The sequence below is a fragment of the Erythrolamprus reginae genome, chromosome 2 (genome assembly GCF_031021105.1).
Source record: "Erythrolamprus reginae isolate rEryReg1 chromosome 2, rEryReg1.hap1, whole genome shotgun sequence".
Taxonomy (NCBI): domain Eukaryota; kingdom Metazoa; phylum Chordata; class Lepidosauria; order Squamata; family Dipsadidae; genus Erythrolamprus; species Erythrolamprus reginae.
In genome coordinates this window covers 23668787-23772720 of record NC_091951.1, presented here as the reverse complement: position 1 = coordinate 23772720, position 103934 = coordinate 23668787, and the positions used below count along the sequence as shown (strand labels likewise).

The window sequence follows — 103934 nt, the reverse complement described above, 5'->3', positions numbered from 1 at the left end:
CACCATCCTTGTAGCCCCTCTTTGGACCCGTTCAATTTTGTCAATATCTTTTTGTAGGTGAGGTCTCCAGAACTGAACACAGTATTTTTCCAGTGCCATTTCTCTCATCCAAGGTTTGATTTATTAGTGAGTTACAGTGTAGCCCTCCTGATACTAACTTCCTTCCAATACCCCGCCCAGGTTAAGGTTCATCCCTCATCCCCACACCCACAAGTTCATTATGTGGACCAGTCCAGTTGCGTGAATTCCACCCACCTCCTTCATACATCCGCTGGTGTAGAATAATCTTGGACTCTAAGAAAGTAATTTGTTGTAGCTAGTAACCTTCCCTCTCATGCAACCCGAGTCCATGAAGAGGGCTGGCATACAAATCCAATAAACAAACAAACAAACCACCTCTCCATGATACTATTCTACTATGGCAGGCCAAAGTCTCTAACTCCAAATCATTATTATTATTATTTATTGGATTTGTATGCCGCCCCTCTCCGGAGACTCGGGGTGGCTAACAGCAATAATAAGACAGTGTACAGTAATAATCAAATACTAAAAATGATAAAAACCCATTAATATAAAAAACCAAACATACATACAGACATACCATGGGGGAAAGAGCATCTCAATTCCCCCATGCCTGGAGGTGGGTTTTAAGTAGCTTACGAAAGGCAAGGAAGGTGGGGGCAATTCTAATCTCTGGGGGGAGTTGGTTCCAGAGGTCAGGGGCCCCCCTAAAGAAGGCTCTTCCCCTGGGTCCTGCCAAGCGGCATTATTTAGTTGACGGGACCCGGAGAAGACCCACTCTGTGGGACCTAACTGGTCGCTGGGATTCGTGCAGCAGAAGGCGGTCCCTGAGATAATCTGGTCCGGTGCCATGAAGGGCTTTATAGGTCATAACCAACACTTTGAATTGTGACCGGAAACTGATCGGCAACCAATGCAGACTGCGGAGTGTTGGTGTAACATGGGCATATTTGGGAAAGCCCATGACTGCTCTCGCAGCTGCATTCTGCACGATCTGAAGTTTCCGAACATTTTTCAAAGGTAGCCCCAATGCTGGCTTTGGTCTGATAGATGGCTGCCTCCAAGAGGTCTCCAAAAGGCAAATGTTTGATGGATGAAGGGTGTGTAGGGAATAGGCCCTAGGCCCAATGAAAAAAAGGAATGTAAAATTTCAGATGAAAAGGCTATTTTGCCTTGCAGATCAACTTGATGGAGAAGAGATGTAGAAATATTGAGTTGAGGAGAAAGGGGAAAATGGCTTTGATGACAGGATCTAAAATTATATTAGCAACTCTTGCTGTGAACTTGTTTACTTGGAGGTGCCTGCTTGTTTCCCGGAGAGGGGCGTCATACAAATCTAATAAATTAATTAATTAATTAATAAATTAATGTCTGCTGGGTGATACTGTGTTTCCCCGAAAGTAAGACAGTGTCTTAGATTAATTTTTGCTTCCAAATATGTGCTACGTCTTATTTTCGGGGGATGTCTTATTTTTTTTCAATGAATTGTATCCTGTTGCAGCAAAAGCGCATCCAACACACAACCACATGTTGGATGCGTGTTGGATGTGTTTTAAATCTGATTGATGCAGCATTTTGGGATGCAAATTATGAACAGCAGTGTTATATATGTTCTGTTTGGGAATGCTGTGAAACGAAACATCTCCTATGTCTTACTTTCGGGGGATGCCTTATATTAGGCAATTCTACGAAATCTTTCATGTCTTACTTTTGGGGGCGTCTTATTTTCGGGGAAACGGTAGCAACATTCTGAGATATCTGTTGTATCCTCTTGGTGGTGGTGATGTGAGAATAAAATTGGTGGGAAATCTTTCATTTTTAATAATGCAGTGTGTAATATAAGAACTGTCAGTAGCTTTTTGCTATGAATCTTAGGGTAAGGGAAGGCATCCAGACTGCCAGATGTGCAGTGAATAAGTTTAATAATAAACTTAATAAAATTGTAACGCAAAGTCCTTTTCTCAATTCTTCTTCAGTGGTGATGTCTCTACACATACAGTAGATTTCTAACACAATACAATTGTTAATTTTTCTGTAATCTGTTTTTTTTTTAGCAAGCATTTTTTTATTTTCTCTACCATTCCATTTATATGAGGTCGCCCAGAAAAGTAATGCACCACATTTTTTTTCTTCAACTATTATTGAACACAATGAAACTGACACACAAGAAAGAATGATTTTTCTTCTACACTCCCTGTTGGTATGTCTCGGGATAGCTAGGCTATGAGATCTTCGACATACACCGAGCAGAGAATTTTAACAGAGCGTGGGGGTGTGATAAAGCCAAAGAAACAAAGACACAGACTTAGTTATGCTTAATAAATACTATTTACATATAGACAAAAAATAGAAACATCAAAAGCTTCCTCTCTTGCTCCAAATCCCCCCAAAAATAGCCTTTCCAAAAGCTTCCTATCTTGCTCCAAAGTAAGATGATTCTCTGCTGGGTGAGCAGGGTGTGGGAGTCCAGTGGGCCAAAGTCCTGGCCCCCCCAAGAACCGTCCTGCTCACATGACAGGCACCACTTCGCCCACGCCCTACCTGTGTACCAGAGGCCACAAACACTGCTGTATATGTAGTGTGAGAGAGACAAGGGAGGGAGCATAGATCTCCAGTCCCAGCCCTGCCCAAAGAGGTACAACCAGCAGGCAAAAGCAGGAGGGGGCAGGGGGGAGACCGGGCTGCCCAGGTCAAGCTTTCCATGGGCTGGAGTCAGAATGCTGCAAGGAAAGTTTTGTGGTGGAGTGGCTCTCCTCAGGGTGTTCTGCCGGCGTGTTTCAACCGCCCGTAATTATTAGTCCAGGAAGACACACACCACACAATAAAAGGGAAAACCCAAAAGTTTTTATAATTATACAAATCCAATAAATAAATAAATAAAACAGAAACAGCTCCCTTTTTAAATGTCAAAGGGATTTTCTGGTACACACAAGGCACAGGTTAAATGCAGTCCAATTGCTCACCCAATAACTGGGAAATTGAGGAGTCCAATTCTAAAGTCCAGAGAGTCCACACACAGCCTTGAACAGCACAAAAACCACGATCTTGACGAAACAACGAATCAGATAAACTGCCATGAGGCTAAAACACCAGGTTGCACTTTTATCTGTAGCACTAATTACAGCAGCCCCACCCAACCACAGGTGGCCTTGTTTTCTCTTGTAATAATCCTTCAGCTGTTGTCTCCTATGCATCACTCTATGCATGTGTGGATGTGTCATTAATTCTTGTTCAGAATCCAAGCATGATAAGGATGATTGATCTCCTCCTGGGCTGTCTGCCAAGCTCCCCTCTTCCCTGTCACTCACACTTCCTTGGTCAGAGGAGACTTCGTTGGCAGATTCCATTGGGAGCAAAACAGGCCTGCGGCATGTGGATGTTTCCCCCACATCCACCTCCACATTCCTTGGGGCAGGACCTGGGCCAGAGCTAACCTCAATACAGGACAGCAACAGGACTTCAGCCCACTCCTCCACCTTCATTCCCATGCCTGCTCTTGACTCCGAATGTCATTGGTGCATGAAAATTGGAATTAGTAAAAAAAAACAATCCAGCAGAAGTGTTGTGTGCTTCTGGATACATTTTTTTTCTTAGCTGCTTGCATTTTTTTCAACCACACTCTTCCCCCTCTTTAATACAGTGCTGATGAGGACAAGAAGCAGAGACGCTTAGCACCCTCAAAAATGTCCAGAGATACTTCACCAGAAGAGCCCTGTATTCCTCCTCCCGTAACAGAATACTGTATGAAACTAGACTTACAATCCCGGGCCTAGAAAGCTTAGAACTAAGACGCCTTAAACATGATCACGTATTGCTTCAATGTCCTGCCTGTCAATGACTACTTCAGCTTCAACCACAACAACACAAGAGCACATAACAGATTCAAGCTCAATATTAACCGCTCCAAACTTGAGTGTAAAAAATACGACTTTAGTAATAGAGTTGTTGAAGCATGGAACTCATTACCGGACTCCATAGTATCATCCCCTAACCCCCAACATTTTACCCTTAGACTGTCCACGGTTGACCGCTCCAGATTCCTAAGAGGTCAGTAAAGGGCGTGCATAAGTACACTAGAGTGCCTTCCGACCCCTGTCCTATTGCCTCTCCTATATCCCATATATCTTCTCTTCTATTCCTATATCTTTCTTCTATTCTCTCATTGATTATTTTATCCTATACTCTCTCTTCTATTCTTTCTCTAATTCTATTTCCTCGAAGGTGTCCTCTATTACCTCCATTGTGTATTATTGTGTATTGGACTAAATAAATAAAATAAATAAATAAAGAATCCCCAGATGCAGGGAGAGAAGATTCCTTGGGATGGGGAAAAATATGGCTTTTCCCCAGCTACCCCCATCTCCAAGTCCTTTTATTTGCAAGGTTTTCTGCTCTGCGGAAGCTGCTTGCTTTCTATAGCCGTGTAATTTGGAGAAAAAAAGGAAAATAAAGCAGAATATTTGTAGCTCATGTTCGAAATGAGGGGTCCTTGGTGCTCACTGACCTTGCTGGTTTTCTTGCAGATGTTTCATTGCTCAAACTGGGTAATGTCAACAGTGCTAGTGAAAATTGCAAATGGGGGGATGTAATGTAATAACTAGAGCGGTGATGGCGAACCTTGTCCCCCTTGGTTGCTGAAAGAGTGCGGGCACATGCTATGGCGCATGTACAAGTGCCCACACCTGTTCAGCCGGCGTGTTTCAACAGCCCGTAATTACAGGGTAATTAATCCAGGAAGACACACACCACACGATAAAAGGAAAACCCAAAAGTTTTTATAAACAGAAAAAGCTCCCTTTTTAAATGTCAAAGGGATTTTCTGGTACACACAAGGCACAGGTTAAATGCAATCCAATTGCTCACCCAATAACTGGGAAATTGAGTCCAATTCTAAAGTCCAGAGAGTCCACACACAATCTTGAACAGCACAAAAACTACAATCTTGATGAAACAATGAATCAGATAAACTGCCATGAGGCTAAAACACAAGGCTGCGCTTTTATCTGTAGCATTAATTACAGCAGCCCCACCCAACCAGAGGTGGCCTTATTTTCTCATGTAATAATCCTTCAGTTGTTGTCTCCTATGCATCACTCTACGCATGCGTGGATGTGTCATTAATTCTTGTTCAGAATCCAGGGATGATACATATGATTGATCTCCTCCTGGGCTGTCTGCCAAATTCCCCTCCCTGTCACTCACACCTCCTTGGTCAGAGAAGACTTCGTCGGCATTCCACTGGGAGCAAAACAGGCCGGAGGTATGTGGATGTCTCCCTTACATCCACCTCCACATTCCTTGGGGCAGGATCTGGGCCAAAGCTAACCACAACACTCACAATTAATGCCTGGGGAGAGTGAAAACAGCTCCCCCCTGCCAGAGGTCCTCTGGAGGCTGGAAACAACCTGTTTCCCAACTTCTGGTGGGCCCAGTAGGCTCATGTTTCACCCTCCCCAGGCTCCAAAGGCACCCATGGAGCGGGGGGAGGGTAAAAATGCCCTCTCTGTCCGCCTGGAGGCTCTCTGGAAGCCAAAAACACCATCCCAGAGCCTCTGTGCGAGCCAAAAATCAGCTGGCCAGCACACACATGCATGTTGGCGCTGAGCTAGGGCCACAGCTCGTGTGCCAGCAGATATGTCCCTGCGTGCCACCTGTGGCAACCGTGCCATAGATTCACCATCACTGAACTAGAGGAACTAGAGGCAAATTCTTCTGCTGTATGAATCCCAGCGACTGGCTAGGTCCCACAGAGTTGGCCTTCTCCAGGTCCCGTCAACAAGACAATGTCGCTTCGCAGGGCCAAAAGGAAGGGCCTTCTCTGTGTAGGCCCTGGCCTTCTGGAATCAGCTCCCCCCAGAGATTCACACTGCCCCTTCCCTCCTCGCCTTTTACAAGAGTTTTAAGACTCACTTATGTCGCCAGGCTTGGGGCAATAAGTTCTTGGCCCCTGTGATGTATGGTTGAGATCTGAATTTGTATCATTGATTTTTAATATATTGGGATTTTAGGTTATGTAGTTTTAATTAATTAGATTTGCCTTTGTATTTATTGTTTTGTATTATATGCTGTAAGCCGCCCCGAGTCTTGGGAGAGGGGCGGCATACAAATCAAATCAAATGAACAAACAAAGAAACAAGCAAAAAACAAATAGAACTGGCTCGATAGAATGTAAACACCGGCATTTTATTCCAACAATTCAAGTCTTTCTGGAGTTAACTGCCTCTTATGCACAACAATCTTCCTTCCCCAAAATGTTCTGCAGACAATTATTGGTGCTCCCAGGCCTGTCCTTTGACCTCTTTGCAACCCATCTGGTGACATGATTCTGTAAAAGGAAATATCCAGTAACCTCTGCAGGTACAAACAGGTATCTAGCCTTTATCAAAATAAGATTTTCCATTTTTCCCCCGACCCAACTGTTGTGGTTAGCTCTGGCCCAGCTCCTGCCCCAAGGACTGTGGAGGGGGATGTGGGGGAAACATCCAAATGTCACAGGCCTGTTTTGCTGCCGACAGAGTCGGCCAGTGAATTATCCTCTGAAGAAGGAAGTGTCCGTGAGATGGATGAGGGGGGATTGGCTGACAGCCCAGGAAGAAGCCAATCCTCATTATCTTCATTAGATTCTGATGAGGAAACAATGATAGACCCACGCATGCGTAGAGCTATGCATAGGAGAGAACAGTTTCAAAAGTATTACAGGCATTAAGAGGGTCCACCTGTGGTTGGGTGGGGTTCAAGTAATTAGGGCTGCTGTTAAATGGGCAGCGTGCAGGTCTCGCAGTGTGGAAGATTATCTGATCGTACTTGTTGGACCTTGACGTTGCTGTTTCAGGATTTATTCTCAGGACTCTGGATTTCAGGACTTTATTTATTTATTGGATTTGTATGCCGCCTCTCTCCGCAGACTCGTGGCGGCTAACAACAATGATAAAAACAACATGTAGAAATCCAATTAATAAAACAACTAAAAACCCTTATAATAAAACCAAACATACACACAAATATACCATGCATAACTTGTAATGGCCTATGGGGAAAGAATATCTTAACTCCCCCATGCCTGGCAGCATAAATGAGTCTTGAGTAGTTTACGAAAGACAGGAAGGGTGGGAGCAATTCTGATCTCCAGGGGGAGTTGGTTCCAGAGGGCCGGGGCTGTCACAGAGAAGGCTCTTCCCATGGGGCCCGCCAAATGACATTGTTTCATTGACGGGACCCGGAGAAGGCCAACTCTGTGGGACCTTATCGGTCGCTGGGATTCGTGCGGTAGCAGGCAATTCCGGAGGTAATCTGGTCCCATGCCATGTAGGGCTTTAAAGGTCATGACCAACACTTTGAATTGTGACCGGAAACTGATCGGCAGCCAATGCAAGCCACGGAGTGTTGAAGAAACGTGGGCGAATCTTGGAAGCCCCACGATGGCTCTCGCAGCTGCTTTCTGCACGATCTGAAGTTTCCGAACATTTTTCAAAGGTAGCCCCATGTAGAGAGCGTTGCAGTAATCGAACCTCGAGGTGATGAGGGCATGAGCGACTGTGAGCAATGACTCCCTGTCCAAATAGGGCTGCAAGTGGTGCACCAGGCGAACCTGGGCAAACGCCCTTCTCGCCACAGCCGAAAGATGATGTTCTAATGTCAGCTGTGGATCGAGGAGGACGCCCAAGTTGCGAACCCTCTCTGAGAGGGTCAGTAGTTCCCCGCTCAGGGTAATGGACGGATAGATGGAATTGTCCTTGGGAGGCAGAACCCACAGCCACTCCGTCTTGTCTGGATTGAGTTTGAGTTTGTTGACACCCATCCAGGCCCCAACTTTGGCCATAAATCATTGTGAGTTTTACAATGACTGAAGAATTGTGGCTGTGATGAATTTCACAGTTACCGTTTAATTGACTGGCGTTTTCTTGTCATTGTTATCTTGCTGCATTTAAGTGAGCTTTGTGTTTATAAGAAATCCCTTTGAATTTAAAAAGGGAGTTTTGCTTCTATTTTGTTTTGGATAAAGAAACTATTATTGCATTTTCCCGTGTGTCTGCTAAGGCTATTTTTACCTTTAACTGAAGGATTCTGTCTTAAGACGGCTGAACACCACCTAAAATTATAATCCTGATATATGTTGACTAACACGAATCAAACCACAATTCAAATTGTCTATTTATCACTTTATTTATTTATTTATTAGATTTGTATGCCGCCCCTCTCTGAAGACTCTTACAGTTCCAATGAGAAAACAGAAATGAAATTCAAACTTTCTTTAAACCTGACAGAGTTTGCCTCATATGTGTTACTTTGTGTGCAATAAAGGATGATTTTCGTTTAAAGTACCGTCCACAGACTGGACATCTGAAAGGTTTTTCCCCTGTGTGTAAAACTACATGACTGATGAGACTAGACCTACTACTGAAATCTTTCCCACACTCCGGACATTCGTACGGTTTCTCTCCTGTGTGAGTCCTTAGGTGTATCACTAGGCTGGAATTCTGACTGAAATGTTTCCCACAATCAGGACATTCAAAGGGCTTCTCTCCTGTGTGAGTCCTTTGGTGTGTCACCAGGTTGGAATTCTGACTGAAATGTTTCCCACAATCAGGACATTCAAAGGGTTTCTGTCCTGTGTGAGTCCTCTGGTGTGTCGCCAGGTTGGAATTCTGACTGAAACTTCGGCCACAATCGAGACATTCAAATGGTTTCTCTCCTGTGTGAATCCTCTGATGGTTTACCAGGTCAGAATTCTGACTGAAACTTTTCCCACAGTCAGGACATTCAAAGGGTTTCTCTCCTGTGTGAGTCCTCTGGTGTTTAACCAAATTGGAATTCCAGCTGAAACGTTTGCCACAATCGGGACATTCAAAGGGTTTCTCTCCTGTGTGAGTTCTCTGATGAATCGCCAGGCTTGAATTCTGACTGAAACCATTCCCACAAACTGCACATTCAAAGGGTTTCTCTCCTGTGTGAGTTCTCTGATGTATAACTAGGTGGGAATTTGCAATGAAACCTTTCCCACAATCAGGACAGTTGTGTGATTTCTTTCCTGTGTGCATCCTCTACTGTACCACCAGTTGGAATTCTGAGTGAAAGTTTTCCCACAACCAGCTGTTTTCCCCTCGTGTGAGTCCTCTAATGCTTGCAAAAGTATTTATTGCACTGGGAGCACTTACAGGACTTCTCTCCTGCGTGAGCTCTTTCATGAACCACAAGGGAATTGGTCTAAATAAATCATTTCCCACATTCAGATAATTTGTATGGCTTTCCTCCAGCGTGGGTTATGTTAAGCTTAATTTGTGATTTGCTATGTGTTCTTTTCCCAAAATAGGCACATCTATGGAGCTTTCCACCAATAATATTCTTGAAGAGGTCAAAAAAATGTGTGATCTTCGCTGCATGGAGCTTTGATTCAAACTACTGTTGTTTTCCTCATGGGGCAAGGCCTGCATTACTGTTTACAGACCTCCATTAGTGTCTATTTTTTGTGGCCACTCAATTGTCTTTTTCCTACCCACTCACTTCTAGATATTTCTCTATTTTTCTGCATGGAAAAAATAATCTCCTTTGATCTTTTCATATAATCTGTTGTTGAGTTCTGCACACTCTACTGTTTCCAATTTGAAACCTCTTCTTGATTTTCTCCCCTTTGTCTCTCAACAGCTGGGGAAAGAGAAGAATTGTGAGCTTTTCTGAAGGCTCAGTTTGCTTTCATTTTCAAAGCTGGTGGTTATTCTCAGTTGTCCCGAGTGCTCTTACTGGCATTCTCTTCATCTGTAAGATTAAAATAAAAATGGAAGTTTAAAATTGTTTCTTTATAAAATGGTTGCAGAAGATGTGAAAAAAAATGTACATCACAAGTAAAAATCAAACATGCCATAATGCTGAAAAAGCTTCTAATGTTAATTATGATTCATTTGATGAATTAAAGATTACGAGATCCATGTTCAAATATACATTCAATCATAAAATACATTGTTGATTTGGGTCAATCACAAATTCTTCATATTGCAATTATTGGGTAGAATCTCCTGCATTCAATAGCACAACAAGCCTTGCAACGTCCTGCTTCAAGAAGCTGCAGCAGCGCGATGAGCCTCACAAACACTCATTTCCGGCGGCGTTTGCGGGGAGAGAAAGAAAGATTTCTGCTGCTTTCCTTGCATAACAGCCAAAAGCAGAAGCCGCAGAAGCGGGGGGCAGGAAGCCCTGCCATGCCTGGCAAGGGGGGAGAAGAGACAATAAGAAGAGCCCTGTGTCACTCCATTTGCCCCAGTTAAAGGCAGCCTGGTTGCCCCCCTTCCCCACCCTCTCTGGCGCTGGAAGCCAATTGACAGGTACACACTCAGTCGCTCTTTCATCCCTCTCTGTCTCCCCACCAGCACCCGGAGAATAACATGGAGAATAACATGAGAAATGGACTCTCCCGGGTGGCAGCACTGCATCCGTCTCACCAAATCTGGCCTGCTGATCTTGGCTGGCAGCAGCTCTGACACGATTCTGGCCGGCAATGCTGCAGACATAGCCCCAGCGCCGGTCCCCGTCCCCTCAGTTGCAGGTTGACAGGGTTAGGGCTGGCAAGAGTGTGCCAGAAACACCTCCAGGCATTGGAGAGACAGTCTCCTGCCGCTCCAAAAAATTAAGACCTCCCAAAAAGAAAATAAAAATCCATCTTATTTTTGGGGAAACGTGGTACGTATGTAGAAAATCCATGTGTTTTCAGCCTAAACCCAAAATGCTAACAATCAAACTATCTTTGCTGGCTTTAAAGATATGAGGGGGTTTAATTGATAAAATGATGCCTTAAGACTCTGCAAGATTTGAAGCACCAGTTTTGCCATGGAAACGCTCAGAAGGGCAGAAAATACCTCCCACAACCACTCTGGTGGCATTCCTATCAAAGCAGTCCTCACTTAGTGACTGCACTTGGGACTGGCATCTGAGTCACTCAGCAGCCTGATCAGGAAGCATGATATCACATGACAGGTATCAATTTACATCTGCTCCTCTGCAGTTTTTAAGCAAATCTCTGGGGTTTTTTAAAGGCAATTTGACCTGACTGTGGCTTGCAACTCATTTTGCTTGGCAAGAATCTAGCTGGGAAGGTCACAAATGTGGGATGCTGAAACCACCATAAATGTGCACCAGTTGGCAGAACCCAAATTTGATGCAACTCCTTTTCTTGCACCTTCATAGGAACTATTGATTTGTTCAGGTCACTGGACGAGTGCTACAATGACCACTAATTTGTAGACCAAATGTAATTTTTTAATGGTTTCTGGGGTTTCTTTTAGATTTTTAATTAGTTAATTGGATTAAGATATTGTGTATATATTGGATTATATGTTGTGAGCGCCTCCCCCCCCCCCCCCGGGTCCTCAGAGAGGGGCGGCATAGAAATCAATCAAATGAATGAATGAATGAATGAATAAAACAAACAAACAAACAAACAAACAAACAAACAAACAAACAAACAAACAAACAAACATCTGCCATTGTAACTGTGAAGGCTCAGGGAACAAATGGTAAGGGAAGACTACCTGTACATCTTTCTTTCTTTCTTTCTTTCTTTCTTTCTTTCTTTCTTTCTTTCTTTCTTAATTAGATTTGTATGCCGCCCCTCTCCGAAGACTTGGGGTGGCTAACAACAATGAAAAGACAATGTAAACAAATCTAATATTAAAAATACTGTAATCTAAAAAAACCCAATTTAAAACTGAACATCCCAAAGAGTCTTAGCTATTTTTAAAAAAGTGCTGCCTGAAACACACGTTTAATCTGATTTATACATAGATGGGGCACCAATAGGAAACACATGCTAGTGGCCAGACATGGAAACAAAAAAGTAAAAATTTCCAATATTATTGCCAAATAACCAAGCAGGTTCATAACAGAAGAACAGAGGTCGAAAGAACCTTGGAGATCTTCTACATCTAGACAATCTCCTGCTCAGTCAGGATACCATCTTGATAAATGGCTGACAACTCTGTAGTACAAAAGACAGAGGAGATAATTAGAAGGTCAGCTATTCTGGACTTAATACTTTTGAACAGGAGGTTTCGTTTGAAGAGAAGAAATGAAAGAACAACAGACATGACTGGGGGCTTGAGGCAGAAACACATGCAGAAGTGCTAATACCACCATATAATGCCCTAGTCAGACCACACCTGGAGTACTGCCTGCAATTCTGGTCACCTCACTACAAAAAGGACATAGAAACTCTAGGAAGGGTACAGAAGAGAGCAACCAACATGACAAAGGGACTAGAAACCAAGACATGTGAAGAAAGGTTGCTGGAACTGGGCATGGATAGTCTAGCAAAAAGGAGGACTGGAGGGGACATGACAGCAACACACAGGTACTTGGGGGGTTGCGACAGAGAGAAGGGATCCACACTATTCTCCAGGGCACCAGGGGGCAGGAACAAAGGATGGAAACAGTTGTAGGAACTGGAATGAAAGAAATCAAAGAGCAACAAACATGACTGGGGGATTGGAGAACAGTTGTAGGAATTGGGTAGATCTAGTCTGGTGAAAAGAAGGAGCAGAAGTGACATGCTGCAACAAAGAAGAGAAGATTAACCTATTCTGCAAAAGACCAGAAAGCAAGACAAGAGGTAATGGATGGAAACTAATGAAGGAGAGAAGCATCCTAGAAACAAGAAGAAATTTCCTGACCAGAGGAAGGGCTTGACTTCCCAAGATGAGGGTGCTCCTCACTGGAGGCTTTGAAGAAGATACTCAGCCATTTGTCTGAGATGGTGTATGGTCTCCTGACTGAGCAGGGGGTAGGACTAGATGACCCACAAGGTCCCTTCCAGCTCTGCTATTCTGTTGATGTCGTTATGGAAATGGTCTTAGTTCTCATGCTCGAGGAGGCCGTTGGACCACAGGACCGCCAATATACTTTTTTATATTCTAATTGTTTCTCTGCTTCCTCGCTGCGGAGGAAACCAAGCCGCCTTTCTTGCTCCCAGCTTCTCCTCCGACCCGTCCTCAACTCACCCACCAGCTGTTGCTGGGACTCTCGGAAGAGCCCAGAAGATACTCGGCGGACCACCTTCCTCCCGTGGGCGACCCGCTAGAATGATCCGGCCTTTCTCTCCCCTCCTTTCTAGGAATGCAGCACTTGATGGTTTTAACCCTTTAAAGTTCAGCCCCAGAGACTTCTACTTATGGTAGGGATGGCTTTCTAGTCACCGATATTGCCTGTCTGACCGCCATCTCCCGATAGGAGTGGGGTAAAACAGGTTCATCCCGTTTCTCCCTGTTAAGGCGTTTGCAAGACGTTTTCCCGGATTTGCGACTCCTAGTAACCCACCTTTGTAACCGATGCAGGTGCAATGTGACACTATTTAACTTAGAAACATAGAAGATGTATCAGGAAAGACTTCATTAACTCAATCTGTATAGTCTGGAGGACAGAAGGGAAAGGGGGGGGACATGATCAAAACATTTAAATATGTTAAAGGGTTAAATAAGGTTCAGGAGGGGTGTTTTTAATAGGAAAGTGAACACAAGAACAAGGGGTCACAATCTGAAGTTAGTTGGGGGAAAGATCAAAAGCAACATGAGAAAATATTATTTTACTGAAAGAGTAGTAGATGCTTGGAACAAACTTCCAGCAGACGTGGTTGGTAAATCCACAGTAACTGAATTTAATCGTGCCTGGGATAAACATATATCCATCCTAAGATATATGGAAGAGCCCTAAGAATGAAGGCCAGTTGCTGTTGTATGTCCTTTTTCAGAAAAAACAGGTGCAAAATAAGTGTTCAGAAGTTCAGCTTTCTCAGTATTGTTTTTGATCAACTCACCATTTTCCCTCTGTAGAACTCCTATAGCATCTTCAGCTTTTTTTCTTTTGACGTACCCCCAAAACCCTTTTGTTGCTTTTTACATTCCTTGCAAGACTCCGTTCATATTTAGCTTTAGCTTTTCTGACACTTGACCTACAGTTGCTGCAGACTGCCTTATATTCTTCCTTAGAAATGTCCCCCTTTCATAAACAATTCCCCCCCCCTTTTTAGTAAGATATTAAGATTTGGGTTCAACCACAGTGACCTCTTTAGATGCTTCCTGTTTTTCCTTTTTTGGGGAATTGTTGAAGACTGTGCTTCTAGAATCTAATTTTGCAAGATTTCTCATCCTTCTTGGACAGATGGACAGAAAAAGAAAGGGAGGAAAAGGGACCCACTGTAATTTTATGATTTTCAAAAGCGACAAACCCACTGACACAACCAATGGCTGCTAAAGGGGTTGTAAAATTACAAGGGAAACCGTACCTCAGTTGTCCATCTTGAAATGTCCTAAGAGTCAGGTTACAAGCGGTGTGGCACAAGGGTCTGTTCTGGGTCCTATTCTTTTTAATATGTTTGTGAGTGACATAGGGGAAGGTTTGGTAGGGAAAGTTTGCCTATTTGCCGATGACTCTAAAGTGTGCAATAGGGTTGATATTCCTGGAGGGGTCTGTAATATGGTAAATGATTTAGCTTTACTAGATAAATGGTCAAAGCAATGGAAACTGCAGTTTAATGTTTCCAAATGTAAAATAATGCACTTGGGGAAAAGGAATCCTCAATCTGAGTATTGTATTGACAGTTCTGTGTTAGCAAATACAGTACTTCAAAAGAAAAGGATTTAGGGGTAATGATTTCTGACAGTCTCAAAATGGGTGAAAAGTGCAGTCAGGCGGTAGGGAAAGCAAGTAGGATGCTTGGCTGCATAGCTAGAGGTATAACAAGCAGGAAGAGGGAGATTATGATCCCGCTATATAGAATGCTGGTGAGACCACATTTGGAATACTGTGTTCAGTTCTGGAGACCTCACCTACAAAAAGATATTGACAAAATTGAACGGGTCCAAAGACGGGCTACAAGAATGGTGGAAGGTCTTAAGCATAAAACGTATCAGGAAAGACTTAATGAACTCAATCTGTATAGTCTGGAGGACAGAAGGAAAAGGGGGGACATGATCGAAACATTTAAATATATTAAAGGGTTAAATAAGGTTCAGGAGGGAAGTGTTTTTAATAGGAAAGTGAACACAAGAACAAGGGGACACAATCTGAAGTTAGTTGGGGGAAAGATCAAAAGCAACATGAGAAAATATTATTTTACTGAAAGAGTAGTAGATCCTTGGAACAAACTTCCAGCAGACGTGGTAGATAAATCCACAGTAACTGAATTTAAACATGCCTGGGATAAACATATATCCATCCTAAGTTAAAATACAGAAAATAGTATAAGGGCAGACTAGATGGACCATGAGGTCTTTTTCTGCCGTCAGACTTCTATGTTTCTATGTAATGCTGGAGAAGACCATCTCTGAATCTGAGAAGAATGCCAATTAAAACCAATCCAGTTTAGCCATTCTAATTTTTTATCTCTGTATAAAATGATGTCACAATTTCATAGAATTTAGGACCGAGGTGAATAGCAATGTGAAAAATTAAGAGGCCGAGGCCTAATTGCAGCTCACATTATCAGAGGCCCAGAGTGGCTAGATTGAGGTGCTATTGAAACTGAAAATTTAAATTTAATAACAAGGAAAGAAATGAAGCTGGAGAGGTTGGATATAGAAGTGCAGAATGTGGAAATATTTATGAAACCAGAATTGTTTTTACTTGGAATATTTAGACAAAGTTTTTCCAAGAATGATAGACATGTAATACTACATACAACTACAGCGGCAAGAATTACATATGCTCAATGCTGGAAAGAGGAACTCACCCCAACGATATATAATGTGATAGCTAAAATTTAGGAGGTAGTGGAAATGACCAAATTAACATACGAACTACAGGACAAGGACATGGAGGACTTTCACAAAAGTTGGGACAGATGGTATATCTGGATTGCAAAAAACAAATTAAAATGAAAGGAAATTAGGAACCCTAAACCCAAATTTAGAGACAAAAAACTTAATTAATATCAACAAATATTAACAAATCATAGCACTATTATACCATTGAAAAAATGATACATGATTGATATAACAAGAAGAAAATTATAAGGTTGTATTTATGTATTAAATATGTAACAATTATTAAAAGGAAGATTTTCCTTTGCATATTAGACGTAAGCTGCATGCCAATTACACTACCCTTTAGGTAGTGCAAATCTTAAATGATACCAAATAGGCTATGTATAAAGCAGGATGCTTTATTCCTTCTTCCCTTTTCTTTTCCCTCCCCCCCCCTCTTTCTTATGTGTATATATTGTCACCATGTCGTTTTTAGTTGTATGTTTTTAATGTATATATTTAATAAAACCTTTTTCAAAAAAAAAATGTGAAAGAGACACATTAAAGGTAGATTAACAATTGTAGCGTGCTAGAAATCCACTGTATGTGTGGAGACCTCACCAGTGAAGAAGAATTGAGAAAAGGACTTTGTGTTACAATTTTATTAATTTTATTATTAAACTTATTCACTGCACATCTGGCAGTTTGAGGCCATTCTGGGTGCCTTCCCTTGCCCTAACGTTCATACCCACACTGACGTTTTTCCTGGCCAAAAGCTATTGATAATTCTTACATTACACAATGCATTATTAAAAATGAAAGATTTTCACCGTTCAATTTAATTCTCACATCGCCACCACCAAGAGGATACAATAGATATGTCAGAGTGCTTCTATCACCCATCAGACATTGAAGGGAAACAAGCAGGCACCTCCAAGAAAACAAGATTGCAGCAGGAGTTGCTAATAAACTCTTAGATCATGTCATCAAAGCCATGTTCCCCTTTCTCTTCAACTCAATATTCCTAGACCTCATCTCTATCAGGTTCACCTGCAAGACAGAATAGCCTTTTCATTTGAAATTTTAATTTGCTTTTTTCATTGGGACTTGGTCCTATTCCCTACACACCCATCATTTTCGGTGCACTCATAATCCCTTAATGCAGGTGGCACAGGGGGAAGGTAGCATAACAGAGCAGTTTCTCCCTCTCCCATGGGACAATGACTCAAAAACAGCCGCCATTTTGGCCTTGAGGCAGGTGTCACAAAATGCAGCTGCACCCACAAGTCCATCACATGGCCAAGGGTGGAATCCAGGCAAATTGAAAGTAACGGCTGTTTCCAGAATATAGTCCTGTGGCCTGGAACATGTGGGATGCATGTTCTGGCCTTCTTCACCAACTTCAGTTCAGAGATTTTCAAAGAGTGTGGAGGAAGAGGCTGTGAGGCCTGGTTGGGTGTTAGTCAGGCCGAAGGATGGCAGGAAGGCAGCGAGACAGGGAAAAAGCCTTTTGTGACCCTGACGGTGGGGAAAAGGCTTGTGATGATCTTGTGGGGAAAGAAAAGGACGTGGGGACCCTGGGGAGCAGTTAAATGCCTATGGGGACCCTATGGGAAATGACAATGCTTGAAGGGATCCTGAGGAAAGTCTTGATAACATCCCCACCACACAGAAAAACAGACAGTATACCTTTATCAAATTAATATTTTCAGGTTTTTTCTCTCCAATCATAGCTCCACTTCTGAGATATCTTTCAGTAGAATGAATCAGGCTGGAAGTTAAATAATCAAGTTCTCACCTATACTTCCAATGACTGATCAATTTATACCTTTTCTAAAATCATCAATGTTTGCCTAATGTGGATTTCTTTGACTTTCTTTCCTGTAAACCTACATTACTTATAAGTCATTTGTATAGTTATCCTCCTTTATATATCCTCTGGTGTCACACCAGGTTAAAAAGGTGACTGAAATGTTTTCCTCAGTTTGGACATTAAAAGGATTTCTCTCCTGTGTGAGTCCTCTGGTGTGTCACCAGGTTAGATTTCTGACTGAAACGTTTCCCACAATCAGAACATTCAAAGGGTTTCTCTCCTGTGTGAGTCTTCTGATGGTAAACCAAACTATTGTTCCAACTGAAACGTTTTCCACAATCAGAACATTCAAAGGGTTTCTCTCTTGTGTGTTTCCTCTGGTGTGCCACGAGGTTGGAATTCCGACTGAAACTTTTCCCACAAACTGGACATTCAAAAGGTTTCTCTCCTGTGTGAATTCTCTGGTGTGCCACCAGGTCACAATTCTGAGTGAAACATTTCCCACAATCAGGACATTCAAATGGTTTCTCTCCTGTGTGAGTTCTCTGGTGTATCACCAGGTGGGAATTCTGACTGAAATCTTTCCCACAATCAGGACATTCAAATGGTTTATCTCCTGTATGAGTCCTCTGGTGTTTTACCAGGTCAGAATTCTGACTGAATGATTTCCCACAATCATTACATTCAAATGGTTTCTCTCCTGTGTGAGTTCTCTGGTGTATCACCAGGTTGCAACTCTGACTGAATTTTTTCCCACAATCAGGACATTCAAAAGGTTTCTCTCCTGTGTGAGTCCTCTGGTGTATCACCAGGTCACAATTCTGACTGAAACATTTCCCACAATCAGGACATTCAAAAGGTTTCTCTCCTGTGTGAGTTCTCTGGTGTATCACCAGGTGGGAATTGTGACTGAAACCTTTCCCACAATCAGGACATTCAAAGGGTTTCTCTCCTGTGTGACTCCTCTGGTGTATCACCAGGTGGGAATTTGCAATGAAACTTTTCCCACAATCAGGACAGTTATATGATTTCTTTCCTGTGTGCATCTTCTACTGTACCACCAGTTGGAATTCTGAGTCAAAGTTTTCCCACAAAGCTGTTTGCCCCTCACGTGAGTCTTCTGATGCTTATAAAAGCATTTATTGCAGTAGGACTTCTCTCCTGTGTGGGCCTTTTCATGAACCAAAAGGGAACTAGTCTAAATAAATAATTTCCCACATTCGGATAATCTGTATGGCTTTCCTCCAGAGTGGGTCATGTTATGCTTAATATGTGATTTGCTATGTGTTCTTTTCCCATAATAGACACATCTATGGAGCTTTTCCACCAATGATGTTCCTGAAGAAGTCAAAAATACGTGTGATCTTTTGTTGCATGGAGCTTTGATTCAAACTACTGTTTTCTTCCTCACAGGGAAAGACCTGCATTACTGTTTACAGATCTCCATTAGTGTCTATCTTTTGTGGCCATTCAATTGTCTTTTTCCTACCCACTCACTTCTAGATATTTCTCTTTTTTTCTGAATGGAAAAAATAATCTCCTTTGAGCTTTTCATGTAATCTATTGTTGAGTTCTACACACTCTACTTTTCCCCATTTGAAATCTCTTCTTGCTTTTCTCCCCTTTGTCTCTCACCAGCTGGAAGAATTGTGAGCTTTTCTGAAGGCTCAATTTGCTTTCATTTTCAAAGTTGCTGGTTATTCTCAGTTGTCCTGAGTGCTCTTATTGGTATTCTCTTCATCTGTAAGATTGAAATAAAAATGGAAGTTTAAAATTGTTTCTTTATAAAATGGTTGCTGAAGTTGTGAGAAAAGTGTATAATCACAAGTAAAAAGCAAATATGGCACAATGCTGAAATAGCTTCTAATGTTAATTTTGATTCATTTGATATATTAAATATTATTAGATCCAAATTCATGAAAACATTGAAGATTGACAGCAGAAAAAGACCTCATGGTCCATCTAGTCTGACCTTACACTATTTCCTGTATTTTATCTTAGGATTTACAGTGTTCCCTCGATTTTCGCGGGTTCAAACTTCGCGGAAAGTCTATTCCATGGTTTTTCAAAAATATTAATTAAAAAATACTTTGCGGGTTTTTTCCATATACCACGGTTTTTCCCATCCGATGACATCATATGTCATCGCCAAACCTTCGTCTGCCTTTAATAAATATTTTTTTAATAAACTTTAATAAATAAACATGGTGAGTAATACAGTAATCTGAATGGTGGCTAAGGGAATGGAAAATTGCAATTTAGGGGTTTAAAGTGTTAAGGGAAGGCTTGTGATACTGTTCATAGCCAAAAATAGTGTACTTACTTCCGCATCTCTACTTCGCGGAAATTCAACTTTCGCGGGCAGTCTCAGAACACATCCCCCGTGAAAAGCGAGGGAACACTGTATATATGTTTATCTGAGGCATTTTTAAATTCAGTTACTGTGGATTTACCAATGAGAAGAATGCCAGTTCAAACAGATCCAGTTTAGCCATTCTAATTTTTTATATCTGTATAAAGAAATGTCACTATTTCATAGAATTTGGGACTGAGGTAAATAACAATGCGAAAAATTAAGAGGCAGAGGCCTAATTGCAGCTCACATCATCAGAGGCCCAGAGTGGGTAGATTGAGGTATTATTGAAACTGAAATTTAAAATTTATAATGAGGAAAGAAATGAAGCTGAAGAAGAGAGGTTGGGTACAGAAGTGCAGAATGCGAAAGAGACAGATTATAGGTAGATTAACAATTGTAGCATGTTAGAAATCAACAGTATGTGTGGAAACTTCACCACTGAAGAATTAAGAAAATTCACCTCTTCCCTGCGACAATGACTCAAAGAGCCACCATTTTGGCCCTGAGGCAGGTGTGAAAAAATGCAGCTGCATTCACAAGTCCATCACATGGCCAATGGTGGAATCTGGGCACACTGAAAATAACGGCTGTTTCCAGAACACAGCCATGTGGCTCTGGGATGTGTATCCTGGCCTTTTTCACCAGCTTAGGTTCAGAGATCTTCAAAGAATGTGGAGGAGGAGGCCTGTGAGGCCTGGCGAGGTAGGAGTCAGGCCTAAGGACTGCGGGAAGGCAGCAGGAGAGGGGGGGGAAACCATTTGGGACGCTGTCAGGGGGAAAAGGCTTGTAGAGATCCTGTGGGGAAGGGAGTTAATAATAATAATAATAATTATTATTATTATTATTATAATTATTATTATTATAATTATTATAATTATAATTATTATAATAATTATTATTATTATTATCATCATTTATTAGATTTGTATGCCGCCCCTCTCCGAAGACTCAGGGCGGCTCACAACAATAATAAAAACAATATTATAGTAGAACAAATCTAATATTAAAAAACATATAAAATCCTATCATTATTTAAAAACCAAACAACACATTCATACCAAACATAAAACAAAGTATAAAAGAGCCTGAGGGAAAGGTGTCCCAACTCCCCCATGCCTGGCGGTATAAGTGAGTCTTGAGTAGTTTATGAAAGACAGGGAGGGTGGGGGCAAGTCTAATCTCCGGGCGGAGTAAATTCCAGAGGGCCGGGGCCTATAGGGACCCTGTGGAAGATGGCAAAGCTTGACAGGATCTTGTGTAGAGGAAAGACTTGATAATAACAACTCACCCCCATAAAAACAGACAGTATACCTTTATCAAATTAATATTTTCAATTTATCTCTCCAATCATAGGTGTACTTCTGAGATATCTTTCAGTAAAATTAATCAGGCTGGAATAAATAATCAATTTCTCACCTACACTTCCAATGACATCAGTTTATGCGTTCTCTAAATTAATCAACTTTTGCCAAATGTGGATATCTTTGACTTTTTCTCATGTGTGTAAGCCTACATTACTTACAAGTCTTTTGTACGGTTATCTTCCTCTATATATCTTCTGGTGTCTCATCAGGTTAAAAAGGTGACTGAAATGTTTTCCTCAATCTGGACATTCAAAGGGTTTCTCTCCTGTGTAAGTCCTCTGGTGTTTCACCAGGTCACAATTCTGAGTGAAACATTTCCCACAATCAGGACTTTCAAAGGGTTTATCCCCCTTGTGAGTCTTCTGATGGTAAACCAAACTGTTATTCCAACTGAAACATTTCCCACAATCAGAACATTCAAAGGGTTTCTCTCCCGTGTGAGTCCTCTGGTGTTCTATGAGGTTGAAACTCTTACTGAAGCCTTTCCCACAAACTGGACATTCAAAGGGTTTCTCCCCTGTGTGAGTCCTGTGGTGTATCACGAGATCACAATTCTGACTGAAACGTTTCCCACAATCAGGACATTGAAAGGGTTTCTCTCCTGTGTGAGTCCTCTGGTGTGTCACCAGGCTGGAATTCTTACTGAAACCTTTCCCACAATCAGTACATTCAAACGGCTTCACCCCTACGTGGGTACTCCGGTGTTTCACCAGGTTAGATTTCTGACTGAAATATTTACCACAAACTGGACACTGAAAGGGTTTCTCTCCTGTGTGAGTCCTCTGGTGCACCACAAGATTGCAACTCTGACTGAAACCTTTCCCACAAACTGGACATTCAAAAGTTTTCACCGCTATGTGAGTCCTCCGGTGTTTCACCAGGTTAGATTTCTGACTGAAACCTTTCCCACAAACTGGACATTCAAAGTGTTTCTCTCTTGTGTGAGTCGTGTGGTGTATCACCAGGTCACAATTCTGACTGAAACTTTTCCAACAATCAGGACATTGAAATGGTTTCTCTCCTGTGTGAGTCCTCTGGTGTTTAATCAAATTGGAATTCCGAAAGAAATGTTTCCCACAAACTGGACATTCAAAGGATTTCTCTCTTGTGTGAGTCCTCTGGTGTGTTACCAGGCTGGAATTCGTACTAAAATGTTTCCCACAATCAAGACATTCAAAGGGTTTTACCCCTATGTGGGTCCTTTGGTGTTTCACCAGGTTATATTTCTGACTGAACTGTTTCCCACAAACTGGACATTCAAAGGGTTTTTCTCCTGTGTGAGTCCTGTGGTGAATCACCAGGTGGGAATTCTGACTGAAACATTTCCCACAATCAGGACATTCAAATGGTTTCTCTCCTGTGTGAGTCCTCTGGTGCTCCACGAGGCTGCAACTGTGACTGAAACCTTTCCCACAAATTGGACATTCAAAGGGTTTCACCCCTACGTGGGTCCTCCGGTGTTTCAACAGGTTAGATTTCTGACTGAAACCTTTCCCACAAACTGGACATTCAAAGGGTTTCTCTCCCGTGTGAGTCCTCCGGTGTGTCACTAGGTCACAATTCTGACTGAAACATTTCCCACAATCAGGACATGGAAAGGGTTTCTCTCCTGTGTGAGTCCTCTGGTGTTTAACCAAATTAGAATTCCGACTGAAATGTTTCCCACAAACTGAACATTCAAACGGCTTCTCTCTTGTGTGAGTCCTCTGGTGAATCACCATGCGGGAATTCTTACTGAAACATTTCCCACAATCAGAACATTCAAAGGGTTTCACCCCAATATGGGTCTTCTGGTGTTTCAACAGGTTAGATTTCTGACTAAAACCTTTCCTACAATCAGGGCATTCAAAGGGTTTCTCTCCTGTGTGAGTCCTCTGGTGTATCACCAGGTGGGAATTTGCAATGAAGCGTTTCCCACAATCAGAACATTCAAAGGGTTTGACCCCTATATGGGTCTTCTGGTGTTTCAACAGGTTAGATTTCTGACTGAAACCTTTCCCACAATCAGGGCATTCAAAGGGTTTCTCTCCTGTGTGAGTCCTCTGGTGAATCACCAGGTGGGAATTTGCAATGAAGCGTTTCCCACAATCAGGACAGTTATATGATTTCTTTCCTGTGTGCATCTTCTACTGTACCACCAGTTGGAATTCTGAGAGAAAGTTTTCCCACAATCAGCTGTTTGCCCCTCGTGTGAGTCCTCTGATGCTTGCAAAAGTATTTATTGCAATGGAAGCACTTATAGGATTTCTCTCCTGTGTGAGCTCTTTCATAAACCACAAGGGAACTGGTCTAAATAAATAAACTAGTCTAAACATTCAGATAATTTGTATAGTTTTCCTCCAGTGTGGGTCATGTTATGTTTAATCTGTGATTTGCTATGTGTTCTTTTCCCAAAATAGACACATCTATGGAGCTTTTCCACCAATGATGTTCTTGAATAGGTCAAAAATACATGTGATCTTTTGTTGCATGGAGCTTTGATTCAAACTACTGTTTTCTTCCTTACAGGGCAAGGCCTGTATTACTGTTTACAGACCTGCATTAGAGTCTACCTTTTGTCACCATTCAATTGTCTTTTTCCTACCCACTCACTTCTAGATATTTCTCTCTCTTTCTGAATGGAAAAATTAATTTCCTTTGACCTTTTCTTGTAATCTATTTGTTGAGTTCTGCACACTCTACTTTTTCCCATTTAAAATCTCTTCTTGATTTTCTCCCCTTTGTCTCTCAACAGTTGGGGAAAGAGAAGAATTGTGTGCTTTTCTGAAGGCTCAATTTGTTTTCATTTTCAAAGTTGCAGGTTATTCTCAGTTGTCTTGAGTGATCTTATTGGTATTCTCTTCATCTGTAAGATTTGAAATAAAAATGGAAGTTTAAAGTTGTTTCTTTATAAAATGGTTGCAGAAGATGTGAAAAGGTGTACATCGCAAGTAAAAATCAAATATGCCACAATGCTAAAAAAGCTTCTAATGTTAATTCTGATTCATTTGATACAGTAAAGATTACTGAGATCCAATTTCAAAGATACATTCAATCATGAAATATTGTTGACTTGAACCAATCACAAATTCTTCATACTGCAATTATTGGGTAGAACCGCTGGAATTCAGATAAACGTTTTACCAAGCAGGCTATTTCCCCCCATAATTTAAATGTTATAACTAAAACTAAATTCAAACTATGGCAAATGGACATCTCTAAGTTTATATGGCATGCGGGGAAAAAACAAAAATTAAACATAAATTATTGCAAGGTGCTAAGGAAAGAGGTATGAGTTGATCAGATTTGAAACTGTATTTTGATGCTTGTTGTTCTCTGGCAAAAAGAGTGGGTGACTCTCCAAAATAAGAGGTTCTTTAAGATTGACAGGCATGAATAAAGTTTTTGATGGCACAGCTCTTTATGGAATGATAAAGTTAAAGGAAATGTTGATTTTAATCATCAGTTTGTTAGACATTCCTTCCTCTTTGTGTGTCTCCCTAGGAAAGCTTTTTAGAAAAGAAATGGTGGGGAGGCCAGACTGGTGGACTTATAATCAAATAATATAGTTTAATTTTTATGACCCTATTCTCAAATCTAACGAGGAGTTGGAATCAGAAGGGTGTTTGCCATTGATTTATATATGTACAATTGACTATTTTATGTTGTTACTGTTTTTTAAAAATCTTTTAACCTCTGCTTCATATTTGCTTACATTACTGTTGTGTTGTACAATGTCTTAAGTCAGACAAATGAATTATACAAACTAGTAGAAAGAAAAAGAATAGATAGAAATAGAATTTAAAAAAAGAAACATATAACCCTCCCCCTTGCTGTCTACCTAGACAGCTCTTTCTCTTATATTATTCTATGACATTTGTTACCAACCGTTATGTTTCACCTTTATATAGAACCTTTTGAGTTGTAATATGATTTCTTACATCAAGTTTCAACAGAAGTTTATATTATATTTTTCTATTTATTTATACAGCTTTATTCCTGCTTCCTCTTTTTCACCCATTTGTAAAATTATTTCCAAATCTCATAGTATTTTGTTTCATCATTGTCTTTTGTTAGTTCATCTTATTCCGCGCAGTCAGATATTTTTTTTATCATGATTCTTTCTGTTGCCGTTTCCTCTTTTTTCCAGTTCTGGGCTATGCAAATCCTAATCGCTGTGATAATATGTTGAATGAAGTACTAGAATTCTTTTTTCATATTTTGATCTATTATGCCTAACAGGAAGACCTCAGGCTTTAAATTAAGATTTTGCTTAGCAATTTCAAAAATCCATGTATTAATTTTGTTCCAGGTTTTCTTTACTTGGGGACATGTCCACCACATGTGGAAGAAAGTTCCACTTTCATTTCCACATCTCCAGCAATTTGTCTTTAGATTAGGGTATATTTTCGCAAATCTGGCTGGTGCTAGGTGCCACCCGTGAAACATTTTATGAATATTTTCTTTATATGCAATTGATTTAGTCATTTTGTAGTTTCTAATCCAAATAGTTTCAGTCCCAGATGCCAGTCCTCACTTACTGACAGCATTTGGGACTGGCATCTGAGTCACTAAGCAGCTTGATCTGGAAGCATAATATCACTGAACAAGTGCTATCATGACCACTGATTTGTGGAGCAGATGTATATCTGCCATTGTAACTGTGAAGGCTCAGGGAACAAATGGTAAGGGAGACAACTAGACAACTGAACATCCCAAAGGTTCTTAGGTATATATTTTAAAAATTACTCGCTTAAACATAATTGAACCTGATTAATGCATGGATGGGATACCAATAGGAAATACCATGCTTTTTGGCAGTCATGGAAACAAAGAAGCAAAAATCCCAGAAGAGATTTCTGGAGATGTCCAATCTTATTTCCAAAAAACCCAAACAGGTTTATAACAGAAGAACAGAGGTGGAAACAATCTTGGAGATCTTCTACATCTAGAAAATAATAATAACAATTAATAATAATTTATTAGATTTGTATGCCGCCCCTCTCTGCAGACTCCGGCCGGAGTCAGGATACCATCTGGATAAATGGCTCTCCAGACAGAGGAGATAATTAGAGGGTCAGCTATACTGGACTTAATACCAACAGGAAGGTTGGTTTGAGGAGAAGAAATGAAAGAGCAACAGACATGACTGGGGGATTGAGTCTAAAACACCTAAAGAACAGTTGTAGGAATTGGGTAGGTCTAGTCTGGTGAAAAGAAGGAGCAGAAGTGACATGCTGCAAGAAAGAAGAGAAGATTAACTTATCCTCCAAAGCACCAGAAAGCAAGACAAGAGGTAATGGATGGAAACTAATGAAGGAGGGAAGCATCCTAGAAACAAGAAGAAATTTCCTGACAGCGACCAGAGGAAGGGCTTACCTTCCCAAGCTGTGGATGCTCCTCCCTGGCTGCTTTGAAGAAGATACTCAGCCATTTGTCTGAGATGGTGTATGGTCTCCTGACTGAGCAGGGGGGTTGGACTAGATGACCCACAAAGTCCCTTCCGGCTCGGTTATTCTGTTGTTGTCGTGATTATTATTATTATTGAAACGCTCTTAGTTCTTAGGAGGCGGTTGGAATACAGGACCGCCAAGCTCACATCCAACTGTGTTTTTCTGTATTCCGGTTGCTTCTCTGCTTCCTCGCTGCGGAGGAAACCAAGCCGCCTTTCTTGCTCCCAGCCTCTCCTCCCACCCGCCCTCAGCTCACCCACCAACTGCTGCTGCGACTCTTGGAAGAGCCCAAAAGATACTCGACGCACCACCTTCCTCCCCTTCTCTTCCCTCCTTTCTAGCAATGCAGTACTTGATGGCTTTAACCCCTTAGTGCTCAGTCCCAGAGGCCTGTGCTTACGGTAGCGAGGGCTTTCTAGGCGCTCGTGTTGCCCGTCTGACCGCCATCTCTCGGTAGGAGAGGGTAAAACAGGCTCATCCCGTCTCTCCCTGTTAAGGCGTTTGCAAGTCGTTTTCACGGATTACGTGCCATCAAGTCATTTGCGACTCCGAGTCCTAGCAACCCACCTTTGCAACCGATGCAGGTGAAATAGTGAAACGTGACGCTATTTAGCTTCTGAAGATTAGGTACACGCTGAGCCCTAAACGTACATGAAGTTCTTATAGGATTACATAATAAGAGTTTCTTTGTCTGTCAATCAAGCATCGGATAGTTTATATTTATTTATTTTTATTTATTTATTTATTTATTTTGTCCAATACACAATGAGGGTTTTAGTGTGTGTGTGTGTGTGTGTGTGTGTATATATATATATATATATATATATATATATATATATATATATTTGTTTTCGTAAATTTATATATATATATATATATATATATATATATATATATATATGTCACATGTTTAAGCTGAATTTGAAAATTAAGGGAGACTAGGATAGATCTATTTCGGCCTTATTTTGGCCTCATCAGCTAGCCATACCCACTGGGACTTGAACCTGCAACCTTTGCCTTGTAAGGCAGAGAATTATCCTCTAGGCTACAGTATCCAATCCCTTCAGCTCTGTACCAGGGAAGGGTTACATTTTGTGTCGAATCACCCTGGTATATTGAAGGAACATCACAGCTCCTTTTTTGCCTTTTTGTATATACACACACACACACACACACACACACACACAGTAAAATACATGAAGAAGGTTATAGAGGAGATACTCATAGTAAAATATATCTAAGAAAGAATAGAAAAGAAGATATAGGAATAGAACATTTCAATGAAAGAATAGAAGAAGAGATATAGGAATAGAAGAAAGGTATAGGAGATACAGGAGAGCAATAGGACAGGGGACGGAAGGCACTCTAGTGCACTTGTACTCGCCCCTTACTGACCTCTTAGGAATCTGGATAGGTCAACCGCAGATAATCTAAGGGTGAAGTGTTGGGGGTTTGGGGATGACACTACGGAGTCTGGTAATGAGTTCCACGCTTCGACAACTCGGTTACTGAAGTCATATTTTTTACAGTCAAGTTTGGAGCGGTTAAGCCAAGCACTGGCCAAGCCCACACACTCCCATGAAAGAAAGACGTTAGGAAGGAAAAAAGGAAAGGAAAAAAAGAAAGAAAGATGATAGGATGGAAGGAAGACAGAAAGAAAGAAAAAGATGGAAGGAAAGAAGGCAGAAAGAAAATGAGTTTCACCACATTTTGCAAGTTGGCCACACCCACCCTGTCACCTGATCATCAAGCCACACCCACCTGAGGGGGGTGGCGGTAAGCATGAGTTTGTAGCACCAAAGAGGGTGTGGAGTGAAAATGTTTGGGAACCACTGATCTATTGGCTCATTTTCCATCCACGAGGATCTCAACTTTCCATTGGATCCGGTTCAGAACTGGGAGAATCATCAGGGAAATCAGACAGACCTTCTGTAATTTTATGATTTTCAAAAGATACAAACCCACTAGCACAACCAATGGCTGCTTTAGGGGACGCAAAGTTCCAAGGGAAACCGCACCTTTGTTGTCCATTTTGTCCCAATTTTGATCTCTGACTGGTAATGCTGGAGAAGACCATCCCTGAATCTGAGAACAATGTCAATTAAAACAGATCCAGTTTATGCATTCTCATTTTTTATCTCTATATAAAGAAATGTCACCCTTTCATAGAATTTAGGACTGAGGTAAATAGCAATGCAACAAATTTAACAGGCAGAGGCCTAATTGCAGCTCACATCATCAGAGGCCCAGTGTGGCTAGATTGAGGTACTATTGAAACTGAAAAATTAAATTTATAATAATAATAATTATTATTATTTATTAGATTTGTATGCCGCCCCTGTCCGCAGATTCGCGGCGCCTCACAACAATGATAAAAGATTAGATTAGATTAGATTAGATTAGATTTATTGGATTTATATGCCGCCCCTCTCCGCAAACTCGGGGCGGCTCACAACAATAATAAAAACAGTACACAGTAACAAATCCAATGCCCACCAATCTAATTACAATATATAATGACAAATCTAATAAATAGAATCTAAAATAACAATGGTACATTTAAAAAATCTAAAAAGCAAGGAACCCCAATATAAAAAAACATACATATAGTCACATCATGCACAAAAAACTACATTGGCAGGGGGAGATGTCTCAGTTCCCCCACGCTTGACGACAGAGGTGGGTTTTAAGGAGTTTACGAAAGGCAAGGAGGTTAGGGGTAGTTCTAATCTCTGGAGGGAGCTGATTCCAGAGGGTCAGAGCCGCCACAGAGAAGGCTCTTCCCCTGGGTCCCGCCATAATGAGGAGGGAAATGAAGCTGAAGAGAGATTGGATATTTTTATTTTATTTTATTTATTTTGTCCAATACACAATACATATTGAAGAGAATAGACATGTGGTAATATATATAAAGAAAAGGATAGAAAGATATAAAAATAGAGAAGATAGAAGAAGGAAGAAAAGATATATGGGATAAAGGAGAGACAATTGGACAGGGGACATAGGCCACGCTAGTATGTACGCCCCTTACTGACCTCTTAGGAACCTGGAGAGGTCAATCGTAGATAGTCTAACGGGAAAATGTTGGGGGTTAGGGGTTGACACTACTGAGTTCGGTAATGAGTTCCACGCTTTGACAACTCGATTGCTAAAGCCACATTTTTTACAGTCTAATTTGGAGCGGTTAATATTAAGTTTGTATCTGCTGTGTGCTCTTGTGTTGTTGTGGTTGAAGATGAAGTAGTCATTGATAGGCAGAACGTTGCAGCATATGATCTTGTGGGCAATACTTAGATGGTGTTTTAGGATTCGTAGTTCTAAGCTTTCTAGACCCAGGATTGTTAGTCTACTTTCGTAGGGTATTCTGTTTCGAGTGGAGGAGAGAAGGGCTCTTCTGGTGAAGTATCTTTGGATATTTTCAAGGGTGTTGATGTCCGAGGTGTGGTATGGGTTCCAGACAGATGAGCTGTATTCAAGGATGGGTCTGGCAAAAGTTTTGTAGGCTCTGGTGAGTAGTGTGAGATTGCTGGAGCAGAAGCTACGTAGCTTTACCGATCTGGAAAGATTACTATAATGCTGCATCTTTAGCATGGATACAGGAATGGATACTCCTGACCAATACTAGACTGCTAAACTTAGAAGGACACGACCTTCACTTAGGTTGGCACTTTTACTTATGGGAAAATAGATTAAAAACTCACAAATATTTTACCAATCATCTTATTAGGAGACTTCTTTTAAACACCTGGCTTAAAATTAGGAAACAATTTTACAAAGGGATTCCAACATGGTATATACCTCTAGAAGTCTATGTACATCCTAATTTGCATAAAGGGAATACTATAATAAGATATAAGGATATAATAAAAACTAATGGAGAAATTAAATCTTCGGGACCACCTCCTGCCGCACGAATCCCAGCGACCGGTTAGGTCCCACAGAGTTGGCCTTCTCCGGGTCCCGTCGACTAAACAATGTCATCTGGCGGGACCCAGGGGAAGAGCCTTCTCTGTGGGGGCCCCGACCCTCTGGAACCAGCTCCCCCGAGATTAGGATTGCCCCCACCCTCCCTGCCTTTCGTAAACTCCTTAAGACCCACCTTTGCCGTCAGGCATGGGGGAACTAAAACACCTCCCCCTTGCCCATGTTGTTTTGTTGATTGATTGACTGTGTGCCTGTTTTTTATATATACTGTTTTTATGAGATTATTAATTTAAATTGTAACTAGATGGGTGGGCATTGGATTTGGTATTATGTACTGTACTGTTTTTTATTATTGTTGTGAGCCGCCCCGAGTTTGCGGAGAGGGGCGGCATATAAATCCAATAAACCTAACCTAACCTAACCTTAAAACAAGAACAGAATTGGAAATTACAGGCCAAAAGACAGAATGGTGGGAATACTTACAGATATTAGTATTCCAAGGTCTTTTACTGAGTGGGGGTTGGCTGTGAGATTTTGTTTATTCAGTTTATATATGAGGTTCGGATTCTTTTTGCCGATGTGGAGGGTAGAGCATTTGTTGATTGATATTTGAAGTTGCCAGGTGTTAGACCAATCTGAGACAAAGTCAATGTCTTTTTGGAGAGTAGATGTATTGTCCGTGGTGTTGAAGAGTTTTACATCATCAGGAAAAAGAACATAGTTGCTTGTGATATGATCGCAGAGGTCATTGATGTAGAGAATGAAAAGAGTAGGTCCTAGTATGCTGCCTTGGGGAATGCCACTTTTAACAGGGACGGGGATGGAAATGGCGCTTCCAATTTTGACAATTTATGTATGTATGTATGTATGTATGTATGTATGTATGTATGTATGTATGTATTTATTTATTTATTTATTGGATTTGTATGCCGCCCCTCTCCGTAGACTCGTTGCCTGTTTGACAGGAATGCAGTAATCCAGCTTTGGAGGAATCCTGAGATGCCATAGGATTTGAATTTTAGGACTAGTTTGTTGTGGACCACTGAGTCGAAGGCTTTGCAAAAGTCAATATAAATTGCATCAATGGATTTTCCTTGATCTAGGTGGGTAGTCCATATGTTTTTGTAGTGAAGTAGTTGTAGGTTGCAGGATAATTTCTTTCTGAATTCAAATTGTTTGTTAGAGAGTAGGTTATTAGATTCTAAGTAAAGGGTGAAAGATTGATTTATAATTGATTCCATGATTTTTACATGAGACGCAGCATAGTGATATTGGTCTGTAGTTGTCAACGAGAGAAGGCTCTCCTTTTTTGAAGATGGGGATGACTACCGCTTTTGACCATAGCTTGGGGAGTGTGCTGATCCTGAAGGATTTTTGGAAGATAATGCTTAGAGGTTCAGCCATAGCAGAAGAAAGCTTTTTTAGCAAATATGCACAGAGACCGTCTGGTCCGACTGATAGGGAAGTTTTGAGGTCACGGATTGCTTTTTCAACGCGGTCTACGGTGAAGTCGATTTGGGTTAGATTGTTGAGAGAGTTTGAGGTGCGATTTGCAAAGATGGGGGATGAGCCATTACTGTTAACAAAGGTAGAGCCACAGAAAGAGTTGAAGAGGTTAGTTCTGGATGGATCATCATGGTATTCTTTGTTGTTGGGTCCTACGAGAGGTGGAATAGGTCTAGAGTCATTGAGTTTGTTGTTGACGAAGTTGTAGAAGGCTCGGTTAGATTTGAAGCGGAGGAGGTTTTCCTCTTGTCTGCTGTGATAGTTGAGACATTCTGCTTTTATTTGCTGGCATATGCCTTTGTAGTGGCTTTTGAAGTTGGTTACTTGGCCTTTTTTGCTTTTATGCCAGAGAGATCTTTTTTTGGTTTGTAGTTTCTTTATCAAGACAGGTAAGTTATTTTTTTCTTTTACCTCTGGATGAAGTGAGTGGTATATGTAGTCCGATAAGTCTTTTAATTTGGAGTAAGAATTTGTTGTAGAGATTATCAATGGTGTTGCAGTTAGAGAATAAAGATTGCCAGTTAAGAATTGAGATTGGCATCTATGAGTTCATAGTTGGCTTTCCTAAAATTGTATTTAGGTGTCACGTTATTCAGGTGAGAGTCAGGATGGTGTAGATTGAGGTTGAAGTTAATCATACTATGATTACTGTTGGAGAAGGGTTCTTTTATGTGCAATCCATAGATAGCGCTTTTGCTATTACAGAATATGAGGTCAAGACAGCTGTTGAGTCTAGCATTGTTTGATATTAATTGGTCAAGTCCCAAGCAGGTGACAGCGTTGTAAAGGGCAGTATGTATTGGTTCTGTGGAGCATTTGTTTAGGGTCCAGTTGATATGTGGTAGGTTGAGGTCGCCAAGGAAGATAATGGGGTAGGGGCAGGAGGTTGCCCACCTTCATAGGGAGGTTAATTTTGTTGCATGAATAATGTTGTAGTCTGGAGCTCTGGAGCAAAGTAGGAAGCGGAGTGTGGTATTGAGGGAAAGATCACATATAATGGTTTCAGTAAGGATAAGATCATGTGCAACTTGGATGTTTTTTACCTTGAGTAGAAGTGCAGATTGCAAAAGAGACAGATTAAAGGTAGATTAACAATTGTAGCGTGTCAGGAGATCTAACCATTGAAGAAGAATTGAGAAAAGGACAATTTTATTAATTTTATTAATTTTACAATGTTACAATTTTATTAATTTTATTAATTTTACAATGTTACAATTTTATTAATTTTATTATTAAACTTATTCACTGCACAGCTGGCAGTTTGAGGCCATTCTGGGTGCCTTCCCTTGCCCTAACATTGGGAGCGGTGCGAATCTCAGAGGGGAGCTGATTCCAGAGGACCAGGTTGCAGAAGAATACCATAGTCGATGGTATTGATGGTATTGAGAGGTCGAGAAGCACCAGGATAGAGGATAAACCCCTATCCTGGTCTCGCCAGAGATCATCCATCAGTGCAACCAAAGCAGTTTCCATGCTGTAGCTGGGTCTGAATCCTGACAGTTGAGGGCCCATGTAATTGGCTTCATCCAAGGACCACTGGAGCTGGAGCAACACCACCTTCTCAACAGCCTTCCCTGTTGCAGTATAGCATAATGTTAGAATAGGATTATATCATAATTATATATATCTGGACCTCTAGCATAAAAATGCTCTGCTTCTATTATAAGCCAGGATAGGATGGCACTACTTTACCTAGTCTGTATTCCTGGTAATTACTACAGGGAAACAAAAGGGCTCAATAAACATCTCACTGAGAAACAAAGTTTACATCACTCTGGACAGGACGTTATACGATCAAAGGGGGAGATTTACATTGCCTGAAGCATACACAGGACGAGAGGGTGATTAAGGAAGATTAGTTGTGATAAGGCAGAAGGCTTCAGAGAAATTAGGTGTGAGAAACATTTGCTCTGAGGAAGAGTTTCTAGGAAATTGGTTTGTGATATCTGTGGGGAAAGGAAGAACTCAAAGACATGTTTGAAGTTATGTTATTGGATGTTTGTGTATCACTTGACATATACGTGTAATTATCCCCGTTTGTTCCTGCTCCCAAATAAAAAGAAGTACAGTGATACCTTGTCTTATGAACTTAATTGGTTCTGGGACAAGGTTCTTAAGGTGAAAAGTTTGTAAGACGAAACAATGTTTCCCATAGGAATCAATGGAAAAACGATTAATGCGTGCAAGCCCAAAACTCACCCCTTTTGCCAGCCAAAGTGCCTGTTTTTACGCTGCTGGGATTCCCCTGAGGTTCCCCTCCATAGGAAACTCCACCTCCAGACTTCTGTGTTTTTGTGATGCTGCAGGGGAATCCCAGCAGGGGGATCCCAGCATCGCAAAAACAAGCGCTTCGCTGGCAATGGAAGTCCGGAGGTGGGGTTTCCCATGGAGGGGAGCCTCAGGGAAATCCCAGCAGCACAAAAACGGGTGCTTCGCTGGCAACGGAAGTCCGGAGGTGGGACATCCCAGCGGCGGCGGTGGGTTTTAAGGTGAAAATAGTTTGTAAGAAGAGGCAAAAAAATCTTAAACCCCGGGTTTGTATCTCGAAAAGTTTGTATGATGAGGCATTTGTAAGATGAGGTATTACTGTACATGGCTCCATACTGTGTCACTTCACCCAGAGAGAGAATATGTGTCCAAGTCTTCTTTCTAGGATTCGCGTTCGTGAGTGATCCCACATGGCTGGGTTGCACTTATCCCCTTTGAAGACATTGTCTTCATCAGGGATTTTGACAGCATCCACACTTCCCTATAAAGATGGTTATTGAATACAGCTGGATCCAGGGAAAGTAATGCAGGTTGCACAGTGTGAAGGTAGCATAACAGAGGAGTTTCTCCCTCTCCCCTGCGATAATGATTCAGAAACAGCCGCCATTTTGGCCCTGAGGCAGGTGTGGAAAATTGCAGCTGCATCCAGAAGTCCATCACGTGGCCAAGGGTGGAATCTGGGCACACTGAAAATGACGGCTGTTTCCAGAACATAGCCATGTGGCCCTGGGATGTGTATCCTGGCCTTTTTCACCGGCTTAGGTTCAGAGATTTTGAAAGAGTGTGGACCCGGAGGCTTGTGAGGTCTGGGAGGGTGGGAATCAGGCATAAGGTCTTCGGAGAGGGGCGGCATACAGATCTAATAAATTACAGTAGTACCTCTAGATACGAGTTTAATTCCTTCCAGAACGGAGCTCGTATGTCGAACAACTCGTATCTGGAACAAATGGCTTTAGACTTTGTTTTTCCCCTCCGAGATAACCAGAAGCAAGGATTCTTGCGCCACCTAGTGGAAGCTCGGCTCGTATCCCGAATTTGAGCTCCAGTGTCGAAAAGGAATTTCGCTCCCATCGTGGCTCGTAACTTGGAATACTCGCATGTGGAGCAGCTCGTATCTAGAGGTACTACTGTATTATTATTATTATTATTATTATTATTATTATTATTATTATTATTATTATTATTATTATGACTGCAGGAAGGCAGCAGGAAAGGGGGAAAGCCTTTCAGAACTCTTTCATTGGGAAAACGCTTCTGGAGATAGTGTGTGGAAGGGAAAGGACTGTGAGGACCCTAGGGAGCAGTTAAATGCCTGTAGGGACCCTTCGTGAGATGGCAAAATTTGACAGGACCCTGTGGAAAGGCTTGATAATAATAACCCCCACAAAAAAAAAGCAGTATACCTTTACCAAATTAATATTTTCACTATTTCTCTCCAATCATAGCTCTACTTCTGAGATATCTTTCAGTAAAATGAATCATGCTGGAAGTTAAAAATCAATTTCTCACCTACACTTCCAATGACAGTTCAATTTATGCCTTCTCTAAACTCATCAACTTTTAACTAGTGTGGATTTCTTTGACTTTTTTTTCCTGTGTGTAACATACATTACGTATAAGTCATTTATATGGTCATCCTCCTCTATATATCCTCTGGTGACTGAAATGTTTCCTTCAATCTGGACATTCAAAAGGTTTTACACCATGTGGGTCCTCTGGTGTTTCCCCAGGTTAGATTTCTGATTGAAAAGTTTCCCACAAACTGGACATTCAAAGGGTTTCTCTCCTGTGTGAGTCCTTTGGTGTATCACCAGGTGGGAATTTGCAATGAAACATTTCCCACAAACAGGACATTCCAAGGGTTTCTCTCCCGTGTGAGTCTTCTGATGGTAAACCAAGCTGGTATTCCAACTAAAACGTTTCCCGCAATCAGGACATTCAAAGGGTTTCTCTCCCATGTGAGTCCTCTGGTGTTCTACGAGGTTGGAACTTTTACTGAAGCGTTTCCCACAAACAGGACATTCAAAGGGTTTCTCTTCTGTGTGAGTCCTGTGCTGTGTCACCAGGTCACAATTGTAATTGAAACATTTCCCAGAATCAAAACATTGAAAGGGTTTTTCTCCCGTGTGAGTCTTCTGATGTGTCGCCAGGCTGGAATTCTTACTGAAACATTTCCCACATTCAAGACATTGGAAGGGTTTCTCTCCCGTGTGAGTCTTCTGATGGTAAACCAAGCTGCTATTCCAACTGAAACGTTTCCCACAATCAGGACATTCAAAGGGTTTCTCTCCCGTGTGAGTCCTCTGGTGTTCTACAAGGTTGAAACTTTTACTGAAGCCTTTCCCACAAACTGGACACTCAAAGGGTTTCTCTCCTGTGTGAGTCCTCTGGTGGGTCACCAAGTCACAATTCTGAATGAAACTTTTCCCACAATCGGAACATTGAAAGGGTTTCTTTCCTTTGTGAGTCCTCTGGTGTGCCACCAGGCTGGAATTCTTACTGAAACCTTTCCCACAATCAGGACATTCAAAGGGTTTCTCTCCTGTGTGAGTCCTCTGGTGCTCCATGAGGTTGCAACTCCGATTAAAGCCTTTCCCACAAACTGGACATTCAAAGGGTTTCTTCCCTGTGTGAGTCCTCTGGTGTATCACCAGGTGGGAATTTGCAATGAAACGTTTCCCACAATCAGGACAGTTATATGATTTCTTTCCTGTGTGTATCCTGTACTGTACCACAACTTTGGAATTCTGAGTGAAAATTTTCCCACAATCAGCTGTTTTCCCCTCCTGTGATTCCTCTGATTCTTACAAAAGCATTTATTGCACTGGGAGCACTTATAGGACTTCCCTCCTGTGTGGACCCTTTCATCAAGCACAAGGGAACTGGTTTAAATAAATCATTTCCCACATTCGTATAATTTGTATGGCTTTCCTCCAGTGTGGGTCATGTTATGCTTAATCTGTGATTCTTTTCCCCCAATAGACACATCTATGGAGCTTTTCCACCAATGATGTTCTTGAAGAGGTCAAAAATACGTGTGATCATTTGTTGCATGGAGCTTTGATTCAAACTACTGTTTTCTTCCTCACTGGGCAAAACCTGCATTACTGTTTACTGACCCGTATTAGAGTCTACCTATTGTGGCCATTCAATTGTCTTTTTCCTACCCACTCACTTCTAGATATTTCTCTCTTTTTCTGAATGGGAAAAATAATCTCCTTTGACCTTTTCATGTAAACTATAGTTGACTTTTCCCCATTTGAAATCTCTTCTTGCTTTTCTCCCCTTTGTCTCTCAACAGTTGGGGAAAGAGAAGAATTGTGGGCTTTTCTGAAGGCTCAGTTTGCTTTCATTTTCAAAGTTGCTGGTTATTCTCAGTTGTCCTGAGTGCTCTTATTGGTATTCTCTTCATCTGTAAGATTGAAATAAAAATGGAAGTTTAAAATTGTTTCTTTATAAAATGGTTGCAGAAGATATGAAAAAAGTATACATCACTAGTAAAAATCAAACATGTCACAATGCTGAAATAGCTTCTAATGTTAATAATGATTCATTAGATACATTAAAAATTACTGAGATCCAAGTTCAAAGATAAATTCAATAATGAAATATATTGTTGACTTGGATCAATCACAAATTCTTCATACTGCAGTTATTGGCTAGAATCTCTGTAATTTAGATAAATGTTTTACCAAACTGGCTACAGTATTTCTCTTTCATAATTTTAATGTTATAACTGAAACTCAATTCAAACTATCGCAGATGGACATCTCTAAGTTTATATGGCATGTGGAAAAAAGAAAAACTAAACATAAATTATTGCAAGGTGCTAAGGAAAGAGATTTGAGTTGACCAGATTTGAAACTGTACTTTGATGCTTGTTGTTTTCTGGCGAAAAAAAGAGTGAGTGACTCTCCAAAATAAGAGGTGCCTTGAGCTTGACAGGCATGAATAAAGATTTTGATGGCAAAGCTCTTTATGGAATGATAAGATTGAAGGAAATGTATGCCTCCCTCTTTGGGTGTCTCCCTAAGAAAATATGTTAGAAAAAAAATGGTGGCAAGGCCAGACTGGTGGACTTATGATCAAATAATATTGTTTAATTATTGTGACCTTATTCTCAAATCTAAAGAGGAGTTTCAATCAGAAGGGTGTTTGCCATTGATTTATATATGTACAATTGACGGTTTTATGTTGTTACTGTTATATTTTTATGTGTGTTTAATTAAAAATATTTTTTTTTTTTAAAAAAAGAGAGATTTGAACTAGACAAAAAGAGCCATGGATATGATTTTGTGAAAGGTGAACTGGAAATTGAAAATGAATTGTTGAACATATTACTGCTAAAATCGCTAATCTGCTATTGAAACTGAATGTCAACCCTGGTGCCATATTTTCTTTTGGATCTTCAGGTCTCTCACATTTAGTGCCTGGGAAATAGGGAGGGGGGATTGTGAGCTGATTGTGATATATAGCTATAACAATATTCTTTTCTCTGGAAATCAAGGACAGTTCAGCCTGAATCTGGATAGTCATGACTGGGGGATGTTTCCAGTTGGCACAGTGGAGTGATTGGATTATGTGATGGACATATGGGTGCAAGGGATGGAACTTTGACATTTCTTTGCACGGGGAAAACCAAAAGCTTTCCGATTTGGGTGTTCCCAGATGTGCCAATATGACATCTCCAATAAATTGAAACTTTGAGAAATTGCCTCCCTTCGAGTCTTCATTGGTTAGAAACATAGTAACATAGAAACATAGAAGACTGACGGCAGAAAAAGACCTCATGATCCATCTAGTCTGCCCTTATACTATTTCCTGTATTTTATTTTAGGATGGATGTTTATCCCAGGCATGTTTAAATTCAGTTACTACCACGTCTGCTGGAAGTTTGTTCCAAGGATCTACTACTCTTTCAGTAAAATAATATTTTCTCATGTTGCTTTTGATCTTTCCCCCAACTAACTTCAGATTGTGTCCCCTTGTTCTTGTGTTCACTTTCCTATTAAAAACACTTCCCTCCTGGACCTTATTTAACCCTTTAATATATTTAAATGTTTTGATCATGTCCCCCCTTTTCCTTCTGTCCTCCAGACTATACAGATTGAGTTCATGAAGTCTTTCCTGATATGTTTTATGCTTAAGACCTTCCACCATTCTTGTAGCCCATCTTTGGACCCGTTCAATTTTGTCAATATCTAATTGACAGTGTTACTTGGAACCCTGATATTGAACTTATAGAATCAGTGAGCAAAGTCTTTGGATGTGATATAATGCTTGAACATAGGAAAAATATAACAGAATTATAGAGTTGGAAGGGACCCTTGAGAACTTCCAGTCCAAGCCCCTGCTCAAGCAGGAAGCTCGATACCAGATGGTTTATGACATTGCTTTCTAACATGGAAGAAATTCCTAAGAATGTATAAAGGCACCTTGAATGTTGGAAATGTAAAGAACAGATTTTATCATTTATGGTGGACATGTGGCAAATAAATATTGGAGTAGGGTTCATATCTTAATACAGAAGGTTCTTGAAGAGAATATAAAGATAAAACCAGAAAGTTTTCTTTTATTATTATTATTATTATTATTATTATTATTATTATTATTATTATTATTAATTAGATTTGTATGCCGCCCCTCTCCGTAGACTCAGGGTGGCTCACAACAGTGATAATATATACAGTGATCTCTCGATTAGCGCGGGGGTTACGTTCCAAGACCTCCCGCGCTAACCGATTTCCGCGTTATACTGGATGCGGAAGTAAAAAACCTTCTGCGCATGTGCGCCATTTTTTTTCATGGCCGCACATGCGCAGATGGTGGAGTTTGCGTGTGGGCGGCGGGGAAGACCAAGGGAAGATTCCTTCAGCCGCCCAACAGCTGATCTGCTCCGCAGCGCGGAAGCAGCGAGGAGCCGAAGATGGGGTAAAGGCAAAGGGGAAACCCCATCTTCGGCTCCTCGCTGCTGCCGCGCTGCGGAGCGGATCAGGTGTTGGGCGGCTGAAGGAAGCTTCCCTTGGTCTTGCCGCTTGCCAGTCCACACACGCCCCCCTGGATGAGCCGGCCACAGGGGCGAGGGGTGGGGATGAAGGGGCAGGAGCAGCCAGGGAAGAAAATTTCAATGAATGACAATTTTGTTTAAATCACAAATGCGATTAACGTGAGCACAATATTCATATCCAAATAAACCTCCAACCAAAACATAAAGAGAAGGTAGTATTTGGATGGTACCTGATTAGAGTAATCCTCAAGTTCCTTTCAGCCGAGCAGCCAGGGAAGTCGAGCCAGGCGTGGCGGCGGCCTGCGCCGATGTTCCCCGCTGCGACGGAAGGCAGTCGCTTGGCTAGGGAGGCTCGGCCGAAAGCGGCTGGAGCGGCAGAGCCGAGCACGCCTTCCGCCCGGGAAGTCCTGCCCCTTCATCCCCACCCCTCGCCCCTGTGGTCGGCGGGAATGAAAGGGCAGGACTCCCTGGGTGGAAGGCGTGCTCGGTTCTGCCGCTCCAGCCCCTTTCGGCCGAGCAGCCAGGGAAGTCGAGCCAGGCGTGGCGGCGGCCTGCGCCGATGTTCCCCGCTGCGACGGAAGGCAGTCGCTTGGCCGGGGAGGCTCGGCCGAAAGCGGCTGGAGCGGCAGAGCCGAGCACGCCTTCCACCCAGCGATTGTTCCGCTGCCGCCAGCATGGCCTGGCTGGCAGCGGAAAATGTAACGGAGCCCACGGGGGATTCGCCTTCCTCCCACCCGCAGCCGAGACTGATTGTGGGCTCCTTCGCAACCTCGGAGAGCTTCCGGGGCAGGGAGGAAAGCGAATGCCACGGGGCTGGGCTCGGCTCCCCCCTCGGCTCCCCCCCTTACCAGCCCCGCCGCGGAAGGCTCCATTCTGTTCCCTGCCGGCCCGATTGAGCGGCCGGCGGTCTCCATTCAGGGAACAGAATTTTAAAAAAAAATTTTTTTAAAAAAATTTTTTTTTAAAAAAAATTTTTTTTTAAAATAATATTTTAATATTTTATTTTTTAAATAATATTTTTTGAAAAACCGCGTTGCAGCGTTTCGCGCTAATCGAGAACGCGCAAGTCGAGGGACCACTGTAATGACAAATCTAATAGTTAGAATCTAAAATAACACTAGTACATTTAAAAAGTCTAAAAAGCAAGGAACCCCAATATATAAAAACATACACACAGTCATATCATGTACAAAAACTACATAGGCAGGGGGAGATGTCTCAGTTCCCCCACGCTTGACGACAGAGGTGGGTTTTAAGGAGTTTACGAAAGGAGTTTATTTTAGTGAATAAAGAACTTGAAAAAAATGAAAGTTTCCTCCCATTTTTCCATTATTTTTATTTTTTCTTTGCACCTCTGTATTTTATGTTTTGATGAAATATTATTATTATTATTATTATTATTATTATTATTATTATTATTATCATTAATTAGATTTGTATGCTGCCCCTCTTCGAAGACTTGGAGTTAGTAATTATTAGTAAAATATTTTGTAACAACAAATTCTTAACACTGTAAAGGGCTATTATGAAATATATCTAGAAATGCTGGGGGTGGATTATACAATTTTAGATGTACCCATACAGAGAAACAAAGAAACATAGAAGATTGACGGCAGAAAAAGACCTCATGGTCCACCTAGTCTGACCTTATACTGTTTCCTGTATTTTATCTTAGGATGGATATATATTTATCCCAGGCATGTTTAAATTCAGTTACTGTGGATTTACCAACCACGTCTGCTGGAAGTTTTTCCCAGGCATCTACTACTCTTTCAGTAAAATTATATTTTCTCATGTTTCTTCTGATCTTTCTCCCAACTAACCTCAGATTGTGTCCCCTTGTTCTTGTGTTCAATTTCCTATTAAAAACACTTGCCTCTTGAACTTTATTTAACCCTTTAACATATTTAGATGTTTTGATCATGTCCCCCCTTTTCCTTCTGTCCTCCAGACTATACAGATTGAGTTCATTAAGTCTTTCCTTTTATGCTTAAGACCTTCTACCATTTTTGTAGCCCGTCTTTGGACCCGTTTTGTAGGTGAGGTCTCCAGAACTGAATACAGTATTTCAAATGTGGTCTCACCAGCGCTCTATATAGGGGGATCACAATCCACTCTTTCTGCTTGTTATACCTTTACCTATGCAGCCAAGCATTCCACTTGCTTTCCCTACCACTTGATCGCACTGTTCACCCATTTTGAGACTGTCAGAAATCACTACCGCTAAATCCTTCTCTTTTGAAGTTTTTGCTAACACAGAACTGCCAATACAGTACAATACTCAGATTGAAGATTCCTTTTCCCCAAGTGCATTATTTTACATTTGGAAACATTAAACTGCAGTTTCCAGTGCTTTAACCACTTATCTAGTAAAGCTAAATCATTTGCCATATTACAGATGCCGCTAGGAATATCAACCCTATTGCACACTTTAGAGTCATCGGCAAATAGGCAAACCTTCCCTACCAAACCTTCCCCTATGTCACTCACATACATATTAAAAAGAATAGGACCCAGAATAGACCCTTGTGGCACACCGCTTGTAACCAGTCTCTGCTCAGAATACTCGCCATGAACAACAACTCTCTGATATCTACACTTCAGCCAGCTGCAAATCCACTGAACTATCCAAGGATTAAGTCCAATCTTTACTAACTTATCTATCAGCTCTTTATGTGGAACACAAAGGCTTGTGCAGATAGGCAATATCCACGGCACCACCTTCATCCAACATCTTTGTGACATAGTCAAAGAAATCAATGAAATTAGTCTGACATGATTTGCCTTCAGTAAAGCCATGCTGATTTTGGTCCAATAAGTTATTGTTTTTTAGGTGCTGATTTATCCTCTTTTTGGGTAGAGTCTCCATCATTGTAACTATAACTGATGTCAAGCTAACTGGCCTGTAGTGACCAGCTTCTTCACTACTGCCCTTCTTGTGGATAGGCACAACACTGGCCATTCTCCAATCCTCAGGAACATCTCCTGTTAAAAAGTAGAGAGAGGTAGAAATACACACACATACAAATATGTATATATGTGGAGAATCCTTATGTTTTCAGCCTGAAAACCCAAAATGCTTACAGTAAAAACTTCTTTGCTAACTTTAAAGATGTCGGGGACTTTAATTGATAAAATGATGCCTAAAAACTCCGCAAGATATATGGGGTTCTTTTAAATCTTTAAATATTTTAAAGTTATTTGGATTATTTATGATTTGTTCTATCTTGTTGTGAGCCGCCCCGAGTCTTCGGAGAGGGGCGGCATACAAATCTAAATAATAAATAAATAAATAAATAAAGATTTGAAGCACCAGTTTTGCTAGTTTTGGAAGGGCAGAAAATACTCTCCACAACCACTCTGTTAGTATTCCTATTGAAGCAGTCCTCACTTAGTGACTGCATTTGGGACTGGCATCTGAGTCACTAAGCAGCCTGATCAGGAAGCATGATATCACATTACAGTGTCAACTTACATCTGCTCCTCTGCAGTTTTTAAGCAAATCCCTGTGGGTTTTTAAAGGCAAGTTCACCTAACTGTGACTTGCAACTTCCTGCTTTCATCCCCATTGATTTTGCTTGACAAGTATCTCACTGGGAAGGTCACAAATGGGGATCCCGAGTGTGGGATGCTAAAACCATTATAAATGTGCACCAGTTGGCAGAACCCACTAATTTCTGGGCCAGATGTATATCTGCCATTGTAACTGTGAAGGTTCAGCGAACAAATGGTAAGGGGGGATTACTTAGACCAGCGTTTCCCAACCTTGGCAACTAGAAGATATTTGGACTTCAACTCCCAGAAATCCCCAGCCAGCGTTAGCTGGCTGGGGATTTCTGGGAGTTGAAGTCCAAATATCTTCAAGTTGCCAAGGTTGGGAAACACTGACTTAGACAACTGAACATCCCAAAGATTCTAACTATTTTTTTTTAAAAAAAATACTGGCTTAAACACAGTTTAACCTGATTAATACATGGATGGGGCACCAATAGGAAATACCATGCTTTTTGGGCAGAGATGGAAACCAAAAATCCAAATGGGTTTTCTGGGGGGTTTCCCATATTATTGCCAAAAAACCCAAGCAGGTTCATAACAGAAGAACAGAGGTGGAAAGAATCTTGAAGATCTTCTACATCTAGAAAATCCCCTACTCAGTCAGGAGAGCCCATACCATCTGGATAAATGGCTCTCCAATTTCCTCTTACAGGTTCCTGAGGAATCTGACAACTGTCGTGCAAAAGATAGAGGAGATAATTAGAGGGTCAGCTATACTGGACTTATACCAACAGGAAGGTTCATTTGAAGAGAAGAAATGAAAGAGCAATTGTTTATAACTACACTGATACTCAGATATACTTATATTTAGATATTTAGATATATTTAATATACTAAAATAGTTATTAAGTCATTAAGTGCTATAGAAATTTTAATTAATTATTATAGAATTTGTAGCCTTGTAAAAAACGTTAACATTTCTAAGAAAAATAATAGAACTTTTAAAGTGCATAAATATTTCCTATGGTCATATGGAATAGAATATATAATATTTTAGAAAAGCAAAACCAGATTATAAAAGAAATGGCCAATTACCAGCCCAGAGGTGGTAAAAAAACAACCCCAGCCACACCTTCAAATACACTATCTTCAGCTTCTTCAGCATCACAAAGACAAATAGATGATATGTTAAATCCAGAGAAAGAAAAAGAGAAAGAAAGTTCCTCACTAATGCAAAATATGAATAAAACATTGACAGTTATGCAAGAAGCAATGCTGAAACTACAAGAACTTATTACCAATAACCACCTAGAGTTAAAAACTGATATCCTTAGGTTAGAAAACAGACTGGAAACAGCACAACTTGCAACACAGAAAAATGAACAAAAAATTACACAGGTGGAAGAGAAAATAGAACAGAGTGAGAAAAAAATTGAACAGGTAGATCAAAAACTTAAGGAATCCCATAAGGATCTTGAAAACTCCCTGATTCAGCTGGAGTTGGAACGATCTTCTTATTTTTTAAGATTTCAAAATGTGATAGAGACAGAGAATGAAAACTTAGGGGAGATTATGATAACCATAATTTCAGGAATATTACAAACCAGTCGGGAAGAGGTAATAAGTGAACTGGATGAAATTTACAGAATTAACACTAATTATGCCCGTAGAAACCGACTCCCGAGGGAGATCCACCTGAGATTTGCTAGAAGGATCATGAGAGACAGGGTATATGCAATTTCTAGAGGAAGGAAAATGACATATAAGGGTAAAGAATTAAATATATTAAAGCAAATCCCTAGAAAGGTAAGAGAGAGAAGGAGAGATTATAAGACACTAGCCTCTGTCCTAAACAAAAAAGAAATTACATTTAGATGGATTAATCCCGAAGGGATGATGATAAATATTGATGGCAGAAGAGTTAAAGTGGACTCCCTTGAAAAAGCACAAGAAATATACGAACAATTGGTTAACACTGAGATAGAGTTAGAGAGCGGGGAGAGATTAGAATCTAGTAAAGAAGAAGAAATTGAAATTGACAAACAAACAGGTGGAAGGACGGGGGAGACGGGGGGAGAAAGAGAAAGGGAAGAAGGGGCTAAGACCAGATCCCAAACAGCAGCAGCAGCAGCAGACAAATAGAAACAAACAAACAAAAGGAACTAAAAACAACCAAGAAGGAAAAGCCCTCTTTCTTTTATTCTTTTATTCTTGTTTATATATTCTCTTTCTACCCATTCAAAGCTAAATGCCACTGGGAACTAAACTAATTTCAATAAACATAAATGGTCTCAACAACAATCAGAAAAGAAAAAAGGTTTTCTCCAAACTCCTGAAACAGAAAGCACAGATAATATGTCTACAAGAAGTACATATCAAACTTGCACACAAAAAATATTTAGAATACACCAAATTGGGAGAGCTATACACTTCTCTAGATGAAAAAGAAAAGAAAAGAGGGGTAGCCACATATGTGAAAAAAGAATTAAACCCAAGAGAGATAAAAACTGACCCAAAAGGAAGATATATTATAGTAGAAGTAGAAATCAAAGGAGAGAAAATATTATTAGTAAATATATATGCACCAAATCATGAATTGAAACAATTTTATAAAAAAATACATGAAATATTATTACAATTTAACCAAACAAATATATGTATAATAGGAGACTATAACGGAATAGTGAACCAAAAACTGGACTACAAAATAGAAACCAAGAGTAAAATAAAAAGAGCCACACTACCAACCACATTTGAGAAAATGACGGATGAACTAGATCTGGTAGATATGTGGAGATTAATACATCCAAATGAAAAACAATTTACATTCTACTCTGCCCCACACAACTCTTTCTCTAGGATAGATATGGTATGGCTAAGTAAGAATATGCACAAAAAAATAAAATCTGTTGACATAGAACCAAATACGTGGGCTGACCATAACCCAATAACAATCACTTGGCAGGGGGAAAAGAAAGAATTTAGAAGATGGTCATTAAATACAAACCTACTTCGAGATGAAAAATATACAGAAATGCTAAACAAAGAAATAAAATTATTTCTAGAGGAAAATAAGAAACAACCCACCTCAACTCAAATACTATGGGACACACTGAAAGCATATACTAGGGGAGTTACTATATCATATACAGCTAAAAAACAAAAAGAAGAGAAGGCAGAATATAATCACTACGTAAATAAAATAGCCAACCTGGAAAAAACTCTTCAACAAAACCCAACAAACAAACAGACACAAATATCACTAAGGGAAGCTAAATCCAAAATAAATATATTAGAACAGCAAGAATTTATTAGAAATTTAAAACAAACGAAACAAAAATACTTTGAAACAGCTAACAAACCAGGTAGATGGCTTGCACAGAAAATCAAAAAAATGAGAAGCGAAAAATTAATTTATCAATTAGAGGATAAAGACGGGACAATACAACACATGGAACAACAGAAAAAGGAAATAATACAAGATTATTACAACAACCTATATAAAGAAGAACCAATTGAAATGGTAAAAATTACTAAATACATACAAGAAAATAATACCATACAAATTGAAGAACTCGATAAACAAATTTTAAATGAAAAAATTACTCTACAAGAAATCCAATTAGCATTAAAAAAACAAAAAAACAATAAAACCCCAGGGCCGGATGGACTCCCGGGGGAATTCTATAAAGGAAATAAAGATCTATTTGAACCCATATTACTGGAGACATACAATGAAATATTAGAACAAGCAAAAATTCCAGAATCCTGGAGAGAATCATACATAACGATGATACCAAAGGAGGGGTTAGACAAACAGAAAATAAAAAACTACAGACCAATTTCTCTGCTTAACGCGGATTATAAGATCTTTATGGTAATCTTAGCAGACAGAATAAAAGAAATATTAAATAAAATCATCAACACAGACCAAAATGGCTTTCTACCCTCCAGACAAATTTTCAACTGCACCAGGACAGTTTTAGACGTCTTAGAATATGGTGAAGCCCATCCAGGAAAACAAATAGCTCTTGTCTTCCTGGATGCCCAGAAGGCATTTGATAATGTTAATTGGCAATACTTAAATGAGTTAATTAGAGAATTAAAATTAGGTAACAGATTTGAAAACATTATCAAAAATATATATACCACCCAAAAGGCCAGAGCAATAATAAATGGAGACACTACAAAACCAATTTTGATAGAAAAAGGAGTCCGCCAAGGCTGCCCAATGTCACCCTTATTATTTATACTGACACAGGAACTACTACTAAATAAAATAAGAAATAATAAAAATATACAAGGAATTAAAATTAAAAAAGAAGAATACAAATTACAGGCATATGCGGACGACATGGTGTTCTTTTTAGAAGAACCAACCAGCTCTGGCCCAGAGCTAATCAAAGAAATTGAAATTTTTGGGGAATTTGCAGGTCTAAAAATAAATAAACAGAAAACAATGTTAATGACAAAAAACATGAGTATACGACAAATTAGGAAATTAGAAGAAACTACTAAACTCCAAACTACAAAAAAAATGAAGTACTTAGGATTAATATTAACAAACAAAACAATTACACTTAAAAAGGACAATTATGACAAATTATTGCAAGATACCAAAACAAATTTAGAGAAATGGAAAGACCTACAAATATCAATGTTAGGCAGAATATCTGTAATAAAAATGGATATTCTTCCCAAATTTTTATATCTTTTTCAGACAGCTCCGATTAATTTGGAACCAAATTTTTTTAAAGAAATCAATAAAATCATCTCCAAATTCATCTGGCAAAACAAAAGGCCAAGAATAAAATATGTGTATCTCCAAGATAATAGAATCAGAGGAGGCCTGGGGCTCCCGGATCTAAAATTATACTACAAAGCGGCAAGCCTAATTTGGATAAAAGAGTGGATTAACTTAAAAAATAAGAGAATACTTGTATTAGAAGGTCATGACTTACAAACAGGCTGGCATGCGCATTTATGGAAAGATAAATTGCAAAAACAAACTATATTTGACAGGCACTTGATCCGTAAATCACTACTAAAAACCTGGTACGAAATTAAAAATAAACACTACGACAAAATTCCAAGATGGCTTTCCACTGTGGAAGCCATCATCTACCCAAATTTGATCGACATAGCCAAAACCATCCAGTACAGAGACATATTACACCCAAACGGGGAACTCAAATCTAGACAAGAACTGGAAAGATTAAATCATAAAATGGATTGGTGGACATACGCCCAAATAGAATCCAGATTTAAAAAAGACAATCAAACACCCGGTATTCAAAAATCTATGAACCCATTAGATAAGATTCTGATAGGAAATGAAAACAAACAAATAAGCAGAATATACCAAATACTTTTAGAACAGGAAAGAATAAAAGATACGACCAAAACTCCAATGATAGCGTGGGAAAAAAATCTGCAACACACCATCCATATTGCCGACTGGGAAAGAACATGGACCACAATATCCAAAATAACCCTTTCGGCAGCATATAAGGAAAACTATTACAAATTATTCTACAGATGGTACCTCCCACCGGCGAGATTAGCAAAGATCCACCCAACGTTATCAGACTCATGTTGGAAGTGTAAAAAGGAAAGAGGTACGTTTTTCCATATGTGGTGGTCCTGCCCCATGATACAAAAAATTTGGACAATAACTCATACTTGGCTCACAGAGATCACGAAAGAGGAAATAGAACTCACACCGGAAGCTATGCTTTTAGGAGTTTGGAGAAAACATTATTCAAAACAAACAATGCTCCTCACAACACATATTAACACCGCCACGAGAATTGCGATAGCACAACTCTGGAAAAGTGATCAGATACCAACGGAAGATTTAATTATAGATAAGATATATGCATGTGTAGAGATGGACGAATTCACGAACTCAATTAAGGGAAATAAATTAATAGAATCAAAAAGAACATGGCAAAAATGGCACGAATGGGTTCAAAAGAGAACATAAAAGCAACATAATATGAAACAACAGTACAATTGAAACGACCTACAGTTACCGTGTATAATTAATGAAAGTAATAGATTTTAGAATTTAAAAACATAAAATACAATGTATATAATGAAAGAAAACCGGTCAAAACTTACTGTCAGAATGTTAACTGAGAATATGTATAATCTGTAATTCAAAATAATATGTGATGGGAATGACATAAGAAAAATTAATAAAGAGATTTAAAAAAAAAAAAAGAAAGAGCAACAGACATGACTGGGAGCTTAAGGCAAAAACACATGCAGAAGTGCTAATACCACCATATAATGCCCTAGTCAGACCACACCTGGAGTACTGCATGCAATTCTGGTCACCTCACTACAAAAAGGACATAGAAACTCTAGGAAGGGTACAGAAGAGAGCAACCAACATGACAAAGGGACTAGAAACCAATACATGTGAAGAAAGTTTGCTGGAACTGGGCATGCATAGTCTAGCAAAAAGGAGGGCTAGAGGGGACATGATAGCAGTATACAGGTACTTGAGGGGTTGCCACAGAGAGGAGGGATCCACACTATTTTTCAGGGCACCAGTGGGCAGGAACAACGGATGGAAACAGTTGTAGGAACTGGAACGAAAGAAATGAAAGAGCAACAGACATGACTGGGGGCTTGAGGCAGAAACACGGGATGAACAGTTGTAGGAATTGGGTAGGTCTGGTGTGGTGAAAAGAAGGAGCAGAAGTGATCTGCTGCAACAAAGAAGAGAAGATTAACCTATTCTGCAAAACACCAAAAGGCAAGACAAGGGGTAATAGATGGAAACTAATGAAGGAGAGAAGCATCCTAGAAACAAGAAGAAATTTCCTGAGAGCGACCAGAGGAAGGGCTTATATCGCCAAGCTGAAAATGCTCCTCACTGGCGGCTTTGAAGAAGATACTCAGCCATTTGTGTGAGACGGTGTATGGTCTCCTGATTGAACAGGGGGCTGCACTAGATGACCCACAAGGTCCCTTCCAGCTCTGTTATTCTATTGTTGTCATTATTATTATGGAAACGCTCTTAGTTCTCACGCTGGAGGAGGGGGTTGGACTACAGGACCGCCAAGGTCGCATCCAACTGTGTTTTTGTATATTCTGGTTGCTTCTCTGCTTCCTAGCTGCGGAGGAAATCAAGCAGCCTTTCTTGCTCCCACCCTCTCCTCCCACCCGTCCCCAACTCACCCACCAGCCGCTGCTGCGACTCTTGGAAAAGCAGAGAAGATACCGGTACTCGGCGGACCATCTATCTCTCGTGAGCGACCCGCTAGATCCTCCCCTTCTCTCCGCTCCTTTCTAGGAATGCAGCACTTGATGGTTTTAACCCCTTAAAACTCAACCCCAGAGGACTGCTTACTGTAGCGACGGCTTTCTGGGCGCCCGTGTTGCCCGTCTGACCACCATCTCCCGACAGGAGGGGGGAAAACAGGCTCATCCCGTCTCCCTGTTAAGACGTTTTCACGGATTACACGCCATCAAGTCATTTGCGAGTCCTAGCAACCCACCTTTGCAAACGATTTACTGACCCCTCGCATCCTGGACACAAACTGTTTCAACTCCTACCCTCAAAACGTTGCCACAGAGCACTGCACACCAAGATAATTAGACAGTTTCCCCAAAACTGTTATTGTGTCTAATTGTTTTTCCCACTCTGCTAAACAAATAATTTCCTCAACACTGTCAAACTATTTACTAATTCTGCACTATTACTACTAGTTTTTTCTCACCTTTCCTATCATCTATTTCCTCCCACTAATGACTGTACGACTGTAACTTATTGCTTTTTAAAATTTTTATTAATATTGTTTCCTCGTTGCTTATTTGACCCCTTCGATATCATTAAGTTTTGTATCTCATGATTCTTAATAAATGTATATTTTCTTTATGCACACTGACAGCATATTATTATTATTATTATTATTATTATTATTATTATTATTATTATTATTTATTAGATTTGTACGCCGCCCCTCTCCGCAGACTCCACCAAGACAATTTCCTTGCGTTTACAATCACACTTGGCCAATAAAGAATTATATTCTATTCTAAAAAAAAAACAAATACAGAATATAAATACCAAAAAGAAAAGGTAAATAAATATAAACATAATAAGAAACATCAAATTGAACAAGGAATAAGGGATGGACATTGATCAAGGAGAGATTCAACCTGGAAATAAGGAGGAACTTTCTGATAGTGAGAACGATCAGTGGAATAACTTGCCTTCCAAAATTGTGGGATCTTCAACACTTGAGACTTTCAAGAAGAGATTGGAGTGCCATTTGTTAGAAATTGTTTAGGAGGGATTGGTCTTGATGACCTAAAGGTTCCTTCCAGCTGTTAATCTGTTAAAGGCAATTCTGGCAGCGGTTAGTATGTGAACAGGTAAATATTGTTTTTTCCATTTTCAGATCCAAAATTCCCAATAGAAACAGTTCTGGAATCATTTGAATTTTATATTCCACCATTCCTTCCACCCATTATCTAATCTTTTGCCAGAATTTCCTTGCATGTAGACAAGTCCTCCACATGTGATAAAATGTTCCACATTTATGACTACATTTCTAGCATTCAAATCCTATAAATAAATAAATTCTGGGAACAGGTTTGAAAACATTTTGCTATTCTAATGATGGTGTGTCAATTCTATTACGTCCTAAAAGTCATGTCTTGTTCTTAGATATCCCAAAGGTGCTTATCCAGAAGGCAACTGGACTTACTTTACTTTTGTTTAAAGATCTTTTGCTTCTCATCCAAGAAGCTTCTTCAATTCTGACAGGAGAGTGGGGAATGGAATTCTGTCAGAGCTGGAGAACCTTTATGGTGAAAAGTGAAACATCTTCCAAAAACAAAAACCACAACAAAGTCTACTTGCCTCCTGAAAAAACACCTTTGGGACAACCCTGACCTGGATGACTGAGAATCTCTACAAACTTCTGTTCTTAGAATTTGGGTGGTGGAGAAATTTTAATTTTAATCCCATCTCTAGTGATGAAGGTCCTTTACTTATGAATAGACTAGCCTGGTCTTTCTTAATGAAAGTATCTGCTGGGGACTATTAAGAAAGACGGCTTTCTTTAAAAACATATTTCTCTATTTCTCCTTTGGGGGAATATATTCTGCCTTCTAATATTCCTCAAAATATTTAATTCTTCCGGGGGTGGGGGTGGAGTATTTCCCACAATCCCAAAACTGATTTCTTGTGGCACCCAGGGGTTTGGGACACGGCAGCACCATCAGGCAAGACACATCCAAGAGCACCCACACCAATTCATTCCTGAAGGAGGAAATTTTATATGCGAAAAAATTACATGTGCTACTGTAGATCTGCCTTCATGGTCTCCATTAGGTCACAGAGAGGGAATACCGTATTTTTCTGTGTATAAGACACACCTTTCTACCTAAAAAAACCCTGGGTGTGTCTTATACACCGAAGTCGCCACTTGTGAGCAGCTCCAGCAGCATCCTGGCGGAGCAGAGCAACTCGCTTGTTCATGTCCAGCAGCCTCAGTCGATGCATCTGAAGCTGCCGCCTGGCCCATTTGCGGGGACTCCTACGGACTGCAGGAAATGATCGGTAAGTTAGAGCCGGGGTGGTGCAGCAGGTAGAGTGCTGTACTGCAGGCCACTGAAGCTGACTGTAGATCTGGAGGTCAACGGTTCAAATCTCATCACCGGCTCAAGGTTGACTCAGCCTTCCATCCTTCCGAGGTGGGTAAAATGAAGACCCGGATTGTGGGGGCAATAGGCTGGCTCTGTTAAAAAGTGCTATTGCTAACATGTTGTAAGCCACCCTGAGTCTAAGGAGAAGGGCGGCATAAAAATTGAATAAATAAATAAATAAGTTGGTCGATGGTATCGATGTGCAGCTGAGTATCATCAGCATACTGATGGCAACTCACCCCGTGCCCTTGGATGATCTCACCCAGCGGTTTCATGTAGATATTGAACAGCAGGGGGGAGAGGACCGACCCGAGGAAACCTACAAGGGAGGGACCTAGGAGTCGACCTCTGACCCCTGCTAACATCGACCGCGACTGACTGGAGAGGTAGAACCATTGTAAAATGGTGCCTCCCACTCCCAACTCCTCCAGCCAGTGCAGGATACCATGGTCGATGGTATCGAAAGCCGCTGAGAGGCCGAGAAGCACCAGGATAGAGGATAAACCCCTATCCCGGGCCGACCAGAGATCATCAGTGTGACGAAAGCAGTTTCCATGCTTAGCCGGGCCTGAATCCTGACTGTTGAGGGCCCAGATAATTGGCTTCATTCAAGGACAGTTGGAGCTGGAGCGACACCACCTTCTCGACAACCTCCCCCATAAAGGGAAGGTTGGAGACAGGACAATGGTTATTGAATACTGGATCCAGGGAAGGTAATGCAGGTTGCACAGTGTTAAGGTAGCATAACAGGGGAGTTTCTCCCTCTCCCCTGTGACAATGATTCAGAAACAGCCGCCATTTTTGGCCCTGAGGCAGGTGTGAAAAAATGCAGCTGCACCCACAACTCCCATCACATGGCCAAGGGTGGAATCTGGCCACACTGAAAATAACGGCTGTTTCCAGAACATAGCCATGTATGTCCTGGGATGTATGTCCTGGCCCTCTTCACCAGCTTTAGATTCGAAGATCTTCAAAGGGTGTGGAGAAGTAGGCTTCTGAGGCCTGGTGGGGTGAGAATCAGATCTTAGGACTGCGGGAAAGGAGCGGGATAGGGGAAAAGCCTTTTGGAACCCTTTCAGTGAGGAAAACGCTTGTGGAGATCCTGTGGGGAAGGGAAAGGAGTGTGGGGATCCTGGGGAGGAGTTAAAGGCCTATAGGGACCCTGTGTGAGATGGCAAGGTTTTACAGGACCCTATGGAGAGGAAAGGCTTGATAATAATGACCTTCCCACAAAAAGAGACAGTATACCTTTATCAAATTAATATTTTCATTTTTTCTCTCTTCAGTCATAGCCCCACTTTTGAGATATTTTTCAGTAAAATGAATCATCCTGGAAGTTAAATAATCAATTTCGCACCTATGGTTCCAATGACAGATCAATTTATGCGTCTCTAAACTCATCAACTTGTGTGTAAACCTCCATTAATTATAGGTCATTTGTATGATGATGATGATGATGATGATAATGATGATAATAATAATAATAATAATAATAATAATAATAATAATAATAATAATAATTTATTAGACTTGTATGCCGCCCCTCTCTAAAGGCTCGGGGCGGCTCACAACAGTTATCCTCCTCTCTATATCCCTATATCCTCTGGTGTCCCAGCGGGTTAAAAAGGTGACTGAAACAATTCCCACAATCAGGACATTCAAAGGGTTTCATCCCATGTGGGTCCTCTGGTGTTTCACCAGGTTAGATTTCTGATTGAAATGTTTTCCACAAAGTGAACATTCAAAGGGTTTCTCTCCTGTGTGAGTCCTCTGGTGTGTCACCAGGTGGGAATTTGCAATGAAACATTTTCCACAATCAGGACATTCAAAAGGTTTCTCTCCTGTGTGAGTCTTCTGATGGTAAACCAAACTGGTATTCCAACTGAAACGTTTCCCACAATCAGAACATTCAAAGGGTTTCTCTCCTGTGTGAGTCCTGTGATGTATCACCAATTCACAATTCTGACTGAAACTTTTCCCACAATCAGAGCAGTGAAAGGGTTTTTCTCCTGTGTGAGTCCTCTGGTGTATCACCAGATTGGAATTCTGACTGAAACTTTTCCCACAATCAGGACATTGAAAGGGTTTCACCCCTATGTGGGTCCTCTGGTGTTTCACCAGGTTAGATTTCTGACTGAAACGTTCCCCACAAACTGGACATTCAAAGGGTTTATCTCCTGTATGAGTACTCTGGTGTATCACCAGGTTGGAATTCTGACTGAAACCTTTCCCACAATAAGGGCATTGAAAGGGTTTCTCTCCTGTGTGAGTCCTCTGGTGCTCCACGAGGTTGCAACTCTTACTGAAACTTTTCCCACAAACTGGACATTCAAAGGGTTTCTTTCTTGTGTGAATCTTCTGGTGTGTCACCAGGCTGGAATTCTTACTGAAACATTTCCCACAATCTGGGCATTCAAAGGGTTTCACCCTTATATGGGTCCTTTGGTGTTTCACCAGGTTAGATTTCTGACTGAAGCTTTTCCCACAATCAGAACATTGAAAGGGTTTCTCTCCCGTGTGAGTCCTCTGGTGTATCACCAGGTGGGAATTCTGACTGAAACCTTTCCCACAATCAGGACACTTATATGATTTCTTTCCTGTGTACATCCTCTAGTGTGCCACCAGGTTGGAATTCTGAGTGAAAGTTTTCCCACAATCAGTTTTTTCCCCCTCTCGTGTTAATTTTTTGAAGCTTGCAAAAGCATTTATTGCATTGGGAGCACTTATACGACTTCTCTCCTGTGTGGGCTCTTTCATGAACCACAAGGGAATTGGTCTAAATAAATCATTCCCCACATTCAGATAATTTGTATGGCTTTCCTCCAGTGTGGGTCATATTAGGCTTAATCTGTGATTTGCTATATGTTATTTCCCCAAATAGACACATCTCTGGAGTTTTTCCACCAATAATGTACTTGAAGAGGTCAAAAATACGTGTGATCTTTTGTTGCAAGATGCATGGAGCTTGGATTCAAACTACTGTTTTCTTCCTCATTGGGCAAGGCCTGCATTACTGTTTACAGACCTGTATTATAGTCTACCATTTGTGGCCATCCAATTGTCTTTTCCCTACCCTACTGCACACTTTCCTTTTTCCCATTTGAAATTTCTTCTTGATTTTCTCCCCTTTGTCTCTCATCAGCTGGGGAAAGAGAAGAATTGTGTGCTTTTCTGAAGGCTCAATTTCCTTACAGTTTTCAAAGTTGCTAGCTATTCTCAGTTGTCCTGAGTGCTCTTATTGGTATTCTCTTCATCTGTAAGATCTGAAATAAAAGTGTAAGTTGAAAATTGTTTCTTTTTAAAATGGTTGTAGAAAGTGTGAAAAAAGTGTACATCACAAATAAAAAGCAAACATGCCACAATTTAATGGACTACTAAGACTTTGATCTACGTAAATTAACTAGATTTGTTGTTTTAAGCATTTAAACTTTTCCTACCTTTCCTGCTACTAAGACTTTGATCTACGTAAATTAACCATACTTGTTGTTTAAGCATTTAAACTTCTACTTCCAAAGAAGAACAACTGGAAGAAGAATTTTGTGGATATTATTTAAATATCATTATAAAATAAGACCATATAGAAAATATAGTAATAATAGTGTATTAAGGTTATTATTAGAAGCATCAGTAAGGCAAACTTTATATGAGATAATTATATTAATAAATATAATAGAGTTATATAGAGATATTTGGAGATAAATTGTTGATATTAATTGTTGATATTGTTTTTGTTTAAGAAATTCATATTCCCTTTGGATAACCTATTGCATTACTATTAAGCTTTGTACAAACATAACATCATAACCATTTTTTCCCCAAAGAAAGACAAACTTAAGTAGACCTTGCTATAGAAAAGAAAGGTTTTTATTGTAAATTGAATGGTAGAATTGAGTGACCTGTTTAATATCTTCAAGATGTCTAACACGGCAACAATTAAAAAACTATCCAAGAAAACAACATCCAACCCAGTTTTGTCAACAGCTTCCCCCTCATTAGATAGTATGCTGATGGCAGAAAAGGCGGGAAGTCAAACTCAGTCAGTGTCTATTGCGTATTGGCAATCGGGGAAACAATGAAGATGCAAGAAAAAATGGACTGAAACTATGAAAATGTGAGAGAAGACATACAGAAGATACAGAAGACATACAGAAGATTGACAGTAGAATTAGTAACCTGCAACAAATTTTGGGGAAAAATGAACAAAGGATAGAAGTATTGGAGAAAAAGACACAACAGAATGAAAAGGCAGTACTGTACTATATAATACCAAGAGGAAGTTTGAAGAGAAGAAATTAAAGAGCAACAAACATGACTGGGGGCTTGAGGCTAAAACACATTTGTAGGAATTGGGTAGGTCTAGTCCGGTGAAAAGAAGGATTAGAAGTGACCTGCTGCAACAAAGAAGAAGGCAAGACAAGAGGTAATGGATGGAAACTAATGAAGGAGAGAAGCATCCTTGAAACAAGAAGAAATTTCCTGACAGCGACCATAGGAAGGACTTGTCTTCTCAAGCTGAAAATGCTCCTCACTGGCCGCTTTGAAGAAGATACTCAGCCATTTGTCTGAGATGGTGTGTGGTCTCCTGATTGAGCAGGGGGGCGGGACTAGATGACCCACAAGGTCCCTTCCAGCTCTGTTATTCTGTTAATGTCGTTATGGAAACGGTCTTAGTTCTCACCCTCGAGGAGGCGGTCACATCCAACCAGGGCCGCCATCAGGAATTTTGGGGCCCCATACAGCCTAAGTGTCAGCCCCCCCCCCCCCCCCGCCATTTTAAAACTATTTTAAGTCGCCAAGCCACTCCATCCCCCGGGGATCATTTCGCACCTCACGCCAAGCGAGGCGGTCCCATAGGCCAGTGTTTCCCAACCTTGGCAACTTGAAGATATTTGGACTTCAACTCCCAGAATTCCCCAGCCAGCAAACGCGAGGAGCTGGAAAGGACGAGGGGAGAGAAAAAGCAGGGTACCAGCAGTCAGGCGGGTGTCTTGAGGGGGCACTCCCATCTGGAAGGAAGGGAAGAAAGGCGAGGGCGAGCTATGAAGGAAGGAGGGAGGGAGGGAGGGAGGGAGGGAGGAATGGTAAAAGGGACGATCAAGAGAGGAATGGGTGAATGAATGGACGGAGGGTGGGAAGGAAGGAAGGAAAGAGGGAAGGGACAGGAACAGAGGAAGGGTGCAAAGGAAGCAAGGAAAGGTGTGAAAGAGGAGAGTAAGAGAGGAAGGAGTGAAAGAAGGGAATGAGGGAGGAAAGAAGGGAGGAAGGAAAAGGAAAGCAAGAAATGGAGGGAGGAAAGGAAGGAAGGAAGGAAAGAAAGAAAGAAAGGGGGAAGGGACAGGAACAGAGGAAGGAAGCAAGGAAACTTATGAAAGGGGAGAGTAAGAGAAGAAGGACTGAAGGGAGGGAGGGAGGGAAGAAGGTAGGAAGGAGAAAGAAAAGAAGAAATAGAGGAAGGGAAGGTAAAAGAGAGAAAGAAAAAGAGCAAGAAAGAAAGCAAGAAAGAAAGAAAGAGAATGAAAGAGAAATAAAAATAGAGAGGGGGAATGAAAGAAATGGAAGGAGGGAAGGAAGGAGAGAAAGCAAGAGAAAGAAAGAAAGCAAGAGAAAGAAAAAAGAATGAAAGAGCAAGAGAGAAAAAGAAAGAGAGAAAGAAAGAAAGGAAGAAAGAAAGAAAGAAAGAAAGGCAACTTCAAAGAAAGGCTCACTGAGCATCTCTCACTCTCTCTCTCTTTCTATCCCTCTTTCTTTCTCTCTCTTCCTTTCTATCTCTCCTCTTCCTTTATCTCCTCTCTCTCTCCCTCTCTCTTTCTCTCTCTTTCTCTCCCCCCTCTCCCCCCTTTCCCTCTCTCTTTCTCTCTCTCCCTCTCTTGCTATCTCTCCCCCTCTCTCTTTCTCTCTCTCCCTCTCTTTCTCTCCCCCCTCTCTCTCCCTTTCCCTCTCTTTCTCTCTTGCTATCTCTCCCCCCTCCCCCTCTCTCTTTCTCTCTCCCTCTCTTGCTATCTGTTTCTCTCCCCCTCTCTCTTTCTTTCTCTCCCTCTCTTGCTATCTCTCCCCCTCTCTTTCTCTCTCCCTCTCTTTCTCTCTCTTTCTCTCTCTTTCTCTCCCCCCTCTCTCCCCTCTTTCCCTCTCTCTTTCTCTCTCCCTCTCTTGCTATCTCTTTCTCCCCCCCTCTCTCCCTCTCTTTCTCTCTCTCCCTCTCTTGCTATCTCTTTCTCTCCATCTCTCCCTCTCTCTTTCTCTCTCTCCCTCTCTTTCTCTCTCTCTCCCCCCTCTCTCTTTCTCTCTCTCCCCCTCTTGCTATCTCTTTCTCTCCCCCCTGTCTCCCTCTCTCTTTTTCTCTCTCGCTCTCTTGCTATCTCTTTCTCCCCCCTCTCTCCCTCTCTCTTTCTCTCTCTCCCTCTCTTGCTATCTCTTTCTCTCTCCCCCCATCTCTCCCTCTCTCTTTCTCTCTCTCCCTCTCTTGCTATCTCTTTCTCTCCCCCCTCTCTCCCTCTCTCTTTCTCTCTCCCTCTCTTGCTATCTCTTTCTCTCTCTCCCCATCTCTCCCTCTCTCTTTTTCTCTCTCCCTCTCTTGCTATCTCTTTCTCCCCCCTCTCTCCATCTCTCTTTCTCTCTCCCTCTCTTGCTATCTCTTTCTCTCTCCCCCCATCTCTCCCTCTCTCTTTCTCTCTCTCCCTCTCTTTCTCTCCCCCATCTCTCCCTCTCTCTTTCTTTCTCTCTCCCCCTCTCTCCCTCTCTCTCTCTTTCTCTCTCTCCCTCTCTTGCTATCTCTTTCTCTCCCCCCTCTCTCCCTCTCTCTTTCTCTCGGCGGCGGCAAGGTCGTCAGCTGTGAGGCGGAGCTCCAGAACGGAGCACTGATGGAGCTCCGCCTCACAGCTGACCACTCTGCCGCTGCCCCACGGCTACTACCCGCTGCCTGCGACTGCTGAGAGAAAGAGAGAGGGAGAGAGGCGGGAGAGGGGGGCTATTACCCGCTGCGGCTGTCGCTGCCACCGCCATCACCCTCCCACTGCGCGCCGCCCTTCCGCTGCCGCTACCCTCCCACCAGCCCCAAAGCTCACCTGCTGCAGCCGCCAGGGAAGCTCCAGCCGGGCGGGGCGCTGCAGTTGCCGGAAAACTTGGAAGGCGCTAAGAAGGAAGCTCAGCTTCCTCTTCTCACAACTTTTTGAACAATTAGGGGCCCCGGCCTTCTGGCGCCAAATTAGCAGCTCCTTGCACATGCGCAGACTGTACCCTCCCTGTTTTGCGGGCTGCCTGCTGCCTCAACAAAGTAAAAGACCCGGCCTTTTTCTTTGCTGAGGTGACAGTCTGCGCATGTGCAAGGAGCTGCTGACTGCGGGCCCCTCTAATTGGTCAATTTCGCCAGGCCCAGTACGGGACTCCCAGTAGTACCGGTCTATCGGCGGCCCTGGGTGCAAGGGATGGACTTTCCTTTGCATGGGGAAAATCAAAAGCTTTCCGAATGGGGTTTTTCCAGATGTGCCAATATGATATCTCCAATAAATTGAAACTTTGAGAAATTGCCTCCCTTCGAGTCTTCATTGGTTAGAAACATAGAAACATAGAAGACTGACGGCAGAAAAAGACCTCATGATCCATCGAGTCTGCCCTTATACTATTTTTTGTATTTTATCTTAGGATGGATATTTGTTTATCCCAGGCATGTTTAAATTCAGTTACTACCACGTCTGCTGGAAGTTTGTTCCAAGGATCTACTACTCTTTCAGTAAAATCATATTTTCTCATGTTGCTTTTGATCTTTCCCCCAACTAACTTCAGATTGTGTCCCCTTGTTCTTGTGTTCACTTTCCTATTGAAAACACTTCCCTCCTGGACCTTATTTAACCCTTTAACATATTTAAATGTTTCAATCATGTTCCCCCTTTTCCTTCTGTCCTCCAGACTATACAGATTGAATTCATGAAGTCTTTCCTGATACGTTTTATGCTTAAGACCTTCCACCATTCTTGTAACCCGTCTTTGGACCCGTTCAATTTTGTCAATATCTTTTTGTAGGTGAGGTCTCCAGAACTGAACACAGTATTCCAAATGTGGTCTCACCAGCGCTCTATATAGCGGGATCATAATCTCCCTCTTCCTGCTTGTTATACCTCTAGCTATGCAGCCAAGCATCCTACTTGCTTTTCCTATTGCCCGACCACACTGCTCACCCATTTTGAGACTGTCAGAAATCACTACCCCTAAATCCTTTTCTTCTGAAGTTTTTGCTAATAAAGAACTGCCAATACAATACTCAGATTGAGGATTCCTTTTCCCCAAGTGCATTATTTTACATTTGGAAACATTAAACTGCAGTTTCCATTGCTTTGACCATTTATCTAGTAAAGCTAAATCATTTACCATATTACAGACGCCTCCAGGAATATCAACCCTATTGCACACTTTAGAGTCATCGGCAAATAGGCAAACCTTCCCTACCAAACCTTCCCTATGTCACTCACAAACACATTAAAAAGAATAGGACCCAAAACAGACCCTTCTGGCACACCGCTTGTAACCTGACTCTGCTCAGAATACTCGCCATTAAAAATAACTCTCTGATGTCTACGCTTCAGCCAGCTGCAAATCCATCGAACTATCCAGGGATTAAGTCCAATCTTCACAGTGTTACTTGGAACCCTGATATTGAACTTACAGAATCAGTGAGCAAAGTCTTTGGATGTGATATAATGCTTGAACATAGGAAAAATATAACAGAATTATAGAGTTGGAAGGGACCCTTGAGAACTTCCAGTCCAATCCCCTGCTCAAGCAGGAAGCTCGATACCAGATGGTTTATGACATTGCTTTCTAACATGGAAGAAATTCCCAAGAATGTATAAAGGCACCTTGAATGTTGGAAATGTAAAGAACAGATTTTATCATTTATGGTGGACATGTGGCAAAGAAATATTGGAGTAGGATTCATATCTTAATACAGAAGATTGTTGAAGAGAATATAAAGATAAAACCAGAAAGTTTTCTTTTAGTGAATAAAGAACTTGAAAAAAATGAAAGTTCCCTGTCTTGAACTTGAAATAAATGAAAGTTTCCTCCCATTTTTCCATTATTTTTATTTTTTATTTGCACCTCTGTATTTTTTGTTTTGATGAAATAATGATAATGATAATGATAATAATAATAATAATAATAATAATTATTATTATTATTATTATATACTAGATTTGTATGCCGCCCCTCTCCGAAGACTCGTAGTTAGTAATTATTAGTAAAATATTTTGTAAGAACAAATTCTTAACACTTAACACTATTATGAAATATATCTAGAAATGCTGGGGATGGATTATACAATTTTAGATGTACCCATACAGAGAAACAAAGAAACATAGAAGACTGACGGCAGAAAAAGACCTCATGGTCCATCTAGTCTGCCCTTACACTGTTTCCTGTATTTTATCTTAGGATGGATATATGTATATCCCAGGCATGTTTAAATTCAGTTACTGTGGATTTACCAATCATGTCTGCTGGATGTTTGTTCCAAGCATCTACTACTCTTTCAGTAAAATAATATTTTCTCACATTGCTTCAGATCTTTCTCCCAACTAACTTCAGATTGTGACCCCTTGTTCTTGTGTTCAATTTCCTATTAAAAACACTTCCCTCCTGGACCTTATTTAACCCTTTGACATATTTAAATGTTTCTATCATGTCCCCCCTTTTCCTTCTGTCCTCCAGACTATACAGATTGAGTTCATTAAGTCTTTCCTGATACGTTTTATGCTTAAGACCTTCCACCATTTTTGTAGCCCATCTTTGGACCCGTTTTGTGGGTGAGGTCCCCAGAACTGAACACGGTATTTCAAATGTGGTCTCACCAGCGCTCTATATAGGGGGATCACAATCTACTCTTCCTGCTTGTTATACCTCTAGCTATGCAGCCAAGCATTCCACTTGCTTTCCCTACCACTTGATCGCACTGTTCACACATTTTGAGACTGTCAGAAATCACTACACCTAAATCCTTCTCTTTTGAAGTTTTTGCTAACACAGAACTGCCAATACAATACTCAGATTGAGGATTCCTTTTGCCCAAGTGCATTATTTTACATTTGGAAACATTAAACTGCAGTTTCCAGTGCTTTGACCACTTATCTAGAAAAGCTAAATCATTTGCCATATTACCTCCAGGAATATCAGCCCTATTGCACACTTTAGAGTCATCGGCAAATAGGCAAACCTACCCTACCAAACCTTCCCCTATGTCACTCACATACATATTAAAAAGAATAGGACCCAGAATAGACCCTTGTGACACACCGCTTGTAACCTGTCTCGGCTCAGAATACTTGCCATGAACAATAACTTTCTGATGTCTACGCTTCAGCCAGGGCCGCCGACAGGGCGGTACTACTGGGGGTGGTGTACCGGGCCCGGCCATGAGGGGCCCCCGGTTTTGCCCGCCTCACCAACGAAAAAGGTGGGCCCTCTGGCCCTCGCAAGGCAGGACTCGAAGCCCCGACGGAGCCTTTGGCAGCGCGGTCCTCCAGTCCCAGAGTAAAGCGTGCGGCGAATGTAGGAGCCCCTTCGGGGTGGCGGTTGCAACTTGCACTTGTGTTAAATTTTGTTTCTTTCCTAAGCAGCCTTCTGTGTAAAAAAATCCATTTGGGAACGAGTCGTTCCCAAATGGATTTTTTTACACAGAAGGCTGCTTAGGAAAGAAACAAAATGTAACACAAGTGCAAGTTGTAGGCTTCGCACGTGTGCGCCAGCGTCCCACAAAATTGAACGGGTCCAAAGACGGGCTACAAGAATGGTGGAAGGTCTTAAGCATAAAACGTATCAGGAAAGACTTCATGAACTCAATCTGTATAGTTTGGAGGACAGAAGGAAAAGGGGGGACATGATCGAAACATTTAAATATGTTAAAGGGTTAAATAAGGTCCAGGAGAGAAGTGTTTTTAATAGGAAAGTGAACACAAGGACAAGGGGTCACAATCTGAAGTTAGTTGGGGGAAAGATCAAAAGCAACCTGAGAAAACATTATTTCACTGAAAGAGTAGTAGATGCTTGGAACAAACTTCCAGCAGACGTGGTTGGTAAATCCACAGTAACTGAATTTAAACATGCCTGGGATAAACATACTATATATCCATCCTAAGATAAAATACAGGAAATAGTATAAGGGCAGACTAGATGGACCATGAGGTCTTTTTCTGCCATCAGTCTTCTATGTTTCTATGTTTCTATTAATTTATTTTAATAAAAAAGAAGGGATTTATTTATTTATTTGTTTATTTATTTCTATGCCGCCCAGTCCCAAGTTTTTTCTTATTTCCAGATTGCATTTCTTCTTGGTGAGGTTCCGCCCATTGCTTCTTGTACTACCTTCAGGTGGCATGGAGAATAAATAGATACCATCTGCTCTGTGGCAGGCCTTTAAGGATCGGGAAACTACTATTATATTCCCCCTCAGTTTTCTATTTATTGAGCTAAACATACTCATTCTCTAAGCCCTTGTTCATAGGATTTAGCCTCTAGGCCAGGGGTGTCAAACTCAATTTCATTGAGGGCCACATCAGGGCTGTGTTTGATCTCAGAGGGCCGGGGGAGGGCTTGCCCAGGGTGTGTGGCCATGGTGGGCATGGCACGGGATTTGGGGGGCAGTAGTTTTAAAATGGCCGGGGGGGGGGGGGGGCAGACACTTAGGCTGTATGGGGCCCCAAAATTCCTGATGGTGGCCCTGGCTTCAGCCAGCTGCAAATCCACTGAACTATCCAGGGATTAAGTCCAATCTTTACTAATTTATCTATCAGCTCTTTATATGGAACACAAAGGCTTGTGAAGATAGGCAATATCCACGGCACCACCTTCATCCAACACCTTTGTGACAGTCAAAGAAATCAATGAGATTAATCTTACATGAATGGGGATCCCGAGTGTGGGATGCTAAAACCATCATAAATGTGCACCAGTTGGCAGAACCCACTAATTTGTGGGCCAGATGTATATCTGCCATTGTAACTGTGAAAGTTCAGCGAACAAATGGTAAGGGGGATTTACTTAGACAACTGAACATCCCAAAGATTCTAACTATTTTTTTTAAAAAAATACTGGCTTAAACACAGTTGAACCTGATTAATACATGGATGGGGCACCAATAGGAAATACCATGCTTTTTGGGCAGACATGGAAACCAAAAATCCGAAAGGGTTTTCTGTGGGTTTCCCATATTATTGCCAAAAAACCAAGCAGGTTCCTAACAGAAGAACAGAGGTGGAAAGAATCTTGAAGATCTTCTACATCTAGAAAATCCCTTACTCAGTCAGGAGAGCCCATACCATCTGGATAAATGGCTCTCCAATTTCCTCTTACAGGTTCCTGAGGAACCTGACAACTCTGTCCTGCAAAAGATAGAGGAGATAATTGGAGGGTCAGCTATACTGGGCTTAATATCAACAGGAAGGTTTGCTTGAAGAGAAGAAATGAAAAAGCAACAGACATGACTGGGGGCTTCAGGCAGAAACACGTGATGAACAGTTTTAGGAATTGGGTAGGTCTGGTGTGGTGGAAAAAAGGAGCAGAAGTGACCTGCTGCAACAAAGAAGAGAAGGCTAAGCTATTCTGCAAAGCACCAGAAGGAAAGACAAGGGGTAATGGATGGAAACTAATGAAGGAGAGAAGCATCCTAGAAACAAGAAGAAATTTCCTGAGAGCGACCAGAGGAAGGGCTTGTCTTCCCAAGCTGAGGATGCTCCTGACTGGCTGCTTTGAAGAAGATACTCAGCCATTTGTCTGAGATGGTGTGTGGTCTCCTGACTGAGCAAGGGGGCTGGACTAGATGACCCACAAGGTCCCTTCCAACTCTGTTATTCTATTGTTGTCATTATTATTATTATGGAAACGCTCTTAGTTATCACGCTCGAGGAGGGGGTTGGACTACAGGACCGCCAAGGTCGAATCCAACTGTGTTTTTGTATATTCTGGTTACTTCTCTGCTTCTTCGCTGCGGAGGAAACCAAGCCGCCTTTCTTGCTCCCACCCTCTCCTCCCACCCGTCCTCAACTCACCCACCAGCTCCTGCTGCGACTCTTGGAAGAGCCCAGAAGATACTCGGCGGACCATCTTTCTCTCGTGAGCGACGCTCTAGATCCTCCCCTTCTCTCCGCTCCTTTCTAGGAATGCAGCACTTGATGCTTTTAACCCCTTAAAACTCAACCCCAGAGGACTGCTTACTGTAGCGACGGCTTTCTGGGCGCCCGTGTTGCCCGTCGGACCACCATCTCCCGACAGGAGGGGGGGAAACAGGCTCATCCCGTCTCCCTGTTAAGACGTTTTCACGGATTACACGCCATCAAGTCATTTGCGAGTCCTAGCAACCCACCTTTGCAAACGATTTACTGGCCCCTCACATCCTGGACACAAACTGTTTCAACTCTTATCCTCAAAACGTTGCCACAGAGCACTGCACACCAAGACAATTAGACAGTTTCCCCAAAACTGTTATTGTGTCTAATTGTTTTTCCCACTCTGCTAAACAAATAATTTCCTCAACACTGTCAAACTATTTACTAATTCTGCACTACTATTACTACTGGTTTTTTCTCATCTTTCCTATCATCTATTTCCTCCCACTTATGACTGTATGACTGTAACTTATTGCTTTTTTAAATTTTTATTAATATTGTTTCCTCGTTGCTTATTTGACCCCTTCGATATCATTAAGTTTTGTACCTCATGATTCTTAATAAAGGTATATTTTCTTTATGGACACTGAGAGCATATTATTATTATTATTATTATTATTATTATTATTATTATTATTATTTATTAGATTTGTATGCCGCCCCTCTCCGCAGACTCCACCAAGACAATTTCCTTGTGTTTACAATCACACTTGGCCAATAAAAAATTCTATTCTATTCTAAAAAACAAAAACAAATACAGAATACAAATACCCAAAAGAAAAGGTAAATAAATATAAATATAATAAGAAACATCAAATTGAACAAGGAATAAGGGATTGAAATTGTTTGTATGTTTGTATTCGGAACACTTCAGATCGTGCAGAATACAGCTGCGAGAGCAATCATGGGCTTTCCCAAAAATGCCCATATAAGACCAACACTCCGCAGTCTGCATTGGTTGCCAATCAGTTTCCGGTCACAATTCAAAGTGTTGATTATGACCTATAAAGCCCTCCATGGCACTTGCCAAATTATCTCAGGGACCGCCTTCTGCTGCAGGAATCCCAGCGACCAGTTAGGTCCCACAGAGTGGGCCTTCTCCAGGTCCCATCAACTAAACAATGTCGTTTGGTGGGGCCCAGGGGAAGAGCCTTCTCTGTGGTGGCCCCAACCCTCTGGAACCAACTCCCCTCAGAGATTAGAATCGCCCCCACCCTCCTCGCCTTTCGTAAGCTCCTTAAAACCCACCTCTGCCGTCAGGCATGGGGGAACTGAGATACTCTTTCCCCCTAGGCCTTTACAATTTATGCCTGGTATGTTTGTTTGTAGGTATGCTTGGTTTTAAAATAAGGGTTTTTTAGTTGTTGTAGTATTGGATTTACATGCTGTTTTTATTATTGTTTTTAGCCGCCCCGAGTCTACGGAGAGGGGCGGCATACAAATCCAATAAATAAATAAATAATAAATTGATCAAGGAGAGATTCAACCTGGAAATAAGGAGGAACTTTCTGATAGTGAGAACGATCAGTGGAACAACTTGCCTTCCGAAATTGTGGGAGCTTCAATACTTGAGATTTTCAAGAAGAGATTGGAGTGCCATTTGTTAGAAATTGTTTAGGAGGGGATTGGACTTGATGACCTAAAGGTTCCTTCCAGCTGTTAATCTGCTAAAGGCAATTCTGGCAGCGGTTAGTATGTGAACAGGTAAATATTGTTTTTTCCATTTTCAGATCCAAAATTCCCAATAAAAACAGTTCTGGAATCATTTGAATTTTATATTCCACCCATTTCCTAACCTTTTGCCAGAATTTCCTTGCATGTAGACAAGTCCTCCACATGTGATAGAATGTTCCACATTTATGACTACATTTCCAGCATCCAAATCCAATAAATAAATAAATTCTGGGGACAGGTTTGAAAACATTTTGCTAATTAATTAATTAATTAATTAATTAATTAATTAATTAATTAGCAAAATGTTTTCAAACCTGTCCTCAGAATTTATTTATTTATTGGATTTGAATTTAATTAATTAATTAATCAATTAACCAATTAATCAATTAATCAATTAATTACTTTATTTATTTATTTATTTATTTATATTTATTTATTTATTTATTTATTTATTTATTATTTATGTATTTATTATTTATGTATTTATGTATTTATGTATTTATGTATTTATTATTTATTTATTTATTTATTTATTTATTTATTTATTTATTTATTTATTTATTTATTTATTTATTTATTTATTTATTTATTTATTTATTTATTTATTTATTTATTACTTGGATTTGTATGCCGCCCCTCTCCGAAGACTCGGGGCGGCTCACAACACGTGGAACAAATCATAAATAATCTGACAAATTTAAAATATTTAAAGATTTAAAAAACCCCATATGCTAACAGACACACACACAAGCATACCATATATAAATTAAACATGCCCAGGGAGAGATGTTTCAGTTCCCCCATGCCTCACGGCAAAGGTGGGTTTTAAGGAGTTTACGGAAGGCAGGAAGAGTAGGGGCAGTTCTAATCTCCAGGGGGAGTTGGTTCCAGAGGGCCGGTGCCGCCACAGAGAAGGCTCTTCCCCTGGGGCCCGCCAACCGACATTGTTTAGTTGACGGGACCCGGAGAAGGCCCACTCTGTGGGACCTAATCGGTTGCTGGGATTCGTGCGGCAGGAGGCGGTCTCGGAGATATTCTGGTCCGATGCCATGAAGGGCTTTAAAGGTCATAACCAACACTTTGAATTGTGACCGGAAATTGATCAGCAACCAATGCAGACTGCGGAGTGATGATGAAACATGGGCATACCTGGGTAAGCCCATGACTGCTCTCGCAGCTGCATTCTGCACGATCTGAAGTTTCCGAACACTTTTCAGAGGTAGCCCCATGTAGAGAGCATTACAGTAGTCGAACCTCGAGGTGATGAGGGCATGAGTGACTGTGAGCAATGAGTCCCGGTCCAGATAGGGCCGCAACTGGTGCACCAGGCGAACCTGGGCAAACGCCCCCCTTGCCACAGCTGAGAGATGTTGTTCTAATGTGAGCTGTGGATCGAGGAGGACGCCCAAGTTGCGGACCCTCTCTGAGGGGGTCAATAATTCCCCCCCCAGGGTAATGGACGGACAGATGGGATTGTCCTTGGGAGGCAGAACCCACAGCCACTCCATCTTATCCGGGTTGAGTTTGAGTCTGTTGACACCCATCCAGGCCCCAACAGCCTCCAGGCACCGGCACATCACTTCAACCGCTTCGTTGACTGGGCATGGGGTGGAGATGTAAAGCTGGGTATCATCCGCATATTGATGATACCTCACCCCATGTCCTTGGATGATCTCGCCCAGCGGTTTCATGTAGATGTTAAATAGCAGGGGGGAGAGGACCGACCCCTGAGGCACCCCACAAGGGAGAGACCTAGGAGTCGACCTCTGACCCCCCACTAACACCGACTGCGACCGGCCAGAGAGGTAGGAGGAGAACCACTGGAGAACAGTGCCTCCCACCCCCAACCCCTCCAGCCAGTGCAGAAGGATACCATGGTCGATGGTATCGAAAGCCGCTGAGAGGTCAAGGAGCACCAGGACAGAGGATAAAGCCCTGTCCCGGGCCCGTCAGAGATCATCCATCAACGCGACCAAAGCGGTTTCCGTGCTGTAACCGGGCCTGAAACCCGACTGCTGGGGACCTAGATAATCGGCTTCTTCCAAGGACCGCTGGAGCTGGAGTGCCACCACCTTCTCAACAACCTTCCCCATAAAGGGAAGGTTGGAGACTGGACGATAGTTATTAAGGACAGCTGGGTCCAGGGAGGGCTTCTTGAGGAGGGGGCGCACGAGCGCTTCTTTATAGAGTGATGGAAAAACTCCCCTCCCCAAGGAAGTGTTGGTAATCTCCTGGGCCCAGCTCCGTGTCACCTCCCTGCTGGCCGAAACCAACCAGGAGGGACACGGATCCAGTAAACAGGTGGCGGAACTCACAGCTCCAATGGCCTTGTCCACTTCATCAGGTGTCACCAGATCAAACTCTTCCCAGACAGGTGGACAAGTACGTGCCCCAGTCACCTCAACTGACTCGTAGTCAGTCGACTCTGTTTTACAATTGGAGTCGAGGTCAGCCCAGATCTGAGCAATTTTATCAGCGAAAAACGTGTTAAAATCCTCGGCACTACTCTGCAAGGGCTCCCCAACTCCCCCCTGGTTAAGAAGGGAGCGGGTCACCCTAAACAGAGCGGCCGGGCGGGATTCCGCTGATGCAATCAAGGCGGCATGGTATGCACATCTTGCCGCCTTGAGCGCCACTTTGTAAGTCTTAATAAAAGCTCTTTATTTATTTATTTATTTATTATTTGGATTTGTATGCCGCCCCTCTCCGAAAACTCTTACAAGTGTTCGATCGGATTCAGACCTACTCTTCCTCCATCGCTTCTCTAGACGTCTCTTTTGGCGTTTCAACTCCCGGAGCTCCTCGTTGAACCATGGGGCTCTACGGGGTCTAACGCCACGGAGAGGTCGCAAAGGCGCAATCTGGTCAAGAGCCTCCGCCGCAGCCCTGTTCCAGGCTTCCGCGAGAGACTCCGCCGAACTGTGGACGAGTGCCTCTGGAATAACCCCAAGCGCCTTCTGAAAACCCTCTGGGTCCATCAGGCGTCTTGGGCGGAACATCTTCATTAGTTCCTCCTCCCTGCGGGGGAGGATTGGAGCCAGGAAGTCAAGCCGTAGTAGAAAATGGTCTGACCATGACAAAGGCAATGCTTCTAAGCCCCTTAGTCTCAGACCATTACTCATTTGCTCGGAAAGGAATACCATGTCAGGTGCGTGCCCTCCCTCATGAGTCGGACCCTGTACTACTTGAGTCAGGTCCACGGCTGTCATGGTGGCCATGAACTCCTGTGCCAACCCAGAGGTTTCGCCGAGTGACGGCAGGTTGAAGTCCCCCAGGACAATGAGTCCGGGGAACTCCACCGCCAACCCGGGCTACCTCCTCGAATAGCACAGGCAGGGCTTTTGACACGCAGCTGGGAGGCAGGTATGTGAGAAATAAGCCCACCTGAACCCCTAAGTCCAACTTCATCAAGAGAGACTCGCAACCCGCAATTTCCGGAGCAATGAGTCTACGCAGGCAAAGGCTCTCCCTGGCTACAATAGCCACTCCTCCCCCCCTTCCCTGGGGTCGAGATAGGGGAAGGTTTGGTAGGGAAGGTTTGCCTATTTGCCGATGACTCTAAAGTGTGCAATAGGGTTGATATTCCTGGAGGCGTCTGTAATATGGTAAATGATTTAGCTTTACTAGATAAATGGTCTAAGCAATGGAAACTGCAGTTTAATGTTTCCAAATGTAAAATAATGCACTTGGGGAAAAGGAATCCTCAATCTGAGTATTGTATTGGCAGTTCAGTGTTGGCAAATACTTCAAAAGAAAAGGATTTAGGGGTAGTGATTTCTGACAGTCCCAAAATGGGTGAACAGTGCAGTCAGCCGGTAGGGAAAGCAAGTAGGATGCTTGGCTGCATAGCTAGAGGTATAACAAGCAGGAAGAGGGAGATTATGATCCCGCTATATAGAGTGCTGGTGAGACCACATTTGGAATACTGTGTTCAGTTCTGGAGACCTCACCTACAAAAAGATATTGACAAAATTGAACGGTTCCAAAGACGGGCTACAAGAATGGTGGAAGGTCTTAAGTATAAAACGTATCAGGAAAGACTTAATGAATTCAATCTGTATAGTCTGGAGGACAGAAGGAAAAGGGGGGACATGATTGAAACATTTAAATATATTAAAGGGTTAAATAAGGTCCAGGAGGGAAGTGTTTTTAATAGGAAAGTGAACACAAGAACAAGGGGACACAATCTGAAGTTAGTTGGGGGAAAGATCAGAAGCAACATGAGAAAATATTATTTTACTGAAAGAGTAGTAGATCCTTGGAACAAACTTCCAGCAGATGTGGTAGATAAATCCACAGTAACTGAATTTAAACATGCCTGGGATAAACATATATCCATCCTAAGATAAAATACAGAAAATAGTATAAGGGCAGACTAGATGGACCATGAGGTCTTTTTCTGCCGTCAGACTTCTATGTTTCTATGTTTCTATGCCATATCTGAAACCCGGCTGGGCAAATTTCAGAGAGAGGAACACCTCCCTCCGGGCCCAGCCAGGTTTCAGTAATACATGCCAGGTCGGCCTCCTCATCCAGGATCAAATCCCGGATGAGGAGAGCTTTATTTACCACTGACCTGGCATTCAGCAGCAGCAACCTGAGCCCAGGGCCAGAGTTACACTCACCACCAGTACCCAAGATTGGGCTCACAGAGCCAGAAAAAGGGACCATTATTAAGCAACGATCCCTCGTTCCCCTGGAACGGCTAACTCTGTGGCCCCCGCCATATCTGCCTCTCCCCAGCAACACAGGGATATTCCGACCCCCTGCCCCCCCAGAGATCGGTGCCCCTTTCTCTCCTGTCTCCCGAGCATCAGGTGGGCCAAACCTATCATTCACACTACTATCAATGAACTCATCCATACCATAACCCCCCCACCCCCACCCACCCAATCATACCAGTCATTCCATTCATAACCACAAGCATATTTATCCCAATCATCCATTACTTTAGAACCCCAATTACGTTAAAAATCAATTAAATTAATAACAGTATAAAATAGCAGTTAATAACAATTTAAAACACTAAAACATTAAAATATAAATATATAAAATATAGGCTAAAATTATAAGTTAATATAAATTTATTTTGTTGATGGTAAAAATCAGATCTTAAAATATTTTTCAATCATCAGTAATCAGTCAGTCCAGGTATGATGTTCTTCTGGTCTTCAAAGGTCTTAGGTCTTAGTCTAATTTAAAAAGTCTTGATCTTAATTTTCTCTCTTTCTAGGTGTCCTTTTAAATCAGTCCACAAGGGGGCATAGTTCTTCAATTCATCCACAGTCCGCAAGGGGCATAGTCTTTCAGTGGTGATACATACAGATCACAAAATTAAGGTTAAGAGGGGAAGAAGGGGAAGGAAGGGGGGGGAAGGGAGTTGATAACAATACTCAGTTTTTTTACTCCCCTTGGTCCCCAGTAGCTCTCACCCACTGGTGCCATACGGGAGGGGGCTAAATTAATTGCCCCTAAATGTCCTTGTTCATCTGTTGGCGTTACAGCTGACTTCCGCCACTGGACTCCATTTCTTCCCCGCTGTCTCTCTCCCCCATGTTGTTTCTGTCGTTCCCAATCCTCACCATCTCGACACCCCCTCAGCAGTGACTCGGCGTTCCTCCGTCCTCTCCTCTCTCCAGCAAGGCTGCATCTCGCAGAAGGCTGTATCCTCTGCGAGGCTCTGCCAAATGCCAACGCCATCTCCGCATCTCAGCTGGTCACCTTTCCTTGCCGCGGTCTCTCTCGGCGTCCACCCAACCGGCGGGAACATTCCCGACCCTCAGGATCACAAAAGTAGGGGGACAAAGTGGCCAGTGGGTTCTGACCCATCTCCAACCGTCTCGAGCCCGGACTGACCCATTTTCTGATGATTTCCCATCGTTTTCAGAGGAGCAGCGAACCCACCATGCTCCTCACTGCTCACCCGGAACCGGAAAAAAACCGGTCGTGGGTTAATCCAATTATGTCTTAAAAGTCATGTCTTGTTCTTAGATATCCCAAAGGTGCTTTTTCAGAAGGCAACTGGACTTACTTTACTTTTTTAAAAATATCTTTTGCTTCTCATCCAAGAAGCTTCTTCAACTGTGACAGGAGAGTGGGGAATGGAATTCTGTCAGAGCTGAAGAAACTTTATGGTGAGAAGTGAAACATCTTCCAAAAAGAAAAACCACAAGAAAGTCTACTTGCCTCCTGAAAAAACACCTTTGGGACAACAACCATGATCGGGATGACCGATAATCTCTACAAACTTCTGTTCTTAGAATTTGGGTGGTGGAGAAATTTTAATTTTAATCCCATCTCTAGTGATGAAGGTCCTTTACTTGTGGATAGACTAGCCCGGTCTTTCTTAATGAGAGTATCTGCTGGGGACTATTAAGAAAGACGGCTTTCCCGCCTTAACATTACAAGTTAAAGTAACAAGAATTTAGAACTTACTGAACCTATAGTTTTGAAATTTTATAAGTTAGAGTTTAATAGTTTAAAAATGTTTATAGTAAAATAAACTTAGATATGCTATTTACTATATTATATTTTTTGAATAAGTATTTTACAGACAAAGTAATTAAATTAACATATAGAGTTAAATTTAATGAATACCTAATATAAATGTATGCTATTTTTCTATTGATCTGATTATAGCAAGGTTTTTATTTTTTGTAGTAGTTAGACTTCTAAGATAAGCGGAGCAATGGCAGCTCCTTGAGTGTTCAATGTTGTATGTCTTTGTTTGTCCTTTTAAAAAAATTCAAAAAAAATATTTCAAAAAAAAAGAAAAGAAAGACTGCTTTCTTTCTTTAAAAACATATTTCTCTATTTCTCCTTTGGGGGAATATATTCTGCTTCCTAATATTCCCCAAGATATTTAATTCTTCCGGGGGTGGTGGTGGAGTATTTCCCACAATCCCAAAACTGATTTCTTGTGGCACCCAAGGGTTTGGGACACGGGAGCACCATCAAGCCCGACACATCCAAGAGCACCCACCACACCAATTCATTCCTGAAGGAGGAAATTTTATATGCGAAAAAATTACATGTGCTACTGTAGATCTGCCTTCATGGTCTCCATTAGGTCACAGAGAGGGAATACCGTATTTTTCTGTGTATAAGACACACCTTTCTACCTAAAAAAACCTGGGTGCGTCTTATACACCGAAGTCGCCACTTGTGAGCAGCTCCAGCAGCATCCTGGCGGAGCAGAGCAACTCGCTTGTTCATGTCCAGCAGCCTCAGTCGAAGCATCTGAAGCTGTCGCCTGGCCCATTTGCGGGGACTCCTACGGACTGCAGGAAATGATCGGTAAGTTAGAGCCCGGGTGGCTCAGCAGGTAGAGTGCTGTACTGCAGGCCACTGAAGCTGACTGTAGATCTGGAGGTCAATGGTTCAAATCTCATCACCGGCTCAAGGTTGACTCAGCCTTCCATCCTTCCGAGGTGGGTAAAATGAAGACCCGGATTGTGGGGGCAATAGGCTGGCTCTGTTAAAAAGTACTATTGCTAACATGTTGTAAGCTGCCCTGAGTCTAAGGAGAAGGGCGGCATAAAAATTGAATAAATAAATAAATAAGTTGGTCGATGGTATCGATGTATAGCTGAGTATCATCAGCATACTGATGGCAACTTACCCCGTGCCTTTGGATGATCTCACCCAGCGGTTTCATGTAGATACTGAACAGCAGGGGGGAGAGGACCGACCCGAGGAACCCTACAAGAGAGAGACCTAGGAGTCGACCTCTGACCCCTGCTAACACCGATTGCGACCGACTGGAGATGTAGGAGAACCATTGTAAAGTGGTGCCTCCCACTCCCAACTCCTCCGGCCAGTGCAGAAGGATACCATGGTCGATGGTATCGAAAGCCGCCGAGAGGTCGAGAAGCACCAGGATAGAGTATAAACCCCTATCCCGGGCCGACCAGAGATCATCTACCAGTGTGACGAAAGCAGTTTCTATGCTTAGCCGGGCCTGAATCCTGACTGTTGAGGGCCCAGATAATTGGCTTCATCCAAGGACTGTTGGAGCTGGAGCGACACCACCTTCTTCTTTATGGGGAAGGTTGAAGACAGGACAATGGTTACTGAATACAGCTGGATCCAGGGAAAGTAATGCAGGTTGCACAGTGTTAAGGTAGCATAACAGAGGAGTTCCTCCCTCTCCCCTGTGACAATGATTCAGAAACAGCCGCCATTTTGGACCTGAGGCAGGTATGAAAAAATGCAGCTGCACTCACAACTCTATTGTTGCAGTATGGCATAAATGATAGAATAGGATTTATATCTGGACCTCTAGCATAAAAATACTCTGCTTACCCTGATTCTATTATAAGCCAGGATAGGACAGCACTAACTTGCCTAGTCTGTATTCCTGGTAATTGCAACAGGGAAACAAAAGGGCTCAATAAACATCTCACTGATAAACAAGTTTACATCACTCCAGACAGGACTTTATACGATCAAAGGGGGAGATTTACATTGCCTGAAGCATACACAGGACCCTATGGAGAGGGTGATTAAGGAGATTAGTTGTGATAAGGCAGAAGGCTTCAGAGAAATTAGGTGTGAGAAACATCTGCTCTGAGGAAATGTTTCTAGGAAATTGTTTTGTGATATCTGTGGGAAAGGAAGGACTCAAAAATATGTCATGTTTGAAGTTATGTTATTGGATGTTTGTGTATCACTTGATATGTACGTGCAATTATCCCCATTTCCTTATGCTCCCAAATAAGGAGGTACATGGCTCCATACTGTGTCACTTCACCCAGAGAGAGATTGTGTCCAAGTCTTCTTTCTAGGATTCACGTTGGTGAGTGATCCCAGACGGCTGGGTTGCTCTTAGCCCCATTGAAGACATTGTCTTCATCAGGGACTTTGACAGCATCCACACTCCATCACATGACCAAGGGTGGAATTTGGGCACACTGAAAATAACGACTGTTTCCAGAACATAGCCATGTGGTCCTGGGATGTATGTCCTGGCCCTCTTCACCAGCTTTAGGTTCAAAGATCTTCAAAGAGTGTGGAGAAGTAGGCTTCTGAGGCCTGGTGGGGTGGGAATCAGAGCTTAGGACTGCGGGAAAGGAGCGGGATAGGGGGAAAGCCATTTGGAACCCTTTCGGTGGGAAAAATGCTTGTGGAGATCCTGTGGGGAAGGGAAAGGAGTGTGGGGACCCTGGGGAGGAGTTAAAGGCCTATAGGGACCCTGTGTGAGATGGCAAAGTTTTACAGGACCCTATGGAGAGGAAAGGCTTGATAATAACGACCTCCCCACAAAAAGAAACAGTACAGTGATCTCTCATTTTTCGCGGGGGATGTGTTCCAAGACCACCCATGAAAAATGAATTTCCGTGAAGTAAAGATATTTTTAAATGTATTTAACTATTTGGACTTTTAAAACCCACCCTTTGCATTTAGAAACATAGAAACATAGAAGACTGACGGCAGAAAAAGACCTCATGATCCATCTAGTCTGTCCTTATACTATTTTCTGTATTTTATTTTATTCTGTAGTTTATCCCAGGCATGTTTCAATTCAGTTACTCTGGATTTATCAACCATGTCTGCTGGAAGTTTGTTCCAAGCATCTACTTCTCTTTCAGTAAAATAATATTTTCTCATGTTGCTTTTGATCTTTCCCCCAACTAACTTCAGATTGTGTCCCCTTGTTCTTGTGTTCACTTTCCTATTAAATACACTTCCCTCCTGGACCTTATTTAACCCTTTAACATATTTAAATGTTTCGATCGTGTCCCCCCTTTTCCTTCTGTCCTCCAGAGTAACAGTCATTCTATAATGTTTCTCAGCTGAAACTATATGTGATATCTTACCAGTTTCGTTAATAGAATACAGTACTGTAGAAGAATTCTATGAATTTTTAATCGATTTAAATTTTTTAATGGATTTAATGGATTTAAGCTCCCTTTGAAAAAATCCGTGAAGTAGCAAATCCGCGAAAGATGAACCGCAAAGTAGCAAGGGATTACTGTATACCTTTATTAAATTAATATTTTCAATTCTTTCTCTCCAGTCATAGCTCCACTTTTGAGATATCTTTCAGTAAAATGAATCATCCTGGAAGTTAAATAATTCTCACCTACGGTTCTAATGACAGATCAATTTATGCCGTCTCTAAACTCATCAACTTTTGCCTAAAGTGGATTTCTTTGACCTTTTTCTCCTGTGCGTAAACCTACATTACTTATAAGTCATTTGTATGGTTATCTTCCTCTATATATCCTCTGGTGTGCCAGCGGTTTAAAAAGGTGACTGAAACGTTTTCCCCAATCAGGACATTCAAAGGGTTTCACTCCATGTGGGTCCTCTGGTGTTTCACCAGGTTACATTTCTGTTTGAAATGTTTTCCACAAAGTGAAGATTCAAAGGGTTTCTCTCCTGTGTGAGTCCTCTGGTGTGTCACCAGGCTGGAATTCTTACTGAAACATTTCCCACAATCAGGACATTCAAAAGGTTTCTCTCCTGTGTGAGTCCTCTGGTGTGTCACCAGGCTGGAATTCTTACTGAAACATTTCCCACAATCAGGACATTCAAAGGGTTTCTCTCCTGTGTGAGTCCTCTGGTGTGTCACCAGGCTGGAATTCTTACTGAAACATTTCCCACAATCAGGACATTCAAAGGGTTTCTCTCCTGTGTGAGTCCTCTGGTGGCTCACTAGGTTGGAATTGTTACTGAAACATTTCCCACAATCAGGACATTCAAAAGGTTTCTCTCCTGTGTGAGTCTTCTGATGGTAAACCAAACTGCTATTCCAACTGAAATGTTTCCCACAATCAGAACATTCAAAGGGTTTCTCTCCTGTGTGAGTTCTCTGGTGTTCTACGAGGTTGCAACTCTTACTGAAACTTTTCCCACAAACTGGACATTCAAAGGGCTTCTCTCTTGTGTGAATCCTCTGGTGTGTCACCAGCCTGGAATTCTTACTGAAACATTTCCCACAATCAGGACATTCAAAAGGTTTCACCCTTATATGGGTCCTCTGGTGTTTCACCAGGTTAGATTTCTGACTGAAGCTTTTCCCACAATCAGGACATTGAAAGGGTTTCTCTCCCGTGTGAGTCCTCTGGTGTTTCACCAGGTTGGAATTCGAAATGAAACTTTTCCCACAAACTGGACATTCAAAGGGTTTCTCTCCTGTGTGAGTCCTCTTGTGTGTCACCAGGCTGGAATTCTTACTGAAACATTTCCCACAATCAGGACATTCAAAGGGTTTCTCTCCTGTGTGAGTCCTCTGGTGTGTCACCAGGCTGGAATTCTTACTGAAACATTTCTCACAATCAGGACATTCAAAGGGTTTCTCTCCTGTGTGAGTCCTCTGGTGTGTCACCAGGCTGGAATTCTTTCTGAAACATTTCCCACAATCAGGACATTCAAAGGGTTTCTCTCCTGTGTGAGTCCTCTGGTGTGTCACCAGGCTGGAATTCTTACTGAAACATTTCCCACAATCAGGACATTCAAAGGGTTTCTCTCCTGTGTGAGTCCTCTGGTGTGTCACCAGGCTGGAATTCTTACTGAAACATTTCCCACAATCAGGACATTCAAAGGGTTTCTCTCCTGTGTGAGTCCTCTGGTGTGTCACCAGGCTGGAATTCTTACTGAAACATTTCCCACAATCAGGACATTCAAAAGGTTTCTCTCCTGTGTGAGTCTTCTGATGGTAAACCAAACTGCTATTCCAACTGAAATGTTTCCCACAATCAGAACATTCAAAGGGTTTCTCTCCTGTGTGAGTTCTCTGGTGTTCTACGAGGTTGCAACTCTTACTGAAACTTTTCCCACAAACTGGACATTCAAAGGGCTTCTCTCTTGTGTGAATCCTCTGGTGTGTCACCAGCCTGGAATTCTTACTGAAACATTTCCCACAATCAGGGCATTCAAAAGGTTTCACTCTTATATGGGTCCTCTGGTGTTTCACCAGATTAGATTTCTGACTGAAGCTTTTCCCACAATCAGGACATTGAAAGGGTTTCTCTCCCGTGTGAGTCCTCTGGTGTATCACCAGGTTGGAATTCTGACTGAAACCTTTCCCACAAACTGGACATTCAAAGGGTTTCTCTCCTGTGTGAGTCCTGTGGTGTATCACCAATTTACAATTCTGACTGAAACTTTTCCCACAATCAGGGCAGTGAAAGGGTTTCTCTCCTGTGTGAGTCCTCTGGTGTGTCACCAGCCTGGAATTCTTACTGAAACGTTTCCCACAAACTGGACATTCAAAGTGTTTCTCTCCTGTGTGAGTCCTCTGGTGTGTCACCAGCCTGGAATTCTTACTGAAACATTTCCCACAATCAGGGCATTCAAAAGGTTTCACCCTTATATGGGTCCTCTGGTGTTTCACCAGGTTAGATTTCTGACTGAAGCTTTTCCCACAATCAGGACATTGAAAGGGTTTCTCTCCCGTGTGAGTCGTCTGGTGTGTCACCAGGTGGGAATTCGAAATGAAACATTTCCCACAAACTGGACATTCAAAGGGTTTCTCTCCTGTGTGAGTCCTCTGGTGCTCCACGAGGTTGCAACTCTGACTGAATCTTTTCCCACAATCAGGACATTGAAAGGGTTTCTCTCCCGTGTGAGTCCTCTGCTGTCTCACCAGGTGGGAATTCTGATTGAAACCTTTCCCACAATCAGGACAGTTATATGATTTCTTTCCTGTGTACATCCTCTAGTGTGCCACCAGGTTGGAATTCTGAGTGAACGTTTTCCCACAATCAGTTTTTTTTCCTCTCGTGTTAGTTTTTTGAAGCTTGCAAAAGCACTTATTGCATTGGGAGTTCTTATAGGACTTCTCCTGTGTGGGCTCTTTCATGAACCACAAGGGAATTGGTCTTAATAAATCATTCCCCACATTCAGATAATTTGTATGGCTTTCCTCAAGTGTGGGTCATGTTAGGCTTAATCTGTGATTTGCTATATGTTATTTCCCCCAATAGACACATCTATGGAGTTTTTCCACCCATGATGTTCTTGAAGAGGTCAAAAATACATGTGATCTTTTGTTGCATGGAGCTTTGATTCAAACTACTGTTTTCTTCCTCATTGGGCAAAACCTGCATTACTGTTTACAGACCTGTATTAGTGTCTACCTATTGTGGCCATTCAATTGTCTTTTTCCTACCCACTCACTTCTAGATATTTCTCTCTTTTTCTGAATGGAAAAAATAATCTCCTTTGACCTTTTCATGTAATTTGTTGTTGAGTTCTGCACACTCTCATTTTTCCCGTTTGAAACCTCTTCTTGCTTTTCTCCCCTTTGTCTCTCATCACCTGGGGAAAGAGAAGAATTGTGGGCTTTTCCGGAGGCTCAATTTCCTTACAGTTTTCAAAGTTGCTGGCTATTCTCAGTTGTCCTGAGTGCTCTTATTGGTATTCTCTTTATCTGTAAGATTGAAATAAAAGTGGAAGTTTAAAATTGTTTCTTTATAAAATGGTTGCAGAAAGTGTGAAAAAAGTGTACATCACAAATAAAAAGCAAACATGCCACAATGCTGAAATAGCTTCTAATGTTAATTAGGATTCATTTGATACATTAAAGATTACTTCTAAAGAAGAAGAACAACTGGAAGAAGAATTTAATGGACTACTAAGACTTTGATCTACGTAAATTAACTAGATTTGTTGTTTTAAGCATTTAAAATTTTCCTACCTTTCCTGCTACTAAGACTTTGATCTACGTAAATTAACTAAACTTGTTGTTTAAGCATTTAAACTTCTCCTACTTCCAAAGAAGAACAACTGGAAGAAGAATTTTGTGGATTACTAAGATTTGATTTCTGGACTTAATAGCATATAAGTATATGAATATCTCGATTGCATAATTAGATTAATTTATACTTGAACAAATTTAATAGATAGCTTTGAAATCCTACTTTTTTACTTTTTCCTCTTATTCTTTTCTCCTCTCTCTGATGGATATTATTTAAATATCATTATAAAATAAGACAATATAGAAAATATAGTCATAATAGTGTATTAAGGTTATTATTAGAAGCATCCGTAAGGCAAACTTTATATAAGATAATTATATTAATAGATATAATATATTTATATAGAGATGTTGATATTAATTGTTGATAATTGTTTGTGTTTATGAAATTCATATTCCCTTCGCATAATCTATTGTATTACTACCGGTATTAAGCTTTGTACAAACATAACACCATAACCAATTTTTTCCACAAAGAAAGACAAACTTAAGTAGACATTGCTATAGAAAAGAAAGATTTTTATTGTAAATTGAATGGTAGAATTGAGTGACCTGTTTAATATCTTCAAGATGTCTAATACGGCAACCATTTAAAAACTATCAAAGAAAACAACATCAAACCCAGTTTTGTCAACAGCTTCCCCTTCAACCCAAAGATCATTAGATAGTATGCTGAGGGCAGAAAAGGCGGGAGGTCAAACTCAGTCAGTGCCCATTTCCTATTGGCAATCCAGGAAACCATGATGAAGATGCAAGAAAAAATGGACTGAAACTATGAAAATGTGAGAGAAGACATAAAGAAGGTTGACAGTAGAATTAGTAACCTACAACAAATTTTGGAAAAAAATGAACAAAGGATAGAAGTACTGGAGAAAAAGACACAAAGGAATGAAAAGACAGTACTGTCCTACGTAATACCAACAGGAAGTTTGAAGAGAAGAAATGAAAGAGCAACAGACATGACTGGGGGCTTGAGGCTAAAACACATGAAGTTGCAGGAATTGGGTAGGTCTGGTCTGGTGAAAAGAAGGAGCAGAAGTGAAATGTTGCAACAAAGAAGAGAAAATTAACCTATTCTGCAAAGCACCAGAAGGCAAGACAAGAGGTAATGGATGGAAACTAATGAAGGAGAGAAGCATCCTAGAAACAGGAAGAAATTTCATGACAGCGACCAGAGGAAGAGCTTACCTTCCCAAGCTGAAAATGCTCCTCACTGGCTGCTTTGAAGAAGATACTCAGCACAAAGTCCCTTCCAATTCTGTTAGTCTGTTGTTGTTGTCATTATTATTGCTATGGAAACGCTCTAAGTTCTCATGCTCCAGGAGGGGGCTGGAGTACAGGACCGCCAAGGTCACATCCAACTATGTTTTTCTCTATTCTAGTGGCTTCTCTGCTTCCTCGCTGCGGAGGAAACCAAGCCGCCTTTCTTGCTCCCAGCCTCTCCTCCCTCCCACCCGCCCTCAACTCACCCAACAGCTGCTGCTGCGACCAGGTCCACCATCAGGAATTTTGGGGCCCCATACAGCCTAAGTGCCTGTCCCCCCCCCGGCCATTTTAAAACTACTGCCCCCCAAATCCCGTGCCATGCCCACCATGGCCACACACCCTGGGCAAGCCCTCCCCCAGCCCTCTGAGGTCAAACACAGCCCTGATGTGGCCCTCAATGAAATTGAGTTTGACACCCCTGGCCTAGAGGCTAAATCCTATGAACAAGGGCTTAGAGAATGAGTATGTTTAGCTCAATAAATAGAAAACTGAGGGGGAATATAATAGTAGTTTCCCAATCCTTAAAGGGCTGCCACAGAGCAGATGGCATCTATTTATTCTCCATGCCACCTGAAGGTAGTACAAGAAGCAATGGGCGGAACCTCACCAAGAAGAAATGCAATCTGGAAATAAGGAAAAACTTGGGACTGGGCAGCATAGAAATAAATAAATAAATAAATAAATAAATAAATAAATAAATAAATAAATAAATAAATAAATAAATAAATAAATCCCTTCTTTTTTATTAAAAGAAATTAATAGAAACATAGAAACATAGAAGACTGATGGCAGAAAAAGACCTCATGGTCCATCTAGTCTGCCCTTATACTATTTCCTGTATTTTATCTTAGGATGGATATATGTTTATCCCAGGCATGTTTAAATTCAGTTACTGTGGATTTACCAACCACGTCTGCTGGAAGTTTGTTCCAAGCATCTACTACTCTTTCCAGTGAAATAATGTTTTCTCAGGTTGCTTTTGATCTTTCCCCCAACTAACTTCAGATTGTGTCCCCTTGTCCTTGTGTTCACTTTCCTATTAAAAACACTTCTCTCCTGGACCTTATTTAACCCTTTAACATATTTAAATGTTTCGATCATGTCCCACCTTTTCCTTCTGTCCTCCAGACTATACAGATTGAGTTCATGAAGTCTTTCCTGATACATTTTATGCTTAAGACCTTCCGCCATTCTTGTAGCCCGTCTTTGGACCCGTTCAATTTTGTCAATAATAATTTAAAAAAACCAAAATCCATTACTATTAAAACTAAAACAACCAGCAAAACTATTAATAAAAACAGGTGAGGGCTGGGTTTTTTTCTCTGTTATTATTTAAGTGCTTTTACCATATGCTTTAAATCAAGAATCACTTCTCTCTCTGTTTCTCTCTCTTTTCTGTCATTCTCTGCCTCAATCATTTTCTCATTTCTCTTTTTTTCTCCCCTTTTTTCTATCATTTCTCTCTCTCTTCCTTCCACTCTTTTTTTACACAGAAGGCTGCTTAGGAAAGAAACAAAATTTAACACAAGCGCAACTAACACAACCGCAATCGCCGCACACTTTATTCTGGGACTGGAGGACCGCGCTGCCAAAGGCTCCGTCGGGGCTTCGAGTCCTGCCTCGCGAGGGCCAGAGGGCCCGCCTTTTTCGTTGGTGAGGCAGGCGGTCGGCAAGAGAGGGCCGGTACTGCGCATGTGCGAGGAGCTGCTCACTGGGCACAAATTACTGTAGGCGCCAGGAGGCCGGCGGGCAAAACCGGGGCCCCCTCATTGGTCAATTTCGCCGGGCCCGTGACGCCACTCCCAGTAGTACCGCCCTATCGGCGGCCCTGGCTGCGACTCTTGGAAGAGCCCAGAAGATACTCGGGGAACCACCTTCCTCCCCAGAGTGACCCGCGGCTAGACCGAACCCTTCTCTCTCCCCTCCTTTCTAGCAATGCAGTACTTGATGGTTTTAACCCTTAAAGCTCAACCCCAGAGGATTCTGTTTACTGTAGCGACGGCTTTCTAGGCACCCGTGTTGCCCGTCTGACCGCCATCTCCTGGTAGGAGAGGGTAAAACAGGCTGATTGATTGATTTTGTCCAATACACATTGAGGGTTTTAGTGGGAATACACATCCCGTCTCATCCCATCTCTCCCTGTTAAGCGTTTGCAAGACGTTTTCACGGATTACGTGCCATCAAGTCATTTGCGACTACTAGCAACCCACCTTTGCAACCGATGCAGGTGAAATAGTGAAACGTGACACTATCTATTGTTTCTTCCCCCAATCCCAAAATCTTCAACCTTTATAAGAAGTCTGTAAGGGGGGTTGCATAAATGCTCCTTCGTGACTTCTTTTATCCTTTATATCTCTACTTTATACTTATGTTATGTTAATACATACTACAATAGTATACTTGTATGACAAACAAACAAATAAATAAACAAACATTTTACTTATATAAATAAATAAATAAATCTGCACTTCTATTTCTACTAGTTTTTCTCATCAGTCCTATCATCCTTTTCCTCCCACTTAGGACTGTATGACTGTAACTTGTTGCTTGTATCCTAAGATCCTAACCACCAACACTTTACCCTTAGACTATCCACGGTTGACCTCACCAAGTTCCTAAGAGATCAGTAAGGGGCGTACATAAGTGCACCAGAGTGCCTATCGTCCCCTGTCCTATTGTCTCTCCTATATCTTATATATCTTCTCTTCTATACCTATATCTTTTTCTGCTATTCTGTCAGTTATATTTCACTCCTTTATTTTCTCCTCTATTCTCCCTTTAATACATTTACTTGATTATATCCTCTATAACCCTCATTGTGTATTATTGTGTATTGGACAAAATAAACAAACGAATATTTTTTTAAATTAATATTGTTTCTTCATTGCTTATCTGACCCCTATGGCAATCATTAAGTGTTGTACCTCATGATTCTTGACAAATGTATCTTTTTCTTTTATGTTGGCTGAGAGCATCTGCACCAAGACAAATTCCTCTTGTGTCCAATCACACTTGGCCAATAAAATTCTATTTTATTAACCTGTGAAGATTAGCTACATACTGAGTCCTAAAGGTTCATGAAGTTCTCATAGGATTACACAATAAGAGTTTGTTTGTCTGTCAGTCAAGTATAGGATAGTAGCTTATATAAATATAATAAGTAATGATAGAAGACAATAGGACAGGGAGGGTAGGCACGTCCCTTATGAGCAGGAGCCTATACCAGTGCTTCTCATTTATTTTCTGTATGCCCCCAACCCAAGAAGAAGTAAATGTTTTGCGACCCCATCTCTCTGCCGACACACATCTTGTGCCCATCCCACCTTACCTGCTGTTCTGTCGGGCTCTCTGGTAGATTCCTCCCAAAAATTCACAGGTACAAATTTCAGACACACACACGTTTGAAAATTCAAAACAATGTTCTTTATAATGAAAATTCACTTCAACCAAGCCCTCTTTTGGTATAGCAAAGAGCACTGGTCTCCAAACAAACTGGTAATTTGTACAAGTCCCTTATCAATTCTGTGATACTTAGCTTGCAGCTGTGAGGCCATTCACAGTCCTTCTTCTTTCACAAAGAGAAACACACTTTGCCCTGATTTAGTTTCACAGCGGGGGAAAATCTGCACACAAAAGGTCAAAGTCAGTAAAGCAGTCACGAAACACAAACATCAGATAATCCTCCACAATGGCCAAACCCACAGGCTGCTATTTATAGCAGCCTCACTAATCACCACAGCCCCACCCAACCACAGGTGGCCTCATTTTCTTTGATAATAATCTCTCAGTTGTTGCTGCCTATGCATCGCTCTCCGCATGCGTGGCTTTATCATTAACTCTTGTTCTGAATCCAAGGAGGAGCTAGATAATTGATCTCCTTCTGAGCTGTCTGCCCCACTCTCCTCCTCCCTGTCACTCATGTCTTCTTGGTCAGAGGAGCCTTCATCAGCAGATTCCACCGGGGGCAAAACTGGCCTGCAGCATGTGGATGTCTCCCCCACATCCACAGTCCTTGGGGCAGGAGCTGGGCCAGAGCTAACCACAACATCTGCCCTGCCCAAATTGCGCTCCACTGCAAGATGCGGATCCTACCTGACACTTGTACCTGTACCTCCGTTGTGTTTCTCAGTGTTGTGTCCGGGGTAGCCCGTCCTAAAAAAAACCGTTTTGCAAGTTCCAGAAGTTTGATTGAATTCGCAAGACAATTTCTTTTAGAACAGACTGCCCTGGACACAACGCCGAGGAACACAATGGAGGTACAGGTACAAGTGTCAGGTAGGATGCACATTCTACACCTGCAGCAAAAAAAAAGCACATTCCCCAGGGTCACACACACCCCTGGCATTGCTCCGCACCGCGCTGGGGGAAGTGCCCCACTATTCGGAGAGTGGGCGGCATACAAATCTAATAAATTGAATTGAATTGAATTTGAAAAGCACTGGCCTATACGCCCCGAGTCTACGGAGAGGGGCAGCATACAAATCTAATAAATAATAATAATAATAATAATAATAATAATAATAATAATAATAATAATAATAAATGGCTGTGCATTCTCCTCTTGGAAACGTCCTCCGATGGAGCACCCACAACTTCTGGAGGCAAGACATTCCACTGATCAATTGTTCTTACATTTTTTTAATTATTTATTTTATTTGTCATACAAATATAGTATTTGTATTTATTAGATTTGTATGCCGCCCCTCTCTGTATTGTAGTAGGTTTAACATAATATACGTATAAAGTAGAGATAGAAAAGATAAAAAAGACATTAGGACAGGAACGGTAGGCACAAAGGTGCACTTATGCGCGCCCCTTACAGACCTCTTAGAAAAGGGGAGAGGTCTATTGTAGATAATGTAAGATTGAAGATTTTGGGAGTGGGGAAAGAAACAACAAAGTCCAGTAGTGAATTCCAGGCGTTGACCACTCTATTGCTGAAATCGTATTTTCTGCAGTCTAGTTTGGAGCGATTTACATTTAGTTTGTTATCTATTGCATGCTCTTGTGTTGTTGTTAAAGGTGAACTAGTCGCTAACAGGGAGTACATTGTGATGTATGATTTTATGAACAACAGTTAAATCAGTTCGGAGGCGGCGTAGCTGTACATTTTCTAAACATAGTAATTGAAGTCTGGAGGAGTAAGGTAATTTGTTGCGTGAGGAGGAGTGGAGGACTCTTCTTGTGATTTCTGGACTCTTTCAATTGTATTAATGTCTGTTATGCAGTATGGATTCCAAACAGGTGAGCTGTATTCAAGAATTGGTCTGACAATTCCCGTAGTATCAATTTATCTTGTAGAGCCTAAAGAATTGCTCTGAGTAACCTTCCCAATTTCCAAAGGAAGTAGAATTTCCACCTTAATTATTCCGAGGCAGACCCCTTGGGCAAACCCCTTGGAGGGGGCTACTTTGTAAAAAGCTGATTTAGAAATTCCTTATCTTTTTTTAGTGTGACTCTCACTGGAGATCAAAACCACTCTACATCCTGTTAGAAGAAAAATCCAGGTCCAGGTCCAAGCCACGAATAAAATGCAGGCTGCTTAAGAAAGGAGGTCCGTTTATTGAGGAACAGAACCAACCTGCGGTTCCAGGACAGCTGACTGACTAGAATCTACCACCACTATTAGAAGAACAACAAAAAAGGCTTAATGCCCCATTTACTATGGCAGAATTACAACAAACTCTGAAAAACCAAAAAACCAATAAAGCTACTGGCCCAGACGCTATACCTGCTGAATTCTATAAACTAGATAGTAACGTACTTACTTTGAATATGTTAGAGATTTTTAACAGGATTATTATAAATGGTAAAATCCCAACTTCATGGTCACAAGCTCTAATAACGTTAATACATAAGCCAGGAACAGAGAAGGATAAAATACAAAATTATAGACCAATATCTTTATTAAATGTAGATAATAAAATATTTGTCACTATATATGCACTTAGACTTAAAATTTTTTAAAATGAAATTATTCATGAAGATCAGAATGGATTTTTGCCGGGAAGACAAATTAAAAACTATTTGAGGACAATTATAAATACATTGGAATTTTATGAACAAAGTCCAGACGAACAAATGGCGTTTGTATTGCTGGACACAAAGAAAGCTTTTGACAATGTAGATTGGACTTTTATGAAATTGCAATTAAACAAAATGAAATTTGGCACCAAATTTGTTAATTTAATAGATGCGATATACTCAAATCAAACAGCCAAAACTATATTAAATAATGATCAAACAGAAAGGTTAGACATACAAAGAGGGGTTAGACAGGGTTGCCCCCTCACCTCTGCTATTTATCTTAACATTGGAAACTGTGTTAATAAAAATAAGAGCAAACAAATATGTTAAAGGATTAGAGATTTAAAAAGAATCTTACAAAATCCAGGCATTCGCAGATGATGTTGACTTCATTATAGAGAATCCCCTGACCTCAATACCAAATTTAATAGATCTAATAGAAGAGTGTGGAAGTGTGGCAGGTTTGAAAATTAATAAAAGCAAGAGGCAACTGTTAATTAAAAATATGACAGAATCACAGAAAAAACACATGGAAAACTTGACAAATATGAAAATAGCAAAGAAAGTGAGGTATCTAGGTACAGTATTTGGATTACTGCTAAATCTATGTCTTTAAAAATGATAATTATACAAAACTTCAAGGTCAAATTAAAAAGGATTTAGAAATATGGGATTATTTACAACTTTCTCTACTTGGAAGAATCTCTACAATTAAGATGAATATTCTGCTCAAAGTATTGTTTTTATTCCAGGTAATTCCAATTAACCCTGGGGGAAACTTTTTCAAAGAATTAAAAAAGATTACTAAAAAATTTATCTGGCAAGGGAAAAAAGTGAGAATAAAACTAAGTACTGTACATTAGAAAATGTAAGATAGAGAGGTGAGCTCACCCTCCCAAACTGGAAATTATATTATCATGCTGCGGCTTTATCATAGATCAAGGAATGGCTAACCTTGGAGAATAGAAGATTATTGAATTTTGAGGGCCATGATTTAATGTTAGGCTGGCATGCCTTTGTATGGTTTGACAAGCATAAGAATCATTCATATTTTAAGAGACATATAATTAGAAAGTCATTATTGGAAGTATAGATTGATGTTTAAAAAAACCTTTGGGGACCCTGATAGTGGGGAAAAGGCTTGTGGCGATCCTGTGGGGAAAGAACAGGACATGGGGACCCTGAGGACCAGTTAAATGCCTATAGGAACCCTGTGGGAAATGGTAACGCTTGATGGGATGCTGAGGAAAGTCTTGATAATACCCCCACACACACACACACAGAAACAGACAGTATACCTTTATCAAATTAATATTTTCAATTTTTTCTCTCCAATTATAGCTTCACTTCTGAGATATATTTCAGTAAAATGAAACAGGCTGGAAGTTAAATACTCAAGCACTCCCAATGAAAGATCAATTTATGCATTTTCAAAACTCATCAACTTTTCCCTAATGTGGATTTCTTAGATTTTTTCTCCTGTGTGTAAACGTACATTACTTATAAGTAATTTGTATGGTTATCCCCTTCTATATATCCTCTGGTGTCACACCAGGTTAAAAAAGTGACTGAAATGTTTCCCTCAATGTGGACATTCAAAGGTTTTCTCTCCTGTGTGAGTCCTCTGGTGTGTCACCAGGCTGGAATTCTTACTGAAATATTTCCCACAATCAAGACATTCAAAGGGTTTCATCCTTATATGGGTCCTCTGGTGTTTCACCAGGTTAGATTTCTGACTGAAACATTTCCCACAAACTGGACATTCAAAGGTTTTCTCTCCTGTGTGAGTCCTCTGGTGTGTCACCAGGCTGGAATTCTTACTGAAATATTTCCCACAATCAAGACATTCAAAGGGTTTCATCCTTATATGGGTCCTCTGGTGTTTCACCAGGTTAGATTTCTGACTGAAACATTTCCCACAAACTGGACATTCAAAGGGTTTCTCTCCTGTATGAGTCCTCTGGTGTACCACCAGGTCATAATTCTGACTGAAACGTTTCCCACAATCAGGACATTGAAAGGGTTTCTCTCCTGTGTGAGTCCTCTGGTGTATCAACAGGCTGGAGTTCCAACTGAAACTTTTCCCACAAACAGGACATTCAAAGGGTTTCTCTCCTGTGTGAGTCTTCTGATGGTTAACCAAACTAGTATTCCAACTGAAACGTTTCCCACAATCAAAACATTCAAAGGGTTTCTCTCCTGTGTGAGTCCTCTGGTGTTCTACGAGGTTGCAACTCTGACTGAAACCTTTCCCACAAACTGGACATTCAAAAGGTTTCTCTCCTGTGTGAGTCCTGTGGTGTATGACTAGATCATAATTCTGACTGAAACTTTTCTCACAATCAGGACACTGAAAAGGTTTCTCTCCTGTGTGAGTCCTCTGGTGTTTAACCAAATTGGAATTCCGACTGAAATGTTTCCCACAAACGGGACATTCAAATGGTTTCTGTCCTGTGTGAGTCCTCTGGTGTATCACCAGGTGGGAATTTGCAATGAAGGTTTTCTCACAATCAGGACAGTTATAAGATTTCTTTCCTGTGTGCATCTGCATCCTCTAACGTACTACCAGTTGGAATTCTAAGTGAAAGTTCTCCCACAATCAGCTGTTTTCCCCTCATGTGTGTCCTCTGAAGCTTGCAAAAGCATTTACTGCACTGGGAACACTTATAGGACTTGTCTCCTGTGTGACTTCTTTCATGAAGCACAAGGGAACTGGTCCAAATAAATCATTTCCCACATTTGGATAATTTGTATGGTTTTCCTCCAATGTGAGTCAAAAATATGTGTGATCTTTTTTTGCATGGAGCTTTGATCCAAACTAATGTTTTCTTCCTCACAGGGAAAGGCCTGCATTACTATTTACAGACCTCCATTAGTGTCTATTTTTTGTGGCCATTCAATTGTCTTTTTCCTACCCACTCAGTTCTAGATATTTTTCTCTTTTTCTTAATGTAAAAAATAATCTCCTTTGAGCTTTTCATGTAATCTATGGTTGAGTTCTGCACACTGTACTTTTTCCCATTTGAAATCTCTTCTTGATTTTCTCCCCTTTGTCTCTCATCAGCTGGGGAAAGAGAAGAATTATGTGCTTTTCTGAAGGATCAATTTGCTTCCAGTCTTCAAAGTTTCTAGTTATTCTCAGTTGTCCTGACTGCTCTTAGTGGTATTCTCTTCATCTGTAAGATCTGAAATAAAAGTGTAAGTTGAAAATTGTTTCTTTATAAAATGGTTGCAGAAAATGTGAAAAAAGTGTACATCACAAGTAAAAAGCAAACATGCCACAATGCTGAAATAGCTTCTAATGTTAATTATGATTCATTTGATACAGTAAAGATTACTTCTAAAGAAGAACAACAACTGGAAGAAGAAATAATGGACTACTAAGACTTTGATCTACGTAAATTAACTAGATTTGTTGTTTAAGCATTTAAACTTTTCCTACCTTTCCTACTACTAATACTTTGATCTATGTAAATTAACTAAGCTTGTTGTTTAAGCATTTAAACTTCTCCTACTTCCAAAGAAGAAGAACAACTGGAAGAAGAATTTTGTGGATTACTAAGATTTGATTTCCGGACTAAATAGCATATAAGTATATGGATACCTCGATTGCATAATTAGATTAATTTGTATTTGAACAAATTTAATAGATAGCTTTGAAATCCTACTTTTTTACTTTTTCTTTTCTCCTCTCTCTGATGGATATAGAGATATTCGGAGATAAATTGTTGATATTAATTGTTGATATTGTTTTTGTTCAAGAAATTCATATTCTCTTTGGATAACCGATTGTATTACTATTAAGCTTTGTACAAGCATAACATCATAACCAATTTTTTTTCCAAAGAAAGACAAACTTAAGTAGACCTTGCTATAGAAAAGAAAGATTTTTATTGTAAATTGAATGGTAGAATTGAGTGACCTGTTTAATATCTTCAATATGTCTAATACGGCAACAATTCAAAAACCATCCAAGAAAACAACATCAAACCCAGTTTTGTCAACAACTTCCCCAACCCAAAGATCATTAGATAGTATGCTGAGGGCAGAAAAGGTGGGAGGTCAAACTTAGTCAGTGCCCATTTCCTATTGGCAATCCAGGAAACAATGATGAAGATGCAAGAAAAAATGGATCGCAACTATGAAAATGTGAGAGAGGAGATACAGAAGGTTGACAGTAGAATTACTAACCTGCAACAAATTTTGGAAAAAAATGAACAAAGGATAGAAGTAGTGGAGAAAAAGACACAATAGAATGAAAAGGCAGTGAAGGTTGTAGGAATTGGGTAGGTCTGGTGAAAAGAAAGAGCAAAAGTGACATGCTGCAAGAAAGAAGAGAAGATTAACCTATTCTGCAAAGCACCAGAAGGCAAGACAAAGGGTAATGGATGGAAACTAATGAAGGAGAGAAGCATCCTAGAAACAAGAATAAATTTCCTGAGAGCGACCAGAGGAAGAGCTTACCTTCCCAAGCTGTGGATGCTTCTCACTGGCTGCTTTGAAGAAGATACTCAGCCATTTGTCTGAGGTGGTGTGTGGACTCGTGATTGAGCAGGGGAGCGGGACTAGATGACCCACAAGGTCCCTTCCAACTCTGTTATTCCGTTGTTGTCATTATTATTATGGAAACGCTCTAAGTTCTCTCGCCCGAGGAGACGGATGGACTACAGGACCGCCAAGCTCACATCCAACTGTGTTTTTCTATATTCTGGTTCCTTCTCTGCTTCCTCGCTGCGGAGGAAACCAAGCCGCCTTTCTTGCTCCCAGCTTCTCCTCCCACCCGCCCTCAACTCACCCACCAGCTGCTGCTGCGACTCTCTGAAGAGCCCAGAAGAAACTCGACGCATCACCTTCCTCCCCTTCTCTTCCCTCCTTTCTAGCAATGCAGTACTTGATGGTTTTAACCTTTAAAGCTCAACCCCAGAGACCTCTGCTTACTGTAGCGACGGCTTTCTAGGCGCCCGTGTTGCCCATCTGATCGCCATCTAACGGTAGGAGAGGGTAAAACAGGCTCATCCCGTCTCCCTGTTAAGGCGTTTGCAAGACGTTTTCACGGATTATTTGCCATCAAGTCATTTGTGATTCTTAGCTACCCATGTTTTTAGCACAGTATCCTGCACTGAAGTTTTAATGCTTATTTAATAAACTATGAAAGGCGATAGTGGCCATTTCATCTATTCCAGTGGTTCCCAAAGTGGGTGGTATCGTTCCCGGGGGGGGGGACGGACACGACAGGGGGCGCTTAGAGGCAAGGATGGCAGCAGGGGGGCACTAAGAGGGGCCAGTGGGCAGCAGATGCTTCACCATCCCAGTAGCAACAAATGGCTGGCCATGCCCCCAAACCGGTCCTGTCCACACACCACTGCCCATGTCCACCCAATCACCTACTTGCTGCTTTTCCGCAACTTGGCATTTCGGGCCCACCCACCCTACCCCTGGCCTATATAACTTATTCACATGGGTTCTCGCCTTGCTAATGCCCCATTCGCTGCTCGCTCGCTCGCCCTGCAGTTTGCCCACCTGAAGCGCTGAGCCCCTGATCTGCCTGCCAGGTAAGCCTGCCTCTCTGTTCATGGTGCCGGCCGGCCTGCTGGCCTACAGCTGCTGCCTTGTGGAGCAGGACTCTGCAAGGCTTGTTGTGCTTTTGCATGCATGAACTGCAGAAGCCCCGTGACCATCATCCTACACAACTGAGGTCCTCCTGCCATTCATGCATGCAACTGCACAAGCCTTGCAGAGTCCTGCTCCATGAGGCAGCAGCGGTGCTGTGACTAGTCTCACAGAGACACATTACAGGTTAACAATTGTAGCGTGTTAGAAATCCACTGTGTGTGTGGAGACCTCACCAGTGAAGAAGAATTGAGAAAAGGACTTTGTGTTGCAATAATTTTATTATTAAACTTATTCACTGCACATCTGGCAGCTGGAGGCCATTCTGGGTGCCTTCCCTTGCCCTAACATTCATAGCAACACTGACGCTAACCAATTTTTTCCTTATCAAAAACTATTGATTTTTCTTACATTACACAATGCATTATTAAAAATGAAAGATTTTCCACAGTTCAATTTAATTCTCACACTGCCACCACAATGTGGGTTCCAATAGATATGTCAGAGTGCTTCTATCACCCATCAGACATCGAAGGCAAACAAGCAGAGAACTGCAAGAAAACAAGATCGTAGCACAAGTTGCTAATAAATTTTTAGATCATGTCATCAAAGCCATGTTCCCTTTTCTCTTCAACTCAATATTCCTAGACCTCATCTCTACCAGGTTCACCTGCAAGGCAGAATAGCCTTTTCATTTGAAATTTTAGTTTGCTTTTTCCGTTGGGCCTTGGGCCTATTCTCTCACCCATTGAACACTTCGCTTTGGAACCTCCAGGGGGCAGCCATCATTTTCATTGCACTCATAATCCCTTATTGCAGGGTGAATGTAGCAAAACAGCAGTTTCTCCCTCTCCCATGGGACAATGACTCAGAAACAGCCGCCATTTTGGCCTTGAGGCAGGTGTCACAAAATGCAGCTGCACCCACAAGTCCATCACATGGCCAAGGATGGAATCCAGGCAAATTGAAAATAACTGCTGTTTCCAGAATATAGTCCGGTGGCCTGGAACATGTGGACCTTCTTCAACAACTTCAGTTAAGAGATTTTCAAAGACTGTGGAGGAAGAGGCTGTGACGCCTGATGGGGTGGGAGTCAGCCCGAAGGATGGCAGGAAGGCAGCGGGAGAGGGAAAAAGACCTTCGGGACCCTGACGGTGGGGAAAAGGCTTGTGGCGATTCTGTGGGGAAAGAAAAGGACGTGGGGACCCTGGGGAGCAGTTAAATGCCTATAGGGACCCTGTGGGAAATGGCAACGCTTGATGGGATCCTGAGGAAAGTCTTGATAATACACACACACACACAAAAACAGACAGTATACCTTTATCAAATTAATATTTTCAATTATAGCTTCCGTTCTGAGATATCTTTCAGTAAAATGAAACAGGCTGGAAGTTAAATAATCAAGTTCTCAGCTATACTTCCAATGAAAGATCAATTTATGCCTTTTCTAAACTCATCAACATTTGCCTAATGTGGATTTCTTTGACTTTTTCTCCTGTGTGTAAACCTATATTACTTATAAGTCATTTGTATGGTTATCCCCTTCTATCCCTCTGGTGTCACACCAGGTTAAAAAAGTGACTGAAATGTTTCCCTCAATCTGGACATTCAAAGGTTTTCTGTCCTGTGTGAGTCCTCTGGTGTGTCACCAGGCTGGAATTCTTACTGAAACATTTCCCACAATCAAGACATTCAAAGGGTTTCTCTCCTGTGTGAGTCCTCTGGTGATTCACCAGGTTAGATTTCTGACTGAAACATTTCCCACAATCAGGACATTGAAAGGGTTTCTCTCCTGTGTGAGTCCTCTGGTGTTTAAGCAGGTCATAATTCTGACTGAAACGTTTCCCACAATCAGGACATTGAAAGGGTTTCTCTCCTATGTGAGTCATCTGGTGTATCAACAGGCTGGAGGTCCAACTGAAACTTTTCCCACAAACAGGACATTCAAAAGGTTTCTCTCCTGTGTGAATCTTTTGATGATTAACCAAACTGGGATTCCGACTGAAATGTTTACCACAATCAGAACATTCAAAGGGTTTCTCTCCTGTGTGAGTCATCTGGTGTTCTATGAGGTTGCAACTCTGACTGAAACCTTTCCCACAAACTGGACATTCAAAAGGTTTCTCTCCTGTGTGAGTCCTCTGGTGTATGACCAGATCATAATTCTGACTGAAACTTTTCTCACAATCAGGACACTGAAAGGGTTTGTCTCCTGTGTGAGTCTTCTTATGTTTAACCAAATTATAATTCTGACTGAAATGTTTCCCACAAACTGGACATTGAAATGGTTTCTCTCCTGTGTGAGTCTTCTGGTGTTTAACCAAATTGTAATTCTGACTGAAATGTTTCCCACAAACTGGACACTGAAATGGTTTCTCTCCTGTGTGAGTCTTCTGGTGTTTAACCAAATTGTAATTCTGACTGAAATGTTTCCCACAAACTGGACATTGAAATGGTTTCTCTCCTGCGTGAGTCTTCTGGTGTTTAACCAAATAGTAATTCTGACTGAAATGTTTCCCACAAACTGGACATTCAAATGGTTTCTCTCCTGTGTGAATTCTGTGGTGTATCACCAGGTGGGAATTTGCAATGAAGCATTTCCCACAATCAGGACAGTTATATGATTTCTTTTCTGTGTGCATCCTCTAATGTGCCACCAGTTGGAATTCTGAGTGAAAATTTTCCCACAATCAGCTGTTTTCCCCTCCTGTGATTCCTCTGATTCTTGCCAAAGCATTTATTGCACTGGGAGCACTTATAGGACTTCTCTCCTGTGTGGGCCCTCTCATGAAGCACAAGGGAACTGGCCTAAATAAATCATTTCCCACATTTGGATAATTTGTATGGTTTTCCTCCAATGTGGGTCATGTTATGCTTAATCTGTGATTTGCTATGCGTTCTTTTTCCAAAACAGGCACCTCTATGGAGCTTTTCCACCAATAATGTTTCTGAAGAGGTCAAAAATACATGTGATCTTTTGTTACATGCAGCTTTGATTCAAACTACTGTTTTCTTCCTCACAGGGAAAGGCCTGCATTACTATTTACAGACCTGCATTCAATTGTCTTTTCCCTACCCACTCACTTCTAGATATTTCTCTCTTTTTCTGAATGGAAAAAATAATCTCCTTTGACCTTTTCATGTAATCTATTGTTGAGTTCTGCACATTCTACTTTTCGCCATTTGAAACCTCTTCTTGATTTTCTCCTCTTTGTCTCTCACCAGCTGGGGAAAGAGAAGAATTCTGTGCTTTTCTGAAGGATCAATTTGCTTTCATTTTCAAAGTTGCTGGTTATTCTCAGTTGTCCTGAGTGCTCTTACTGGTATTCTCTTCATCTGTAAGATTGAAATAAAATTGGAGATTTAAAATTGTTTCTTTATAAAATGGTTGCAGAAGGTGTGAAAAAAGTGTACATGACAAGTAAAAATCAAACATGCCAAAATAGCTTCTAATGTTAATTATGATTCATTTGACACATTAAAGATTATTGAGGTCCAACTTCAAATATCCATTCAATCATGAAATTCATTGTTGACTTGGATCAATCACAAATTCTTCATACTGCAATTATTGGGTAAAATCTCTGCAATTTAGATAAATGTTTTACCAAACAGGCTATTTCTCTTTCATAGTTTAAATGTTTTAACTTTAACTCAATTCAAACCATGGCAGATGGACATATATAAGTTGGCATGTGAAAAAAACAAAAAATATTGCAAGGTGCTAAGGAAAGAGATCTGAGTTGATCAGATTTGAAATTGTATTTTGGTGCTTGTTGTTTTCTGGCAAAAAGAGTGAGTGATTCTCCAAAATAAGATGTTCCTTGAACTTGACAGGCATGAATAAAGATTCTGACGGCACAGGTCTTTATGGAATGATAAGGTTATAGAAAATGTTGATTTTAATCATCACTTCGTTAGACATGCCTTCCTCTTTGGGTGTCTCCCTAAGAAGATCTGTTAGAAAAGAAATGGTGGTGAGACGAGACTGGTGGACCTATGATCAAAGAGTATCATTTAGTTATTGTGACCCTATTCTCAAATCTAAAGGGGATTTGAAATCAGAAATATGTTTGCCATTGATTTATATATGTACATTTGACTGTATATTTCAAGTCAGTGGGCAATTTCTTTGGATGTAATATAATATTTGAACACTGGAAGAATATAACAGAATTATAGAGTTGGAAGGGATTTTGGAGGACTTTCAGTCAAATCCCCTGCTCAGGAGAGGAAGCTCTATATCAAATGGTTTTGTGACCTTGGTATCTAAAATAGAAGAATTTCCCAAAAAGGTATAATGTTGGAATGTAAAGAACAGATTTTATCATTTGTGGGGGACATGTGGCAAAGAAATATTGGAGTAGGATTCATATCTTAATACAGAAGATTCTTAAAGAGAATATAAAGATAAAACCATAAAGTTTTCTTTTAGTGAAAAACGAAATTGAAAAAAAATGAAAGTTTTCTCTCGTCCTCCCATTTTTCCATTATTTTTATTTCTTCTGTATTTTATGTTTTGATGAAATAGTAAAATAGCTTCGTAACAAAAATTCTTAACACTCTAAACAGTTATTATGAAATATATCTAGAAATGCTGCGGATGGATGATACAATTTTAGATATACCCATGAAGAGGTACAAATACACACACGTACAAATATGTATATACAGTATGTGGAAAATCCATGTGTTTTAAGCATGAAAGCTGTCCCAAAACCCAAAATGCTTACAGTCAAACCTTCTTTGCTAACTTTAAAGGTGTTGGGGGCTTTAACTGATAAAATGATGCCTAAAGACTCTGCAAGATTTGAAGTACCAGTTTTGCCATGGAAACGCTCAGTTCCAAGGAAGGGCAGAAAATACTCTCCACAATCACTCTGATAGCATTCCTATTGAAGCAGTCCTCACTTACTGACGGCATTTGGGACTGGCATCCAAGTCACTAAGCAGCTGATCAGGAAGCATGATATCACATGACAATACCAACTTACATCTGCTCCTCTGCAGTTTTTAAGCAAATTGCTAGGTTTTTAAAGGCAGTTTCACCTGACTGTGGTTTGCAACTTCCTGCTTTCTTTCACACTGATTTTGCTTGTAACTGTGAAGGCTTATGGAACAATTGATAAGTGAGGATTACCTATAGAACTGAACATCCCAAAGGTTCTACCTATTTTTTTAAAAAAATACTGGCTTAAACACAGTTGAACCTGATTAATGCATGGATGGGATACCAATAGGAAATACCTACTGCTTTTTGGGCAGACATGGAAACAAAAAAGCAAAAATCCCAAAAAAGCAAAAATCCCAAAAAAGCAAAAATCCCTAATCCTGGGGATTTCCAATATTATTGCCAAAAAATCAAGCAGGTCAATAACAGAACAACAGAGGTAGAAGGGATCTTAGAGATCTTCTAGATCTAGATCAATCCCCTGCTCAGTCATGAGAGGGCATACCACTGTGGGTAAATGGCTGTCCAGTTTCTTGTTAAAAGTTCCTGGGGAACCTGACAACTCTATGGTATAAAACAGAGGTCCCCAACCTTTTTTGCACCAGGGACCGGCTTTCAGCTAGACCAGTTTTCCATGGCCCGGTGGGGGGGGGGGGGGGAGCTAGCTGTCAGCGGCGCCGTAAAAGGGGCGATCAAGAGAGGAATGGGTGAATGAATGGACGGAGGGTGGGAAGGAAGGAAGGAAAGAGGGAAGGTACAGGAACAGAAGAAGGGTGCAAAGAAAGGTGTGAAAGGGGAGAGTAAGAGAGGAAGGAGTGAAAGAAGGGAATGAGGGAGGAAAGAAGGGAGGAAGGAAAAGGAAAGCAAGAAATGGAGGGAGGAAAGGAAGGGAGGAAAGGAAGGAAGGAAGGAAGAAAGAAGGAAAGAGGGAAGGTACAGGAACAGAGGAAGGAAGCAAGGAAACTTATGAAAGGGGAGAGTAAGAGAGGAAGGACTGGAGGGAGGGAGGGAAGAAGGTAGGAAGGAGAAAGAAAAGAAATAGAGGAAGAAAAGGTAAAAGAGAGAAAGAAAAAGAGCAAGAAAGAAAGAAAGAAAGAGAAAGAAAGAAAGAAAGAAAGAAAGGCAACTTCAAAGAAAGGCTCACTGAGCATCTCTCTCTCTCTTTCTATCCCTCTTTCTTTCTTTCTCTTCCTTTCTCTCTCTCCTCTTCCTTTATCTCCTCTTTCTCTCCCCCCTCTCTCCCCCTTTCCCTCTCTCTTTCTCTCTCCCTCTCTTGCTATCTCTCCCCCCTTTCCCTCTCTTTCTCTCTCTCCCCCCTCTCTTTCTCTCTCTCTCCCCCTCTTTCTCTCTCTTCTCACTTTCTCTCTCTTGTTTTCTTTCTGTCTCTTTTGCTTTCTCTCTCTCTCAATCTTTCTCTCTTGTTTTGTTTCTCACGCTCTTTCTCTCTCTTGTTCTCTCTCTCTTGCTATCTCTTTCTCTCCCCCCCCTTTCTCTCACTCTCTCTTTCCCACTTTCTCTCTATCTTGCTGTCTGTTGCTTTCACTCACTCTCGTTCTCTCTCCGTTCTTCTCAGCGGTGACGCGCGCACGCCCTGCCCGCCTCACATTTGCCGAGAGGACTTTCGCCCCGGGCTCTCAGCAAGGGGGTTTGCATGAGAGGCGGGGCCGGCGGAAGGTGATATTCAATGTCGGGGGCGCACGGGCGGTTTTGCGCGCGCTCCCTATCTCCCTGCTAGCCCACTCGGAATACGTATTCAAAATAAGAAAAGCCTTTGCCGGCGAAGGCTTTTCTTATTTTGAATACAGTATTCCGAGTGGGCTAGCAGGGAGATAGGGAGCGCGCGCAAAACCGCCCGTGCGCCCCCGACATTGAATATCACCTTCCGCCGGCCCCGCCTCTCATGCAGCCCCCTTGCTGAGAGCCCGGGGCGAAAGTCCTCTCGGCAAATGTGAGGCGGGCAGGGCGTGCGTTCCGGGTGCGGGAGGAGCTGCGGTGAAAGGCAGGAGGTGGCAGAGGAGCAGAGGGGGCAAATCGGGCGGGCGGTGGGCAGCGCGGAAAGGCCGAGGGGGCCCTGGCGCCGCGGACCGGCTGAAAACCCCCAACGGCCCGGTCCCGGTCCGCGGACCGGCGGTTGGAGACCCCTGGTATAAAAGATAGAGAAGAGATCATTAGAGGGTCAGCTATACTGGACTTAATACCAACAGGAAGGTTCGTTTGAAGAGAAGAAATAAAAGCAACAGACATGACTGGGGGCTTGAGGCAGAAATACATGAAAAACAACTGTAGGAATTGGGTAAATCAAGTCTTGTGAAAAGAAGGATTATAGATGACATGTTTCCAAATGTAAAATAATGCACTTGGGGAAAGGAAACCTCAATCTGAATATTGTATTGGCAGTTGTGTGTTAGCAAAAACTTCAGAAGAGAAGGATTTAGGAGTAGTGATTTCTGACAATCTCAAAATGGGTGAGCAGTGTGGTCGGGCGGTAAGAAAAGCAAGTAGGATGCTTGGCTGCATAGCTAGAGGTATAACAAGGAAGAAGAGGGAGATTGTGATCCCACTATATAGAGCGCTGGTGAGACCACATTTGGAATACTGTGTTCGGTTCTGGAAACCTCCCCTACAAAAAGATATTGACAAAATTGAACGGGTCCAAGGAGGGGCTACAAGAATGGTGGGAGGTCTTAAGCATAAAACGTATCAGGAAAGACTTCATGAACTCAATCTGTATAGTCCGGAGGACAGAAGGAAAAGGGGGGACGTGATCGAAACATGTAAATATGTCAAAGGGTTAAATAAGGGTCAGGAGGGAAGTGTTTTTAATAGGAAAGTGAACACAAGAACAAGGGGACACAAGCTGAAGTTAGTTGGGGGAAAGATCAAAAGCAACATGAGAAAATATTATTTTACTGAAAGAGTCGTAGATGCTTGGAACAAACTTCCAGCAGACGTGGTTGGTAAATCCACAGTAACTGAATTTAAACATGCCTGGGATAAACATATATCCATCCTAAGATAAAATACAAAAAATAGTATAAGGGCAGAATAGATGGACCATGAGGTCTTTTTCTGTCGTCAGTCTTCTATGTTTCTACACATTCCAATACTTGAGGTCCTGCCACAAAGAAGAGAAGATTAAGAGATTATCTTCCAAAGCACCAGAAGGCAAAACAACACCTAGTGGATGGAAACCAATGAAGGAGGGAAGCATTCTAGGAACAAATTTCCTGACAGCGACCAGAGGAAGGGCTTGACTTCCCAAGCTGTGGATGCTCCTCACTGGCTGCTTTAAAGAAGATACTCAGCCATTTGTCTGAGATGTTGTATGGTCTCTTGACTGAGCAAGGGGCGGGACTAGATGATCCACAAGGTCCCTTCCAACTCTGTTATTCTGTTGTTGTCGTGGTGATTATTATTATTATTATTATTATTATTATTATTATTATTATTATTGAAACGCTCTAAGTTCTCACCCTCGAGGTGGGGGTTGGAATACAGGACCGTCAGGGTCGCATCCAACTGTCTTTTTCTATATTCTGGTTGCTTCTCTGCTTCCTCGCTGTGGAGGAAACCAAGCCGCCTTTTTTGCTCCCACCCTCTCCTCCCACCCGTCCTCAACTCACCCACCAGCTGACGCTGCGACTCTCGGAAGAGCCCAGAAGATACTCGGCGCACCACCTTCCTCCCCAGAGCGACCCGCGGCTAGACCGAACCCTTCTCTTCCCTCCTTTCTAGCAATGCAGTACTTGATGGTTTTAACCCCTTAAAGCTCAACCCCAGAGGCCTCTGTTTACTGTAGCAACGGCTTTCTAGGCGCCCATGTTGCCCGCCTGACCGCCCTCTCCCGATAGGAGGAGGTAAAGCAGGCTCATTCCTTATCTCCCTGTTAAGACGTTTGCAAGACATTTTCACGGATTACATGCCATCAAGTCATTTGCGACTCCTAGCAACCCACCTTTGTCACCCATCCAAGTGA

At 41.5% G+C, this 103934-nt stretch overlaps 4 protein-coding genes and 1 pseudogene across 4 annotated transcripts; all 5 read right to left on the bottom strand.

Annotated features, from left to right (window-relative positions):
- Positions 1-8046: 8046 nt before the first annotated feature.
- LOC139163224 (zinc finger protein 271-like) lies at positions 8047-26981 on the bottom strand. The gene is made up of 3 exons (XM_070744181.1): positions 26635-26981; positions 17739-19297; positions 8047-9062 (listed from the first exon to the last, which is right to left on the bottom strand). Exons 2-3 carry the CDS (start codon positions 18600-18602, stop codon positions 8262-8264), a joined length of 1665 nt encoding a protein of 554 aa, XP_070600282.1. The 5' UTR covers positions 18603-19297; positions 26635-26981; the 3' UTR covers positions 8047-8261.
- LOC139163223 (zinc finger protein 268-like) lies at positions 21365-23399 on the bottom strand. The gene is made up of 2 exons (XM_070744179.1): positions 23226-23399; positions 21365-23165 (listed from the first exon to the last, which is right to left on the bottom strand). Exons 1-2 carry the CDS (start codon positions 23397-23399, stop codon positions 21513-21515), a joined length of 1827 nt encoding a protein of 608 aa, XP_070600280.1. The 3' UTR covers positions 21365-21512.
- An 8825-nt stretch (positions 26982-35806) lies between the features above and the next one.
- LOC139159971 (zinc finger protein 268-like) lies at positions 35807-66718 on the bottom strand. Its single transcript, XM_070737459.1, has 4 exons — positions 66609-66718; positions 55276-56840; positions 53306-53311; positions 35807-36967 (listed from the first exon to the last, which is right to left on the bottom strand). Exons 2-4 carry the CDS (start codon positions 56182-56184, stop codon positions 36104-36106), a joined length of 1779 nt encoding a protein of 592 aa, XP_070593560.1. The 5' UTR covers positions 56185-56840; positions 66609-66718; the 3' UTR covers positions 35807-36103.
- An 8524-nt stretch (positions 66719-75242) lies between these two features.
- LOC139163222 (zinc finger protein 585A-like) lies at positions 75243-81207 on the bottom strand (annotated as a pseudogene).
- Positions 81208-89261: 8054 nt separating this feature from the next.
- Positions 89262-103654, bottom strand: LOC139159975 (zinc finger protein 271-like). The gene is made up of 3 exons (XM_070737463.1): positions 103582-103654; positions 96680-98343; positions 89262-91644 (listed from the first exon to the last, which is right to left on the bottom strand). The coding sequence occupies exons 2-3, from the start codon at positions 97647-97649 to the stop codon at positions 90980-90982; spliced, it is 1635 nt and encodes a 544-aa protein (XP_070593564.1). The 5' UTR covers positions 97650-98343; positions 103582-103654; the 3' UTR covers positions 89262-90979.
- Positions 103655-103934: the final 280 nt, after the last annotated feature.

Bases quoted from the DNA above. Each gene is read 5' to 3' on its own strand.
- LOC139159975 (XM_070737463.1), bottom strand. From the start codon at position 97,649: ATGCACACAGAAAAGAAATCATATAACTGTCCTGATTGTGGGAAATGC. The intron at 91,645-96,679 runs GTTTCAGTAAGA...TTTGTGGGAAAG, and splicing joins ATGTCTTGATTGTGGGAAAT to GTTTCAGTCAGAGTTGCAAC.
- LOC139163223 (XM_070744179.1), bottom strand. From the start codon at position 23,399: ATGCACACAGGAAAGAAATCATATAACTGTCCTGATTGTGGGAAACGC. The intron at 23,166-23,225 runs ATAGGGGTCAAA...GCAAATTCCCAC, and splicing joins TGAAACACCAGAAGACCCAT to CTGGTGATACACCAGAGGAC.
- LOC139159971 (XM_070737459.1), bottom strand. From the start codon at position 56,184: ATGTACACAGGAAAGAAATCATATAAGTGTCCTGATTGTGGGAAAGGT.
- LOC139163224 (XM_070744181.1), bottom strand. From the start codon at position 18,602: ATGCACACAGGAAAGAAATCATATAACTGTCCTGATTGTGGGAAAAGT. The intron at 9,063-17,738 runs TAATGTCCAAAC...GTGGTACAGTAG, and splicing joins ACACAGGAGAGAAATCCTTT to AGGATGCACACAGGAAAGAA.